At 41.5% G+C, this 144179-nt stretch overlaps 3 long non-coding RNA genes across 3 annotated transcripts in view; 2 read left to right on the plus strand and 1 right to left on the minus strand.

The window, feature by feature from the left end:
• Window positions 1-8562: 8562 nt before the first annotated feature.
• Window positions 8563-84713, plus strand: LOC140625404 (uncharacterized). Its single transcript, XR_012024741.1, has 2 exons — window positions 8563-9018; window positions 84415-84713. It is a non-coding gene; the product is annotated as an uncharacterized lncRNA (long non-coding RNA).
• A 15999-nt stretch (window positions 84714-100712) lies between these two features.
• Window positions 100713-113028, minus strand: LOC140625302 (uncharacterized). Its single transcript, XR_012024657.1, has 6 exons — window positions 112775-113028; window positions 111473-111610; window positions 110012-110118; window positions 105789-105920; window positions 101161-101317; window positions 100713-101022 (listed from the first exon to the last, which is right to left on the minus strand). It is a non-coding gene; the product is annotated as an uncharacterized lncRNA (long non-coding RNA).
• Window positions 113029-113439: 411 nt separating this feature from the next.
• Window positions 113440-144179, plus strand: part of LOC140625540 (uncharacterized) — a 33728-nt gene continuing 2988 nt past the window's right edge. Inside the window, exons 1-3 of the long non-coding RNA XR_012024885.1 lie at window positions 113440-113559; window positions 140298-140521; window positions 142740-143000. This is a non-coding gene — a long non-coding RNA (uncharacterized lncRNA). The remainder of the gene's footprint in view (window positions 113560-140297; window positions 140522-142739; window positions 143001-144179) is intronic.

Below are 144179 nucleotides of genomic sequence, written 5' to 3' on the forward strand. Positions count from 1 at the left end.
ACTTAAATTTCAATTTTTCGGAGTGGCTGTACTTGACCACTCTTTCTAAGTAGGTCCTCCTATGTCAGTCACCCACCTGATTACTCCCTGCTCATTTCCATTCCACTGTGAATCACAGGGAATGGGCTCTGGCTAGATTTGGCCAATGGGAGGCACTAGTAGCATCCTGGAGGGTGGGGAGAAGCCAGGGTATTTTTCTCTCTTCTGCTTTATCTGAGTTGGCATCTCCCAGTAGATCGGCCCTCACTTCTAGTTCTTACTTCCACGGAGAAAAAACCCTTCTATGATTGTAGCTTCCAGACAGTACCAGGTTCTGGGCTCTGCTCATATCACCTCTTTCCACTGCCCTCCAGCCCTGGGGGTGGCAGAGGACTTCCTGTGTTACTAAGCTCTGACGGTTCTCATAGCCCTTTTTCTTTCCATCATGTGTACAACATACTTCTTGTATTTAATTTTCTCTGATTATGATACCTGGATGCCTCTGTTTCCTGAGTGGGCACTATTCTAATACGCCCTGTAATAGCAGAGTATGTCACCTTGTTTTGTTTTTTTCTCCATAGCTCCGTTCACAAGTTGTAATTATTTACTTGTTTATTTGCTTATTAACATCTCATCTGTTTCCCACATCAGACTGGTATCTCCATGAGAAGGGACTCTAGGATGTGGTCACAGCACATCTTCAAAGTCTTCAGAAACCTAGGTGCTTGATAATAATTTATTAAGAGGATAAATAAATCTAGTGCCTGCATTTTGAAATCTTGGATCTATGAGCCACTCAGGGGACCCATGGATGAGCTTCAGGAAATAAATAAACCTTTGACATTGAATGAAAATATTTGTATTAATTTGTTTGTATGTTTACCTCTCATTGGCAAGAGTACATGACTTTCACTAGAGGTTCAGCATAGTAAGACTTGAAAATTAAGACAGTGCACCTAGTAGAAGAGATACCCACATGTTACATTGTTATTAGACTTTTATAATATTGATATTAACTAAAGTACAAGAGGAGGATTGAGAGGCCCTCTTTTCAGTTGTTGAAGCCAAAAATGTAGGAGTCATCCCTGACATCTCATTTTCCCTTATTCTTCACATTCAATCCATCAGCAATTATATCAGTTGGCTCTACCTTCAAAACACACCCAGAATTCGACCTCCACCAACATCACTCTGGTCCAAGCCACCATTATCTCTTTTCTGGACAGATGAAAAATGACTCCTGTCTGCTGCTACAGCTCTTCCCCTTAAATAGTCTATTCTCAACACAGCATCTCAGTCTGACAGAAGGCAGATCATGTTAGCGTTTCCTCCAAATTCTTTAACAGCTCCCATCTCACATAGAGTTAAAGCCGAAGGCCTCCTAAAGCCCTCTATCATGCAGCTTCTTGCTCTTTCTCATTCTCTCTTTCTTTCTCATTTCCTACTTAATTCCTCCATGGTCCAAACAATCTGCCTAGTTGGTCTTTCTTTTCCTACCACAAGACCTCTGCTCTTTTCTGCTGGTATGTTCTTCTCCCATACAGCTTAATTTTTGTTCTTTCAGCTCTCCAACCACGCAACAAATAACACCCATACACCCCTATCTCTCTAGTCTGCTCATCATGCTTCACTTGTATTCATAGCATGAATACATACATTCACAGCCATCAAACACAGTAGAGATTACCACCTGACACAATATAGATCACATCTTACACAGCAGGGATCATCATCTAACATTACACAGCTCACCATCTAACACAACAGGACCACAATCTAACACAGCAGGGATCCCCATCTAACATAGTATAGATCGCCATCTAACACATGAAGGTTCCCTACCTAACATGACAGGGATCACCATCTAACACAGCAGGGATGATTATCTGGCACAGCATGGATCGTCATCTAGCAGAGCAGGGATCACTGTCTAACTTAGTATACATCACCGTCTAACACATTGAGGATCACCATTTAACACATGAGGGATCACCATCTAACACAATGAGGATCACCATCTAACACAGCAGGGATCACCATCTAACACAGCAGGGATCACTATCTTACACAGCAGAAATCAACATCTAACATAGCACAGTCACCATGTAACACAACATAGATCACCATCTAATATAGCATGGGTCACCATCTATTTATTTACTTATTTATTTATCATCTCACTTTTCCAGTAATGTATAAGCTCCACCAGGGCAAAGACTATATAATTCAAGTCCAGAAGAGTGCCTGGCACATGGTAAGTTCTCCCTACACATTTGTTGAATGATTGTGATGGTGGCAACAACATTCATAGAATCCTAAAAGATGAGTCTGATTTGAAGGGGCAAAGAAGGTTGGGTGACCGGGAAGGAGAAAGGTAAGTGACAAGCATCTGTCAAGGCTTGCCTGGGATAGAGTTCTCTCTTTCTCAGTCTGTTTTAGTTTCAGAATTTTTCATTCACCCATCACCCATTTTCCCTCCCCAGAAGTCCTGCCTCCTCTGTAGAATTGGCTCCCCCTTTTAAATTTCTTAAACTTTCTTTCTTTCTTTCTTTCTTTCTTTCTTTCTTTCTTTCTTTCTTTCTTTCTTTCTTTCTTTCTTTCTTTTTCTTTTTCTTTCCTTCTTTCTCTTTCTTCCTTCTTCCTTCCTTCCTTCCTTCCTTCCTTCCTTCCTTCCTTCCTTCCTTCCTTCCCTTTCTTCCTTTCTTTCTTTTTCTTTCTTTCTTCCTCTTTTCTTAGTCCATGGATATAAGTGGCAGAGGTCAACTACTGACTTAAAGGAAGTCAGGCTAGAGAGTTTTTTATGTTCTTGACTTGAACACTATTGCATTCTTGACAGGTGTGTGCCTGGCATACTGATGAATAATGTAGCAGGTGATTGGATTGGGGGGGGCAGAAATTGTTGATGGGGCAGGGGCAGTTAAAGTTAAAGCTTGAGCAAAGTTAAAAGGACATATATGCATCTTACATATATAAGTGAGAGAGAGAGAGAGAGAGAGAGAGGCTGAGGCGAAACAAGACCTTCCTGAACAGTGGAGGAGTTTCAGGTCATCCAGTAACTCTCGTCCAACCTCTCCATCTGTCATCCCGAAATGCTGGTGAGATTGACTTCAAGGAACACAGTCAACTTTTGTTTTTGGAGACTGCAGGGTAAATATTACAGATCTGGAAATTGCTGGCTTACAACTTCAAAGCCTTGAATAAAGCTGCTGGACGATTTGGAAGCCACCTGGCAGGAAATTTAACTTTTGCAGTTTTGGATACTTTTTTCCTTCTCATTCCTTAATTCCTACCTGCCTTCTGCCTCCTTCCCAACTCCAAATTAGCTATTTGGATGCTGTAGATGCAGTTTAGACCTGGGTACCAGCCAAGGTCAGGAGGCTCAGTATATGAGAAGTGAATGCCAGCTGTATTTCAGACAGAATCTCCAAGGCTGGAGAGGCAGAGGAAGGCAGACCTTGGTTTCCTGATGCTGGATTTTCTGCTCTTTTCTATACGCACACGCATGCACATGCACACATGCATGCATGCATGCAATGCACTCTATCCCTTTCTACCTTTTCTACCTTTTCTACTTTTAATTTCTTGCTTTTAGAAAGAATGGTGTGGTGACTCTGTCCCTTTTCTGTCTGGATTCAGTCCTCCTCTCTCAGCCCCCTTCTCCATGGAGGCACTAGCTCTATCCTCGAAAGGGTAAAAATAGAGAACAGTCAGTAGGGAATCAAAGAAACAAAAATAATAAATGGACCAGAGGGTTCTCCAAAGTTTAACAAGGGCTTTTGAAACCTAACTTCACACTCCAGAAGGGAATAATAAGCATTATAAACTGTGATAACTCAATTCAAACAAAGATGTGATTATAATTATCAGGAATCATAGAAACATGGCCCCAATTCATGAGTTTGCTAATTATTGACACTGCTGTCAATGTTGAAACTAAGTTCAGGACTTTCCTCTGGATTATTATATATAACAATAAGCTGTATCTATCTACGTACCCATCTATAGCGCTATAAATAAATATAGATATGATCTATTTCTATGATGGCTCAATGTTCGCACTCTGTGGTCAGCGTACACTCTACAAGCATGTGCTTGGTGTGACCCATAGTCAATCTGTCTCTGCCTTCTAAATACTTAAGATCAACCCTGTTTGTTCTTTATGGTGTTGACCCTTGTACTATAGAATTTTGAAAATCTGTCTGATATGAAAACTAAAATAAAAGCAAAGACTAGGTTTAAGATATGCCTCCTCATTAACTTAATGCAGCCCCTCCTTATGTATCATTGTAAACATCATATTTGATTTGCTTTTAGAAAGGTCATATCTTGGTTCCTTCACAACCCCCCAAAATCTGTATTTAAGCAGTGGGTTTATAAATGTGACACATTCACTCAGCAAACTTTTTTTTTTTTTTTTTTTTTAAGTATCTGCTATGTACCAGGAATGGTGACAGACTCTAAGGGTACAGAGTAAATGAAATACTGTTTGCCTCAAGGAGTTCACAGTGCCACAAAGATTCATGCAACAATAGTTCAAGGTGACAGGTGTTGTGATACAAGTAGTTGACACAGGATAGGGTAGGAACCACCAGAAAGTATACCTGACCTCCAAGATGCTCTCCAGGGAAGGGATTCTGGGGGAGGTGATGGAGTTTTGAAAGACTAGCAGGAGTTAAGGTGAAGGGGAGGGTGTGGGAGGTTAGAGAGTGTGTTCAGAGAGTGGGTGTGCAAAGGTGCGATCTCCTCAGCAGGTTGTGTGCCACTGAGACTTTGTACCTGGCATCTCCAGAGCAAGGGTGTGGAGAGATTCAAGGCAAGCAGGCTGACAAGATACTGAGTGAGAAATAAGATCTTAATGGTTTAAAAGAAAAAGAAAAAGAAAAAAAAAAAAAAGAAAAACCCTAGGTACATTGTGATCTAGAGGCCAAATTTACAGTTGAGAAAAATCCTTTCTTCCTTAACTCTACCCCATCATTGTTTCAAGAACTGGGTCCTTGTTTTACCAGTTTTACCAGCAATGAATATAGCTCCTAAGGAAATGACTTTTTATTTTATTTTATTTTATTTTATTTTATTTTATTTTATTTTATTTTATATTTTTTAATGTTACAGTATTTCTTTCTTTTTTTAAAGATTTTATTTATTTATTCTTGAGAAACACAGAGAGGAGAGAGAGAGAGGCAGACACACAGGCAGGGGGAGAAGCAGGCTCCATGCAGGGAGCCTGATGTGGGACTCGATCCCGGATCTCCAGGATCACACCCTGGGCTGAAGGCGGCGCTAAACTGCTGAGCCACCTGGGCTGCTCAATAAATGACTTTTAAAATTAGATTCTACAAAATGATGAGCACCAATTACAAGCAGAACCCAGATCAAATAGAACAGTTGAGTATATCCTAATTTTCAGAGATATAGCAAATGTCACTACCAGATGTCTATTATTTGATTAAGGCTGGTAAACTTTTAAGGATTAGCAGGTTTTTAAAACCCTTGGCAATGTAATGCTAAGAGATGGTGGCCTTTAGGGACTCTAAGACAAGTCCTAGAGTGGAAGGTCATCTTGGTTTCTGACCCTTGCTGGCAATATTAGATGAGAGAAAAGGAAGAAACCTTCCCAGCATGACCTCCGTGAGAGACTATGTGTCCAGGTTGGGGATGGAGAATGTAGTTTGGATCCAGACTGGAAGCTTGGCTTGGGGCTAAGGGTGGAATCTTGGCTCCTCTACCTACTTATCAAGACTCCTTCTCTGTGTCTCTGTCTCCCATCTGTAAAATAAGGATACTTACCACAGCCTACCCTTTGGGGCTATGTGAGAATTAAATATAAGTGAGAGTGTGTCCAACATTTGTACCCATGCCTTTTGGGTGAGAGGTATAAAGGAAGGAATATGGTCCAGGAGCCAGGGGACCACATGACCTACTGGTGGTCCACTCGGCCCTCAACTATGGCTCCCTAAGCAGAGCCAGGGTCTTGTCCATGGTGTGTGAATTGTTGGTTGTTAGTCTGCTGAGCCCTCTGCCCTGCTGCGGGGAGACACACAAAGCACAACTTTGCCCCTGGGAAAACTGCATCCTTGCCATGCCTGGGAGAGTGCTCTGTGCCACTCTGTTCCCCGTTGGCTTTGGATTTTCTCCTTCAGTCCAAATGCATTTGCATTGTTCTCTAAGTCTGACTGAGGCTTGAGAGGATTCCATGTAATCCCTGGGCTGGTTTCCTTTGGTTACACACACACACACACACACACACACACACACACGCATGCTCACACTTCATTCTCACCAGGGTCCCAGGAGGTGAAAAGCCCACTTTAAAATGTGCCAGGTTTAGGCTCCGAGGCGCCCTGAGACTTCCCCATGAGCACAATGGGCTGATTGTGCAGGCTTGTCTCAGTCCTGTGGCAGGTCGGCAGGCCAGCTCCAAGCTCATCTTAAACAACTGCCTCCGACCTTAAACCCAAACACCACGGCTGCGCCCCTGGATCCAGGTCTGTTTTCCTAGAATATCTGGTTACAGCATTTTAAAAATGAGCAACCTCATTATCAATAGTGTTTCTGAGAACCCGGCATTCTTTTAGAAAATGTTAGCTCTCCAGGGCTGGCAAGAGCTGCAAAGTAGACACATTCTCTTGCCTGCCACCCCTCCCTCAGGTGACACCCAGCCAAACCCAACAGCCTGGCTTAGCAAAAATGAACACCAGGACTCCATTTCCACCGAGGAGCTGAGGTCCTGGGTGGCAGAGGGAGGGAGTAGGGTCTCCTTCCCCAGAAGTCTTAAAGAAGAAGAGAGACTTTTTACTTGTGCTGAGTCAGCATCACATTACCCTGTGAACACTGGGTTAGAACCTGGGTTTTGTTCCCCATCTATAGCATGTAGCGTTGTGTAATCTCCAACAAAGTATTGCAATTTACCGAGCCTCTGTTCTTCACCTGGGAAATAATACTTATTGTGAGGACCAAGCGACATAATGTACGGAAAAATGCCTTCCAAATTAGAAAGGCTTCAATGTGTAAAATTACCCCATTCCTCCTAATATGATCTTTCCTTGTTTCATACATATATGTGTATGTATGTGAACACATGGGACTTTCTTATTCCCTTCAACCACGTTAGAATTTTGAAGGACAGAAATTAATTTGAAATAAATTTAATATTAAAATACTGCTCTTGACATGATCCAGGGCAGGGAGCAGACAAAAAATAAATGTATGAAGGAATGATTAAATTATGTTGTTCATCATCTATTTAAGAAGGTAGGGAGCTATGCACTGAGTTCTTTTTAAATTCCAAATTTATCTCTTTCTATCATGGCTTTCTATCGTGTGTGTGTGTGTGTGTGTGTGTGTGTGTGTGTTTCTTTAGTTTCAAAAAATAACTATCTCCTTCTAGTAGACCAACACCCAAGGGTTTCTTATGTTTGAGGGAACATAGAGCATGGAATCTTTACTGAGAGATACCATTCAAAAGTCTTGCCCTTGGGGCGCCTGGGTGGCTCAGCAGTCGAGCATCTGCCTTTGGCTCAGGGCATGATCCCGGGGTCCAGGATCGAGTCCCGCATCAGACTCCCTGCAGGGAGCCTACTTCTCCCTCTACCCAAGTCTCTGCCTCTCTCTCTCTCTCTCTCTCTCTCTGTCTCTCATGAATAAACAGATAAAATCTTTAAAAAAAAAGTCTCTCCCTTTGCTAACTGTGACTTTAGGCATGTTACCTAACCTCTCTGAGCCTCAGATAGGACATCGGTAAAATTGGGTCAATGTCTATCTACCTCACCAAGTCGTGGTGACGATGGAATGAGATAGTATATGCAAAGCATCTTTCATGTTGCCTATTCAATCCAAGTCTGACATTTTACCAATGTGGTGAATAGGGGAGGAGGAGGCGGGGCGTGGCAGACATATGATAGGGATAACACATGAAGTAGGAGCCCAAGGCAGAGAGGAAATGCCCTTTGAAGATCTTTCTAAGAATAGAGCCCGGCCCTATACTGCCATAGCCCTCGGAGTACAAAGAGGATGAAATCAGCATTTTGAGACTGAGTGTACACTCCCATTCTGATGAGAAACTTATGGTCACTCAAGACTGACCTCCCAGGAGACCCATTTGAGAGATATCAATGGGCCCATCCAAGGAAACAGTTGAGGTTCTGACTTAGGCATGTGAAGAACTGAGATGAGAAATGGGGACTACATCATGAACATCTTCTCTTTCTCCATTCTCTCCTGAGGTCATACCACCGCGTCTCAAAGCTTTAGACATCACCTATGTGCTGATGACTGCCACTCTGTACTTCCACTTTGGACATGTCTCCCAAACTTGAGGCTTACAAATTTAGTTGTCTACTTTATATCTACTTATAGATAAAAATACAGATATCAACTTAAAAAGTGCAAAACTCAGTTCCTGGTCTTCCTCTCTTTCTGTATAATTATCTCCTAATATCCCTTAGATCTCATGATTGGGTCCATGTTGTGTAATTTTTTAAAAAGCATTAATTGAACCATGTATCTATATGGTTTGAGGGACTGTGTTCAGCACTGGGGAAATAGAATAAAATAAAGGATGGTTCCTGCCCTCAAAATGTTCCCTAAGTAGTAAGGTTACATGGCACATTGTCCTGAAAGTATTTTATTATAAGTCTCCACATTGCAACATATGCTGTAGAGAGAAAGGACAGAGAGATGTCCCCACAGAGTGATACTGAAGGGGTGACATTTTGAGTTCCTTCTTGAAGAATGACAAAGAGGCTACTGTTTGTGGGTACTGTGGTGTTCCTGTTCTCAATTAGTTACTCTTGACCTATTTGAGAGGATTGCACATACCCACACCATAGATCAGCTTTGGCTGTGGGACTTGAATTTGGCAAATGGAATGTGAGCAGAATTGTTGCAGGCTGTGTCTGAGCAGAAACCTTCAAAGGAATCACCCGGTTGTGTTGCTCCTTTCCTTCTTTTGCAAGCACACTCTTTCCCAGGGAGCAGCGTCTCCTTCAGCCTGGGTCTCAGAATGAAGAAGATCCATAAAGAGCTGCAGCCAGTGTAAAGGTCAGTGAGAAATAAAACTTTGTTGTTGTAAGCCACCAAGATTTTTGAATAGCTTATTGCTACAGCATAAATGAGTAAAGCTGACTAATAAAAATATTGGTACCAGAATTGACGTGCAACAGAAAATCCACAATGTGTGCCATTGGCTTTCAGATTAAGCACTCCTGCAGCAAGGAAACTTCTTTTTCTTAAATTTTTATTTAGATATATTTTAATTAACATATACTGTATTGTCAGTTTTAAAAGTAGAGTTTAGTGATTCACCAGTTGCCTACAAGACCCAATGCTCATTACGTTAAGTTCCCTCCTTAATGCCCGTCACTCGGTTACCCCATCCCTCCCCACCTCCACTCTGGCAACTCTCAGTTTGTTCCCTACTGTTAAGAGTCTCTTATGGTTTGCCCCCCTCCCAGTTTTCATCTTATTTTATTTTTCCTTCCCTTCCCCTATGTTCATCTGTTTTTGTTTCTTAAAATTCTTGATGTCTCCCATTATTCAGAGGAGAAACATTTGGTAGACCTGTTGCTTCTAGTATCTTGGAAGGCAGATTATGTACCTGTATAAGAGCTAAATCTATGTAAAAATCTAGTGAAAAACCACCCCAAGGCTCAGGGTACACAGAAGTAAGCAGTTTTTTTTTTTTTTTTAATTCATGTACCTACAAGTTGTCTAGAGTTCAGATGATCTAAAACTGGATCTGGCTGGGCTTGCTGCCAGCAGTATATTGAGCATATCTACCTTATGTGTTTCTGCAAGTCCTTGGATCAGTGGCTAACTGAGGCATTTGCTTCTTGGGATGGAAGGTAGAAGTAGGGATCTACACTCCTCCCATGGAGTGGGTCAGAGAGGCAGTGGATATTTGCTAAACCATGACCTGGTTTCCTATAGTATCTAATGAACTTGGGACTTTAAGTGAGTAAATGGGAAAGAACACAGAGATTGTAGTCATGTGTACTATTTTATTTGTCATCCAACAGTAAGTAGATGCTTGCCTTGGGCAAGCCACAATTTCTCTAAGTCTCATTTAAAAACCATGAAAAGCAAACCAGTAGTTTTTGCAAGGTATGGAAATCCTAGCTAGCTCAAATAAAGGTAGTGATTGGGTAATGGTGTTTCTCATCAGAAACATTTTGTGGAGTCCAAAGGAAGCTTAACTCTAACTGGGACTTAGGACAGAGGAATCAGCAGCCCAGGGGATCTTCAGTGACCTGCGGATCTTCATTGATTGTTCTGCAATTAATTTGACTTAGATGAATCGCATGTATCTGTTTCTGTTCTAGTGAACTTTAGTTATGTGTGCGTTTGTGTATAGACACACATGTATTGCAATCTTATATACACACAACACTCCCAAATCTTTCTGTGATATAGGAATAGAATTCATTTTGCTCCTTGGAAGGATGGGGATATAAAAAGAGAGCTGTTCGACATGCAGGTTTTCAGTAGAGTTAACTAAAAATATGGTGTTTGGTGCAAGAATAGTTTTTCCTAAAAATAAGTCAGGTGGTGGCATTTCAAGTTTGGGTTGGTGTGAGGCAAAGCAGAAATTGTATTCAGCTGGAGGTTAAGGGACCATGAATACATACATTCTGAGAAAATAAGAGATGTTATGCATGAAGCTTTGGGTTTAGAGGGAGTTTGAATTAAGTTTGCCTAAGTCTGATTAGCTCTATTCCAGATCCAGGTGACCAAGGTCCTTATTCTGGGCCCTCCACTTCAGAGGATCCCTTCCTGGCTCTCCTGCAACTGGAACATTCCCTTTGGAGTAAGGAGTTTTCAGAGTCAGTGATATGCACATCTGGGACACATGCCCTTCACAGGACTCTGGAATCTCCAGCCTAAATGGTTTCAAGCTGGTTTCCTAGGTCTGCACAGGTCTCTTGCCTAGGACCCTCTGAAGAGTGCATCACCCCACCAGTATATATACTTCTAGGCCAGAGGAGTGGCTAAGGAGATTTGGTAACAGACATGTGGATATAAGCTGAGTGTTGGAGCCTAAGATGACTACATTCATACATGTGAGGCCCTTCTGGTATTGATGGAGCCTGGGATGGGAAGAGTAATGGTGTGGACAGACGCCTCCATTAGTACTCTGACTCCAGACCCTGCAAATCTGAGAGGATGGGTTGTATCTGAAGGACAGGGAGCCCCAGCTGACATCCCACAGAATATAATTTGAGGAGCATTGCAAAGCCCTGCCTATAATACAGGGAATGCTTTAGGCAAGCATGCCCTGAGAATTAACCACGAACCTCCTTCCTAACTAGTATAGTAATGAGGCAGTAAGAAAAATCCAGCTACAATTTTAATTTTCGAAAGCTCATTATACATTATGATCTTGTAAGAAAAATATCCCATATGCGGCCATCTGTAGAGTGAAATAGGCAAGACTGGGTACTCACACAAGGCAGTAATTTCTCTATTTGGAATGTTAGCAATGTTCTCTCCTTGGAAAGTTTATAGAGCTTATATCCTGCCTGTACGCCTTTAATAAAGAAATTTTAAATATTTTAAAATAAACTTTCTTTAATAGGCTAGAAATACAAATCCTCCAGGTCTTTTGCTTCTTTAAACATCCTGAGAGCTATAAAACCCCCTGGGTTGGACCTAGTGCCACGTCAGAGTGTGCCCACTTCACTTAGTTTTTGGGGTCCTCTCTGGTTTATGGGACTGCAGCTGGGGCAGGGAGAAGATTCTGGACATCGCCGTTCATTTATTTGTGTCCGTCATCTATCTATACTCTTTCTTCTGCTTGACAGAGTGAACTAAATGCTTTCCAGCTTCTGTCCTTACTTTTCTTTGCCCAAAGAGACTTAAACTCCTCATTATGTGTTCCCCATCCACACAGGACTCTTTCTGTACAAAGCAGTGTCTAACCTCTTATCCCCACTATCCCTCATCCTTCTCCAGGATTCCTCTCCTGACTGTAGCGAGGAAAGGGTACTGTGCTTGGAACCAGATGGCCAAGATTGCAAATCTAAGGCTCTTCATTGACTAACTGGGTAATGTTGGGAAAGTCAGTTGAAATACTTCTATTATAAAGAAGCCAGGCATTCATCAATTCCTTCAAAAAATACTTACCCAGGACTACTACATGTTAGCTGGGGAGGCACCAGGAAAGCAAAGATGAAACTCCCAGGTAAACAGGGAGTGAGCAATTTACCTTATTTCGTTATTTACGTTATTTCTTAAAGAGATGAGTAACACCTCCCTTGTCTTTCTCCCAGGCGAGTGGTGAGGGTCAAATGTGGGACTACTCTAACTGGTCTACTGATACAAGTGGTCAAATAGGAGAATGCAAAAAAACAAAACCAAAAACCAAAAAAACCTAATTTCAGAGTTCTGCACATAGTTGACGTGCAGTAGCTGCCCGAGCCAAGTAAATCTACCTTTCCAGTATTTGTAACTATTGTTTATTTTTTGTCATCTCATCCACAACTTCCTTTAAAAATATGCGCAGGAGAGCAAGAAGGTTGAAATGAATTACAATAAAGTTTGTTTTGATGATTTGAAAATGGGATCCCCCTGGGATATTTCAAAACCAGGCTCAGGACCTCAGTCTTGGAATAAGTGGATGGTCTTTCATATTTAGAGAGGAGGAAAACAGTGGGGAATCTCCAGTCTAACAACAGAGATCATTGTACATGGATGGGGCAATGGGGTCAAGACTTAGAATCAGAATAATCTGAATACAAATCATGATATAGAAAAAGGAAATTTTCCATCTCTACAAACTCTATGAGCCATTGATTAGAGTTACAGATATGCTCTTCCCTCAGCAGAGATGTATTAAGACCATATGTGAAGATAAATATTCTGGTTGGAGCAAGATAGGAAAACAAAAAGCGAAGAGCACATCAGTGGGGCACCTCATGGACTGCTGTGTTTCCACCCACACTAAAGAATACTCAGAACCACAGGGGGTTTAGATCCTGTTCGCCCTTTCATTTGCTCATTTATTCAACAAATATTTATTGAGTGCCTGCTGTGGGCTGGGAATTCAGAAGGAAGCAAAATCTGGCGTGGTCCCTGTTTTCATGTGTGTTAGTAAAGGACACTGACATTAGTCAAATAATCACACAAACCATCTTTAGTTGTGGTGGTGATGGTTGCTGGGAAGGTGAAGCACAGGACACAGGAGGCGACCACGCAGAAGAGATTGGTCCTCTCTGTAAGAGAAGACGCAGTAGGGTCTGCTGAGGATACAAGGCTTGACCTCTCCTCTCATTGTCACATCTTTCTCACTGTGCCTCCTGCCCTTACCTGCCATCTTTTAGGGATCCTTGTGACTACATTGGGCCCACTTGGATAACCCAGGATAACCTCCTCATTTCAAGGTCTTTAACTGAATCACATTGACGAAGTCCTCTTTGATACAATAGGTGACATATTCACAGGTTTGGGGGATTAGGATGTGCATGGACTAGCTTTGGGGAGTCATTATTCCGCCCACAACACCACAGCATCCGTATTTAAACGTGAGAAGGCGTGGAACAGTAAGTGAAATATGGAAAGCCATTTTCGGTTTTAAGTAACTGGAGATCATAGCCTAACGGCATCAGGCTCAGTTGAAGAAAAGTACTGCAGGAGCAGTGCTAAGTAAATGAGATGCAGAACCCAGAACTTAATGCCTGAATGAAATGTTTATGGTGTATAAGGCTGGTTCACTCTAAAGGCAAATAAAATTCTTGATAATCCAAGGGATTTGCGAATTGATTTGAAAGTACATGCATTCTGGCCCTTTGCCTTGCCTTGTATATAGCCGGGCTGCCTGCGACAATCCTGGGGTGTTATTCCTCTAAATGCATCACCTTGCCCTTGGAAGGAGTCTGGTTTCCTGCTTCTTTGAAGATTCCAAGTGTGTGCTGTTTATTAGCACCACGATCCACTCCTCACACATACCTCTTTTCAGAAGAATCTATGGTTTAATCATGTTATATGTTTCCCTAGTAGAATTTTTCCAGTTCTAGCTTTCCCAGTTTGCTTTTATGGTAGTATTTTTTTCTTCCCTCCTCACCTTTCTCAGACATAAAAAATGACTGGCTCCCTTGAGCCCCCCCCCCCCCCGCCCGGTGAAAAACTCAAGGGCCTTTAGGAGTAGAAATCAAGGGAGCACCGAGAAGAGATTCTACGCTGCACCTACTGTGCCTGGTAGGCTCAGTGGCAGCTGCGGTTGGCAGTGTTTTGCTAATGTTGACTCAAGCCTTCTCTTTGCCTTCCATTTTCAGGGTATAGGGGAGAGACCCCTCACATTCTCCTGACCTGTAAGAGGCAGATAATGACATCCTATCTCAGGGGAGATGATGTGTGATAATGTATGCGAAGTGCTTATAACAGGCCTGGGATCTAATAAGCTTTTTTTTTTTTTTTTTTTTTTATGATAGTCACAGAGAGAGACAGAGAGAGAGGCGGAGACATAGGCAGAGGGAGAAGCAGGCTCCATACAACGGGAGCCCGACGTGGGATTCGATCCCGGGCCTACCAGGATCGCGCCCTGGGCCAAAGGCAGGCGCTAAACCGCTGCGCCACCCAGGGATCCCTAATAAGCTTTTTTTTTAAGATTGTATTTATTATTTATTCATGATAGACATAGGAGAGAGAGAGGCAGAGACACAGGCAGAGGGAGAAGCAGGCTCCATGCCGGGAGCCTGACACGGGACTCGATCCCGGGACTCCAGGATCACGCCCTGGGCCAAAGGCAGGCACTGAACCACTGAGCCACCCAGGGATCCCCTAATAAGCTTTTAATCCAAGGGGCAGGATGATGATGATCATCATCATGATTCCTCAATTACTTTAACCCTTTTCTTTTGGTTGGGTTCTCTAGCTTCAAAGAGGTGGGGATGCTTAAAAAAAAAAAAAAACCTTTTAGTCCTTTTTCATAACTTGCTATACTGATAAATAAAATTCTAGTAACTAACCCTACCCCTTGCTTATTTGGCCTACACTTTTCTCAAATTTAGCTTCAATTCTTTGTTATTTATGCCTTGGTTGGTTTTCATCAGTTATCATCTCTAAGTGACTGCCGTGTGATGTTGCTTGTCAATTATGATCCTCTGGGAGTAACTCTAGAGAGAGAGAGAGAATTCTATCGTTTCTAGTTCTTTAGGTTGCATTCCTCCCAAAGCACTTTTTAAAAAAATGTGAACTGTGAAACATGCTGAGCTGTTCTGGCTTAAATCATTGGGTTACACATTTCCCTTCTCCTTGTAAGTTGGACAGTTCAAAGTGGGTTGTGAAGATGACCTGCTAAATGTTTGTTGCCCCCCTCAAATAACCAAGTTGATTAGAGACAGACCAGTGTCTCAGATTTTCCTGAAGACCCCTTCATGACCCTTCTGCTCTTTCATGTCTTGCCCCCAAGGAGCCCTTTCCCATCTCCCTCAGAGGGTCTAAATGCTTATTTACAAGACTCACAGAGGGAAGGAAGAAAAAGAACACCAAAATGATGGTTCATTGCTCAGTGCAGCCCCTGACAACAGATCCCCCCAGCTTCCCCTCTTTGCAGCCTATAAACTGCTCTGTAAAAATTAAAAAGCGTGAATTTACAGGGCCCAAGAGGAGCTAAGAGGTAAAGACCCATCTCCAACCAATGGGTCAGGCATGCTGATGAAGCAGGAATATGAGGCCTTGCCAATTTCTGGCCAATAAAATATCTTCCCTGCCTTCCCAGATCCTTGACCTTCTCTTTCCCACGCAAAACTAAGTAGAGACACAAATGAAGGGGAAAGGTCAACAAAAAAACCAGCAAAACAAAGCAAAATACCCAGCATTCCCTGGCTTTGAAGCAAAATAGTTGGGTCACAATGGCCTCCCTTCTGAGCCCTTTATTCCTCTGTGGATCCATTGGCCATCCTGCCTGCTTAAGCGCTTCCTGATTTTCCATTTCAGGGAAGTCTGGGTTGGTCACTAGCAAAGATTGTTGCCAAAAGACTTCCAGCTGGAAATAGAAGCCTAAGGTCCTATGGAAATAGGGGTGATCAAGTGAATCCCTTTGAGGTGATAGAAGAGAGACAGGAAGAGGCTTGAGGGACATGGCTGGACTGTGCCGGCTTTGTGATTGGCAGGCCACTTTAAATATGTTTAAGTCTCAGCTTCCTTATCTATAAAAGGAGGACAGTGGGCTGGAATGGATCTTGAGATTTCTTCATCTGATATCCTCTAGTTCTGAAGCAGGTCTGGGACCAGGGCAGAAGGGGTAGCAGGAATTGGCAGGGAACAAATGGGACAATATGGGACTAAAGCTCTGAGCCTTTGGCTTAACCTGTATGACCACTGTCACCTGCATGTGGCCCATTTATCTAACTCTGGCCAAGATTACAGATCTGTGTTCATATGGCTGGAATGTTTCCAATTCTCTGAGTTTGAGACAGAAAATGAGAGCAAGAGTGGGAAAGAGAGAAGAACAAGATTAAGGATGGACAAACCTGGGTTGGGTAAGAGGAATAACTCTTACAGAGGTACCAAATACTGAGACAGACAAAATTATGATAACATTCCTTGGTTTTTCATTTAAGGATAAGAAGTATCTTCTCTGTAACTTGAGGATGCAGCCAGTTACCCACCCCACACAAACTTCCCGGGCAGGCAATGAATTTGAATTACCACCAATCATCTTGTGGCATGTTGTATACAGGGAGCATAGCAGTGGGGATATTCAGATGAGTTACTGTTTGGGTAATGAGTTGCTGCAGAAACCTGAATTTGATGAAAATAGATATGGCATCCCCTTGACTAAAAACCGCTAGAACCCAGAGAAGGCATCAGTTAAGCCGCTGGGTGGGCTTGGGCTAAAACTAAGGGCTAAATGTTCAAGGTTCATCCAGACCAAGATGTATATGTAAAACAGGGATGGTTCAAAATGGACTTTTCAAGGTAAAAGAAGGTCAAGACAGCCTTCCAGAGATGTACCAACTCCAAGATCCTGGATGCAGTGAAAGAAATACCTGAACTAGAAGACAGGCTCTAGTTTCCTCTGTTGAACAAGATAATCGGAGGTTCAGAAAGCAGAAGTAGTTTATTTAAGGCCACACAAATGGTTAACTAATAGGCTGAAATTCATACCCACGTTCATTCACTCCTTCGCCAATAGATATCAAGTATACCTGTTGTGGGCTCTAGGGTCTGCGCTTCAGTCTCCCAACACCTGCCCAATTCTCTTCCTGGTGGATCATGAAAACTTGATTAAATGTAGAAAATTGGCAAAACTGCATACTTCTTTCCTTGCCGAACCTTTCTTCCTTTTGTTGAGATAATGGGTTGGAGAAAAAAAGCATAGATGATAGATGTTTTCCATTTGGACCGAGAGTTGTGATCCTGAGTTAGGGATGACATCTCTATATGTATTCTATAAATACTCCCAAAGTAGCCTGAGCTTCTTTACCTATGGCCCTTTACCAATAAAGCACTCTAAGGGGCTTTGCAGGGAGTTGGGGTATATCTTAGAGCCAGGGAGACATATTCAGAGGGGAGGTGCAAGTTCAAGCCTTGGAGAAGTGACTCAGGAGAGCAAATCTTTGCTAATGCCCACTAAGTCAAAGTTGTTCTATAAATAATATTTATTGCCTCTGTGGTAAGGTCTTGAGTTTAGTGGTTATGTATTTTTTTTCCTTGTTCAGCTTCTTCCTTGGTCGTATATGTCTTCTGCATCCAAAAATGGGCTTTGGAGCTCCCAATGTATACATCTGGGTGTATGTGTGTGTGAGTCTGTCAAAAGAAGGACATCTGAGCCTTGTTATTTAGGGTAGATAGGGCTCAATGAGGTCAGCCGGGGTTTGAAGAGTTCAGGTCAAGACTCCCACTGGCAGGGAACAGTCACATCTTCCAAGCTTACTAGCCAAGTGCACGCTCTCCTGAAAGTCACTGAGCTGAAGATAAACATGGAGCTTGTAACAGCTTTTTCACTTGATGTCCTTTATTACATGTTCCACACTTTAAATTCCTTTGCTTCACTCCTGTATTCTTCTGGCTCTTTCAGAACAAACATTGAAGTGGTGTGTGTATGGAGAGGGGGGGGAGGCAAACTGCTCTTTCCCCTCCATCCTTCCCATCCTTTCTGAGTGACTCACTTCAACTGGAACAATTAATCTTAATCAAGATGGTATGACAGTAGAACGAAGATATCCATAGCAAAGCCCCTCGGTGCCAGAGACTTGGTGAAACAACCAGCTCCTTCCTCGGAGCTGCAGTGGGGGCAGCCTGGAACTATTTGGTTGTTTTAAAAATAACATTTTGCAAAATTAGAGCTGCTCATATCTGCAGGACAGGCAGGAGTTCAGGAGTTGTGAAATGCCTGTGCTTACCACCAAGTGTGAGCAGGCACTTTTAATAGTGTTGGCTGGGAGGTGAAACGGATCACCAGGCCCAAATGATCAGCTCCACCTTCTCTGGGGGAGACGGAGGACAAATCATTCCTCGTGTTTGCACTCGTGTTTTTCTCTGGAGAACTCAGAGCTTCCGTGCATGTGGCCTTAGCCATTATCCTCATTTTCTGACAGGTACAATTACTCATCTCCTCTGCTCTCCTCTGCCCATCTCCTGTTTTGTTTTTCTCGGCATGGGTCACACTTTCCAACAAGCCAGGGCTACACCTGGAACTCTAGAAAGGCTGGGTGAACAGAGTGTACTTCTTGCAGACAGCTTAGCAAGTCCTGGGACAACCAGAAGGAACCACTTCATCACCTTAAGAATGTGGTCACCTCTTGTAATTTGCAATTAACTGGTCAAATCCTCATTAACAGGAAGACTACTATTCCTCTCTTAAGGTCCAAGAACTCCAGGGACACAGTCCAAAGTGTACAATCTTATTTCCAGATACAAAACTGAGGGAAAACTGGAGCATACTGTCTACCCAATTACAGATGTGTTGTTTTAGCTCCTTCCACAGGTGCCTTTCTTAAAAGTTCCCCGGGTACAGACTGATTACCTGCACTCTGTGCCCTTGGGGGCCAAGATATGAGGTTTTGAGGCCACACATGGGCACCAGGGTTCCAGCCGCAATGACTGATGATGTGAGAAAGGCTGTAATTAGAGGTGATGAGGTGGTGGTGGTGTCGAGGGAGAGGTTGGTAGAAGGGGTTTCCAGTTCATTCAGGCAAATTCTCTCCTTAAGAGGCTGTGGATCCTTGACTCCTAGCAGATCTCAGCTGGGACCATCCCAGTCTTCCTAATGTTCTGACTTAGTCTAGTCAGGCCACTGTAACAGAATACTGTGCACTGGGTGGCTCAAACAACAGAAATTTATTTCTTGCAGTTTTGGAGGCTGAGAAATTAAAATAAGGATGCCAGTAGATCCAGGACCAGTGAAAGCTCTCTTCCTGTATTGCAGATGGCCTCTTCTTCCCAACATGGTGGAGAGCAGAGAGACGGGAAGCTTCTTGTGTATCTTCTGATGAAGGTACTCATCTGATTCATGAGAGTTCTACCCTCATAACCTCATTACCTCCTAAAGGCTCCACTGCCTAATACCATCATGGGTAGGGTTAGGATTTCAACATATGAATTTTGAGGGAACACAAACATCCAGTTCATAATATGTCTCAACAAGGTCCCTCGCTCAGGGAGCTCTTCAGCACTTTTCCCCTCTGCATTTTTGTGAAAGGTATCAGGCCATTAAGGTTTCTTTATACTCTTTCCCCAGAGGAATGGGGAAATACACCGGCTGGCCTTAAATTCACAAAACTAAGAAAAATCCAGTTATCTTTCCTATGATCTGCTACCTGTGGATTGCTACCTTCTCTTCCAGGAGTTTGAACTAATGATTTTCTATATTCTGTCTTATGGTACACACTGTTGTACTGGGAAGAGGAAAAAAAACATCCTTTGGTTGGATTGTGCTCCAGGGCACCCAACAGCCTTCAGTATTATTCACAAGTACTGGGTGCTATATGAACCCAATGAATTATTGAAGTCTAATCTGAAACTAATGATGTACTATATTTTGTCTAATTAAATTAAAACAACAACAACAAGTCATTGGTTGGAGAACAGAAGTCATAATGTAAGATCAGACTCCCCTGGTATCCCTTCATATTGGGTATGTCAGTTCAGGCGCCTATTGATGGAGCATTTTCCAATTTTAGTATATGTGCTGCCGAAGCGAGCACTGCAAAGTCTATTTTCATTCATGATGTAGGCACTTCTTGAGCACTGACAGTATTCCAGGCACTCATTGGGGGATATTGTAGTACAGAGAGAAAACATTGAAGGTACCTGCAATAGTTACGTAGTCTAGTGAGGTGGGGTTGTGTGCATAAGCAATCGTGACATAAAATAAAAAGTAATAGGTTTGAGTAGACTCTTGAGAACAGAACCAGATGCAAAAGCTATCATGCTACTTCTTTAATGGGGAGTGCAGACCTATGAAAGGAGGAATGAGGAGAAAAATGTGTGAGGAAGGAAAGGGGAACAAATGGTAAGAGGATGTTCTACGCAGCAGAGCAGGATACCACTTGGTAACAAGTGTAACTAATGGCTCAGTTGCATAGGACTTTCTTTCTAGAAGCCTATGAACTGAACTGCCAGGACCCAGGAAAGTACATGAGGGATTGGGAAAGGAGAAGGGAGAAATAATTCACTGTTTCCTGTCTCTTATTGGCCAGAATTTCACTGCAGGAGACATTAAGTCCCTGCACTTATAGGTTTGTGAATGTATATGTTTCATGGATTCATGGATCTCCCATTGGGTTGAATGCCGCAGTAGCAACAGGACTTCCACTAAAATGGAAGACTAGGGGTTCCAAAGAGAGACATGAAGGAAGTCACTGTTGGATTGTACTCATATGAAATTGGTCAGAGGCCACACAGGGCTGCTTGGTGACAACTGAGGCAACATTGGCCCCCTGAAGCACCCTAGAACTGGGGAAATCTGAGGTGATGCATAATGGGAACTTATCCAGTAACATAAGTATGGTCTAGATAAAGTACTTTGGGGATTTAGAAAAGGAATTGTTTCTTAGAAGCAGACTGGGAGTTGAGGGAAGATATTGGAAAAGGTGAACCCTGGGTGGTTGCAGATGGTTGGGATTGAGGGGTAGAGTTGTGTGGGGTGGGGCTGGGTGGAGGCATCCTGAAAAGGGCACTATGATTGCAAGGACATAGGAGAGTACTGAGGATGAGTGAAGACCAGGCTCTCTTGGCCAGGGAATGGGAAATGTGAAGGGATGTCGAAGGATAAGGCTGAAAATGTAGTTGGAGCCAGCTGGTAGAGCTGGGGTGAGGAGTTTTGATTGGAATCTTCTGACAATGGGAACCATTGGTGCTGTTGCAATAAAAGTTTTAATTCAAGGATGTGAGTCCCTCTTCTTCGCTAATTCTGTTCTGTGTAGTCAGCCACTTGAGCACATAGTGACATTTTAAGCAAGAATATTATGGACTAGATTTTTAGAATACCAGATGTCTATGGAATATACTTAAAAGTTCAGTATACTGTCTTTTCCATTTGCCAAAAGAATGCATTGAGACTTGCAACACATCATAATTGAGATTCTTACTTTTACTGGTTCTTGTATTAGAGTCCAGCGGAATAGGTCTGGATCAGGCATGGGCTGAAACTGAGCGCAGATGATGTGGTCAGGACTCTACACACTCCACTTTCTAACTGTCCACCCTCCTGTCCTGGCTTCAATCTCAAATAAACACCCCTTGGTGACAAGGGCCATCAGTGGCTCCAGGCTTTAGCAAGTTCCAAAATTAACAGTGACTGGAGGAATAGAATGCCCCATTTAGAGAGAGAGAGAGCGAGAGCAAGAGAGAGAGAGAGAGAGAGAGAGAGATTCTGGCTAGAAGTGGAAATGAAAGAGAATGGTTGTTCACCTCCAAGATCAGAAATGTATTGGCTTTACTGAAATTAGAGCTTAGTTCTCAACTGAGCTGTCTCTTGGAATTGGTGATAGAGAACAGGGTGGAAATAGCCATTACTACTTGTTTTTTATTTTTAAAGTTCTTTGGATAAGACAGCTTAGATTAAGGTTCAGACTTGCTGAAAGAAGTCCTATTCAATGTTTTGTTTTGCTGTGTTTTGTTTTAAAAAGGAGACCATAGCCTTACCCTACATGCAGCATTGCTTATTTCAGCCTTTCTTCTCTTGGGGAACTGAAGTGGGAAGCTTTTCCTCTGCATATTCCATGAGGGGGAACAAGGACTGGAATGTGGCCTTTACTACCCAGCCATTCTGGAAAGGAGCTTAGGCCCTTGCATCAGAGGAGTAGACATAAAAATATAATCCTTTTAGAGAATGAAAGATGGCATGTCACCATTTTGGGTTTTTGTTTCTTTCTTTCTCTCCCCTACTTGAATTAACATGAAGTCAAACCAGATCTTAGAGCAGAATTGGCTGCCACATAATTTAGACATGTTTGCATAACATTCCAAAAATAATTCAATAAGAATAGGTTTTTCTTGGAATTTATCACTGCCTGGCAAATTAGAACCCAAACACAACAACTTTGTGCTAAAAAGGCATGAGACCCAGCAAATGGAAATGACAGTGGCAGAGCAAAAGGAAACCCAACAGCCAGTCGACTTTCATTATCTGTGATGGTGTGAAGCAGAAATAGAAAACAAGAGACAGGAGCAGGGACAGACACAGCCTGTACTTCAGGCTCCCCATCTTATCCCAGACCGGGCAGCAGCTGACAGGCCAAAGTGGCAAGAGAAGGGTATCTTAGGTCTCCAGGAATGGTTCTGAGAAATTCCCTCATGCTGTATTTTTCTGCATCTTCAGCTGAACATTTTTTTTTTCCTTTTGGGTTCTAAAGGAGAGGATCCATATGTCTAGAAAATAATAAACTGACAGAAACATATAGAAGCAATGAAGAGTAATTTCTGAGGACAGGGACAGCGCAGTAAAACCTAAATCAGAAGATCTGGAATGATTTTAGTGTTTTCCATTCTCACCGGGACAAGTAACGTCTCCCCTTTTAAAATGAGAGAGGATGGGATGCCTGGGTGACTCAGTGGTTGAGTGTCTGCCTTTGTCTCGGGTCGTGATCCTGGAATCCCAGGATCAAGTCCTGCATCGGGCTCCCTGCAGGGTGCCTGCTTCTCCCCCTGCCTATGTCTCTGCCTCTCTCTGTGTGTCTCTCATGAATAAATAAATAAAATCTTAAAATAAAATGGGAGAGGATGCTAGGTAGCTCTGATCACAGGGAGAATCACTATTAGTGTAGTACTTCATAGCTGGGGGGCATTTTAAAACCCACAGGATGTATATAGGAAACCTCGGTGTAACTCTGGCCCTTTCATAGACGGGGGTTCCTTAGGTACCACTGCTGATAGGCCACAAGCTAAAGTCCTTGTAAGGCCGATTATATGCTCAGATCACCTGCCTGTGGTTCAGTGTGTGGCCATTGGACTCTTCCTCACTTTGGACCTTAGTAATTGAGTGCTATGGGCAAAGGGAGGTCTCTGCTCCCTTAATGTTGGTATCCCCAGGACTCATCACACTTTCCCCCATCTCCCTGGTCACCTCATACATGCCATGGTGGTATAATCCTCCAGATGTACTGCCCAGAACCCATATCTTTAGCTTAGACTTCTCTTCTGATCCCCGTTGTCTACTCAACCCCTTGGACTTCTGGCAGCATCCCACCTGCACTTGTTCCTATCTGAAACTGGAATTGTTCTTCCTCTTCTTCTGTGCCACAGGGTCTTAGGTGAGTTCAGGTAACTATAACAGAATACCATAGACTGGGTGACTTAAATAATAGCACTCATTTCTTACAGTTCTGGAGCCTGGGAAGTCTGTGACAATCAAGGTGTCAGCAGATTTGGTGAAGGACTTCTTCGTGGCTTTCAAATGGCCACCTTGTTACTGTGTCCTCACATAGTGGTGAGAGGAAGCTCTGGTGTCTCTTCTTCTTATAAGGCCACTAATCCCATCATGGGGGCTCCACCATCATGACCTCATCTAAACCTATTTGCCTCCCAAAGGCTCCACCCCCTAATACCATCACATGGAGGGCCAAGGACTCAACATATGGATTTTGGGGGAACACAAACAATCAGTCTATAACACATAGTGAATGATTCTATTATCACTTTAGGTGCTCAAGTCAGGCACCTGGAAGGCAGCCTTGCCTTCTCTCTCTCCTTCACCATCTATTTTAAATATATCAAGGTCATTCTGGTTTCTATCAGCCCTCAAATGTGTCTATTTTTCTCTATGATTGCTACCACCACCCTAGCTCAGGTTCCTGTTCTCTTGTTCTGGACTTTGGTCATAGCCATCAGATTGGTCTTACTGTCTCCAATCTGTCCCCTTCTAGTTCCTTCCCCATGCTGTAGCCAAATGATCTTTCTAAAAAGCAAATCCCATCATGTCTCTCTTCTACTTCATGTTCCTCTCTGGCTTCCCCCTGACCTGAGAATAAACTCTAAATTCTTTAGCATTACTTACAGGCTTCACCTCCTCAGCTTGTCCCACCCCTGCCCTCAGCCCTGTTTAGTGCCTTCCATGCACTGTGGTCTCTGTGCTTCAGAGATCCGAATCTTCATACAGGATGAACAATCTCTTCTATGCCTTTGCCGGGCACTTGCCCATTCTTCAGGTAACTTTTACTTCCTAGAGAAAGCCTGCCTGGATTCTCAGTCTTACTTAACTGCAGTGAAAGAGGAATTTCCTAAGTCCAAGGTAGAAACTAATACCAAGTTCTTTTCCTCTACCTAAGTGACTTTTCTACAGAAGGGACAGGCTCATCAAATCTGAACAAAGCAAAAGTAAGTTTTATTGTCATCTCCCGTCTCTAGTGGACCCACTGAAAGGGGAGTGGGAGTCCCTAGCTCGTGGGAAAGAATATTTAGACTTCTGGGCAGAATGCAATCACTCAGTGTTAAGGGCATATGGTGTCTCAGCACTTGCAGGTCACCATAGGGTTTTGGGTCTAACTTGCCTGGTTGGGGGGAAGTTTGGCAGGTTCACCAGTAGCTTCTATCAGCTATAGTAGCAATGACATAAACAATGAGTGCACATCCTCCATGACAGGAGCAGAGAGAGGCCCCTCCCTCTCAGATGCTGAACTCTTCCAGAGCAGCTAGGATTTAGCTAAATCATCTTTTACAGATAATCATAAACATTCTTAAATATTGCCAAAGCCAACTATATTCTAATAAATTCAAAAGTAGTATGCTGGCTACAACACTTTAAGAGAGATATATCATCTTGTCAAAAACTGAAGGCTATAGTTTTAATTGATTTAGAGAACATTCTGGGGACCAGAAGGAGTCTCATTACAAGGTGGCATTTCCCTGAGACAAATGTCCTGAAGGGGGGTATTTTTCTAGGGACTCCTATGAAGCCTCCTTCTTGGGTGGAGCTAAATGCACCTTCCTGTTCTGGGATACCATATATCTGCATACTTTTCCCATCATAACTCTTGATTCTTTGCCAAGGTGGCTTATGTAATACTTCTCCCTCCCATCAGAGCCTAAACTCTGTAAGTGTAGGGACCTGGAGTGGATTTTTTCAGTGCTATTCCCTAGTCCCTGAGATGAACTATGAACTCAGTAAGTTATGGTGGAAGAAGTGCATTTTTTTTTAATTTATTTTTTTTTTTTGCTGCTCTTGCTCAGGACACTGGTGGGAAGGGGGAATAAGGCCTCTGCAAGTGCACTGGCTTCCTTCTGAACCAGACAGAACAGCACTTTCATTTGAAGACAGAGTATTCTGTAGAGAAGCTACCCTATCCTTGGGTTAAGAGCAACAAACAGAAAGAAGCTTGTCATCGTAGCAACCATAAAATGAGGTGGTGGTGGGGGAACAGACAGAGGTGACATTAGAAGCCCATAAAGCAAGGAGAACCTGGTGTGTAGGGTCAGAGGGGAGGCAAGTAGGGCAGCAGACACTTGATCAGTTTCTCTCGTGTCACCTCAGGTTTCACCAGCAATTAGACTGATGGAATATGTTCCAAATCCAAACACCTCATGTCCCTGAGGCCCTGGTGGTCTTGATGAATAACCTCCATTGTGAGGCAGGCTACAGGCACTGCCCTGTCTACATATAAATCATGCCGTCTCTCCCTTCACCCATTCTACCCACCTCACCCCCAATCCCAACCCTTTTACTCCCTTTTGTGCCACAAACTATTAGGAAGACATTAGGTAAATCATCCCAGCAGGAGTAAGACTGCAGGAGAAACACTTCATTCATAACCACCTCACCACTCCCTTTGTAAAAAGCAGGGTGAAATGAAGACTCTAGTGTCCTTTGGAAAAACTCAACATCTGGGAAACATGTGCTAGGAAATGCTGTTTCTTCTTCTCCAAATCTTAGGTAAGATGGATGACCCCACTGTGAGAGGGCAAGAAAGCCGGGCTGGGGAAGCCATAGATTGCTGTTCTCACTCAGCACCCCTGAATATCTCCAAGATGGACCATGGTGTTTGGGGATAGGGGTGGGCCTGAAAAGGAACCACAGTGAACTAAGGCACACCTTAAGATCTTACTTGTGGACCCAGATCCACACTACCAAAGTTGGAGTCCCACTTGCACTACAGCATAGCTATGCGATCCTGAGTTAAGTTTCTCAACTCCTGTAAGCCTCAGTTTTTTTTCTGTGAAATGAGGATAATAATCATACCTAAGTAAAGGGTAATTTGGCATATTGAATAAACTGATGCAAGAAGAGGACTCAGTAGAAGGAATAGCACCTAAAAAGTCCTCAGTAAGAATAGATATTATTAATATTGATTCTTGGTAAAGCATCTAAAGTGGCATGCTTAAAAAATTAATATGAAGACATTCACAGAAATGTTAAAAGAAAATATGACTTCAAGGAAATTTCCTGACTGTAGCAGGATACCTGAGGTTATACCCATGATACATAATTTACTTATCTTTTCTTTTTAATGGCTTAATTGGAAAGTTTTTGAAGCCTTGAGTCAAATACCCTCCCCATTCTATTTATCTGTGTGTCTCTCTTTATCCATCCATCCTTCTATCTTCTATCAATATTATTTTGTAGTTATTTAGAAAACAGAATTGAAGATCTAAGAGAACATCTTAAGTTGTGAAACCAGAATCAAAACCTAGAACCCAGAGTTTTTGTTCTTTTTTTAAAAATTTTATTTACTTGTTCATGAGAGACACAGAGAGGTAGAGACACAGGCGGAGGGAGAAGCAGGCCCCCTGCAGGGAGCTCAGTGTGGGACTCCACCCGGATCCCAAGATCATGCCCTGAGCCAAAGGCAGACACTCAACAAGTGAGCCACCCAGGCGTCTCCAGAGTTTTTGTTCTTTTATCCATTCCTATTTATGCTGATGCTCACTATTCCCAGTGAGCTTTTGAGGCACACAGGGAGGGCTTTCTACATGCCATTTGTACTCCTCATCCTGAAAAGTGGGCATGGTTATTTCCATTCTGCAACTGAGAAAACAAAAGTTTGGATAAGTAAAATGAGCTGACTTGAAGGTCATGGTGGCATTAGTCTTTGACCAGTTGAGCTTGGATGTATCAGATGCCTGAGAAAGTGCAAGGAACTTTGCATTCTAGCAAGAGAAGGGAGGATGAAAGCAATAAGAGGGGAAAGATGTTTGAAGGTCTGTCCACTGATATATCCTGAACATCTAAGAACAGTGCCTAGCACTTAACAGATAGTCCATAAATATTTACTGGGAAATGCTAAGTGAATAAACGGATATTAAACATAGTAAAAAGCCAATTCAAATGTTTTTTTTTTTTAAATTTTAAAACTCATGAAAGGCATTTGCATTACTAGTTTGCCTCTTACTAGCATGTTAGTCACTTTCTCTTTTTTAAGAAACAAAAAAGAGTTGCTTCTTTTTCTAGAAGCAACAAAAATTGGTAAAACCCAAAAGGTTTAAGAAAAATTACACTCTATACCTCAGAGATCATAGAACATTCACCTTTTCAATCTAGAAAATCTCTCCTCCGCTGAATTTCTGTGTAATGACACTCTCATGCTTCTTCAATAAAATCATCCCTAAATTTCTGACATCCACTGTCATATTCTTCTGTATTCTTTCCATTGACAGATTCATTCATTGTCACAATTTCTACTACATCCTGTGTGGGGAAGACCCTTAAGTCCCTGGTTTTAGTCCCACCCTTTCCTTCAAGCTTACTACATAATTTTGGTGCTTGACTTGTCAGCCTCATTGTCTTTCTTGCTGGTCAGAAATGGAAGAAATTCTCTTCTCTTCTCCTGGCATGCTCATTTCAGTTAAAGACCTCACCATCCTCCCAAGCACTCCATCCAGAAACTTCTGTCATTAGTGACCTTCTCTCTCCCTGACTCAGCACATCCAATTAGTCACCAGATCCTGGGAATTATACTTCCTCATTTCAGTCCCTTTCTGTCCCTTTCTGAGACTAGTGCAAACTTATACACTATTGTTTGACCAAACATCTTGAAACCCAGCCCATTCCACTTCTCTCCATTGTCCATAGTTTCACATCACTGAAAAATAGTTGGAGCACCTCTCAAGACTCTCGTTATTCAACCTGAACAAAATTTTTACTGATTTCCTCCAACTTGCCTTTATATTATAGTACCAGCATTTCCAAGTTTTCAAGATATGCCTAACTCCTCTGGTCCTGTCTTTTGCTTATGTTGATCCCTTAGCCAAGATGTTACCTTTTTGCTCTTCTTCCTCCTGCAATTTCAGAGCTGGGATAGAAAAGGTGAGTACCACATGAAAAGATTGCCTCCCTGTATCCCCAAATACTGTCTGTCCTCTGAGCCTTATAAAATACCATATTTTCATAAGCTTCTTGTCACATCCAAAGATGTGTCACCATTTTAGATGAATATGTTGTGTCCAGCCTACTAGCTGTGAGTCCTTTAGGATCTATACCTGGTAAATGTTGCGGAGGAGCCAAAGACTGACATGATACCTCACACTTGTGCCAGATTATTAGTTTTTACCCCATCTCCTCTTTTCCCTCTTTCTTTACTTCTTTCTTCTTTACTGAAGATGGACTTTGGCAAGATTTAGTAGATGTTAACATAGTAATTCATCAAAATTTTCCTAAGAGGCAGAATTTATCAGTACAAGGACTAGTTCAAGTAGTTCAGCACTGTGAGGGGGACATGAACATGAAGCATAAGAGAAAATGAAAATTAAGAGGTTCCATGGGAAACAAGGACACCTCAGCTGAGGTCTGGTGTCTGTGATGTCATCAATATAATTTTTAATGATGTGCATTGATGGATGTTTCCCTCAAAGATGATGAAATCACTTACTGATAAGGTATATCTCTTAATTCTCATGAGCTGTACATTAGGCAAGCATCAAACACTAAGTTGCATGCTGATAAAGCTGGAACTGGGATATCCCCCTCCACACCCCCGAATCATTTAAAAGTGTGTTTACCTAAAAAGTCACAGAAATCCTATGTAGTTTAAAGACGTAATGATTTCCTTTGCTCACACTGCAAGAAATTCAGAAGTAGGCACACTAGAAGTGGGTATGGCAAGAAATGCAGAAGTGGGCACGCTGTGGATCTGAGATGTATCAGGAACCCAGGCTCTTTCTCTTCTTTCTGTTTCGGAGCATTTACCTTCTGCCTTCTTAGTCACATAGTGTCTGCTGCACCTACTAATTCCACATCTGTGTTTTAGGCTTGAAGAAGGCTGAGAGCCAAAAGGCTTTACTTGAGGCTTTAACTATTTATTCAGACATTCATTTATAACATGTTGGCTGGATTTATGTCACATGAATAATCCAGGCTGGATGATGATTAAGAACATCAAGTAGTTGACTATCTAGCCTCTTTTACATAGGAAAGCAAGAGAGAAGTTGGTTAGAAATGATTTTTAATTGAGCCAAACTATTTTGGTTATTATATCCTCTGACTCTCCTCTACCACTATTATGGTCTTTGGAAACAGTAACATGCATCTAGCTTGCATGTTAAAACTGCATAGTAAAAACTGGGTTCTGGGACATGTATGTATGTCAGTATGTATTTGCATCCCTGCTCTAGTGCTAGGTATTTTGCTTATGAATCCATTGGTATGTGTTATGATAACTCTATTTGTATCAAATTTTCTTATACATTAAAAATAGGGACATAAGAACTTGGCTTTCAGTAATCTAACTCTGGAGACACTAAAGGAATCACCCCATTCCACCATGACCCCATAGATGCTGAAAGAACACTGTTGAGGAATCTGAGAGTCCTGTCATGTGAAACTAAGCACCACTATTTTTTTTAACAAGTGGAGAAGATATTATTTAGACTTTAAGAATCTTGTCCTTAAAAAAGAGAATGTTGCCCTTCAATTTCTCTGGGTTATAATGTAAAGGGCAATTTGAATTTTGGGCTTTAATTCTCCCTGGACGTTTAATACTGGGAGGCAGTTAAATTCAGGTTTGAATCACTCTTATTCTACTTACATCATATTTAAGATTGTATTGCCGTTAACTTTTGATGAATTGTGTTAGGCATCTCGGCCAGTGACAACTTGAGGTGGGATATAGGCAGGGAAATGGATTTCAATTCTGGGATATTTAACTGATGTACCATTCATATCCATTTCAGAGCCTTCCAGAACAAAGGTGAAACTGTCTTCCGTGATCCAAGGGGTCTACTACACATGGAGGGGAGGTCAAAACAGGGAGAGACTTCACAAAGTGGGAAGTAGAACTGCCCTGAGAGATTCCAAGGGAATAGTCTAACTCCTGGTAGACCATGAGTTCCTTAACAACCAATGGTTTACAAGAACAAAATCTTGAGAGTGTTGGAGGAAATATGCTCCATTCCTCATGTTTTCAAAAAAGGGCGAACATTTCCACCTCATTACTCAGAAAGGAAAAGTAGGGAAACACTCTCCTCTCCTTCTCCACCTTTGTCTTAAGTGTGATTGGGTTTTAAGCCATAGGAGCCTGTGACTCAGTCCCTTCTGAGTTTTCTTTTTCATGGGCCTTTGCCCTTTCTTTCCTACTGAGCTCATGAGGGTCAGAGGCCAGATGTGACTAATTACTAGAAGTTGTGCAGGGGACACACTTTCTCTTGACTGCTGGGGCCTTAGTGGCTGTGAGGGAGTGAATGTGGGGAAGGGATTATTTTCAGCAGACCCTCACACTCCATTGAGAATAGGTCCTAAGCTCTAGGTCTGAGAACTGAGAAGTATTTAGAAGGTCAGTTGTGGCCATGGATCCAGGCCATAGTTTCCAAAGTAGTTTTATTAGCCATCAGGCTGATGTTTTTCTCTCCCCATCATCTGAGTCCTGCGTCTAAGTTTCAGTTGGTGCCAAAGTGAGGTGGAAGAGATGACATTAACTATCTTCTCTAAATCCCCAACAAATATTAGCAAGAGAAATGTTTGTTGGTTCAGTAGAACATTCTCCCTGAGGGATCTGACCAGCCACACTTCCAGGGTGAAGCCTGCGTGAATTCTGTAGGGGACAGATAGAGTTGCACAAAGACTGACTGGGTCCCTAGGGAAAGGAAGAAGGAGAGATGCCCAAGAAAGATGGGATCTCAGGTTGTCCCCTGGGGGAAGACTCTGTATAGACTGATAAGTAATTCAATGAAAAAGCAGAGAGAGTTTTTTTGTTTGTTTGTTTTGTTTTGTTTTGTTTTGTTTTTAAACAGTATCTGGAGCTACCTGGTATTTGTGAATGATTCATAATAACATTTTCTTTCTGGTGCTGTATCAGACCTTCATAGCTTTCCAAATATCACAGGAATTGCTAATGGGATGCATATATCTGAGATAGTTAAGAAATATCTATTAAATGCATTAAATGAATATGAGGATTTCTATTTCATAGAATTAATAAGAAATCTAGCATACACACACACATACACACACAAAGACAAAGAAAAAAAAAGACAAAAAAATCTAATAGGAGATGATTGGAAGGAAAAAGAAAAAAGAAAGAAAGAGAAGAAAGAAAAGAGGGAAGAAGGAAGAGGGAAAGAAGGAAAGAAAGAAAAAAAGATTTTATATATATATATGATATTTAGTGGCAATTATTACACTATCAAGCTGACCTGACACCTTTATATTGAATACTTTCATATTAAAGTCTTTCTTGCAAATTGTTTCATTGTTACTTCAAGCCTGAGGACAATACCCTAGAATGACCCTAGGTGAGACTGCAAATACAGGAACATTCAAAGTATTTCCTTTGTGTTAAATGGAAAATTGTTAGGGTCACAGATGCCAGGATGAAGGATGGAAAAGAGACAAATCTAATCAGGAAATGCGAAAGCTAAGATTTTAGCAAATTAACTCACCCTGATGACTCATCCCAGATGTATTAAGTTTTCACATTTTACAGCCTCTTCATTGAAAATACTAAATACCATCTGTCTCCAACAGAGGAGTTAATGTTAGTCTTAAAGCCTTAAAGTTCACATTTCCTAATTCTTTTGTTTGGAAATAAATAACCTTTATGTTGCAGTGACATGGTCTCGGGAATGTAGTTTCTTTGCCCAATTGGGAGGAAGAAATGCAAAAATTACCAAACTGAAATCTCAGGTTGTGAAATGTTTTGTGGGTCAAAGGTGGTTGGTCCTGTGTACAAGCTGCCTCCACTGGATTCGTCCCTGGGATTCTTTTTAAGATTATGTTCCTTGCCTTTTTAGCCAAATCTCAGTTCTTGCTAAAGTTGAGCCCACGTGCAACACAGGAAACGGGAAATACCTGTCTGGTCCAATCATGATCCTTGGAAAGTGCTTGCAAAGGACAAACAATGGCCCTTGCATTCATCCCGACCCCTATACTCAACAACACTTTTCTTTTTTTTTTTTTTTTTAGTAGAAAAATGCTATTTGGTTTGTGTGAAAATATTTGGCTTTGTACACTTTGGGCGCTTCAAGTAGGAATGGGGAAAGTTATAAAGAAAATTCACTGAAAATCTTTTTCACCCAAGGATAAGAAGAATGATAAAGTGTAATTAAAGGGAGAAAAGACTGGCTCTGCTCTTGGGATTCCAGGGACCCAACTACAGACACAAAGCTATACCGTGAATTTGATGGGGATAACGACTGGGTCTCATTCTAAGGTTAGATTCTGGTTCCAAGCTGGTCACCGACTTGCCAGTGACCATGTGCAGGTGACCTCCTGCCCTGGGCCCAGAGTTTTCCTTCTTCAAGTCTGGAAGTAGGACTGAGAGGGCCTACGGCAATCTACAGATCACACTGAAGCAGAATCTTGAGTACAAAGGGAAAAAATTTATGCATGGACACATGGTTTTTGGTAAACTGGATTGGCAGCCCCGAGACAAGTGCTCTGAGAGCATTTATTTCGCTTTGTCCCATGCTCGTACTTCAGTTCTGGTGCTCCAGGCCTCCTGAAATTGGGCTCCAACTTATCTTTCCAATTTCTGTTACCACGTCTTTCCTGCGCCTGGGTTTTTTCTGCAAACACCTTTTATGTTCCTTTCCTGGCTGTTTATGCTACCTTCCTCCTTTGCTCACCCAAATCCCACTTCATCCCCTAATCACAAATGAGGTTTTCAGTACATCCTTCCTGACATCCCCTTGCTTAACCTTTTCTAACAATTTAATACGACTTATCTTCCTATAATCTAGAGTATCTGAGCCTCGGCATTATTGATATTTTGGACCAATACTATTTTGATGTAGGAGACTGTTCTGCTCATGGTAGGACATCAGTAGCATTCCTGGCCTCTACCAACTAGAGTATCCCCCTCTCATCCTACCCCCAAGCTGTGACAGGTGACAATGTCTCCAGAGATTGCCAAATATCTCTCAGGGGCACAAAATCACCTTCAGTTGAGATCACTGCTCTAACCCTTCACCCTCCTCATGATATTAATGGGTTCAAAACCATGCAGACCTAAATTCAAAACCTGGCTCTGTCACTTCTTACTCCGTGACCTTGGGAAAGTTACTTAACCTCTCTGGACTTTCATTTTCTTCTGTGCAATGTGAAGGTAATAGTTTCTGGCCGGCAGAATTGTGAGGATTATATGAGTTTTAGGAGTAATTCAGACATGTTTGGGATTGTGGATTGTCTGTTCCTTGGGAACAGCCCTCCAGAAGCTGGTTTGCAGTGGGTCTGAGGAGTCTTTTGAGAGAGAATCGCTTCTCAAGGAAGCACTTGGACTCTTAGCAACCACCACACAAGAAAATACTTATGTAGTGCATCCATCAGTGGTCTAGGTGCATTGGATACAGTATATAAATTAATCTATAGCAAAACTTAACAGATGGATGGAGAGTAGGAGTGATCCTGAGAACACCTTGGTGATTCGCATGTAAGTGACATTAGGTACTGTCCCTGTCATCCATGCCTGGGTTGCTGACATTGAGGGCAATGTGACTAAATGCTAACACAGAAGTTTAACTAAACACCATGTTATTTGTCACACAAGTGTCACTCATGTGGGACCTGTTTCCTACTCCTCCCCCAACCCCTCACATGAAGAGAAGGGAGTTAAGTCTCTACCTGACCAAATTTCTTAGTATATTTGTCACAAGGAGGGCTCCAGTTGCAAGGGAGCGGCTGAGGGGCAGTGTCTGAGCCATGTCGGTGACTGAGTTCCCTGGGGGAGCTCTGGTGCTCCCTGGAGCAGAAGGGCAGATGGAAGGCATGTGCAGGTGGAGGGCAGTGTCAGCACGTCAAGTGTAGTACTGCCTTGCTTGGGCTGATGGTAGTATGGCCTCCTGAGGGAATGCGCCATGCCCAGTGGAACAGAGTAACTGCAGGCTAAGCCCTTGTGGAAGTATCCTGGGGACTCCGAGAATTCTTCAGCAGCTGAAGGGTGCAACAACCCTGGGAGATTGGAGTTACTATAATCACTATAGTGCAGATATTATGCATCTACCTATTACACATCTATTAGAAAATGTGTCTGACACCCAGTATGGTGTTAGCTCTACCCTTCGCCCTTGAACTAGGTGGTGATCTCCTGGCGCGGTTGAAATCATCTACCATCTTCACTTGCTGTAGGGCCAGCCTGGCTTGGGAGGATGTTATTCACCGTTTCCATTGTGTGGAAAGAACTCTAGCAATCAATTTGCCCATCAAGTAGACAGCAAAAACCATATTTACAGAAATGCTCATAAGTGTTTCATCGTAAGCAGGGAAGTAAGTGACCTAGGTACCCTGAGGGCCATTTCATGCTGAGCTTTGGCTTGGTGCAAAATGGCAAGATGGTGTCAATGATGACATCTGTAACTCATGTACATTCCTGGACTTAAGAAGACCTCCTGCAGGCTCTGGTTTTCCATGTTGATGATTGACTTTGGGAAATGTTAGTGCAGACTCAGGCACCAGCACTACCGTATCTTTTACTCATGTAGATTGGTTCAATTTTATTCACATACACAGATGTGTCATTTGATTATCACTAGCACAATTCACCAGACACTTCAGGCTCTCTGCCTTCTGGGTGAATAGTAGGATTGCACTTCCCAGTGATCTGCGGATTGGGATGGCGCCATGTGACCTGTGCTGACCAATGAGCTGAGAGTGTAAGCGATGGGTGTCACTTCTATGCTAAAGTATTTAATTGTTGGTATGAAGCCACTCAGAGTTTTCTTTCCCTCTGCCACAGTGACCAGCAGTGCCCCAGACGGCAATTGCTTCATGGGGCTGGATCCTATTGTGCGGGTGGTATGGGACAGAATGTACAGCCAAAACACAAGGGAGGTGTAGCATGAATAAGAAATAGATATTTGTTTTTTTGTTTTTTAAGACACTGATATTGGAGGAAAGGGAAGGATTATATCATGGCACGACTTGGCTGGTACTGAATGATGCATATCATGTAGCTATAGGTCTAATATTACCTGAGCACCTTCTTGTGCCATACACCATGTTAAGCTGTCAGAGAAAGGTATGAAGTTATCAAACCTAGAACTTACGACTAAGCCATCTCTTCCATTCCGATGAAAGACCCCAGACAGCTCCAAATTCTGTAAAGCATAATTCAAAATCTTTTATTTTTACTCTCCCATTTACTTCTAATTTCCACTGACCACACTGTAGTTGCCTGGATATTAGAGGGTCTGGAAGACCTTCTATTCTCAGTGTATATCTACCCTAATATATCCTCAGGCAAGAGAGCGTGTGTTTAAAGATGACAGAGACCCTGGAGTGCATCCAGACCACTGGTGTCAGGAACCTCACATTATACCTCTATTTGCATAATGATACCTTACTAGGACACAGTGACTTTTATTTACTTCAAGGCGCTGTCACATAAATTATCTCACTCAATGGGCTGGTAGTTTTAATCTGACTGGCCTGGTTTTCATTACAAAGGGAAAGGTCACACAGCTAGCTGGTAGTGAAGAGCTAGGATCCTTCCAGATCTTTTTATTTTTTCACTCGACATGGTTCCAAGTCCATGCTACAATGCAGGGTGCCGGGCCAAGATGCCAGCTACCACAACCCAGGGCAAATGGAGTATGTGGAAAATATGTACAGATTTCATGCTCTGACACTTACCACCTACCTCTCAACAAATCTTCCTGCTTAACTTTAGCAAAATAGTGTCTTTGAGTGGAAAAAAAAAAAAAGAAAAAAAAAGTGCGGATCATCATGTCTGAGTATTTGAAGGTCATTCGTCCTAAAGCTGACCTTTAACCCCCTTCTTTTAACCAGATTGATCATCCAATCTGATCTCTTATAAAATTCATGACCAAAGTGCCAATGCCAGTGCTTTTGTCATGAAACCAAAGGGTTCACTTAAGATATATAAAATACTAGACTTTTGACTTATTCTGGTTTGATATTTTGAAATACTGGCCCATGTCTTGCAAAAACAAGTTCTTCTTTCTTCTTGCATTCTCCCTGGCTTCCTTACTCTGTCGCTCTGTTCCTGCTCATCTGTTTCCTCTCCTGCTTCTCTCCTCCCCTTCATTCCTGTCCCCCTTATGAAGGTATATAAATAGTCTCCTGGGCCACAGCAGGATCTGGGTTTCGAAACATGAGCTGAGCCAATCTCCCACTTAGCAACAGGGTCTCTTTCACAGAATTCTTGACAAAAGTATTTGGCCTCTGTTTAAAGTGTTCAGTGCTCCTTCGTTCTCAAAAGAGCTCATTCTAATGATTGATCATTTTAGTAATTACATAGTTCTCCAGTTTTTAATATTAGCGAGATAGGAAAGAGCATACAGGCTGTTTTGCGGGAGACGCTCAGCTGCCTGGTAACTTCGCTATGTTATTTTCCAAGAGACCTTGGGCAGAGCGAGTAGCTCGCGCATCTCCCCCTCCCAGGCAATGAGTCTCTGATTTTTAGAAACCACAAAGGCTCAGTGTTTGAGACCACTCTTAAGGGCTTTAGTATGCATTTTGAGTTTCAATAAACTAAAGTGAAGTGGGCCCCAAATTAAGTGTGGTATGCAAGAGAGGGCAAGTTTCAAAGCCCTGAGAGAAGGACAGTTGGCAGCTGTTCTCTGAGATTCTCTGCTTCACCCAAGAGGGTACTTTTTGATGACCTATGACCTCCATACACTTCTGCTGGCTGGCTTGCGAATACCCCTGGCCTCTCCCGCATCACTGCTTCTGCTCCTTGCTGTTCCCTTTGCCTACATCTTTCCAAAGCTTCTCGTGAATTACCAACCTGGGCTTTTCTACCCTCTACTAGAACAATTGATATTCTTGCCTCCACTTCCTACCCATCTCACAGTAATAGAAAATTCTTGCCAGTAAGAAGGCAAGAACTAGATATGACTTATGTTTTTAAATCCCTGCCCAGCACCTAGCCCAGTGCCTTGGCTTCAGAATGGGTCTGCAGTCCTAGAAAAGAGAGTCCGTGCCATTTATGGCCTCATTTATTCAAGGTGAGGTCACTCTGATAGGAATTTCACTCCAAGGAAGTAAGTCCAGCCCATCACTCACTGTGAAAAAAACCACAGCTCATAAATCAGCCCGGGCATGTTGTCCTTCCAATGCAGAAGCCTTTAGGCAGAGGACAAGCTGCCTAACCGAGCAGGAGTAGGGGGTGTTACGGAGGAGTGGCAGCGAGGAAGCTGTTGCATGAACTTCCCTGAACCTCTTATGTCACTGACTTGCCAATAAATTGGCTTAAAAGACAAACAAACAAACAAAAAACTAACATGCCCAGGCCTAAATCTGATCCCTCCCCAGAGAGACAGGAACATCAGGCTGCAAGCCATGCCCACACTGCACCCTCTGGTGTGACCTCAGAGGGCAGGGCCAGGAACTGAAATCCTGATTTAGGGGGAAACAGAGCTGTGTAAACTGTGCCTCTCCACTCGTGAGTGATGCCAACATAATTTAAGGGTGACATTTACCTTCTTCTCCTGGCTCTGGTGATAGCCAGGGTGAAAAGCAGAACAGGACAGACAGGAATGAGGGTTAGCATGTCATTGGTGTATGGGATGTTCTCAGGGTGCGTTGGGGTGGATGCAATTTCCAAGACAGTCGAGGCAGCCCTGACAGCTTCCCCACTAGTGACTGAGAAAACTCTGTGGGGCTATGTGCAAAGGTGGAGTGGGTAAGGTAAGAAGCTGTCAACAACATCCCTATGTAGTATCTTCATGCTACTGGAGGAGCTTTCACTTTTTTTTTTTTTTTTTTTTTAAATGATAGTTGTCTGGTAAAATAGAGAAAAAAGGCTGTGCAGGGATATGGAAGCCTCAGAAACCTCACCTGACTGTGCAGGGGGAGGGGCGGCTGTGAGCAAGTCTGCCACTCCCAACACATGGCTCCGAGTCTGGCTCCATCACCCCTCATTCTCTGTAGAGTTCTAAACCCACAAATAGCACTTTATGATATGTTACCTTACAGTAGAACTGTCCGTAATTACATAATTCACATAGTAGCTTAATCTTTTAGTAATTCAAGATAAGCCTTTTTGTCCTTAAATGGTTGTCAATGTCTAGAAAGCTTTCTGATGTTCTCTTTTGTGGGGTTCTTTTGTGCCCCATCATGGTTGACATAATTCTGGGCACTACCCCGTGGGTATTTGTGAACAGGCTCCGTAAACAGCTTTATTACCTGACGTTGATAGAATTGTCTAATTTTTATTCTGCTGTGACATACGAATGAAGTCTTCTTTATTCTTCTGTGACAGTCTTCTGTGACACTTCTGTGACAGTCTTCTAAGGGCTGATAGCCGAAAATAAGAATGAGCATGGACACTAGCCATTATCCTTGTAACCCTCTCTATACAAGTAAATGAAGGGACAAGGTCATGCTGTTAAAAGAGATGCATGTGAGTGGCTTAGAGTCCTGCATTGGTCCAACCCCCAAGTGGGTGGCCTACAGTCAACGGAAGCACAATACTGATAAGAGCTCACACTTATTGGGCACTTAGTATGTGCCAGACATGTCCCAAGCTCTTTTTATGTTTTCACGCATTTGATCCCCACAACAGACCCTGCAATTATAACTGTGTCAGAGAAAGGAAATTCTGAGGGAAGTTAAGCAGCTGGCTTCCATGGACCGGTGGGCCTGTCTCTGAACACAGGGAGCCTGGATTCCAAAACCATGCTTTTAATCACTGAGCTGTACAAGAAAAAAATACGTCTGCTCACATTTATACCCTATCTCTTGATCTGTTTTAAAATAGATATGGAAAAAAATTGTTTTTATTTCATTGCAATATGGGGAAATTTTGTTTTACTTTGCTTTCTCAACTGAAATGTTAGGCCAAGCACAGGGTTGTTGTTGGCCATCAGTTTGGCATATAGAGCTATCGATTGGCAGCTTGGATCCATGCATGCAGAGAACATCTCTGGGAAGGGATGTACTGATTAAAGATAAAATGAGGCTGATGTACTGCTCCTGGGAAAAGATTACATGTGCCTCACAATGGAACAGTAGACATGACCATAATTAATGAAGCAATAATCACTTTTGGGCTTATATAAGATCTGATTCTTTGGTTACAAGTGTTTCCATTTGAAGAGAGCTGGAAGGACCCTTTGGCCTGTGGTACATAATCCATAAAACTGTTTCATCTTCAGGTGGCAGTTATGCTTGATCAATTTATCTGTCATTTCCAAAGAGCTTCTGAGGCTTTCTTCTTCCTGTCTTTGTGCTTTCAATTGGTTTTAATCAGAGGCAAGATGCTGATTCAGCTTCTAGCCTGGATTTATTCAGCTGGTGCAAAGAGTCAGTTGGAGGGTTACATTTACATTTTTATCACTGTCTTTTTAAGCCTGAATAATTTATCTTGTTCTTCCTAACCCCTTCTCCCCCCTCATTTTGCAGAACCAGAGTGAAGTTCTTGCTTTTGGAATCAAACTTATTTTGGATATGCCTGTCATTTCTTGTGGGCTTCGGACACCATCCCTTTTCCATCAAGGCAAAGTTTGGGGAATCGCTTCTTGGCCTCTTGGCTGAGATCAAGTGTAGGGCAAAGTCTGAGAGAAACCTTTTTTTGTTTTCCCCACTGACTGATTCATGTTAGATTTGTCAAGATTTCTTGGGTTCCCCTTTCTTTGCATGGCTTCCCTTTCTAAGCGTGTGGATTCTGCAACAATTAACTGGTTACTAAATGAAGATTGCTGGCTAGGAATATATATTTTTTAGAGATGTTTTAATTTATTCATGAAAGACACAGAGGGGAGAAGCAGAGACACAGGCAGAGGGAGAAGCAGGCTCCCCCTGGGGAGCCCAATGCAGGACTCAATCCCAGGACCCCGGGATCATGTTCTGAGCATGACTGACCCTTAACTACTGAGCCACGCAAGTATCCCGCTGGCTAGGAATCTGATATGTTCCTTATAAATGTATTTTTTTTAAATGAAGAGTTCAAAAAATGACAGTAAACTCTAGGGACATAATCTTATAGAATTCTACACGGGGGCTTCTTTCTTGAATAATTTCACTGTATAAAAGTAGAAATAATAGTCCTGATAGAGTCAACAAATTATGTTCATGGAAATAAATGCTCCCCATTGTGCCAATAACTGAGATATTATAGTTTATATATGCATGAACATGCTCAGGTGCACACTGGTGGAGTAGATCTGAATGAAATGATCACGTACTTTTGTCAGTTAAGAAACAGGGAGGAATAAACACATATCCATGCACACACACAGCTCAAGCCAAGACATTTAGTGTATAATAGAGAGACATGAATGCTAAAAAAATCACTACTTAATTTATTATTTTCTGAAAAAATTCACCTTAGGTTTGTTAAAAAACGAGCTCTTTTGTATATTTAAAATGGGTGTTGAATTACTAAAACCTTAAGAATCTCTTGATCTTTTTCAGGGACCTGCTTTAGGGTGAGAGCTCATTAGGATTTATGACTCCAAGAGAGTACTAATATTCAGCTGAATTTAGCTGATGTGTTTCCTTCCCCACCACCCCTAGGCACAACTTCCCCAGAGGCACTGAAGCCTGGAGCACATGTGGGAAGAGAGATTCTCACTTCTCACCAATCACGGATTTCTGAGTATAAAATTGGAATCCTTTCTGGGGGAGATTAATAAATGACCAACAATGGGTTAATTTCACATGTCAGCTTGGCTAGGCTGTGGTATGTAGCTGTTTGGTCAGACACCAGTTTAGATGTGGATGAGTGTAGTTAACATGAAAATCAGTAGACTTTGAGTAAAACAGACGACCCTCCATACTGTGGGTGGGCCTCATCCAATCAGTTGAAGGCCTTAAGAGCAAAGACTGAGTTTTCCCAAAGAGGAAGCAGTTCTTCCTCAAGACTGCAGAGTAGAAGCTCTGCCTAAGTTTCCCCACCTGTTGATCTGTCTTGAGGAATTCAGATTTTAAGATGGCATTATCAGCTTTCACTTCTAGCTTGCCAGCCCCCACTTCAGATTTTGTATTTGCTAACCACCGTAATCATGTGACTAATTCCTTAACATCTATTTTGCCCTCCTTCCCCACCCTCCTCTCTTTCCCTCTTCTTCTCTCTCCTCTATCTTCTATTGGTTCGGTTTCTTTGAAGGACCTTGACCAATACAGATGGCAGGCAATCCTCCTCCTTGCTCCCCAGGTTGGTGACACCCCAGCTCAACACACTCTACAGTCCTTTTAACAAAAAAATTTTAGTGCACTTTTCCATGGTCAGATCCAAACTGCAATTTATAGCAGTTGATTTGTAATGGTAAAGAGTGAGATTTCTGCCATTCCCAATGATAAATTTCAACTCTGGCTTCCTTGGACTCAGTTCACAGACCACCTCTTCCATAAAGCCTCCCCTGAGGAATCTTCCCCATCCCTAGCCTGTGGCAGGTTCCCCTCTTCTCTGTTCCCATGGCCCCCTCTGCATATATACTACTTCATCATGTTTAGCATGCTGTTTTGGAATTATTTAAATATATCTTTCCTCTCACTAATCTGAGCTCTGTAAGCCTGGGGTTAGAGTTTACTTATCCTTATATCTCTGGTAGATAGCATAGCATTCCCACAGTGTAGGTGTGCATATATTTTACCCTATAAGTGAATAAATGACAGTTTTATTTCATGTCATCCCTAGAAGGTTTGCTCTATATCTCTAGAATGCATGGAAAGAGTATAGACATTGAGTCAGACACTTCTGTCATCTGTTCCAATTCCCTCAGCATCTAATCTTGGACAAGTCTTTCAATGTCTTTGGCATCTTCCCTAATTTTTAAAACAGAAATGATAAATTGTGCCTCCTTTATTGTATTATCATGGGGACTAAATGAGATAAGACGTGTCTTTTCTCTCCCGTATCACCAAGGATTTGTTCCAACACTCATCTAAGTTCTTCGAAGTTGTGTTTTCAGAATGCACAGTGGTCTCTGGCTATCCCCTTCAGTCCCTCATTTCTGGTCCCTTGCTGGAAGGAGGATCTGAGCACTCTAGGCTCTGACTCAGCTCTGGTTCAGGATAATCTCTCACTCTAACTAGAGGTATTTCTTTGGGGTCTTTTGTGGAGGCAGAGGAATTATTTTATATTTACTCTCTGAGATCCACCTCAATTGGTGATTCTTAACTGGCAGTGATTTGGGCTAGCAGGGACATTGGCAATGTCTGGAGATATTTTGCCACAACTGGGGTGGGTGAAATGATACTGGCATCTAGTGGGTAGAGGCCGGAGATACTGGTCAATAACAATGCAAAGGATGTTCCCAGACAACAAAGAATTATCTGGTCCTAAATGCCAATGGTGCTGGAGTTGAGAAACCCAACGGACACTTCCCTCTTCAATACATAAAGGAAGACACAAGTCACAACCATGCGTCAGAAGGTTGTTCTGCATTTTAAATTGTTAACAAATTTCTCCATCCATCTTCCCACTTTGTTTCCAGACTAGATTACTATTTATTTATTCTTATTCTACACTAACATTATTTTCTTAAAGTGTATATTAATATAAATATGAGTTTCAGTTGGATGCTGGGCCATGGCAGAAATTTATTAGCGTCAGATGGTCATATAGGATAGAAATGAAGTGAGGTGCAACAGCACACTCACCAAATCTTCTAGCTTTATTGGTGGTTGGAGATATTCAACAACGTAACATCACTCCACTCAGGCTGCCCTGGTGTCCTTCCCTGCTCTGCCAGCAGAGAATATAAGCTGTGTGATATCGCACAAGTTACCTGACCTCTCTGTACTTTGGTTTCCTCACTACACAATGTGAATAGTGCTTGCCTCAGACTTGTAAAGATAAGTTACATAAAACAAGGAAGAACTGTCTTTACCTTGGCTCTGCAACTTTGTGATTCTGAACCAGTAATTTACCCTTTTCAGGCCTGAAGTGCCTCACCTATAAGATGCGAATATTGATAGTACCTATTTCTCGTGATTGTTGTAAGCATAAAATGGGTTAACATATGGGAAATGCTTTTGTACAAGTGAGCCTTGATAATCTGTAATAGTTTCTCTTCCTTGAACAGCTGCTGCATGGAATCAGCTGGATAAATCATGGTGATTCATTCACTCAGGATGAAAGATAGGGATTGGTCAAGGGGGCCCAATGATCATCCATGAATGTCACTGTCTGGACTTGCTCTCATTCTCTCTGGGACTAACACAGTGAGGAAGGGCCATCTGTAGAAAATGGGATATAGTAAAGCAAGAGTAACTTCAGTACCATATTTCTTGAAGCACTTAAAATATTTCCTTAAAGCTGAGGAGAAACACAGGCTATAGAGAACAGAATCCTTTCTCTGCTTCCCATCACCAGCAACATGTTCACATTCCCTTATTCCCATGATATTCTGCAAGTCCAGCTTGGAAGACTGGCCTAGTAACAGAATTAACATGGTGGTAATTTGGGGAAAAATTTCTTTCTCAATTGGCAATAATCACTTCTAAGCTAACCCCCTGGGGCCATGATCCTGTCACTGAGTGGGGCTGAGTGATGTTGGCCTTGGACTTATGGGTAAAATGTAAACTGCAACATAGGGCATTAATGTGGATTCGGGCTAATTGGTTGGGGGGAAGAGCAGGGGACCATCAATCTGTCTTTGGGTTTAGGCTTGCCCAAGGGCAATTATAGGCAAATTAGAGACTAATTCTGTGAATAAATGACATCAAGAGAATATCCTACTTGCCTGGTAACTTTTGGCAATAAGACCTACCCTGTATCGGGGTAGAAGATGGATGGGAGGAGCTTCAGAATTTTATTTTTATTAAGGGATTATTATTAGTGTTAATAATTCACAGAGAGTCATGCCTTACGTTATGTTTGGGTTATGTGAATTTTCTGTGGGGTGGTGAAAATTAATCAGAAAGCATCTAAAGCACTAGAAAGAAAAGGAGATATTATAAGTAGGTCTTATTTCCAAGCCAAATTATACCCTCCATATCCCATACAAAAGTGGTTTACTTTATTGAACCTTGCAAAGAAAATGAGCAAAGAGATAATAAAGATGACTGGGGAGATTTGAAAAAGATACAAATAGGACATGAAAATTAAGAATAAAGGTGCCAAAATTAAATATTCAGAGTATGGGAAAATAGCATATTATACACAAACTAAGAGATAGTTATTGAATTGGAAGATTGTGTGAGCAAAGTACCCAGAATGTGACACAAGGAGACATGAAAAGTAGGGGAGTGTGAAGAGAGAAGGAGGCAGAGTGAGGATGTGGTGGGAGAGTAGAGGAGAAAAAAAGAAGTATAAAACAAGTGGAGGAAAAAGTATTAAAAAGGAGATGGTAGAAATAAATGCAATTATTCCAATAATCTCAATAATCTGACTGGACTAGACCTAAAATTTAAAAGGCAGAGATCCTTTTTATTGGGGTGAAAGAAGTATCAATGATTCTTTTTACAGGAAACATAAGGAGATGGAATGCCTGAAAGTGAAAGTATAAAAAAAGAAAGAATGGGAAAATGCATGGCAGAAAAAATACCAAAAGAAAAGTCTGGTAACTATTGAAAGCAAAAGGTATTATAACTGTTTGAGAAATACATAAAATTTTTACAATGTTGAGTTTATCAATCCATATTTTTGTGTCTTTAATGTATAAAAAGTATAGATACTGAAGGTATACAATTATATATATAGTGAGAAAAAGCACAATCAAGCTAAATAACTTGCCCATTGTATCTGCATAGTTCCTACTGTGTGTGTGTGTGTGTGTGTGTGTGTGTGTGTGTGTGTGTGTGTTTGAGAAGATTTAAGGTCTATCTTCTTAGCAAACTTCAAGTACACAACACAATGTTGCTAACTGTCGTCATTATGCTATAATTCGATCTCCAGAAGATACCATTTAAAAAAATATAAGGGACACCTGGGGGGCTCAGGGGTTGAGCATCTGCCTTTGGCTTGGGGCGTGATCCCAGAGTCCCAGGATCAAGTCACCATCTGGCTCCCTGCATGGAGTCTGCTTCTCCCTCTGCCTGTGTCTCTGCCTCTCTCTCTCTTTAGGTCTCTCATGAATAAATAAATAAAATCTTAAAAAAAATAAGACTAGTCACAGACTTGGAGAAAATGATTTGCCACACATATAGCCTCTTTAGAATGAATGGGTATTTTCAGCTTGGGGGACACAGTCCATTGAAACAATAGGAAAAAATCTTATTTTAATATCTCTCTTTATAATGTCCATAAACATATCTGCATGTTTTAAAAATTTATATAAATGACACATTATATTTATTATTTTGCAAATTAAAAAGGTATTTTTAGTAACAGAAAGAGTTACTACATAATAATAAAAGAGTTAATTACATAAGAATTTTTTTAATACCAGGCAGCCTGGGTGGCTCAGTGGTTTAGCACTTGCCTCCAGCCCAGGACGTGATCCTGGAGACCAGGGATCGAGTCCCACGTTGGGCTCCCTACATGGGACTGGTTCTCCCTCTGCCTATATCTCTGCCTCTCCCTCTCTGTGTCTTTCATTAATAAATAAATAAAATCTTAAAAAAATAATACCAATTATAAACTTGTAAATAATTGACTATGCTTGAAATAACGAAAAGAAATTAGATGTACAGTGAGAAAAGTATAAATCTACTGTCTTCATGAGAGATTTCAACATATACTTCTCAATTATTGATAGATCAAGTAAAATAATAGTAATAGTAATAGTAATAGTGATGATGGTTAGCATATTAATAAATGAATATTAAACCACAAACCTGGCTTAATAACATATAGAGAAGCCATATCCAAAAAAGCAGTACCATATATCCATTTGAAGTCTATGTGGAACATTTATAAAGACTGGCCTTATTCTACGCTATGTAAGTTTTCACAGATGTCCAACATGTAGATATTTATTTACAGGGCATGTTCTCTGACAAAGTGAAATTAAAATAGAAATCGTTAACAAAAAGATGAATTAAAATATATCGATTTTTGTTAATTGAAGAAGGTCTAAATGTCTAATGTTCAAAAATAATAACATTAAAATAAATCTTTACAACTAAATGAAAATACTACATATATAACTTTTAAAGATTCAGTGAAAATAGTACTAAGAAGTAAAGTTAGAGCACCGTCTAATTATATTTGACAAGATGAAAAGTTTCTCTTTAGTAACTTTAGTAACTGAAAAGTAATGAGCTAACAATCCAAATAAAGACATTAAAAATAAAATAAAAATAAAATAAATCTCAGGAAGTAGAAGAAAGGAAATAATAAAGATAAGAATAGAAATTAACAAGATGGAAAGCAAATGAAATGAACAAATGAAATAGACCAACAAAGCAAAACTTGACTTCCTTAAATGTTTTCAGAGAAACATCTTTTGCCAAGATTGAGAAAGAGATGGCACAAATAAAAATATGGGACATGAAAAAGGAACATAACTATAAACATAAGAGAGGTATACAAAACAAGAAAATAGCATAAAAATTTTGTGACAATACATTTGGAAACCTAGATGAAATAACATCCCTCAAAACATAATAAAACAAAAAAGGAAGAAAAACATCAAAACTGAGTCAATGAAAAATAGAAAGCCCAAAGGGTTCTATAAAAACTAATGAAATTCAATCTGTAGTTGACAATAAGCCTGTGAAGGAAACAATAAGCCCAAATTATTTTACAGGCTGGTGTGTTGTAAGATGTAATTTAAAATCATTAACAATGAGTATAGCGTGTGTCCTAAACAATCATGTTCAATGCCACTCATGAACAGTCGGCATAGGCATGCTGCTACGCATTTAACCGAATGTCAGCACAAAACTTTCAAGAAAATGATCGTTCCAATATTACAAAAATCTCTAGAGATTAGAGAAAGGGAAACTTTCCCTTAAATCATTCTAGGAGGTCAGCGTAATTTTGATTCAAAATCAGGCACGGACAGAAAGAAAAAATAAAAGTACAGGTCAATCTTACTCTAAACATGGATGTAAAATTGTTAAATAAAACATTAGCAAGATAAATTGAATAGTACATAAAACTATGATACATAATAAAATTCAGTACATTCCACAAAGCAATAGTGTTTTCACACTAGAAATCTATAAATGCAATTTACTACATGAACTGAACACAGAAAAAACAATATATAATCATCTCAATAGATGCCAAAAAGCATTTGATGAAATCCAACACATATTTTATAGATTTAAATATACACGGATACATGTGCACTTTATAAATACTTATGTGTATACATAATTACATGTTATATGAATATCCTTATATAATTTTATAAGTATAGTCTTAAAAGTATATATAATGCATATATGATCTATACTTATATAAATGTACAGTTAGATATAAATAGCATATATATGATGATAAATGCAAATATTTATATACATATTTACTTATATATGAATAAAGGTATAGATATGTCATTATATATGAGTATAAACATAGATGTATGGTAGGATTAAGTTCAATTGTATGCTTTTATTTTGGGAGTGACTTGGTTATTCATGGCTCTTTTTACTTCTATCTAAATTTTAGAATTCAGTTGCCAAGTTTCTAAAGAATCATTTAGGGCTACTTTAATGGGAATTATACTGAATGTATAAATCACTAAAGATGGAAATAATTCTATCTATGATATTTAGGCTCTCCTTTCATGTAGCTCTTTTTTCAGTTAAAAAACTGAAAATATAAAGGACAATATTTTTATTTTTCTTATCCTTGAGAAAGGAAGAGATCTCTTAAATAAGACACAGAATGGCTAGCCACAAAGAAATGAATAATAGGTATATAATAAAAATGAAAATTTCTCTTTATTAAAAGATATTATAAAGAAAGTGAAAAAGCAAGCCATACGTTATAAGATGTTTTATTGGCCCAAGAATTAACAATGCCCCTGCATATTTGAAAATGAAAAAAAAAGAACTTCTGCAGGTCAGTAAGAAAAAATATTAACAACAGAAAAACAGAAAACATTTGAAACAGCACTTAATAGATGAAAATGTAAATGGCAAATAAAAATATAAAATGTTTGGTCTTATTAATATACAAGAAGACACAATACTAAGATCAAAATGAAATACCCTTTAAAGTTCTTCAATTGGCAGTATCAAGAAGTCTTATAATTCCAAGTGTTGGTGAGAAAGTACGTTAAAGTGAATTCATAAGTTGAGTCTATATTAATACAACTACTGTGCGAAACAATTTTGTCATTCCTTATAAAATTGAATCTTTGCATTCCTCCAGACCCCATGCTTTTTACATTTAGGGGTATACTCCAGAAAAATCCTCACGTATGTGTACTAGGAGACATGTAAGAGTGTTTACGGCAGCATCATTAATGAGAGTAAAACCAGGAAGTGTACACTGATAAAAAAATGAATATTCATTGGTGGCATTTTGCACAAAAGAAGAGTTTGAGTGGAAATGATTGATCTACAACTACAGGAAGGAACAGCAATCAATTTCAAAAACAGAAGTTGTGTGGGAAAAAAGCCAGGTGTGGAAAATTCTGTAGTAGGCCTTGCCATTTTCATACAGTTTTGAATTTAGCAGAAGTACTAAATTGTGGGGGTGGTGGTGGTGGTGGTGGTGGTGGCAGTTAAGTACAAAAAAAGGCAAGGAAATGATCATGACTGAATTTAAGAGAATGATTAAGATAGGTGGTATGGAATAGGAAGTACACATTGAGATAGAATGGAGTGGGTAATGGTCTAGCTCTGAAATCGATATACAGGTACATGAGTTTCTCTTATTATTGTGGGTCAAAAATGTATAAATATTCTTTTGAATGCATCAGACAGACGTATGTAGATAGATCTACACATATGTAGTATAAGCTATGTTCCTGACATTTGGAATCGAGAGAAGTCCTAATTTCCACTAAATGGGAGCATTGCTCTTCTTTGATTAAATTAAATAAACTAGGCTTTAATGTAATACATCAGACAGAAGAATTTTCCAAATATTTAGAATGAGAGTGAGCTCCTGTAATTTGAAGGAAATTATTGAAATGAGAGCTCCTAGAAGTTTCAAAGTAGATGGTGGGTGGAAGATGAACCATAAGGTGACCCCCAGTGAACCACCCTCTGTGGGTAACTCCCTTGAAAGTGGTCAGAGCTGATGACCTGCTTCTAATCAAGAGTAGAGCAAAGGTGATGAGATGTCAGTCCTGTGATTAGGTTACATTATAAGGTGTAAGTGCGAGAATGTCTCTCCCTCCATTATGTTTTGTTATATAAGCCTTTGTCTTAGAAAATAATAGAGAGAGGGATGCCTGGGTGGCACCGTTGGTTGAGCCTCCAACTCTTGGTTTCAGCTCAGGTCATGATCTCCCCAATCTGGGGTCGAGCCCTAAATAAGGCTCTGTGCTCAATGGGGAGTCAGCTTGACAGTCTTTCTCATGCTCTCCTTTGCTCCTCCATTCTCTCTCTCTCTCTCTCTCTCTCTCTCCCCTGTGAATAAATGAATAAATAAAATGAAATGAATAAATGAATAATGAATAAATGAAACCTTAAAAAGGGCAGCCCCAGTGCCTCAGCAGTTTAGCACTGTCTTCAGCCTGGGGTGTGAAGCTGGAGACCTAGGGTCGAGTCCCACATCAGGCTCCCTGCATGGAACCTACTTCTCCTTCTGCCTGTGTCTCTGCCTCTCTCTCTCTCTCTCCCCCATCAATAAATTAAAATCTTTAAAAAAACAAAATAAAACCTTAAAAAAAGAAAATAATAGAAATTCTCTATGAAAAAAAAAAAAAGAAAATGGTAGAGAGAAATTTTCCTTCTGTCCTTGAGGAAGCAAACAGAGACTGCCATGTCACAGAAAACCGTGGGCTGTCTCTAGGATCCCAGGGCTGAGAGCCAGTAAGGAGCTGGGGCTCTCACCCATATGAAGGAAATGAAGCCTTCTAACAGTCTGCTTGAGCTTGGAGTGGATGAGAAAGTGATTGGGCCGATACCGTACATGCAGCCTGGGGACATCTTGAGCAGAAGACCTAAACATGCTGTGCTGGAACTCTGGACCCCAGAAACTGTGAAGTAGTACATGTGTGTTATTTCAAACTGCTAGATGAGTGGGAACTTGCTATGCAGGAATAGAAAACGAATACATGGATGTGTCTGCTTGTTTCGTATTCCTACAACACAACACAGTGCTTAACTCAGAGACAGCAGAGTGTCAGTGTTTTTTTGTGGCAGACGGATGAATGGAAGAAGTAAAACAAGCACTCCCCCTCTCCAAACCCATCCACCAGGATGCTGAGCAAATGCTCCTGGCAACAGAGAAAGGCTTCCGTCTTGGAAGGTGGGTGGTAGTGAAGCCAGATCCGTGAATTGGTAGGCAGGGAGAAGGGAGTGTCTGGCCCCAGACTGTTTTCTCAAGCTCTTGACACCTGGAGAAACATTCTCAACAGCAGGGACAACTCTAGCGAGAAGCTGAAGAACGTAAGCATCAGGGCCTCTCCCTAATACCAGCTGGGAGAGTACCTCGCAATTTTGTTTTTGTAATTCTGTAATCATTTCATTTAAGAGGGCCTCATAGACTACATATGCAGAAGGCCCCACAAAACCTGGATCCATCCTGAATAAAACAGAAGGGAACAGGTAGCCTCAAGTTTCACCTTTGAACTTGCAGAAGATCAAATATGATGCTTGCAAATAGAGGTATTAAATAAGTAATTCAACAGCATTGCTAAATCCCCAGAGGAAAGATTTCTTTCATTCATTTGTTCCTTCCTTCCTTCATGTATTCTTAAAACTGGAGTTATTGGTTGCTTATTGTTGTTTATAAATTGTTACAGTGTATAATTGTTACTCTTTGATTTGTTACTTTTTTTCCCTTTGACTTCTGCCTCTAGGCTTCCTTGAGCTTGGTCATTTCTTTAGTGATCTAGTCAGGAGGCAGGGACTTAGACCAAATCATCCAGTGAAGTCCTATCCAAGTTCAGAATCTGATTATCTGATCTATCCAACATTTCTCAGCAAATAAATTGTTTTGTGGAAGAACAGTATCTGTTTTAGGTTTTAGGTCACACTGGTCTCATCTGAGGACCTCGTACATGTTCAAGTAAAAGCCAGAGTAGAAATCTGAGTCATGAAAAGCAGATACAAGTATTATTAACTTTGTACCTCGTCTCTATTTTTATCAGTGGATTTCTTCCTTTCCTTTCTTTGAATTACCAGTTGTTGGATGTCTGTTATTTTGCCAGGTGGGGTCCTACTATGTGGGTGGACATTCTTTTGGAAGTCTTTATATCTGTCCCCTCAGAAGTGATAGACAATTAAAGCCATGAATCTCCAATAATATAATGAAAGCATTTGAATGAGGTTATTCCATAAAAAACATCCAGCAGTCATCCCTTCCACCTTCTCCTTCAATCTGTCATAACTGGGAAAAAGACAGACTTTCGTAGAATCTCTGGAATGTTCTATCCTCCTTGCTCATCACGTCCTCCCCACGTTCTTATGTCTAGAAGTGTCACTAAAACTTAGTGTCTGGGAAGTGAGTCCATGTAAATACCCCATTTTCTTCAATATTTCTCAGAGCCTCTGATTCCCTCTACCCCGTTTCTCACCCCTGCCACTCCTTTGAGCTTCCTGATTGCTGCACAGACTACTTAATGCCTTGCCGGCTTAGCTGGTACTTGCCAGACTCAAGGCAAATCCAAGCTCCATTTTAGTGGAAATCACTCAGGGCCCTAGATTCTTCTGTGTCTGTCTTTAGGCACCATGTATCAGTTCCTAGAGCCTCAGGACACACATTTCTCTCCCATGGACTCTTTTGTAACCACTCATGTTCTGCAATGCAAATTGATTATACCATTGGCATACAGGGGAGTGATGTCAGTATAACACGGTCAGTGGGAGTGCAGAAGCCCCCAGAACTGCTGCTACATAGCCTTGAGGAACTTTTCAGCGGTATTTGAAGAAAATTAGAATTTTTCCATTGCACTCAGGGTTTTCTCCCCAGGATCTCACCCCAGAGGCCTGTGGCAAGTTGCAAGAGCTCTTTGGCCACCATAAGAGCAACACCAGCTGCCCAGAGCTCTGCAGCAGTCAGCCTGCCCAGCACCCTCATAGGACCTGCTCTAAATAAAGCAGGCCACCCACAGATCCATTTGACAGTCATTGGGCGTTTTTAATGTTCAATGACACCATGGTTCTGATGATTTTTGTTCATGTTCTGGTCACTAGGCAGATTTGAGGTAATGTACCCTCTCCCACTTTTCCATTGGCTCCATTGTTTGTAGTATACAAGGGCTTTGAAATGTTCTTCTCACATTGGGTCAGAAATGCATATTGTTGATGCAGCTCTGCCCCTCCAGAAGTGTGCGCTGAGGTGCCTAGGATCTTGGAGACCTCCCCTAGGTGCCCCATCTGCTATAAGTTTGCCTGTTTCACAGTCATGAGGTATATTACTTCTTTAAAAAAAAACAAAAAACAAAAAACTTTTTTTTTTGTAGATTTTATTTATTTATTTGAGAGAGAGAGATAGCACAGCAGGGGAAGTGGCAGGCAGAAGGGGAGAGAGAAGCAGGCTCCCTGAAGTAGGAGCCTGATGTGGGACTTGATACCAGGACCCTGGGATCATGACCTGAGCCAAAGGTAGATGCTCAACCGCTGAGCCACCCAGGCGTCCCGGTACATCACTTGCCATGTCGTAGCTTCATGCTGGCCATGCTTATTCCCATCATTTGAGCCCAATGAGCAAAGAACTTCTTTCTCTTAATTTCATCAGCTTCTCACCTGTTGCAGGCTTTCTCCCATACCTCTTGGCCAATGGGGTCATCACTGTCTTTCTAGAAATCACACTGTGCCTGAGTGTCTGGGGATCAATGCTGTGTTTGCTTTGCAGGAGGAGGCTGAAAAGCCCAGTGCGACTATATAGTTTGACACTGCCAATTTCCCCCCAAATCTGTTAATGCGCCCTGGAGCTGAAAGTCATAGGCCACAACTGCTCCACATTGAATGGATAAACAAACCATAAATAACTCCAGGGGCACGTCGTAAAACGTGGGGCCAACTTGCCTTTTCCAGTCCATCTGTCTCTAAAAGCTAAAGGGGTAATGCAAGGGAGGGGGCCTCCTTCCCAGAGGCTTTGAGCAACACGAAGGAATCAAAACTTAAACCAGAAGTTCCTCTGGTGGGAGGGGAGCAGCTGGCCTACACCTTTCCTAAAGCCAGGCTGAGAGGAAGGAGGTTGCTGTAATTGAAGGAAGGGGAAAAGGTAGACCGGGGGAAGAATCAGAAGAACCAAGACTTGGTTCTAAGGGGGATGGAAGGGTTTTTTTGGAAAATACTTAAAAATAAATCTTTTGCCAATGCATGGACATGCACACATGTGTGTGTTTATGTGCACACACACACACACACACACACACACACTTCTTTGTGACTAGAAGACACTTTGATCCTCGCCTGTAAAAAGAAAAAGAGAAAATTGTAACCAGATCTGAAAATAGGCCAAAAGCAGGTTGAAACTGGCCTGTATGTGGGTTCTCTTTAGTTCACAAAGGTTTATAAATACTTGTGAATAAAATGCCTTCAGAAAGTGTATGTATTCTACAAACTGCCATAGTCTCCACCATTCCCTAATGTCACACCAGACACTCTTCACTGTGTCTGTTGCCTCTCTGGCCCCTAGAACAGGATTTCTCAACTTTGATACTAGCAATTCTTTGTAGTGGGGGCTGTTCGTCCATTATTGTGTGCTCAGCAGCATCCCTGACCTCTGGGGATGCCCATTGAACCCACTAGCTCCCTACCACACCAATATTTAGTGACATCTAAAAATTTCCAGAACAGAATTGCCCCCAGTTGAGAATATCACTCTAGAAATATGTGACTTCACCATCCACAGGCTGGAGGTTTTCTGAGACTGAGAGAGGCAAAGGGATGTACTGGCAGTCCTGTAACTACTTAGTGCCAGTCCCAGAGGTAATTCTGTGAGCTCATACTCTTATCACAGTGCTCCCTCTCCCACAATGTGGACAGTGGATCTCCAAGTCCTTATTTTCCTATTATGTTCCCTGAGTCGGATAAACAGTATTAATCAGAGGTAGCATACTTACCAGTTTCAAAATACAGTTTGGAGTGAAATAGTCAGGTGTATAACTTTGCGATGACTTTCCCCATCTCTGAGCTCAGTTTCCTCACCTGTTCAAGGGAGCCATGGTGGTCCCTGATACCAAGCTATTATGTACACGTATGGCCAGAGTGGTGGCTGAGGTGAGCATTTTCTGATTGGCTTGTGGTTCTGGCATATTTGTTGTTAAATATTTCAAATATCTTCCTATTTTATAATTTATTTATTTGCTGTGAGGATTAAGTAAGATGACACAGTTAACATTCTAAGCTCATGACACTGTTACCTATTATTTTCATTGCCCAAAGTCACAATCAGGTAAAAGAAGGAAGCCATCTACCACTTTGACATTATGTCCTACCTCACTCTACTTTTTGAGGATGACCCACTTTTTCAGGACCAGCTGTAAACTAGCACACAGCTTGCCCTCTTTTTTGCTTCTCAAACCAAACCAAACCAAACCAAAACAAAACACCCACCCTGTTCATTGTAAGACTTTCTATCTAAATGTTATGTAAATGTAGACAGGAATAATGTAAGTACTAAACACAGGGAATCTTATGGATGTCTGTGGATCCTGACTCATTTTCTTAGGTGGTACATTCAAGATTCCTTCTCTTTGAAATCAGTCTGGTTGGCTTTCTCTCCTGAGTGCTAAACAGAGGAGCTTTAATTTTATGTTAGCAGGTGGCTGTTTTTATAGGCTCCTCAGCCCTTCCCAGAGCTCACATTCCAATCAACTCTCCATATACATGCTGCTGGAGCTATGCTCGGACTTTTCTTAGAGAGGAGGAGGCTACTCCCTTGCACTCTCAGAGACTCCCCCCTTCGGTGGGCTGTAGACACTTCGGTCATCTTCAGTTCTCACTCCAAAAGTGCACTTTGTCTTTCCAGATGATCTCCATTGGCCCCACTGCCTGCCCAGGTGACTCAAATCTTGGAACATCATTTTGACCAAACACCAGAAGAATATGTGTAGAAAGACAGTACTCGGCAGACCATCTAGGCTTTGTACATGAAGGAGATGGTTACCCATCTAGGGATCTAAACAGCAGGACAGCTGGATGCTTGAATGGAAATTCAACATCAGAGCAAATCTCTCTATAGAGACTCAATTTGCCACCTACAGGAATGGCCACTCTTCCTTTGATGTTATATTTAAGAGCTAATTCTTGTTACTTCACTCTTGCAGCCCAAGCTATTCAGAGTTTAGCAAGTACATCACAAGATTCATGGCTTTCAGAGTACTGGGAACATGAATGCTAATGGGGCACATGAGTCCTCAGTGGTCAGTCCAGTGTCATATTACTTCAACACCAAGTGAACCCTGATACTGTGCCAATCTGGTCTTTTTTAAGTGAGAATTAGTTGGGGCCCAAAGATAATATTTTTTCTGAGACTATAAGAGGGAAACATGATCAGTAATAACACAGATCATCTGCTTTTGCTCCTGCTTGCTCAGACACAGCTTCCCCAGGTGTTTCTTGGAGTGTACCCTAGAATTCACTCATATGTTCACCACCCAATCTGTCAACTGTGAGTCACTATCAGCTTAGCCTCTGTATATTTTCTCTCTCATGCCCTGGTCTCCTGATCATTGTTTTCAATTTCCAAAGCCATTTAGAGGACTCCTAAGGATGCCAGTGTTTATACCAAGTGGAGCACCTCTCTCAGTTGTCTGTCAAGCATTGTCATGATGGCCTAGGCCAAGGTAGGACAGTGACACACTCCTCAGTTCTCTGTTGCATATATTTCAATTGAAATACAGCTCATTTTACTAGAAGTCTGAACAAACACTATTTTTTTCCCTTTTTATCACTGAAAAACTATTTTGAGTGAATGATCCCCATTCCTTTTCCATAATTATGGTCAGGAGCCTGAAGGGATCCTGATTTTCCCCTTTCCTAGGCTCTCTATTGTGGTTAGAATGAAGATTTTCAGAAGTGTGAAGATTGTAGAGATTTTTATGATTCTTTTGTGATAAAGATACCGAAGGGAAACTGGAGAGATGAGTGATATATGACATCATAATATTAATAATTTGATTATATAAAATATGCTCAATGAAGTATGCAGCATGCAATATGTCTGGTTCAAACAAGGGCTGAAAATATTTAAATACAAGCACATTTAAACATTTACTTTTATTCACTTGCATATTAATTTACTTATTGCTCACTTTGTTCTAAAACTGATTTACGACAAGAGATCTAATTTGGATTTGGTTCATGAGATAGAGGCCTACAAGTTCATTTAACCCACAAATTCAATGTGATCCTAAAGTAATAACCTCTTGGTGACCACACAGTGTAGACCCTGTCTGGAGAGAAGGATTCATCCCTGCATACAGCACCTTATGAGGGCAGACACAGATGGAACAGAGAGCAAGATGTATAGGATGGTTAGAATCGTCATCATATGAAGAATTTTTGAAGAGCTCAGGGATTTGAGATTATTCTTGGGAAGTAAAGAATGAGTCTGTGTCTGATAATATATTCAACTATCAAGAACTTTCAAATGGAGCAAGCAGCACTGCTTTCTAAGGCTGCACCAGGATGGATATCCAAAAGTTGTAGTAATGCAGATTCTCATGCAATAAAAGGAATAATTGCTAAACAAAGATTTCTAACAGAGCACATACTGACTTGTGAGGCCGCATGTTTACCTTTACCAATGAGGCTTAGAGGCTCAGTGACCACCTGCAGTAATATCATATGGAGAGTTTGTCCTCTCTGGTCCTCTGTGAGGACATGAGTCAGGGACGCATGGCCTGGATGCTGAGACAGCACAAGTGGCAACTGTTACTGGAATAATAACACCCTTTACCTCTTTGGTTAGGTTTATTCCTAGGTATCTTATGCTTTTGGGTACAATTATAAATGGGATTGACTCCTTAATTTTTCTTTCTTCAGTCTCATTGCTAGGGTATAAAAATGCCACTGATTTCTGGGCATTGATTTTGTATCCTGCCACGCTGCCGAATTGCTGTATGAGTTGAACCAGCCTTGCATCCTGGGGATAAATCTCACTTGGTCATGGTGAATAATCTTCTTAATGTACTGTTGGATCCTACTGGCTAGTATCTTGCTGAGAATTTTTGCATCTGTGTTCATCAGGGATATTTGTCTATAAAAACTACAGAACACTTCTGAAGGAAATTGAGGAAGACACAAAGAGATGGAAAAATATTCCATGCTCATGGATTAGAAGAATTAATATTGTGAAAATGTCAATGCTACCCAGAGCAATTTACACATTTAATGCAATCCCTATCAAAATACCATGGACTTTTTTCAGGGAGTTGGAATAAATCATCTTAAGATTTGTGTGGAATCAGAAAAGATCCTAAATAGCCAGGGGAATATTAAAAAAGAAAACCAGAGCTAAGGGTATCACAATGCCAGATTTCAGATTGTACTACAAAGCTGTGATCATCAAGACAGTGTGGTACTGGCACAAAAACAGACACATAGATCAATGGAACAGAATAGATAATCTAGAAATGGGCCCTCAACTCTATGGTCAATTAATATTCAACAAAGCAGGAAAGACTATCCACTGGAAAAAAGACAGTCTCTTCAATAAATGGTGCTGGGAAATTTGGACATCCACATGCAGAAGAATGAAACTAAACCATTCTCTTACACCAGACACAAAGATAAACTCAAAATGGATGAAAGATCTAAATGTGAGACAAGAATCCATCAAAATCCTAGAGGAGAACACAGGCAACACCCTTTCTGAACTTGGCCTCAGCAACTTCTTGCAAGATACATCCATGAAGGCAAGGGAAACAAATGCAAAAATGAATTATTGGGACTTCATCAAGATAAAAAGCTTCTGCACCACAAAAGAAACAGTCAACAAAACTAAAAGACACCCTACAGAATGGGAGAAGATATTTGCAAATGACATATCAGATAAAGGGCTAGTATCCAAGATCTGTAAAGAACTTATTAAACTCAACAGCAAAGAAACAAACAATCCGACCGTGAAATGGGCAAAAGACAAGAACAGAAATTTCACCAAAGAAGACATAGACATGGCCAACAAGCACATAAGAAAATGCTCCGCATCACTGGCAATCAGGGAAATATAAATCAAAACCACAATGAGATCCCACCTCACACCAGTGAGAATGGGGAAAATTAACAAGACAGGAAACAACAAAAGTTGGAGAGGATGTGGAGAACGGGGAGCCCTCTTGCACTGTTGGTGGGAATGTGAACTGGTACAGCCACTCTGGAAAACTGTGTGGAGGTTCCTCAAAGAGTTAAAAATAGACCTGCCCTACGACCCAGCAATTGCACTGCTGGGGATTTACCCCAAAGGTGCAGATGCAGTGAAACGCCGGAACTCCTGCACCCCAGTGTTTATAGCAGCAATGTCCACAATAGCCAAACTGTGGAAGGAGCCTCAGTGGCCCTTGAAAGATAAATGGATAAAGAAGCTGTGGTCTATGTATACAATGGCATATTCCTCAGCCATCAGAATCGACCCACCATTTACTTCAACGTGGATGGAACTGGAGGGTATGATCCTGAATGAAGTAAGTCAATCAGAGAAGGACAAACATTGTATGGTCACATTCATTTGGGGAATATAAAAAATAGTGAAAGGGATCATAGGGGAAAGGAGAGAAAATGAATGGGAAATATAAGAGAGGGAGACAGAACATGAGAGACTCCTAATGCTGGGAGACGAATAAGGGGTGGTGGAAAGGAAGGCAGGCAGGGGGTTGAGGTGACTGGATGATGGGCACCGAGGGGGCACTTGATGGGATGAGCACTGGGTGATATGCTAAATGTTGGCAAATTGAACTCCAATAAAAAAATTAAAAAAAAATAAAAATAAAAATAAATGAAAAAAAAAATAACAGGACCTCTTAAGAGGTCCTGTGCCAATGAAAGGGATGCAGGCAGTAAACCCGGGAATGACATTGAAGGATGGAGAGCCAGGTGTGTCCTGAATAGGTCACTAAACATGAAGGGCAGGACAATTGGAAACAGGATGAATAGGGTAGGGGTGGCTGGAGACAAATGGGATCTGATTTCATGGACTCAATCCACTGGTAGTTGCATTTTACTAACAGGCAAGTTGATTTGTTTCACTGATCCAGGTGGGTATTTTTAAATCAGACACCCACTCCTGACAGATTCCTGCTTTAGTAGGAGGTTAGATTCCTAGGTGATATCCTACAAGCCAAGAAGTCAATATCCGTTTTTGCTTGGCTCTCTTATTTCTGTCAACGGAGTCCCAAGAATAACCCTATGACTTCATGCATACCCATACCCTTCAGGTTCTTGCATCTTCTCAAAAACTTGAGTATTAGGTTAGGGAGCTAAATACCTGACCTTAACTGCCCTGGTCTTCAGATTCCTTATCTGTAAAAAGAAGGACCTGTGAGAAATTCTCTTTTGTCACTTGCATATATTTTTCCTTACCCTAGGCATCATATTCCACGACAAATATTAGCTAATATATTTTTTTTCCTTGGCCTTCAAGTGCATTCCTCTGGTTCCCAAATGATGTTACAATCTGGTGAACCATTTAAAACATGACTGAATTACTTCTCTAAAAGTACTGGCTCTAGATGTCATGGGACTCTGGAATGTGAAGATTAAACAGAGCCCAAACAAGGTGGTAGGAAAGAAGAGTGTCAAAAGTGTCTACATATGGGAATATATCTTCAAGGCCTAGTTTTAAAGAGATTTGTAGAATGAGAGCAATGTCTAAGTCCAAATAACAAATTCTTACTGTGGGTTCTCCCAAAAGCAGAGTCTTATACAAGGCAGCTGTGTGAGTGGTATACTGAGGAGTGTGATCCTAGAGTGTACATGTGAGTGTCAGGGCAAGTGATTTGGGAAGGAGGAAGAGTCCATCAAAAGTGCATCACTGGCTTGGTAACCACTAGGGGTGGCTAGTTCTTTGGCCCGTTGGACTGTCTGAGAAGCCTTATAAAATGAGTCTTAGAATTATTCCCCTGGGGGAGGAGGGGATGAAAGGACATCTATCCATTAGTTCCCATTTCCCATTTTCAAGGATTACCCCCACCCCCACCCCTGGTATTAACCCTGTAACTCCTTAGAGCTATAAATGGAAGCGCTGAGGGATTGCCATGAGCATCCTAAACTGTGACATTAGCGAAGCTTCAGGGCATGAAGCAAGGAGATGAGAGCTATTGGATAATTCATGGCTAAAGCTTGACAAAGTCTTCAGGGAACTGGTCCCCACAGCTACTGGGGAATCGGAGTGAAATAGATAGGTTGTGCAGTAATACACAAGAGTTGCCCAATAAATATGCATAACCCATGTTTCTTTAGATTTTATCCTTTAGGGTATGAAAATTGAGTGACCCCAAATTCCCTGCCTCTCACTGCTACCCCAAAACTGTAGTTCCCAGCTGGTAATTTCACATGTGCTCTTGAATAAGTCTGATCAGCTTCCCAAAGGATCCACTGAGCACTCCTTCTGCTTCTTTGGGGGACCATTGGTCCCTTTGGGGTGCTGTCACCTCTGCTGGGCATCTCTTTTAGTCCTGCTAAGTATCACCAGCTCTGTTCCTAGATACCATGCTGTACTTAAAATCCTTTTCCCTCTGCAATTAACCTCAGGGCTTGGTTATCTGGCCAGACTTCTTATTCCTAACTCATTTATTTTGATGTATCCTTTTCCAAGAGATTTCTCAGGCCTTCAAGGAAATAGATTCTGGGCAATGGGTAAGTGTAAACTTACCTAAATACTAGCCTGAACACTTACTGTAGACATAAAACAAATGTCATTTATGAGATCTATTCAGAGGAGTTCAAAACAGATGAAGCAAGGAGTAGAAGATAAAGAGAGATGATGGGGAAGGTGCGGTAGAGAAGGAGAGTTGATGCTCAGCTAGAAAGCAGAAGAAGTGAAGGGCACCTGGGTGGCTCAGTTGGTTAAGCATCTGCCTTTGGCTCAGGTCATGACCTCAGGGTTCTGGGATCGAGGCTCACATTGGTAGTTGGCATCTTTGCTCAGTGGGGAGTCTGCTTCTCCCTCTCTCTCCCTTTGCTCCTCCCTCCTATCCATGCTCTTTCTCTCTCTCTTCTCTCAAATAAATAAATAAAATCTTAAAAATAGAAGAAAACAAAAGAAGTGAGCATTCCAAGCCTCCTGTATTTTGCCCATGCTACTATGACAATTTCACATCACTTGATACATGAAAAGTGATTAATGGTCTTGGTACAAATTGCTATTCTTGTATAGATTCTGTAAGTCATGTCCTCCATGTTCTCAAGTTTCTAAGATTTTCCAGAGAGGGTATTTCCGTAACTTGCATTAGCTACCTAATCCTATTAAACTGTGCTCACTATCTAGAATTCCTTGCAAAAGATTACTCTAAAGCCCACATCATATCCTGAGCTTATTTCTGAGTCAAAACCCAATAGAAATGGAGAATAGCTGCTATATTCTATGTGCCCTGTGGAGTTTATGAATATGCTTTGACCGATTAAACTAGGTAGTTACTCTTTCCTGCATCTCAATTTCTCATATTTTTTGAGAGCCAGGGATGAGTCGCTACTCAGTCATTCCAGTGCTGTTAATTTTGGTTCCAACAGAAAACACAAGGAAAAGCCATCAACAGGGTTTCAGCCTGCAAAGGCTTCTCCTCTGGGCACCCCTTGTTCTCACTCAGAGTGTCCTTAGGGCGCTGAGGCTGAGGCTCTTTTCAAAGTCACATAGGGGCACCTGGGTGGCTTAGTTTGTTAAGTGTCTGCCTTCAGCTTAGATCATGATCTCATGGTCCTGGGATCGAGCCCTGCATTGGGCTCCCTGCTCGGCAGAGAGTCTGCTTCTCCCTCTCCCCTGGCCTGCCCCTCCTCCTGCTTGTGCTCTCTCTTTTTCTGTCAAATAAATAAAATTAAAATCTTAAACAAAATGAAGCACAACACAAAAAACAAAGTCACCTAAATCCTTTTGAAGATTAAGTTAGCTTATCTTCTTATGCTCCTTGTGGAGGGTGTGAGTGAGAGTGAGAACAGGGTAGAGGCAGGGAGCCATGAAGATGCCTCTTTAGGGTCAGCAAGAAACTGTCAGGAAGGGTGACAATATACAAAATATTGGAGGGTGAGACAAGTTTTTTTTTTTTTTTTTTCTTTTGAGAAAGAGATAGAGTGCAAGGAGGGGCAGAGAGGGAGAATCTCAAGCAGGCTCCACACAGCATAGAGCCCGATGTGGGGCTCAATCTCACAACCCTAAGATGATGACCTGAGCTGAAATCAAGATTCAGATGGTTAATCGACTGAGGCACCCAGCCACCCGTTGGGGGCTGAGACAAGTTTGCTATACAAAGTCTTTTCCTGTTTCTTTGAGCTCAGCTCAGCTATTTTTGTCTGTTGATCATGGTTGCTGGACTAGTAGACACTGACAGATAGAAATGGACCCATTATCCTTATTTCATATATGAGAAAAGAAAACTAAGGATCAGTATGTCAACATTTTTCCCCCACAATCACACAGCTACTGAGTGGGGGTCAGGCTTGCAACCTAGGATTTAAACTAGTTTCTCTCTCTCTCTCTCTTTTTAAGATTTTGTTTTATTTTGAGAGAGTGCATGTGCAGAGGGAGGAGCAGAGGGAGAGAGAGAATCTCCAGCAGATCTATGCTAAGCACAGAGCCTGATGTGGGGCTCTATCCCACGACCCTGAGATCATGACCTGAACCTAAATCAAGAGTCAACGTTTAACTGACTGAGCTAACCAGCCACCCTAAATCCATTTTATTTTTTATTTTTTTTATTTTTTATTTTTTTATTTTTATTTATTTGTGATAGTCACAGAGAGAGAGAGAGAATGAGGCAGAGACACAGGCAGAGGGAGAAGCAGGCTCCATGCACCGGGAGCCCGACGTGGGATTCGATCCCGGGTCTCCAGGATCGCGCCCTGGGCCAAAGGCAGGCGCCAAACCGCTGCGCCACCCAGGGATCCCCCTAAATCCATTTTTTTTTAAAAATTTTTATTTATTTATGATAGTTACAGAGAGAGAGAGAGAGAGGCAGAGACACAGGCAGAGGGAGAAGCAGGCTCCATGCACCGGGAGCCCGACGTGGGATTCGATCCCGGGTCTCCAGGATCGCGCCCTGGGCCAAAGGCAGGTGCCAAACCGCTGCGCCACCCAGGGATCCCCCTAAATCCATTTTAAAACTGTTTTAGTTAGTTAGTTTTTTAAAGATTTATTTATTTATTTATTTATTTATTTATTTATTTATTTATTTAATTGAAGTTCAATTTGCCAACATATAGTATAACACCCAGTGCTCATCCCATCAAATACCCACTTCAGGGCCTGTCACCCAGTTATCCCATCTCCTGGCCTTTTTCCCCTTCCACTACCCTTTGTTCATTTCCCAGAGTTAGGAGTGAAGAAAATCAATCAGAGAAGGACAATCATCATATGGTTTCAGTCATATGGGGAATATAAGAAATAGTGAAAGGGATTATAAGGGAAAGGAGGGAAAATGAGTGGGAAAAATTAGAGAGGGTGACAAAATATGAGAGAGAAGATTTTATTTATTTATTTGTGAGAGACACAGAGAGGGAGACAGAGACATAGGCAGAGGGAGAAGCAGGCTCCCTGCAGGAAGCCAGATGTGGGACTTGATCTCAGGACTCCAGGATCATGCCCTGAGCCGAAGGCAGACGCTCAACCACTGAGCCACCCAGGTGTCCCTTAAAACTGTTTTAAATCTGGCTTTATACAGGTGTCTCTGATCCCAGTGGCCCAGTTCTTAGCTACCAACTAAACTGACCTGGTATATATACTTTTTCTTGTTTGCTTTGAATTGTAGCAGATACCACTCTGGCCTTTTAAGGCACAGAGGTAAATAGTAAGGCAGATTCTTCTGGTTTTTTTAGAAGAAAAGACAACAAAATGAATCATTGTAACATGAAGGAAGGGTACTATAGATTCAGATAAACCACTATTGAAATAGAGCAAATGAACAACCATATAAAGCGCTGTAAGCACTGTGGGAATAAAGGATTTAATTAGGAATTAGTCCACTGCTTGAGATTTATGGAAAGGACTCTGGGCTCCTCATCCGTTCTCATTTGCCAGAAGGATCCTTGATTTATGCTCTTTGGGGTTGTGAATCCTTCCTTGGCAGTTCTGTCCCTCCCGGGGACCACAGCCTGAGTTTTGCATAACTAGCTATTAGTAGAAGTGTCACCAGAGACTGGCTATGGCTACCTAGCCAGACCACCACATGCTTCCTCTCCCGGGTGTCCATGGCACTTCTTACATGTTCCATTTATATTTGCTTCCTATACAGCTGGTTCAGCGTGCACCCCCTGCTGGTTTGGGCTTAACAACTGGGAAAATGCAGAAACCCACTTCCCTTCAATATATAAAGGTAGCCTGGGATCATTGTCTGCTTTAACCAAAGCACTCAAAGTCTTTATGAGGATGAATAGAATTGTTACTTCAAATAATGCTTAAATCATTCAGTATTGGGGGATTTGAGTGGAGAGGAGGGAAATTAAAGTGCACAATTAAAATGAACAACTAAAATGAAAGAAAGATGGTTTTCAGAAAATATGCATAAGCAGATGAATGAATGAATGAATGAATGTGGTCAGATGTTGAAGGAACCCTCTGACACGGTGGCCACAGGAGAACGTAAGCTCCACTACTGGGTGGGACTTTGTCCTCACAGCCCACGTGCTACTCTGTAGAGATGCTCAAGCGGCAAGGCTTGCTCAGTGAAGGACTCAACCAAATGAGGCTCATATCTTATGAATTATGCAAAATGAAAAGTCAGTAGAGAGTGGGCTTGTCACTGAGTAGGCTGGAGTCTGATTGCTCTTGGCAAAATAGTTCAGCCTCGTCAGAATAATGTAGGACAACATTGGCCGATGAAGGACAGACCAGAACCTCACATCCTGATTCCCAGGCCTGGGCCAATTCAGTGTGACCAGAGAAATTTCACTTCTACACTTCTCCGAGCCTCAGTATCCCCCATTGGCCAAATAACATTGGATTAGGTGGTCTCTAAGAATATTTTGAGCCGTGTGATTGGATAGAGTTGGGAAAACACAGAAAAAGCCAGTATCCATGCTGGGAAGGAAGTGGGAGATAGAGGTGGGAAGGAGGGTGTGATACCTTTGAAAGGCCCCCATCTTTCATCTCCATCCTTTCCCCTTCTTCCCCTCCTTTCCACTCTCAAGGTTAATGGGCTCCTTGCCTGGCCTCTACTCTGCCCGGTGCCGATGTTTCCTGGCATCATGCTTGGCAGGCACCCGTTGGAGTAGAACAGAAGGGGCATCACTGAGCAGAGCAGATGAGGATAGAGGTCACAGACCTCGACGTGGTGCTGGGCTGCGCCAGGCCAGACTCAGAGGGCAATGTGTGTCCCGGCCAGAGCCAGGAAGTGGCAGAGGCAAGCCAAACGAACACCCTAGGTCCCTCTGGACTCCAACCAGCACTGGAAATTTTCACGAATGCTAAATCCACTTGCTACTTGACAGGAAAACTGACCCTTGAGCCATCTTTCCTCCAGCAGTCCCAATTTGTTTTTCCAGTGACCACTGCGATCTGCCCTCGGGCTCATGGAGCTAAATTGACCCCCTTGTTGAACCCCCAGAGGCACTCGCATGCACACAGGAGGGAAATCACGTGACCACAAACACCCACACTCTCCCATAGGCCAAAACACATTTGTGTGCTTCCTGGAGTCACCCCCAAAATAAATTTCTGGTCATTGAAATTTAAAAAGAACCGAGAAAATTCCAAAGCAGAGTTTCCTGCCATTTGAACACCTAAATTCAAGACCCACCCTCATTCTAGTTCATCATCCTTATCATCATTTTGGAGAGCAAACTCATTAAGGTGACGATAAATTTATTTTGGCATTTCAGATTTTATTGTCTAAGAATTTCCATGTAATCCATCCATTTCTGTGATCCAACGAAATCATCTGGCAGAGACTGGGAAGATGTGTACAAGTATGTACCGACTTTCTGGATCGCTGTTACTGCTACTTATGGTTATCAAGAAGGACAGGGAAGCCCAGGTGGCTCAGCTGTTTAACGTCACCTTCAATCCCGGGGAGAGATCCTGGAAACCAGGGATCGAGTCCCACATTGGGCTCCCTGCATGGAGCCTGCTTCTCCCTCTGCCTGTGTCTCTGCCTCTCTCTCTCTCTCTCTCATTCTCTCTCTCTCTCTGTCTCTCATGAATAAATAAATAAAATCTTTAAAAAAAATAATGACAAACAGGAGGATTGTGCTTGAACACAAAAAGTGGTAGGGAGAACACCAGGCTTGGATTCAGAAGCCCCAGTTCAAGTCCTCCTTACCAGCTATGTGGTTTAAGCAGTGTAATCCCTTTGAACTTCAGTTACCTCCTTGGGAAAACTGGAATAACAAAATCCAAGTAAAAGATTTAAAATGAAGTTTAAGAGAAACAACAGAGGTGTGAGTACCTGGCACACACAGACATTCGGTCACCTGTAAATCAACTACGATTCAACCACGCTCAGTAGAGTTAATTAATCTCAAGGCTTGGAAAACCTAAATAACCATATTTTCCTCCTTGGTCCTGGTGATAAGTATCGTTCAAGATGACATCTGTGAAGCGTTGCAGAATTTTGGTGTGTTCCACGAGTAACCAAATCAAGATGAAAGCATATGGTTTTTATATTGCAGGGATTACTAATTTTTCAAGAAATTAGCAGGCAATAAAATAATTTGGGTATGAGGCAATGCTCAGATTTCAGATAATGAATGCAGCCAATTAACCAGAATAATTCAGTCTCACTGACACAATCATTTCCATGTAAGGAGCCACACCTGCCAAACTCAGAAAAACAGATCCTTTGTGACTTTTTCCTGGAGCTCTAGCATTGAAGAGCTGCCACGGGGAAAGGAAATGCCCTTTTCAATTCTCTTTAATTCCTTTGACCCATATTCATCAAGATACTGAACATTTTCAGAATGGCTGGACTTCCTCCCTCATTCTCTCCCCTAGTCACTCTGCTACCTAGAGGCTACTGAATGGGACACGACAAAGTGCACTTTTCTCTGAGACGCCAACTGGGCTTTCCTTTGAATTCGATGCCCAACAATGTTTGCAGCCTTAATTCTTTAGTCTCCCATTTAAAGTCACAATTAAAAGAATGTTTTGGGATGATTTCACCCTGGTTGCAGAAGCTTCTGACTAGATAGCCATAGAGGCACTCATGGGGCTGCACTCTCCCTGCAGCCAGGCTCCTGGATGGACTGGGCTGTGGCCGGACAGGAACAAAGGTCACTGGAGGAATATGTGTGGGGTTTCTTCGTAATTGTCGGGCCCTTCACACCTAGAAAATTGGGGTTGCTCTACCCTTCTGCATCAGCAAGAGGCGTTAAGCCCCTTTTCAACTTCCTTTCTGCCTCTTGGCTCCCTTAGAAAGACAATCCAGTTATTATCCCTTGACAGAGCTGGATCTGATCAGGAAATCATTTTTTAAAGAGACCGATGAAGTGCTGTGAGGGATAGAGATATCTCCTTCAAGGAAACCCTTCAGTCTTCCTGAATACAAAGAGAGATGGGAAATTCTTTTCTCAGTGAAGTTTTCCTTTTTATTTATTTATTTTTTTGAGTTGGCACAGAAGTATCTTTCTTTAATGAACATGCATGTAGTTTAATTTTCCAGAAAGGAGCATAGTTTACCTGAAATTTTTTTTATTTTTGAATTGGTTCTGTGTACAAAACCTAAATATAAACTAGATAGAGGCATCTCAGAACTTTCAAACATTTACTAAACCTCATTGTTCTGAATGATACCATTTTTGGGGACTTGAGTAGATATATGTCACCTCCCAACTTTGTAATCCTAGATCAACTACCTCAAATGTCATAGGACCTAGACCCTCTAATGATGGATGGGATCCAATAAGACTTTTGTTTGTAGTTCTTATAGTTAAAACATACAAACAGAAAACCAACTTGAGAATCCACATGGGGTTATCCAATCTGGCAACCTGTGTCCTTTATTTGGAGAATACAGCTAATATTTAATGTAATTACTGATATAGTTGAGTTTATATCTGCCTTTCTTTTTCTTTTTTTTTTTTTTTGCTATTTGGCTCATCTGTTTTCTGTTTTGTTTTTTTTATGGGTTTTACCCTTTCTTGCCTTATCCTAAATTGAAAATATATTATTACTATTCCATTTTTTCTTCTGTGAACATATTTTTCTTTTTTTTAATAAATGTATTTTTTATTGGTTTTCAATTTGCCAACATACAGAATAACACCCAGTGGTCATCCTGTCAAGTGCCCACCTCAGTGCCCGCCACCCAGTCACCCCTACCCCCCACCCACATCCCCTTCCACCACCCCTAGTTTGTTTCCTAGAGTTAGGAGTCTTTCATGTTCTGTCCCCCTTTCTGATATTTCCCACTTATTTTTTCTCCTTTCCCCTTTATTCCCTTTCACTATTTTTTATATTCCCCAAGTGAATGAGACCATATAATGTTTGTCCTTCTCCGATTTTTCTATTATTTTTTAGTAATTATCCTAGGATTACAACATGCAGCCTTGATTTGTTATGGTCAAACAGATTATTACCTCGACCACTTCCTCAACATTGCTAGAACCTTCTGATTTTATCACTTCCCTTGTAAAGCATTATTTTTGTCATTAATTTTAGTTTTATGTATATTTTAAATATAAAATATTGTAATTACTGTTCTGAAGATAATATTATTTTAGTTTTGCCCATATGTTTACATTTTCCAGTGTTCTTGACTTCTCCTAAGGTTCAGTTTTTATCTGAGATGATCTTTCTTTTGCTAAATTAATTTTTTTGTTTTGTATTTCCTGTACTGCAAATATAGTAATGCAAACTCTGGTATTTTTTTTCTGGAAAAATGTTTATCTTTCAGTTTACAGTGTATTTCCACTGGTTATAGATTTCTGTTAGATATTTACATTCTTTCAGTACTTTAGCTGTCTCTTATCCCCTTATTGTCTCCTGGCTTTCATTGTTTCTTCTGCAAAGTTAGCTGTCTGTCTTATTGATGCTCTTTAGAAGGTACATATCTTTTTTTTTATTCTGAGTATTATTACGATTTTTCTCTCTGCCTTTGATTTTCAGCAGTTTGGCCATTTTGTGTTGGACATGTTTTGTTTTGTGTTTATCTTGCTTGGGTTTCTTTTTTAAAAATATTTTATTTATTTATTCATGAGAGACATAGAGAAAGAGGCAGACACAGGGAGAAGCAGGCTCCTTGCGGGAAGCCAGATTCAGGACTCAGTCCCAGGACCCCAGGATCATGACCTGAGCCAAAGGCAGATGCCCAACCACTGAGCTGCCCAGGCATCCCTCTTGCTTGGGTTTCGCTGAACTTTTCAAATCTGTGTCCTTTATTAGTTTTTGAAAATTCTTGGCCATTATTTCTTCTAATATTGCTCTTGGCCACTTTCTCTTTTTACTTCTTCAGGAATGTCAATCATACCTATGTTAATCTTTTGGCATATTCCACATGCCTCCTCCAGTCTTTGTATTTTTCCCCCTCCCTCAACCTCAGTTTAGACACAGCAAAACACTTGAATCAAAAACATCTTACCTGTTATTGAGCCCATTTATTGAATTCTTAATTTCAGACATTTGCACCTTTAAATGCCTACCTGACCCCTTTAAGAAAATATAGATTCATATTGCCTATGAAATTTCTGCATACTTCCAACTCTCCTGTCTATCGTTTCCTCTATTTTCTTAAAATATTGTGTTTATAGGCATACCTCATCTTGTCACACTTTGCTTTATTGTGCTTTGCAGGTATTGTTTTTTTTTTTGTTTTGTTTTGTTTTGTTTTGTTTTACAAATTGGAGATTCATGGTAACCTTGCATAAATTGAATCTATTGGTACCATTTTTCTAACAACATTTGCTTACTTCATGTGTCTGTGTCACATTTTAGTAATTCTCACAATATTTCTAATATTTTCATTATTATTATTTCTACTTTGGTAATCTGTGATCAATGATTTCAACTCACTGGAAGCTCAGATGATGGGGAGCATTTTTAGTAATAAAATTTTTTTAAATTAAGGTAGGTACTTTTTAAGACACAATGTTATTGCACACTTAATAGACCATAGTAGAAAGTAAACTTAAATTTTATATGTACTGGAAAACCGAAAAATTCATTTGACTTGCTTTATTGTGATATTTGCTTTATTGTGGTGGTATGAAACTAAACACACAAGGTTTTTGAGGTATGCTTGTATTTCAAAGCCCTTAACTGCTAACTCCAACATCTGAATTATCTCTGGATCTGTTTCTATTATAGAATGTAGGTTGTGTATAAAACAACCACAGATGCTCTGAATGAAATTAACTTCTACCCAAGAAAGACCCACCTTTCCTCTATTAGGTAGAAAAGACAAGTCACTGATCTCAGAACAGTCAGGAATGGAGCTTGGTCCGGGATGGGTTGCAGTTATAAAACTCAATTCACTTCTGATTTTCTTTTGTTTGTCAGTTATGAATCCAGGCTTTTGATTGAAAGCCTAAGTCCCAGAATACTATGGAGATTTGGTTCTGACCTTCACAGATTTTTAGCCTTGCTCTTTAGCCCTGTCCCCACATAACTTAACAATTTGGTGATATCTTGAGGCAGGGTTCCTCCCTTGTGGTCTTTGTTTCCTCTGCACCATGTGTGAAATTTCACTTGTCCTCTTTAAAGCTTTCTGCTTAGTTCTCCAGGCTTCCTTACAGACTCACAACTTAGTAAATGTTCCATGCAGCCATGCCTTTGAAACCTAAATTTTCTAACAGATAACTTCTGCTCCATACGACTGTCAAAATCTTTTTATTATTATTATTATTATTCTTTTCCCTTTCCTTCTGTAAATGTTCTCTATCTTGGAAAAGGCAACTCTCATCCTACCACTAAACTTGTCAAATGCCCCCTTTGAAAAAAAGTGAATGATGCTGATTGTATCACCTTAAAATAATTTCTTCTCTCTGGCATTTTAGTTGTTCCAGTACTTATTGCTTCCACAGATCATTCATCCTTTAAAACTGTGACTTCTTTGGTAATTTTTCTGGATTTCTCTGTCTGTGGCAGTAGGAACAATGACCTACTGTGATCTACTGCATTCTTCCCAGAAGACTTTTTGGGAGATTTTTTTCCCAAAAAAAATCATAATTTTCTGAACCATGCCCTCATTGGCTGATTCTAACCATTGTCAATTTTTTATTATAATGAAACATGGGTGCAATAGCATATGAATAAACTCAAGACAGAACTTGCCCTTTTTTTAAGTCCTCCAATCTTTCAAAATTATAAATCTGTTATTTTGGTAGGCACCCAATCAAAATTTAATGCCAGTTTTCTTTCTAAGAACCTGAACATCTATTTAATAGCTAATATAAATTGTAAGATAAATTTGGAATTTTAATACTCAACAACTGAATATTTTGCTTCTAACAGCTTGCAAGAAAATCTCTCTAGAATAATGTGACTATCAGCAACTCTTTTGGACTTTTTATCTATATTTGACACCTATAACAGACACCATTAATAGGGAAAACTACATGATATAGATCCTTCTATGATGTTTTTGATATTGAACATATATCCTTACATCTTAACACAACTATAAAAATAAGTGTTGGGGGATCCCTGGGTGGCGCAGCGGTTTAGCACCTGCCTTTGGACCAGGGCGCGATCCTGGAGACCCGGGATCGAATCCCACGTCGGGCTCCCGGCATGGAGCCTGCTTCTCCCTCTGCCTGTGTCTCTGCCTCTCTCTCTCTCTGTGTGACTATCATAAATAAATAAAAAATTTAAAAAAAAAAATAAGTGTTGGGTAAAACTATCTGACAGATTATAGAATACATTCGAGGGCTCTAAAGTATATTGTGTTCTGGTTTCTCTTATTTTTAGCCTACTATTTGATTAAATGAAATAATCTTCAGATGAACAAGACACATGTGCTGATGCAATAAAGAGTAGAGAGTAAATTATGATTTTATACACTGATAATATGGTTTCATTGTCACAAATCAGAGATGATCTTGACAGTTGGATCTAGCCCTTAGTATAGAAAGTTAAGTTCAATATCAGCACTGGCCACATTTTTTTCAAATTTCAGTGGGTTTCTATCAACTTACTCCAAATGGAAAACTAAATTATTTAATTTAGAGAGATGTATTTAGCAGTTATTTCAACATAGTAGATTCTCTAGGAGTCCAGGCACCCCAAATTGGTCATTCCTTAGAAGCATTATTGAGGCTTTAATTTTTTTTTTTTTAACAGAGAAGTGGAGCAACTGGTTGGAACTTTTTTCAGTGGTAACTAACCTTGGCAAAAGCTCCAAAATGAAGCACTTTGAGAAATCAATTGAGCTCTTTTGTGTGCTGGAATCTTATCCAAAGTGCCTTTGAGGAGATGGCAGATGGCAGGCAAAAGGCCTAGGGAGGCTGCTCAACCTTCCCATCAAGACTTGGAATATATGCATCTGCTCTCAGATACTTCCACGAACACTAACTATTCAGTCCTCATCAAGTTCAACCTTGAATTGTCTGATATTTGACATAATGGAAACTTGACGGACAAGAGAGATTTTAAAATCTGTTTGGTTCAAGTTTGACTTATCTGGGAGAATGGGCATTCTAAGGCTTTAAAAATTGTTTGTTTAATTAATAAAAATTATGTCACTTATGCTCTGCGATGCCATAAAGAACTCAGGAGCACATATGAACTCTTTGCTATATTTATGCTAGCGCTTTGGTCTATATATCTGTTTTCTTCCTTGTCGTGGTCTGATTTTTCTACTTTTCCATTTTTCTTTGTTCTTATTTAACCTTTACTTCATTGAGTATATTTGTGCTATAAGCTACATCAAGTCTTTTTGAGCATGAGGCAGCATATAAATACATATATAAGTTGAATGTAAATTTCCTTGAATCTGTGGTATCTTCACAGCTCTGTGACTCTTGTCAGTTTTGACGGATGTTCAAATGATACAAGTATCTACTCACTCTAATCATAACTCTAGTGGGAACTATCTGGATAAATTCTCCCTTTGAATGATTAAGAAGAGGTCATACATTTTTCTGAGCTTTTAGTTCTCCCAGTGCTTCTTTACTTCTGTCAGGATTTGAAATTATGAGCACTATGATTTTGAAATTGCATAATCCTATTTAATATAGTCACCAAAGGGATCCCTGGGTGGCGCAGTGGTTTGGCGCCTGCCTTTGGCCCAGGGCGCGATCCTGGAGACCCGGGATCGAATCCCACGTCGGGCTCCCTGCATGGAGCCTGCTTCTCCCTCTGCCTATGTCTCTGCCTCTCTCTCTCTCTCTGTGTGACTATCATGAATAAATAAATAAAATCTTTAAAAAAAAAATATAGTCACCAAATCTATCATCTATCTATCTATCTATCTATCTATCTATCATCATCATCTATCTATTATCCATCTATCATCTATTTATCTATCTATCTATCATCTATCATCATCATCATCCATCTATCTATCATATCAAATCTGGAGCCAAGATAGATCTGGTGAACCAGGAAGCAGAAACTGGGGGATAATCATTCCCTCAGGACTTTATTTGCATGAAGACCCTTCAAAATGACACCGGAAGGGGAATGTAAAATAACAGCAAAACTCTAGAACACTTAGCTGCTACTTCCCTGCACTTCTATGAGATGAGTACTGACCCAGATATAGAAAGAAAGTGTTAGTAGGAATTGAAAGTGCTGTTCTGGTTGAGCCTTTTTTCCATGATGAAATGTGGGATGTTCAAAGTGATCCTTGAAAACTAGATGTTCAAATTCACTCCAGAATTAAACACTAGGACAAACCTGTGCAAGGTCTACCACTTGGTGAAGGAGGGAGCACAACAGTAGCCTAGCAGGGGACTAGAGGAGCAGCGTTTTCACCAGGGCACCCCCACAGCAGCAGAAGTGGGCAAGCACTTCCCTTGCAAGACCTGTGAGTACCACTTTGCCACAAGGAGATAAGAAGAGACAAGAATTTGAGCATAGGTCAAAGCATGGATGAAAGCAATAGGAAATAACTGGTTTCTGAGTGCAGATGAGACTCTACTAATACCTCTTAGAAACTGTTAGGGGAAGACTTCAAGACTCTGCTAATGCCTCATAGAAACTGCTAGGGGAGACCACAGCAGGTGTGAGAAGTCAGTGCAGTGTTACTAATGTCATTGGTGAGAGTTAGAGCAAAGATGTCTGGTGTTCTCTCTGCCCAGGATTTTGGCCAATCAAATATTAACCCTGAGACTTGAGTCAAATGGGATCAGAACAACAGCTTTGCTGTCCAGATGACAAGGCTTCCTGGAAACTATTTTGGGGATGCAGATTAAGTAGGAGGCCAAAAGTGGGATTCCTATTCTCACATTTTAAACTGAACTAATTGGCTTCCACTATGACTGCCTCTCCCCCATTCTCACCCAGCCACTGGTAGAGAAGCAAGAAAAGAGAGAGAAAAAATCTTATCACTTATCTACTTAATGTGTAAATGAGTGCAAGGCAAGCCCACTACAAATGAAGAAAGTGGGAAAGAGAAAGAGCTTCTTGGTTTTGAAGCCAAGTCACCTTACCTAGTAGCTCAGGGAGGGTGATCTACTGGCAATCAGAGCCTCACCAACTAGAGAATGACTCTTCTTCTTTAAGAGGAGAGCTAGTAAGGGCTAAGAAAGACTCAAAAGGTGACAAGAGTTCCTTTCTCTGTGGGTCAAGACAATCACTTGGTTAGAAAAAGAGAAGGCTTCCTTCATGTATGAATGCTACCTCACTGAGCCCATTGGCTGGTGGGACCTGGCCACATCTGGGTTATATGCAGACAAAGGCAGGCCTTTGTCACAGAGTATCTACAGATATGTCTATGGGGACAGTGGTTACAAGACAGGTACAAGATCAAGAAGGCAATGGGTGGCCTAACTGTGAACAATTATCCAGTGGTGGTATAGATCTGTCTGCTATAACCAAGGACACGTGGCCAGTGTTGGAAGGTGTGACCTGTGCTTTTTACCTGTTGCTCCCCTTCATTGAGCTGTAGCCTTTCAGGCTTTTAGTCAGTCTTTTGTGGTGAAGTTCTCTGAACTGTCAATACAGCCAATTCACAGAGGCAGTTCTTCAAAGTCATCTTATGGGGTTGGTAATGGACAAAAGCCTTTTGAGGACACCCTGTAAGGGCAAAGGCACAGAAGTATATGTAATGAGGTGTAGGTAAGGGAGAGCTACGAGTACAGTACCATATGTTCTGGATGTTTGTGATATACACATGCCTTGAAAAATCCCCAGTCTACGTCAGTGCTTTTGCTTGTAAGTGTCCCCGTCTCTCTTGTAACAAAGCCCTACTGAGAAACATGCACTTCAGATTCAGTTTGAATCACATCAACTGACACTGTGATACAGGGGCAAAGGACAGAGCTAGATAGTGATTCAGATTCATGCCCCCAAAACATTACAGATTATGCTTGCAACTCGTGTCTTTCAGGGTCATTGGCAAATAGACACAACTAGAGACTGTAGGTTGGTAAGTGATGAGAGTTGTTGGAGATGGGAAATGAGTTGGGAGGATGCGATAGCATGTGAGGTCAGCACGGAGGGCAGATATCAGTCCACTCTCTTTCCAGAGGAAAGCCTTATCCTGAGACAATGTGGAGTCAGGAGAGACCTTGAGGCAGAGCCCTGCCAGGACCATGTCCATGAGCTGTGTGAGGTGAGCTCTGAGCCTGGCAAGGTAGAGGATGCATACAATCAAGGCAAAATGTTTCAGTATTTTAATGATTCCAAATTATATATTCCACAGTACTTCTTTCTTTGAAATTATTTACTATTATCTTGTGGACTATTTGCACAACACCATTCACTTGCTAAAATTAGAACAATTGGATAAGGTACTAAGTGTTGTTTTGCCTATTTGAAATCCCAAAAGTAAATCTGGCAAATAATGCCACAAAATGGCCCAGGTCTTTATTTCGTTGCTGCCATCGTCCCTTGTTTTTTATTTTATTTTATTTTATTTTATTTTATTTTATTTTATTTTATTTTATTTTATTTTATTTTATTATTTTATTATTTTATTTTATTTTATTTTACTTTATTTTATTTTTTCCTGTTTATATTTATTTCTTGCTTGGTTTGGTTTGGCTTAGTGGTGTGATGCTGGTATTCAAATTTATAAAGCTGTTTCATGGCCTTCTACTTTTCACGTGGAATCCATCCAGTGGGCGGCCTGCCCCAGTAGCCAGTGAGGCCCCTGAGTCCTGTCTTCTGCATCTCATAGTATCTATCTTCTGTTCAGGAGAGTTAAGTGTTAACCTTGTCCTGAATGCATTTGCCTTTCAGGAAGATTGATGGGAGTTCAGCCCGCAGCAGATAAACTCATCTGGGAGGGGCAGGCCAGAACTAAGCTGTGTCAACACAGCCTAAGGGCCAAGGAGAACCAAATTGATTACCCGGGTTATGTTCACCCTCCTCCTAGGTCCCCCTGCATTTTCAAATCTAATATAATGTGATGTCTGTATAAAAGTGGAGGGGGAGTTGCTTGTGTGGCTCAGTTGGTTAAGCTTCTGACTTTGGCTTAGGTCATATTCTCAGGGTCCTGGGATGGAGTTCCACGTTGGGCTCTGTGCTCAGTGGGGAATCTGCTTCTTCCTTTCCTTTGCCCTCTGCCTCTCCCCTGCTCGTACTCTCTATCCCTCTCAAATAAAGAAATAAAATCTTTTTTAAAAAGTAGAGAGAGAGAGAGAGCACAAACTTATGGAGGACTGTTTTAAGTGCTAGTCTTATGAAATGCTAAAATGTACCTAGAAATTCAGCAAAATGGACACACTTGAGTTTCCAAGGAAGAACACCTCAAGGCATTGTGAAGGTTGGAGGAGGGATGCAGGTACAGATAGATGATGTCCTTTCCCTCAATTCCTTTCCAAGGAGGGTGAAACTGTTGAGGATGAGATACACTTTTACTAAAAGAGGGTTACACAAACTGTTTTGCAATAGAGGCAGAGGGCCTCCCCAAGGTCACCCATCCTTTCCTCAGTCAGCAAATGACTATCATCTCAAATAAATTATAAAATAAATATTCAAAGGAAGGCACCCAAAGTATTATGCTGCCAGGGACATCTGTATGGAATTGCATCTCCGGGATCTTTTCTGCCTGGAGACCTTCTTCTGGCTTCTGACATGGATGGGGGCGGTGTTCAGATGGATCTGCTTTCACCTTCTGTGTAGTAATGGTCTCTGCAAGGTGATCGTGGCTTTAAAACTCCTCCTCCAAGATGCCCTTAGTTGCCAACATTTGGAAAGTTTCTTCTCAACATTTCCCCTGGGATTTCCTCCTCTCTCTTAAGGGTCTCTCTGTTTAAATGATGCAGTGGTAGGGTCAACACCTTCAGGGAGGTTTCTGGCTCTCCCTGATTTAACAGCAGTGAGAAGAGCCATTCGCTTGCTGTGAGACTTGAAATGAGCCACTTCTTGGGCCTCCATGTTCTCTTTACAGATGCATTACTATCTCAAGCTATCAAATTTAATTCCCTCATTCACCCAGTCTTGCAGGATTGTCATATAAGATACATGATGCTGACCTATTAAGTAAACATTAGCTCTTGTTAACACTACCGTCACTGCTAATGCCAATAATAATGAGGATAATAGTGTTATTTTGCCAGCATTATAGGAATTAGAAAATACTACAGGACTATGACTTAGTAGTCATATACATATATTTGCATCAGAAAATAGTGCTATCTGCCCCCCTTTACACCTCCTGTCAATATAACTTTATGAATCGTTGCTATGGATGAAATGTTTGTGTCCTTCCCAAAATTCATATGTTGAAACCCTAATCCCCAGTATGAAGGTGTTTGGAGATAAGGCATCCAGGAGGAAATCAGGTCATGAGGATGAAACCCTCACGATGAGATGAGTACCCTTATAAGAGATATGAGCTGACTTTGCTTCCCAATCTGCTATCTAACGTGTGAGAACAAAAGGGGAAGATGGTCATCTGCAAACCAGACAAAGTGCCTGCACCAGACACCAGATCTCCACTGGCACTTTGATCTTGGCCTTCCCAGCCTCCTGAACTATGAGAAATAAATGTCTGTTGTCTAAGCTTCCCAGTCCATGATAATAAGCCAAACTGACTAAAATGATGGTCATGTGCTATAGGAGGTCATGCAGTAAGATTTCTGGCTGATCTCAGGGTCCGCAGCACGGATGCCACAGGCAGTCCTTCTCCCCAAGTCCTCCTTCCTTACCCTCTGCTATAGAAGAATTTTCTTCTGTGGTTCAGTGCTCATGGTAGATGGATATGGGTGACCCCTTACCCTCATGTCCATGAATATACAGAGGGAAGATTGTTGTCCCCCCTCACGTCTGCTAGATTGGAGTGTCCCCAGCTGAGGACAAATGACACTACAGGAGAATGAAACTCCTGAGAAAGAACTTGCTCTAAGTGACAGGGCAGTCTGAACTTAACAACTAGACTCAGCCCCGAGGTCTAGATCATGAGAAGGAGGTAGGGAAAAGGGGCACAATGTGCTGCCTGCACTGGAACTTCCAGATCCAAATGGGCACATGTGTCCTATGAACACAGGCCAGGTGAGTGATACAGTTATTTCAGTATAAACACTGCCCCGTGTTGATGCTCAAGCAGCCAAGTGCAACACAAAGGGGCATTGTCCTTCTCATTGCACAAGGTCCATAAGGAGGACTCTAGCTTTGCCATCTCAGGTCATCATCATTTGATACGGCCGGCCTCCTGAGTAACTGCCACCTGGGCCTCTAGTTTCAGAGTCTTGGCTTGAAGGGAGCAGCTATGCTCCTTGCTTATAGGAGATCGGCTAGGATTGATTTGCAGTCATGGAATATTCTCTGGGATAGTAGACCAGAGGAATCTTGGAATGAGCTAGACATTCTAACTAAGAAAGGCTATATGGTTTCAGAGCATGTTAGCTTGGGCATAAAAATGTGTGAGATCTAATTAGTTAGTACTTGCTATTTGAAGAGTTCTATTGCACAAGGTGACCAGTTCCCTAGTTTGACTGAGGGACTGAGGGTTTCTCAGGACCTGAAACTTTCCACTTTAATAAATAAATAAATAAATAAATAAATAAATAAATAAATAAATATCCATGTACATAGATATAAACATAACAATAAAAATAACCAGACTATATGTGAGACGGTGCAACAGTCGCTGTGGGAAGGCTCATCCTCCTTTTCACTTGTCATGTCTTGGACTTCACTCATATTAAGGAAACATTCACCCAGATTTTCAGGTGGCTTAGACCAGAGAGCTAACCTGCAGAGGGAGGTGAGCTATTCAAGAGCCGAGCTGGAGGAAAGAAGGATTCCCAACGGCAAAGAATAGGACTTGTTGTGCAAAGTCTCCACCACCTGGAACTGCCCCCCTACCATGCATCTCCACCGGCACAACTTTCCTTCCTCTCGCCAGGATATGTTAGAATGGATTCTTTCCAAAAAGGAAAAAACAGAGCCCCCAACAGAAACAGATCTCCATTCAGGGAAAGGAATGCTTTCTAAAATTTTCTATATTGCCCCATTCAGAAGCCCTCCAGGAGGCAGGCTGATTCTCTCCCTTGCAGAAACTGTTACTATGAGGCTTTAATGCGGGACCCTAAAAAACTCCCATTTTCAAATTGAACAGTTTATCTTGTAGGTGGGATTTTGTTTTCTTTTCATGCTGGACCTAAATTTGGCATCCTATGGAAGTTTTATTGCACAGCATTACTTGAGACCTCAGCCAAATCTCCCAGTTCAAGAATGGCAGCTGGGAAAAGTTGAATGAATGGGCTATTTTTTCTTTATTTCTTTCCTTCCCTTAACTCCATATGTTTCTCAATTTCTGGCTCATAAATTTAATTAAATAAATATTTTTAAACACAGAAGATGGAGAATGTGAGAACTTGGTAAATATGAAACAAGATTCTAAGTCTATGGGTGTCCATTTGGAAGCTAGTGCTATGTATTTAGGGAGATAGGTATTGCAAAGCCTTCATAGGGAAGATGAATTGGGATCTCTCTGAAAAAGAAAGATTTTGGCATTGAAACATATAGATAGAGAAGACATGGGAATATGGAGAGCTTGAGGAGGTAAACCTCTTACTATAAACTTGCAAATATATTTTTGGGAAAAGGGGTATTTCTATAATCTATTTTTTTGGATTAACTTCTAGGGTGTTTCCTAGAGACATGGGTTAACTCCTGCAGCAGTATCAGAGCCCCAGGAAGAGATTTGAGCTTATTTTGGAGATAATTGAAACAAGGCTTCAGGGCAATGTCTCAAAGGGATACTCAGGAGGGGAAATAAGCCTGTGCTCCAATCTGATGCTAAAGGAAGAACTAATTCAAGTATTCTTTGACTGTATGTGCTCAGGCCAAACAATGAAAGAAGTCTAAGCCATTGTTGTGCTTATAGAATGAGATTTGCTTTTCACAGAGGCATGGATTAGCAATTTTGAAACTAATCTGTATGAATTTTAGTAATGATAAAATAAGTAAATGTAGTAAAAATAATGTGACCCAGTGTCCTTATTTCCAGGACAGGAAGTAACATGGTGAGGAGAACAGATGAATGAATCCAGTGGTGTTGGATTGGAATTGGAGCTCTCAGTGGGAACCCATGGCATTTATTACAGAGGGAGATGGAGGCAAAGACAGAGACAGAGACAGAGATGGATGTGGATATAAATATATATATATATATATATGGGTGTAGATATGTTTGTGTGTGTGTATATATGCATCTGTTTCCTAGCTCTGTCCTCTTAAGGAGCATAAAGCCAATAAATCCCCGTAGTAATAAGCACATCTCACTTTCAGATCTTGGTTTCTAAATACCATTCTTTACTAAAAGGAATTCAGGTTCTTTGAAGAAATTGCTAATTCCATGGCTAGAAGGAAAGTAAAAGATGAGTCTAGAATATCTTTGTGTTTCATGAAGTAAGAATATGCTCCATGAATGAAGAAGAAAAGTCAAAAAGAATACAGAAGCAGCTTAAAAGAGCTTCCCCTGGGAAGCTTTGGAACAGTTTGGACATCAAAGTAAATTATGATAGTGAAGGATTATGGTCTGTTGAATAAAACAAGAGTCCACTAACTGAACTTAAATGAGCAACAGAAGAGAAAGCTCTTCCTTACATTAGAGAGTCAACTAATAAATATAGAAGGGATGATGAAAATAGAAATCACTATTTGGCAACTATGGCGGACAGAATGGAGAGCATGTCTGTAGACAGTAAGCCCTTTTAAACTTGTTTGTAGGATCTCACTGAGCTTGCTGACTAACCTTTGAGAGGCAAAGTATTTGAATTTTGCAGCACTGACTATATAAATCTAGACAGAGACACGTCTTGCTGTTTAATAAGACTTGTGTTAAAAGCCTACCATTTCGGATGATGTGCTGGGTGTGGAGTCAGGCACCTCCCCTGCCAGGGACACTGGTGATTTTGCCCCATGTTCAGACTGGTTTCAAGTTGAAGACAAGTGCAAAAGGCCCTCCATAGCCTCACCAAGCCTGTTGGGTTGGAGGGACTGTGCTCCACTCACAGGGAGCAAAACACATCTTTGTATCTTTGTATCTCCTATGGGGCTTTGAGCAGTGTGGTGCACATGGAGAGACCTAATAAATGCTTATTTTTTTAATTTTTATTTTTTATTTATGATAGAGAGAGAGAGAGAGGCAGAGACACAGGCAGAGGGAGAAGCAGGCTCTATGCACCAGGAGCCTGATGTGGGATTCGATCCCGGGACTCCAGGATCGTGCCCTGGGCCAAAGGCAGGTGCCAAACCACTGCGCCACCCAGGGATCCCCTATAAATGCTTATTGAGTGAACACATGGACAAATACATAAAATCATGGGTAAAGTCAGAGTTAAGTCTTCAATTAGTTATTGATAAACCTTAAAAAGAAAAAAAAGTTTCAATTTAATTATACTCCAATAGTAAAATTTATTCTTTTGGAGCCTGAAGACATTCACAATCTCTGTATCTCTATTCTTTAAAAATCTAAGTTCCCCTGCATTTATGAATGACAGAGTGTGCTGTGTGAAATACAGCCTTTGTTAATGCTTCCTGAATTTGAACATTATGTCGCTTTTTGATTCCTTTCACTTGGGATTCCAAATGAGCTCAAGTGGATTTGCTGGGGTCCTTGGATAGCTGGGAAGCAAGGCGATAAGGCACACACACACACTGTACACAAGCACACGTAGGCCAACAACATAAACAGACACCTAACTAGAAACAGCTGTTCAGAGCTATTTAGTAAAATGTTGAGTAGCTGGAACCAGCAGGATTGGGTGGGAATGAGTTCAAACTCCCCCCATGAGGCCTTCCTAAGGCTTTGCAGGAGGGCAAGAACAAGGTCTGGGAAGTGGAGAAATGGAATGGCTCATCCTGTCCTCAGTGTCTCAGTCCCTGCTGACTTTCCAGTTCTGCTCACCCTTGCAATATTACACACTTTTATTTATGTAACATTCAGGCAGAAAGCAGCCTGAAGTACTCTGGGGTTATTAATAAAGAAGAAATACAAATCAGATCTGAACAAAGGAGAAAGAAGCCTCAGATATCTGAATGGGGAATAGGAAGGATGTCACATTTGACTTTACCTGGCCTCTTTCTGGCTCAGGAAAGTCGTGGATAGATGGTAAAATTTACAGCGCATGGCTGAGTGGCAAAAATTTCAGCATTTAAGTCTGAGTTCCTGGCATGAGTATAATATTTGCACTCTCCCCAACTCCCTGTTTCCAAAGGAATCTGGTCCATCACTCAATAACATCTCCTCAGGCTCCTCCATGTTCTGAAGTGGGATGGTAGCAAAGTCATGTCTTTATTTCAAAGGTGAGAAATTTAGATTATTTTCAGTTAAAATGCTGTCTTCTGAGGAACAATATATAGTAGAATCACAGCTTTCAAAAATTGGAAGGATCTTGCAAACCGTATAGTCTAAGCTTCTATCACAGAGGAGATAACTGAAACATGGAAGGAGGAAGGAATTTTCCCAAAGTTTCAGAAAGACTAAGCTGACTTGGCATTGTGAACAAGAGCTAAAATCCCAATTCCAACCCTAAAAAGATTAGGTGGCACACATCACCGTCCATCTCTGAACTGAATCCTCTTTCTTTCTCATCTTCTTCAGCTGTCATCCAAAAATATCCAGCTTGATCGCTCATCTTAGTCATCTGTTGCTCCAGAGCCAAATAAAATTCTCGTTTAGCAGCTACAGGAAGCAATTCCTATTCTGTCCAATTGCCTCAGGGTAGTCAAGACTCTGGATCTGACACGAGGGATTCCAGTAAAGTTTTGAACAATGGTGGCATTGTTGGAAAGACGTGTTATTCCCAAAACGCATGAGTTGTAATTGCGTGTTACGGTGGTTAAGTTCGGAGTTTGAATATTGGCTCTGCCACATTATAGAAGGATAAATTTGGACAAGCTCTGTACTGTCTACCTCATAGGATTAAATAATATAATGTGTATAAAGCACTTAGTACTGTTTTTATTATGTTAAAATAATCATCATTTATTTAAAATGTAGTAATACTCCTTTATCACTTACGCTTCTAGAATAAATCTAAGTCAATATTTTGTTAACTTTCAGACACCGATATGCACGGGAGTTTGTCTTCTGGCATCAAAGCCATGTGAAGAGACCCAAGCTGGCCTGCTGGAGGGCAGGAGACATGGAGTGCTGTGGCCCCATGGCCCTGATGGGCAGCTCAGCAGCTGTCAGATCATGTGAGCAGGACCATCTTCAATCATCCAGCCTGCAGCTGACCCTCCAACTGATTATATATGCATAAGCAAACTCAGGCAAGGTTAACTGACTAGGCCTAGGCCAGAAGAACTGCTCTGCTGACCCAGAGAATTGTGATTTAAATAAATGACTGTTGATTTAAATCAGTAGTTTTTGAGATCATTTGTTATGTGGCCCAAACTAACAGATACAGCGCCTTGATGTGTTCATGCCCCCAAATGAATGAGAGATGATCTATGTAAAGAAGATGCCAAGAAGTCTCCCTAAGGAGAATTCTTTTTTTCAGCAGACAGGGTAGTTTTACGTGGAGTTATCCCCACACTCTCTCTTGGCCCCTCCTTTTCTGGTGAGGAGAGTAGTCTGTGATCCCAGAATGGAGACTGTTGGTTGGGTGTGGTGGGGGACCAGGGTACGACCTGGCCTCATTAACACCAAGCTCTAACCAGCTGAGCCAATCGGCCTGTCCCTGTCCTTCTGGAAACTTTTACCACCCACTGTCTCCCAGACCAGAGCACTCCACCCATTAGTCTTCCCTGAGAAACAAAGATGCGTGCAAGCACGTAGTGGAAATGCCAGGCAATGAAACTTGGCAGACTCTTGTTTCCCAGTACTCTGTGTTGGGGTTCCATGAGGGCAGATTTGCCACATTGGAGTCACAGGTGCCAGGAAGGCCTTGCTCCTGGCTACAACAGTCTCCTGTGGGGGTGTCTCTAGAAAGAGAAATCCACTTACTCAATAAACTCATTCTTACCTTCCCAGTCTTTTTTGGGAAAAAGGTTCTTACTCATGTTGTTATTTTAATCTATTTTATCCTAATCCTAAGCCATTTCAGGTTCCAATTTTATTAGCACTGAATACTTCAAAGAAAAAGATCTGTTGTCTTGAATGTGTCAGTCAAACCCTAAGATCCTCTTCTTTTTACCAGCATGCAAGGGTAAGCGGAGAACTAAAAATTACATCCTCACACAGGTCAGTTTTACATGGTCTAATTCACTATTGCATGGTTCACCTACTTCTACTCTTGTTTCCCTGGGCTCTTAAAGGTAATGGCATATATCAGAGCGTGATTTTGGCAAGAGCTCCAGGACCTACCTTCTCTGCCCTAACACACTCATGCCTTCAACTCTTAGATCCTAGACACTCTGACTGCCATTTGATGAGTTTGCCAACTATCTCAGCTTTCCCACCTGGTTTGGTTTCTATGCATTCATATCTCTGAATTTAGCTTTCCCTGTTCTGTAAGTGAGAAGCCCCTGCTCTTGACCTTAGTCTCATGGAGCATCACTCCATCTTGGCCAGGACCCACCAGTACTCCTCAATCTGTGACAATCTGGGGACAGTCCCTACCATCTTATCCTCAATCAGTCCGCCTTTCCAAAATCAGTATCTCTAAACTATTATGAATGCTTTAACGTCCACCATTAGAGAATCTTTGTTTTAAGTCAATAGCCAGAAAACTTTTTTTTTTTATTCAGGGCATAATAAATATTTTAGGCTTCACATGCCACATTTGGTCTCTTTCTTTTCTTTTTTCAACCATTTAATAAGGCAAACACCATTCTTTGTTTGAGGACTGTAATAAACAGTTGTGAGCTAGGTTTGGCCCATGGTTTGCCTTAACCTTTCGATTCAGGCAAAGTCTACTTTTAAAACACAAATATGACTGGAAATGGTAAGTGAGCAACTAACAGCTCAGTGTGAATTAGTTCATTTTCCTTCTTTCAAGTTCCAACTGGACGAAACAAGTTTTGAAGAGGGGAGGAGGGAGGTAGGGATGCTTCGGCCAATCCTGTTGTACAGTCAACAGGAAGAATAGAAATCCTGGAGGCTTGAGCAAGGAGGAGGGAAGAAAAGGACACCAAGTCAAAGTATTCTATCATGTGTTGACGGGGCTAGGGGTGGTGTTCAAGGTATGTCAAAACTGGTAAGGTGTGGGCACTGACCACAAGAGTAGGATGTCAGGCAGCCTTTGTGCTGCAACAAGAACTAGAGGTTCCTGCTTCACTGAGCATTAGTGCTCTGGCTGCTAAATCATACACGGAGAGGTCCAGACTCATCTTGGTAGTGGGGCTGGGAGGTGAGAGGGAGTGTGGATTACAAGGCCTAAAATTCTGTGCTGCTTTGACATCTTTGAGCCTCACAGGGCTCCAAAGGCCTACCCATGAGTTCCTCTGTTCTCACCAGATGCTCCACACTCAGGAGGAAAGGCTCCCCACCTGGCTAGTTCCTCTATCAGCTAGACCAAGTGCACTGTGCCAGGTCTCAACCTAATAGGCTTTAGTTCCCTGCCAGTCCACAAAAGTATTCAAGTAAACCAATTGCATCCTCCTGTGGGAACCAGGGGGCACCTGCTCTCTTGTTACTAAAAAGCCTGCTGTGCATAGGTCCTGCTTATTCAGCTTATCCCCAAGAGCAGCTTTCTGGTGGTCATGTAAGGCATGCCTGTCCTTCTCTGGGCTGTGAGTGTATGTGACTAACACACTGCTGTGAATTTTATCTCCCCAGTGTTGGGTGTTATGCGTTCAGCCATCCCAGGCTATTTTGCGTGTTTATTGAGGGAAGAGAGAGGGGGCTTGGGAATGGATCTGTCCCTCACAAGTGGGTGAATAAGAGATGATCAGAACAGGGTGTCACTCTGGATCCTTTGGACAGTGAGTATTTACCAATTTACCAACCAGAAAAGAAGCATTTTAAGTTTAACAACCAGTATTTGAACAACGGATAGGGTTATAATGTATTTGGATCCCTGCTACTCCCCTCCTTTAGATTTTCTTATTGGACAATGTCACTCTCTAATTAAGGAGACTGTGAACTGATCCCAGTACTTTAGAGGTGACCTGGCCAGAATAGATTAGAGAGGCTATCACATTGTGTTCAAAAGTGTACTTTTCTAAACAGCTCTGCAAGGAAGAAACTCTTAGGCTCCCAACTCATTGGGAGTACAATTTTTGTGTTATTAGGACTTGGAGGAAATAAGGTAGAAATGGTGAGTGGGGTCATCATGGAATCTCAGGACCAGAACTGAACTCGCAGTCATCTGGTGCAGTCCCTTCATTATTCAAATAAGGACACTGAAGCTCAGGGAGGGGAAATGATCTAAACAAAGTCACCATGGAGGTTGGGAGAGGAACAGCAAAGAGGAAACAGGAAGGGAGAAGGCAGGTATGAAACAGCAAGATAGGAATGATGTCGTAGGGATCCCTGGGTGGCGCAGCGGTTTGGCGCCTGCCTTTGGCCCAGGGACCCTGGAGATGCAGGATCGAATTCCACATCGGGCTCCCGGTGCATGGAGCCTGCTTCTCCCTCTGCCTATGTCTCTGCCTCTCTCTCTCTCTCTCTCTCTCTCATAAATAAATAAAAATTAAAAAAAAAAAGGAACGATGTTGTATGTAGTTTATGGTTGCCCAAGAATGAGGAAGTGAAATTAGAGCCCCTCAATGAAAAACTTGTCAACTGCTTGCCTTCTAGTACCCAGAAGCAATTGTTTCAAAAAATACAAGTAGAACTTGCAATTAAAAATATTGATACCATTGCCGTTATTAGCCAAATTTCAGACATACTTATGTTAACTTACTTGACACCGTTACCTACACTGTGAGATAGGCAAGATGCAACTCTGATTTTTATCAACATCATACTCCATACTCCAACATCATACATCCTATGACTTTATCTCCAGTCACACAGCAGGGAGATTCTGACTCCAGGTTTCCCATTAAAGCAATTCCCCATTTTATGCAGGGGAAACTTTATCCTTACTGGATGTGTCTCACTCTTTTAAGTCAGTAGGTTGCTCTATTGTAATGAAATCCAGGGGCTTTTACTGAAAGCAGGTCCTAGACTGTAAGTGAAAGCAGGCATCATGAAGAGCTCTCCCAATTAAGAACTAGAAGAGGCAGATTCTTGCCAAGGCTTTGGCACTGACCAGCTGTGTGATCTTGGACACATCATGCCTGTCAACATAAAACAAGGAATCTGGACCAGGTGATGTCTGAGATGCCATCCAGTCCTACCATCCTGAGGCTGTGATGGTCAGATGGATTTTACTTCCCAGTCAGCTGGTGAATGGATCTGGTCCCAGAGGGAAGCACTCACAGAAAGGCTGTAGGTGGAGCTGTCTCGTTAAGGCACTTCGGAACCCAGAAGAGTCTCACTTCCTCTCAGAAGTTGCAGTGAGTGAGCAGGGTGAGCCCTGGAGTATTTTTCTCTAGGGTCATCCAAACAATAGGCCTTTAAGATCTGTGAAAAATCATAACATTTAATTATGATATGGGCAAACCTGGAGGGAAAACAGACATTTCCCATCTGTTATTTATGGAAATGTACGTTGGTGCCACCGCATTGAAAGCCACTTCATAGTGTCCTTCATAGGATCTCAGGCAATATCCATCAAAAGGACAAACACACATCCTTCCTACCCAGCAATTCATCATCCAGGAATTTATCTGACAATCTGCTAACACACACACCATGTTATCTATCACTGTATTGATTTTAATACAAACGACTGAGCTAAGTATCCATTAATAAGAGACTGATTAGTTAAATGGTTGTTCACTAGCATTCTCCATAACTCTAAGTTAAATGAGAAAGATTTTAATAGAATATAATTTCTAAAATGGATTATTAGATGAAGAAAGCAACGTGCAAATTAAGGAAGTGCTCAGAAGACCACCCAATGATAAGATGGTTTGGTGATGGGCATTACGGAAAGAATGGGTAAAGAAGCTGTGGTCTACGTATATACAATGGAATATTCCTCAGCCATTAGAAACGACAAATACCCACCATTTGCTTCAACGTGGATAGAACTGGAGGGTATGATGCTGAGTGAAGTAAGTCAATCGGAGAAAGACAAACATTATATGGTCTCATTCATTTGGGGAATATAAAAAATAGTGAAACGGAATAAAGGGGAAAGGAGAGAAAAACGAGTGGGAAATATCAGAGAGGGTGACGGAACATGAGAGACTCCTAACTCTGGGAAACGAACAAGGGGTAGTGGAAAGGGAGGTGGGTGGAGGGTTAGGGTGACTGGGTGATGCGCACTGAGGGGGGAACTTGACGGGATGAGCACTGGGTGTTATGCTATATGTTGGCAAGTTAAACTCCAATTTAAAAAAATAAAAAAAATAAAAGCCTCAATTTAAAAAAAGGAAAGTATGTGATGTGATGAGCACTGGGTGTTAACTGATAGATCATTGCACACTAAATCTGAAATCAAGTATGTACTTTATGTTGGCTAATTGAATTTAAACAAGAAATGAAATAAAAATAAAGATTATATCAAAGGAACACAGGTGTCAACTGAAAGAGTTCTCAGTGGTCCAAATTGGAATAATTTGAGGAGCAAAATAAATAAAGTAGTACTAGATTATGTTATGGCCTGAATTATGTCAATTCATAATTTAGCGACCTACCTCTCAGTATACCTGTATTTGGAAATAGGGTCTTTCAGAAGTAATTAAGGTTAGATGGGGCCATACAGGTGGGGCCCTGATCTGATAGGATTTGTGTCTTTAGAAGAACCCTGAAGGAGCTTGTTCTGTCTCTAAAATGAGGACACAGTGAAGGCGGATCTCTGCTAGCCAGGAAGTTTGCTCTCACCAGAACCTGAGCCAGCCAACACCTTGACCTGGGCTTTCCAGCCTCCAGAGCTGTGAGAAAATAAATTTCTGCTGTTTAAGCCACCCAGTGTACTGCATTTTGTTATGGCAGCCTGAGCTGACTAATACAGATTATAATACAAACTATAAAAGAAATATCCATGGGTCTGTACTGCTATAAATAAATGACTGAATAAATAAATAAATGTGGGAAAAGAGATAAATCACCTGTGTAGAATTCCAAGTAATTTATTCAGATACTTGGTCCTCAAGGAGGAGGTATAGAGTGACATCTTTCCAAATAGCACCAGAAGGAAAGGGAGGAAAATGTGTAAATTTATGGCAGAGAAATCTGCCAGGTGATCATCATCAGCCAGGTGATCTGATCAAGGTTAACATCAAGAGTGCTAAGTCATATTGATGGTGTGTACTTTTCATATGAAAATGGCACTTGATCTCCATGATCTGATTTCTGTAGCCTTCCTCCCCAAATTCATATCCCCACCCTAAACATGAGAAGATCTTCAGAGAAGTCCCAGCTGAAGGACATTCTATGAAATACCTGACCGGCACTTTTCTATAAATTTAAAACTATCCTAAAATTAAGAAAAATTATTTAAAAACAACAAAATGCAGAACAATATGTTCTTCTCTGTTCCCATTTGTGTGTTTGTGTGTGTTTAAAGGGCAACTGGAGAAGATTAGAAAGAAGAAAAAAGGGAAAAACAAATGTCTCTGGAAGAAAACTCACAAAACTAGAAAGAAGCTTGGTAGATAAGAGTTTTTACTGTGTTTTCTTTTGCACATTTTTATTTTTACGAGAATATTTTTATCTCTTTTTTAAAGTATTAAATATTTGACGTAATGAAATATCTTAAATATTTAATATTAAACATCACTAAAACAATGAAACCTCAATAGGAATTACCCTTGGGAGTGGCATAAGAAGAGAGGGATGATCTTGGAGCTCCCTACAAATTTGGATTTGGGAAGCCAACTACAAGGTGGATGTGTCCATATGGCAGGTGCTTCGTGAGAAAGAAAAACAACATGTGGAGCAAGGTGCCATAAAGGTGATGGAGCTGCAGAGACTTAATGAGTTCAAGACATATAGACCTCAGCATCTGGAGAAGGGAGTTGAGGGACCACAGGGGTAGGAGCTAGGTCACTGCAGCTGCCCATATGGTCTTCACTTGTTTTCGGTCTTCTGCACACTCCTTGTCCTCAGGAAGTGATGTGACAGGAGTGCTAATTGGAAGTAAGAACTTGGATGCTGGAAAAGAAAATGCCCCCAACCTTTGCCCAGAGCTTGACCCAGGGCTCTGGGAGCTGCTAAGGAAGTTCCATGAGCTTCTTTTGTTTATTGCTTTAAATATACATAAATATTTTTGTTTTTTTGGCATTATTCTTCCTTTGGTTGAACTAGTGTCCCATCATTTTCTAGGCTCCAGCCCGGAAACTTTAGTTTGGAGAATTCCGTGGACAAAGTCATATTTCTTTCATCATCTGCACCATATATTTGGGCCCTGGTTAATTAAGCACTCAACGCCATCTGTGCACTTCCTTGTATTGTTCTCCAGAGAAAGCAAAGTGTAAGTCTTGTGTCCTATGCATAATCAGCAAACTCCTTGGGGGAATCATGTCTTGTAAGTCTTATATACCCTGCAGGCAACTCCGGGTTGGACTGACTATTTCATGCTTCTAGACCATCCCGTTACTGGTCTATTCCCCAACTTCTGTGTGAGTGTTGTCTTTCTTAGTTGGGGTGGTGGGGGCATTGCATTTATTGTTCTAAACCAGGACACTTTTGAGAGGGAAAATGTGGTGGTATTAGTAAAACTGAGGGACACCAGTCATAAACTGGAACCGTCTTACGGCAAAACTGGGACATGAGTTTAGGCCCTCTCATAGTATTTGCAATGTCAGGGGAAGAGGACAAATGGAGGCTCACATATCACATCTAAGTATCTAAAGCTATGCATGAAGCTAAGAAAGCATTAATAAATATATACTATCTTTCTGTCTCAAAAAATAGGCCTTTGTAATGACAATACTCATACTTACAGCCTTAGCCTCCTTTCCAATTAATTGGGAAATCCATAGGAAAATACCTGTATTCTGTGTGTAAGTTTGTTTACATATGGGTAGAAGGAGGGGACCAGGGGACTCTTTTATCTCTTGTTAGAGGCTTCACTGACCCCTTCCCTACTGTCCCTCTCTAATCCCCACCATCCAGATGCCTTCAGAAGGGCCTGAGAATAGTGGTCTCAAGCTTTTTATTCACCCTACTCAAGTCCAAGACTGGCAAACTCTGTCCACAAGGTATCCTAACCCACCAGCCCCAACAGTACAAGCCTTTTAAGTTCTTTAAAGAACACTGAAGCTGGAAGGCCAGGTTTGGGTAGAACTCTCAAACTCCTCAGAGGACCTTGCCACAATATGGTGACAAGTAGCCCTCAGCCCCAGATCCTGGATCCTGGCTCCTGGATTACCTGCTTTCTGTTTCCTACCCAGACTCCTTCCCATACCTTGCAGGCATAGGTATGGACACCCCAGCTCAACAGTTCCAAGCTATGTTTCTGTTCCCCACAAAGAGCTGCCCCTTAGCCACTCCCAAGTGAGAGGCATGGCCCTCCCTTGGGAAGGAAATTCTGGGGTCCTATGTCCCCAGAACATGGTATAGAAGGTAGAGAATCAGTTATGGGTGGGCATGATCCCATGATCTTACAGATTTTTCATGCTCTGAAGAGAGGTTCAACCAGAGGAGGCTATGCAGTATTGTCCTCTAAAGTGTGGGACTCCGGGGCAGGATTCCTCTTGTCTGAATTGTATTGAGGACTGAATTGTATCCCTCTAAAATTCATTCAAAATAGGTTGAAATTCTCAGTCTCAGTGTGACTGCATTTGGGGTTAGGTCCTTTAAGGAGACAATGAAGGTGAAATGAGGCAATAAGGGTGGGGCCCTAATCCAATAGACTGGTGTTCTTATAAGAAGGAGGAAAGACACCAGATATATCTCTCTCTGTCTCTGTCTCCATCTCTCTTTCTCTCTGTGCTTGCACAGAAAAGGCTGAACGAGGACACAGTGAAAGTTGGCTATCTACAAGCCTAGGAGAGAGGTGTCACCAGAACCCAGCAACATGAGCCTCTTTACTTTGGACTTTCAGCCTCCAGAACTATGAGAAAATTAATTCTGTTATTTAAGGCATTCAGCCCATGGTATTTTGTTATGGTGCTCCAAGCTCTAAGTAGGCCAATACACTTGGAAATGAGTGCAATCCTGTGCAGAGCCCCTCCACCCCCCACCCCAGTCTTAAACATGCTCTCTGCCTTCCAGATATAATGAGGAGGGAGGCCTTGATTAAGAAAAGGAGAGTGGGAGGTGGAATAAAGAAAGCTGATGGATGCAGAGCATGAACATTTCCAGGAAAATTGTACCCCAAGGGGCATTGTTCCTCTGTTCCCATGTTCACTTAACAAGTACCAAATTCCCACTTTTGCCAGACATGGGTGAGGCAGTGGAAATGCAGTTTGAACAAGATAGAAAAGGTCCCAGTTCTCGATGTGTCTACTTTCTGGTAGGATCACTGGATAGTAGTATCAGGGTGGTCTCTGAAATCCTAAAGAGATGGATGAATAGTATCCTCTTAGAAAACCTCAACCTCATTCTCCATATGTTCTTCATCTGAAAGGGTGACCCAGGAGATGGAAGTGGTGGTGGGGGGAAATCCCTCTGTTGCCTTGGTGATTATCCCTCCCCCTGACACCTCTGGCAATTGGAGAAGGATGGGTGTGATAAACCCTTCCAGCATCTGAGCTCAGCTGGGCTCCAGATGTGGCTCTGGGGAGCCAGGTTAGATGGGGAGGTCACCGAGAGGTGAGCTCAAACAGGTGGTCCAATTCCTGGCTCTATATGAATAGGTGTGGTCAATCCAGTGACTTCAGAGTTCCAATCCCTTACCTGTCAAACAGTCATTGGACTAGAAATTTCCTTGACTCCTGGCTACTTAATCCACCTGGGATTAGCCTCAGTTTTCACCAGCCCAAGATGGGTGCCTCAACGATTTTTTGTTTTTTATTGCTAAAGGAAACAGGAAAATGGGGGTCCCTTCCTCCTCTTGCCCACATTCTCTTTCCCCCTCCCCAAGCAGAATATGGCCCTGACTTTTCAGGCTTTGCTCGGTATTCCACAAATGGCATCATCACTCTGAGCCTGATAATTTGTGATTCTCTAGGCCTTGAAATAAACTTGATCTGATTAGCATTGATCATCTAAATTAAAAAAGAACTAATAAAAGGGATTTGTTTATTTTCCCAGGGAAGAATTTTCTTTATTTCTACATCTCATCTCTTTATTGTCAGCTCTTTTCAAAGCTATAAAAGCACCAGTTGGCTCCATACCAGTACATGCCTGTGGGCTTTCACTATTGTAGAATTGGGAGTGGGGAAGAACCTAAAATTTGTTAGCTGTAACTTCCCAGTGACAGAATTAAAGAATACCAGGTTGCACTCATACCTGGACCATGAGACCAGCCTTCAAAATTTTTTGAATACTATTTTGAATTTCTCCAGTTATCTTTCTGGACACTTTAAGCAAGCAAATCTTCATACTGAAATGATTTGGAAGAAGAAAAATTCACCTCCAAAATGCTGAAAGAAAGATGAAATCCCATTTTTAAAGCCAGTTTTACCTAGAGGAGCAAGTGATGCCTATGGTTCTGAATGGTATGGTCCGTCACTTATGTCCCTTTTTGTTGGGTCTGTCTTCCTCAATTCTTAGGGTCTATCAAGTCACCTTGCAGTACTAAAAGGATCTGTGTAAAAGCATTATGCAAACAGGGAAATTCTGCTTCGATTTGAAGGAAGAGATTGGAGGGAGTAAATATGTGAATTTGCTAAACTGGAAAGATCTATTCTGTTTTTCCCAGATGTTCATATGCCTGTGCCTATCACCACTGCCCCTAGTTATGCCTGTCTCATGGGACCTATAAAGTCTCCCACTTATATATTCCTAGAGCACCTTAGGCCCCAGTATTTAGCCTTGAATCTTCAGGGGCTCCCCTCCCAGATCCCCACACCCTCACATATCATCCCCACCCAGTTTCTGAATCTAAAATTATCCCATTTCCCAGAGTGCTCAGCCTCATCTCTTTGGCTCTTCTTTGGGTTGGGTTCCTGGCTAGCAATAGGGCAGAGAAGTCAATAGGCTTCTATTCTTCTCTAGGTCCCCAAGGAGGCCATAGCACAAGTATCTAGTGACCAGGAGCTGCTGTTACCAACATGTTACTGTATCCTAACTTGGCTGGTTGATCCTGGCCCCGTGCCCCCTCTCCAGTCCTTCTACAACTCCTAAGATTTCTCCTCCTCCTCAGAGCCCTCTCAGGAAAACCAAAGGGAAAATGAGAGTGTGGGGCCCTCGCTAGTGAAATGTGCTCACCCTCAAAATATACGGCATAGGTCATCGTGGGTTATCTACTCAATTGGCAAGATAGAACATTCACTATAGGCATCAGCTAAGCATGAAATAGCCAAAAAATAAACAAGTTCACCTCTGATAACCTTTCAAGAATTTTGCAATCAAAACATCTAAGGTAAAAAACTTTTATTGCAGTAAAACTTCTAAGTCTTGTCTTTTTAAGTTGGTGTTCTTTATTTTGGAAGTCTCGTTAATTATTTTTCCATGCCTAGGGTCTTTTAGTATCTTTTCTGACCCCCACATATCACAGAAACAGCACATGGTCAGGAGTCATTGTAGGGGAAGAACTAGCATCTAGGTACCCTAGTTGGATGTATGAACTTGTTCAAGTCGTGTAACTTCTCTGGACTGTCCTTTCTTAATGTGTGAAACAAAAATCGATCTCAATGTTTAAAATCACTTTCAGTTCTAAAAGTCTGTGATGCTACAACTTTACATTCCTTTACATGAGCCAGCTAAGGCTTAAAAATTTTAATTAACTTATTACTCTCATCTTGGCTGGAAGCCTCAGATGCCATAGTTGTGTGTAGGGCATAAACGAAGCTTTAGCACGTGCTTTTGAATGGCTGCTCCTTTGGGACATGGCACATGACTCTGTGGCTTGAAGTGGGATGGAGAATACACCGCCCCTGAAACAAAGGACTCTGTAGGGTCTGGATGTTCAATACAAACTATAAACTGGAAATGACCTCCATGTTCTAACGAAAGAGGCTGATGAAAAACAGGTCCTCGGACCATGGTTGCACAGTTCCTGGGGACAACTCAGCTCCTGCTCAGCCTATCGCTCTGCTTTGTCAGTAACGGAGAAAATGGAAAGGACATTTCCTGGCCCCATATCCAGACCCAATCCATGCACCCCCAGGGGGAATCTTGATTAGAATCTCCGTGGGCAGTGACCTCTTGGGGAATGTAGTAAATCCTATCCAGTAGGTAATCTTTAAGGAGCCTTTAGGTTTTGGTGTCTTGTGACTCAAAACCTGGGGCCTTAGGAATAGGAGGTCCATTTCCAGGGAATTAGCCAAAGCTAATTCTGCGACTCCAATGTCTCTCGGTCATCAGCTCTGCCTCGGGTGGGGAGGGCGGGCCACCCAAAGTTGGAGCAAGCAACCATACAAGAACAGAAACTTCATAGCACTGACGTGTTGTTTGTGGTCTGGAAGGAGGCACGTGCAGTTTCTGCTTGAGAGAATCCAGGAAGTCTTCCTAGAGGAAGTGGGAGCCTGGGAGTGTTTTAAAGAGGGAGGAAGAAGGCAGATTGATTGATTTGAGATTAAGAAGGAAGGAGGCTTTCCACAGGCAAACCCAAGCTGATTAGCTGCCTGAATGCTAGAGGCTGTGAACTCTGGGTACCCACTCAGTGGGTGGTCTGTGCTATTGTGAGAATTACCCATGCACCCCCAGAAAGTTGTGGGCTGCGCTGCTGGGGTTGGGCTGCTGTTACTTCTCCCTTGAGCCTGGGGCAGGAGGCAGCCACAGGTCTCAGCCTGACAAGGACCTGAAGGAGAGGTGAAGGGGAAGAAGTGACGGACCTGGAGGACTGTAGCAGGCCCGTGGTCCGGAAGCCTTCACCTCCCACCCAGCCGCCCTTCTTCTCACCCTCCTCCCCTTCCAAGGCCCTCTAGAACAAGCGCTTTTCCCGCCAGATGTTTTGAATCTCCTTTCCCATCCTAATTAAAGACAGCTTTTCTTTCAGCTTGGGAAGGAAGGGGAGGAATATGCCCTGCAGCCCTATCCCTTGGCTCTTCCCTCCTTCCTCTGGGGTGAGATGCTCTCCATTTCCAAGCAAAAGGTGGAGTCAGATGGTTCAACCAGCCCCTTCCCAGCAGAGAGCAAGTCTCAGAAGGGCTCCAGCCCCTTTTCCTGGAAGGAGGAATGTGGTCCTCACCACATCTCACCCATCCTCTCCCCTATGGCACTCACCTCAGTAAGATGGCTGCAAACCCCTTATCCCCAGAGAAGCTGCACTTTCCAGCTGTCAGTGGGGAAACAATGCCTCTGCCTTAGAACAGACATCTTTCCCAGGAGAGAACTGTGGCTAGTTAGAGAAATTATTCACTTTTCTGGCCAAGTACCACTGGAACCACTCAATTAGGGATAACTGTAGTTCAGCACCAGCTATTCCCAAAGGCAGCCATGTAGAACAGAAATCCTGTCAAGATGCACCCGTGGGCCTGCACAGTCTTCAGCCAGTCCCAGTACTTGGGTCCATCCGGTTTGATATTCGGTAATTCTGGGCATCATAAGGCAAAAGTGCAAAGACCTCTATAGAGCAATGTGGAGGGTCACCCTCTCATTGGATCAGTAACCTACATTTTTCAGACCACCCAAGCCTGAGGATGAAAATAGGATCCCAAGAGCAAATACAGAACTTCTCCAGAAAACTACACTTGTGTTCTGCGGGACTTCCAGCTCCCTCTCAAATTTCTTTAAAGCAGCCTTGAGTGTCTGTCTCCCTTGGTGTCTCATCAGTAGCCTCAGAGCAGAGAGTGTCCATTATGTGATCTGCAAGGCAGTCCTCAGGGCTACCGTGTGACATCTGGTGCTTTTATCTTTTCCCACTCTGGCTCATTTGGGGTAATGACTCCCATTGCTACTGAAACTCTGTCACTGATGTCTGCTGGAGGCATTTAATTCTTGCCAGTATCCAATGTCAAAGTCATTGCTGTCTATGGTGGGGCATCCTCCTCATCCGTTACAAATGAAGACCGTGGCACCAATTCTACAGATGCCCTGCATGCTAATACTCCAGCCTTTTTGTTTTGTTTTGTTTTGTTTTGTTTGCTCTTTTACTGGTCCCACAAAATCACAGTGACTTCCATCAAGGAAAGGGAATCTTCTGGGGCGAGACATTCTTTCCTCTAGAACTGGTGAGTCTGTGTCCTGAAAGCAAACACATGTGACCTGACACTAACTCCACTCCATGGTTCCTTGTATAAATAACTGGCAGACTTATCCCATCAGCCCTCCACGTATGGCATGTCTTCTAAATCCTAGCACTCAGATAGTTCTAATTTATGATTAGATGGATTCAGAGTTACTATGACTGTGGTAGTTAATAGCTTGGATTTGAATCCTGGTTCCACCACTTACCTGCTCTGAGCTTTAGTTTCCTCACCTGTAAAATAGGGAAGATAATAATTCTCCCGTCACAAAGCTGTGTTAAGGTCAACACATGCAACTTAACATACTGTTTAAATGTGGTCAATAAATATTGACTATTATAATTTTTATTATAATTTTCTTAATGAAGAAGGGGTTGAGGTCAAGATGAGTGAGATGACTTATCTACTACACAGCCAGTGAGTGGGAAGGGTAAGTCGATATACCTCTAGGCATCTGGCTTAAAGTTCAGTCTTCTTGAGTAACATCATCTTTCCACAGTTCCACAGGTATGTATTTACTTAGCAGTTTTTTTCCATTTAATGTCACTGATGAGCCCATGCCGAAAAGACTTAATATGCAGACAGAGTTAAGGGAAGGCAGGAAGAAGATGAAGGAAAGCAGACTACAAATTCTGGTAAAGCAGAGAGAATCATCCATGAGTCATTTAACGGTAGCCAGCATCTTCAGGCTTCTTGTTTTATGGAGGAATTCACAAGACAAGTCACCTTCACAGGAAAATTATGAGGTTTGGAGACTAGTCAAACTATGCTCAATTCCTGGCACACTGGCCAACTATTGGCTGGGGTCTTTTAATAATGCATTAACTAGCCAATATGAGGGAACAAGAAGGGACCTTAATAATTGTTCCTTTATTGAGAAAGCTCAAACTTGAGAATTACAAAGGGAAAAGAATTTTGCTAAGGTGACACATCCAAGGTCTGGGTGGAGCTGGAACTAAAATTCAGGTCTTATGAATATTTTAATGTGGTCTAAATCTAAAATATTTTCCCAAAGTCTCCAGAGTGAGGCCCTGAGAAGGGTTACCTTTCTTGACTTGTCAGTCACGTGCAGGGTTGCTCTGATAAAACGACCAGGGTTATTAAGCTGCAGACCAGACACAGGTAGTCAGTGGGAAGCCAGAAAGCCCTTACTTTTGTATCTTCTTCTTGTTGAATCTCAAGTGCTCAGGTCTTGGTAGAAAGAATGTTCTCCAATAGGCTAGGTTTACCCTTTAATAAAATAGGTAGCTGTTTTCATGACGATAATTTAAGGCGGGGGGCAGGTTAATGCTCAGTACTACCTGCCTATTGTATGACACATTAAACTTAGTGGCTTAAAACGCAAAACTTTTATCAGAATTTCTGTGTGTTGGGAATTTGAGACGGACTTGGCTGGATGGTTCTGGCTTGAGATCCTTTATGAAGTTGTGGTCAAGATAGGAGCTGGGGCTGCAGTCATCTGAAGGCTTGACCAAAGCTGGGGAATCTGATTCCAAGATGGCGCACTCACACAGTTATGGATTGGAGGCCTCAGGTCCTCATCACATGGAGGTAGAGGGCCAGTCTTGGCAGGTGATGCCCCCAGAGGGAGTGGTCAAGGCAGAATAAGGAGGATGCTGCTTCACTTATGATCGAGTCTCAGGAGCCATAGACTGTCATTTCTGCCATATTCTGGTCTGTAGGCATGAGTTACTAAATCCAGTTCACACAAATAGAAGGGGAAATATCAAGAATTTGTGGATATATTTTAAAATCAACACATGCTTTATCTACCTGAGCATTATCCATTTGTTGGAAATTTCACCATCGGTAAATTCAAGAGAAATTAAAAACAAAACAAAACTCATTTTCAATTTTCAAATGATTTAAATTTATGTTAATTGTGAGTGTATGGGATGGCACTAATGAGCAGTTGGATGCTCAGGTTCTTTTTTACATTGCCTCTGGCATGCCATAGGCCTTGGACATGTCACTTCTTCTGGACCTGTTTCTTCCTTTGTAAAATAAGGTACATGGACTACATTTTTACAGAGTCCCTTTTGACTCTGCTATTCTCTCTCCCAATATTATCTATCATGTTTCAAAGTCCATTTATGACAATATCTCCTGTGTATGCTATCTACCCATCCATCCACGCATGTATGTATGAATACATATGTATATATTTAACATGTTTTATATGTGTCTCTATATGTCAAAAGCCTGTTTAAATAAATCTTTTATGGCCCTTTAGTTTTAGAAGTAAGGTGAGGCTGTTTATGTTACAAGAACATATTTTATTTGCCCACAGCAGCCAAAACACAGCATGCTATTTCTATAAATGGGGCATGATGATGTTTTGTTATGAAATGCCTTTTGATGTAGGACAGCCACAGTCCGATGACTTCCAAATATATTTCAGCCTACTCTAAAGAATAAAATGATAGATCTTCTCTTGGCCACAGGGTCTCTGCACACATTTCCAGGAACTTGAGACCATTTACTAAATCTAAACAGAGAAACATTGTTTTAATGGTTATAGATGTGTCCACTCAGCTTTGAACGAGCCCTCCCTCCTACTCCTAGACCCTCATGTCTGAAGCCCAGCATGAATTAGTCAGCCTGGGTCACAAAAGGAGCAACATACCTGAGTGTCTTTTTAAGACAAAACACCAGCAGTCCAGGTTTTTCCACAGACTACTGTGACTCTTCCTTGACCCATCATTCCACGTGTAAAATATCCATTAATCAGGGTGTGTGCATGTGGCGGGGGGGTCTCTTTATTTTCCCCAAGGACTATACACCTACAGAACAAAATGTTTCAGGGAAAAAATATCTTAAAACTATGCAAAATAATTTAGGAATTGAAGAAATTGAAAGTATTGCTCTAAAGATTTTTCTAGTCTCTGGGTCTTTCCTAGTAGCCCTACTGTGCATATACCTCCCAAGGAACTACTCATACAGGTACAGAAGAGGATCTTGCTCCAGATTTTCATAGTGGTAGTGTTTGTAATAATGGGAATTAGATTCAGTTAGATGTCCATCTTTAGGAAATGGACAAGTTCGTGTGGTAGAAGCATAGTATGGATACTGAGCAATGATTAGAAGTGTATCAGCTATCTATTGCTGGGTAACAAATTACTCAAAATTTAGGATCTTAAAGCAACAAATATTTATTATTTTGTAGTCTCTATGGGTCCAGGGCCAGTATAGCCAAGTTGGGTTCTTTGGCTTAGGACCTCTCATAAAAGGGCAATAAAGTGAAATCCAGAGCTTTAGTCATCTCAAGGCTTGACTGGACTGGGGGAAAGTTTACTTCCAAAGTCACTCACAAGCTGTTGGCAAGATTCAGTTTTTTTGTGCTATTGAACTGAGGACCTCAATTCTTTGCTAGTTGTTAGCAGGAAAGAGGCTTCCATTTGGGCCTCTGTAGAAGGCAGCTCTCAACATTTCAGCTGGCTTCCATCAGAGTGAACAAAATAAGAAAGCAAGAGAGGAAGATGGAGCTGTAACAATCTTGTAAGTGATATCCATCACTTTTGCCACATTCTGTTTATTAGGATCAGGTCACTAGGTCTGGCTCACATGTCAGATGAGGTGATTGCACAGGGCATGAGTACCAACAGGCTAGAGCCACTTTAGGAGCTGCTCACCAGAGGAAGTGACAAAGTAAAGGACCACACGGTATTAAATACAGTACTTAACAAAAAAGGGTAAGAATTGGGATGAAGTCTGTAGTTTAATTTGCAATTTGTGCAAATTAAAATACAGAGGAAGCCTTAAAAAAAGCATACATGTTTTTTAAGGATACAACAAACTCAAGGGTATATACCAATTCATGGCAATGTGTGCCTACTGGGCATGGAGAGTGGAGGAAAAGTGAGTATAAATAACTGCATAAATCCAGAGTGGGGCCTTGCAGACACAGAAGAAAATGGTTAACTGAGAACTCATGACCAAGCTCAACTCTCAGCAACTGAGGTTCAAAAGAAAGGGCAAGTAGTGAAACAAACCCTGTAGGTCTCCTCATACTCATGCCTTCACAGAGGTTTCTCACCAAGATCCCACACTCCAATATCACAGTGGATTAAAGCCACCTCAAGGGCTCAGAGACTTCTACCAAGTAAAAGTAGCAACTGTGTCATCATGGCTTACCTTGCAGTCAGTAAGAAGCTTAAAAATTCAGTGTGCAAAAGATGCGCCCACAGGGTGACCAACTGTCCCAGGGCCAAAAAAGTTCATGGGATTGTGAACACTAAGATTAGAACAGTCCTGGGAAAACTGGGATGAATTGGTCACCTTAACAATGTGGAGCTCATAAAAAATGCAAATGGCAGAACCTTCACGGGAGACTGTGATTCAGTGTGCTGAGCTGGACCAGAAATCTGCATTTTAAGCAGCACCAGAAGCCCTTCTAGTATAGTTGGTCCACGGATCACCCTTTGAGAAACACTACTGTAAAAGGATACTTTTGAAAGGTATTGCTGGTAGCGTGAAGGCTCTAGCAATTCCCAAGTTCATGATCACAAATCTTATGAAGCCTTCTGAGAGTAATTCTTCTTTACTTGTTGATAATCTGAGAGCTCTAGTTCACAGTTCACTGATTCCTAGAATTTGTCTTCCACATAACACAAACCCCAAGATCTAGGAGGCAGAGTTCAGGAAGGGGTCAAGACAGAAGTTTAGGAAAGAAGATTTCCCTGACTGGCTGTTAATAGAAACCACACCCCATGGCTGGATTAGTCAGCTACAGAAAAGTCTCCTGAAAGTCACCCACCCCACAGTGAGATCTGAGGAATGTGCTAATAAGATTAGAGTGAGAATTTATAGGTCTTCAGGAAGGAGCCTGCCTAAAATGTAATCCCTATAAAATATTTTCCATATTTGGAAAATTAAAAGGTTACGCAAGTACATTGGGAGGAGAAAATGCGATGAGGTAATGATGAGGGCCCAATAGGATCTAGCTGAAGGAGGGTGGGGAGTCCTGACCTCACGGGGAGAAGTAGAGAGATGTGGATCATGAGTGGCTGCAGTTGTACTCAGGTAGGTCCATCCTTATGAGGAAGGGTGTGTCAGACCACAAAAGTTTGTCAAACACTTGTAGTGACCATCAGTTGTTCTTGTTCTATTTTTATATTCATTAAACAACTTCTGAATCTCCCTTTATTCTTTGTTCTCCAAATGTAGACTGAAATAACTTCTGTGTGAAGGGTGCATGGGAATTTAGAGTTGTTTGCACCCTCCTTAATTTTTTGATTGGATTCCAGGTCTAATGAAGGTAAATTCTAATGACCAGAAGACCAAAGCAAACAAAGTTCATTGGTGGGTTCAGAAGTCATCTCCAATGGTAAGAGCTGTCATGGTTTTAGATTCCTCCTGAAGCTGACCCTGAGATAAGAATTCAAGTGTCCTTTAGGTTTATTTGGGAGAGGATCCCAGGAAACAAATGTGGAACAGTAGAGAGTAAGACAAAGAAGGAAGAAAACTGTTAAAGGTACATATAAGCTAGCTACCATTAAGGGCAACTGGCATTACAGTCTGGTTGGGAACTCTGAGGCAATATAGACACCATACTCTCTCTATCTAGAATATGCTTCAGAGTTATTCTAAACAAGGCATATTCATCTACTAATTCTCCATCTGTCATCGGTTGAGAGCTGCTTCTCAGGGGATTAGATCTCAGATACTTCTATTCCATCCTATGTGAGGGCTGAGCATGTTCTCATGACTACACAGAGTCACAGATGTTTTCCATAAACAGCCTTGAGACTGTAGAGATGAATACCAGGGGGTTATGGGTGGGCTATCAACAGCGTCTGCTATAATAGCTCAGATTTGCTGCATGCTTATAGGATTCCATGTGCCAGATTAAATATGTATCATCTCATTTAATATCTGATTAATATTCCCCATTTCCCAGATCAGGAAACAGATGTAGAGTGCAAAGTGACTTGCTTGTGGTCACACAGTCAGCTAATAGTATAGTTGGGATTTGAACGGTACAGTTCATTTTTAGAATTCAAGCGTTTGGCCCCTTCATTCTACTGGATCCTAGAGTAGTTTATGTCTAGCTCAGGGAATAGAAATAGATTTCAAGATGTGGGTGTAAAAACCACCTGCTTCATGAAGTGTGGATTGGATTTCAGTTTGGGACTCAGCACTGGTCTCAAGTATGGACATGTGGATGAAGTTTAAGAATCACCAAGGGTCCTGTTTGGCTGGAATATAAATCACAGGTAGTTGAGAGTAAGTAATATTGGGGAAGATTTTGAATGCCAAGGTGAAGAGTTTACATAAAGAGATTGGGCAATAAGGAACTCTTGAGGCTTTTAGAACAAGGGCATGACAGGAGGTGGGCTTGAGTAACATCAAAGAGTGTCACTAATATAAAACAATGTTAATCAGGTAACACTGAGAGGAAACAGGGAATTTGTTGAGTTGACCAAAGGAGAGGGGAAAATGGAAAAACAGGTTGGAGTCATGACAATAATTCAGGAATTTGAAGATACTTCTTTCAGAGGCCCAGAACCAGTGTGGATTGGCATGGTTGAACAGGTGAGAAGAGCAGTTCTGATAAAGACTTCTAGGCCAGATGATGGACCCTGAATGTTAAAGGACTCTGACATTCCAGGCATCAAGGTCATTAGTGGAGCACACTGGAGAGAGGTGACCAGACTAGCTACCTTGGACTTGAATATTGCTGGACTTTCTAGCTCCACTTCAGCATCTGGTCCTAAGCTTTCCTATTTATTTATTTTTTTAAATTTATTTATTTATGATAGTCACAGAGAGAGAGAGGCAGAGACACAGGCAGAGGGAGAAGCAGGCTCCATGCACCGGGAGCCCGATGTGGGATTCGATCCCAGGTCTCCAGGATCGCGCCCTGGGCCAAAGGCAGGCTCCAAACTGCTGTGCCACCCAGGGATCCCTTTAAGCTTTCCTATTTAGAGACAATTTGTTTGTTTGTTTGTTTGTTTATTTAAATATGCATATTTTATATTGAAGTTCAATTTGCCAACATATAGTGTAACACCTGGTGCTCATCCTGTCAAGTGCCCCCTCAGTGCCTGTCACCCAGTCACCCCATCCTCCCACCTGCCTCCCCTTCCACTACCACTTATTCATTTCCCAGAGTTAGGAGTCTCCATGTTTTGTCACCCTCTCTAATTTTTCATACTCATTTTCTCTCCTTTCCCCTATAATCCCTTTCACTATTTCCTATATTCCCCGTATGAGTGACACCATATGATGATTGTCCTTCTCTGATTGACTTACTTCACTCAGCATAATACCATCCAGTTCCATCCACGTTGAAGCAAATGGTGGGTATTCGTCCTTTCTAGAGACAGTTTAATCTTCTCACTCTGGGTTGACCAGACTTCATGTGAATTGATGTGATTCATTTCACTGAAGAGAAAAATCAACGAATGATGGTTTAATAAATCAATTCACCATGACATTCATAATAGCTTCTGAGATACTTAGGTTGATAGGCTAGTTGATGCATTGTCTTTGAAGAAAGGGACTCTTCTCTCTCCTTTTGATAGCTACAGAATGACAAGTGACCAGAACCCTACATGCACACCTAGTCTAAGATTTTATATTCACCTTTTGTCTGGGCATCTTAATCCAAGCTCTCAGCTATGCCTCTTTGCTGATGACTTTTAAGTTTGTATCTCCAAAATTCATCTTTTCCCTTGAATGTAATTTCCAGCTGCCAGGTAGGTGTCCCAATCAGGACGTTCTGATAGCACCTCAAACTCAGCATGGTAAGCATCAAGTTTGTCACACTCTTCCACAAACAAGTTTGTCTTTCTGACTTCCTAATTAATAGTAATGATCCTATCATTCCAACTTGCCAAGACTCAACCCTGGGGATTGGCTTTCACTCCTTTTCAACTGTCTATTCTATCTAATGGGTGTCAAAACCTGTTGATTTTACTACTACAATATCTCTTTAAGTTGGTGGGCCTCTCTCTCTTCACATTACTATAGTATATATACATATATATAATAGCTCAGATTTATTATTTATTTATTACTATATTACTATATACTATAGTAATATAGTATATGTATAGTATACTATAGTAAATATATATGTATATGTATATTTTTTAAGATTTTATTTATTTATTCATGAGAGACACAGAGAGAGAGAGAGAGAGAAGCAGAGACACAGGTGGGGGGAGAAGCAGTCTCCATGCAGGGAGCCTGATGTGGGACTCGATCCTGGGACTCCAGGATCAGGCCTTGGGCCAAAGGCAGGAGCTAAACCGCTGAGCCACCCGGGCTGCCCACTATAGTATATTAATAGTAATAGTTTTGTAATTAATATAGTATAGAAACAGTATAGTATAGTAATAGTATAGTAATTTGTATGGCATAGGAATTAGTATAGTAATAATAGTAGTATAGTAATTATTATTATTTTTTAAAAGATTTTATTTATTTATTTATTCATGAGAGACAGAGAGACAGAGAGAGAGAGAGAGAGAGAGAGGCAGAGGGAGAAGCAGGCTCCACGCTGGGAGCCTGATGCGGGACTTGATCCGGGGACTCCAGGATCATGCCCTGAGCCTATGGCAGGCGCTAAACCGCTGAGCCACCCAGGGATCCCCAGTAGTATAGTAATTAATGTAGTATAGTAATAGTACAATAATAGTAATTATATAGTTCAGGTTTTCATTGCCTATTATTACTTAGCTTCCTACCTATATATGATATAGGTATATCCCCATTCCTTATACATCTGTCAGAATAAATGGGGCCTCATCTTCATAGTATTTTTCTGTATATTGTCAATTATATTGACAATTAATGATTATCAGTCACATTTCAGATGAGAAAACTGAGATATAGAGAGGTTAAGTGACTTTCTCAAGATAGCCCGGTAAGTGACAGGATCTGAGTTTGAATCCAGATCTCTGCCTCATCTATGAACAAAAGGCCGCATTGAGCTTCTTGGCGTCTTTTCTAGATTTTGAGCTCCTCAAGGTGGGGTTGTTTTGTATAACCATGGGACTCTCGCACAATGCCTTACTAATAGTAGCTGCTGCTGGATTTTTTTTTCACTGAATGAAGATTCTGCTTGATGGTAACATTCAGAGGAACGTGAAGCTGGAGGTCACTTGGTCCTGCTGTTCTATAGAAGGGAGATTGTTCCTAATCCAGTCTGATGACAGACTTTAACCATCCCAGATCATTTAATGAGTATCTGGCTAGGGTAGAAGGGACCCAAGAGAAATCAGGCTGCAGTCTACATGAAACCAGGCATTCAGCTCAAAAGCATGTGCTAAGCTGGACTTTCTTTGTTGCATACTTGGAAACTCATACTCTTAACCTAACAAAAGAGTCAGAATTGGAGACTTAAAAACACAAAATGCATGTAAGAGAGTGTTTGCAAATGTAGGTGGAGCAGCTGCTCTCTGGGAGACCCAGTAAAATTACTTTCTGGCTGAATGAGCTTGCAAACCCTTTCTTGAGGCTGAGCAGTGCTATTTCATGCCTCTACCGCAGGCATTTCTCTCTGAAAAATCAACGACCCAAGAAAGCGGTTGGTGGTGGGAGGAGGGGGAGTCCCTGAGCTAATCCTTGAGGCTGAGACAGAAACACGACTGCTTTGGATTCAGCCTGGGGAGATCAAGGGAAAGCATGACTGCTCTGTTTGGAGAGGCCCGTCTTCAGCTGGCACCATTCTGAGCACTCAAGTTCTCTGTCAATAAGCACTTTACAGGGGGAGATAAATGGATTTGAAGCTGAGGATGGGAGGAGGGTGTCTGGGAAAGAATAAACACATTATCTGAGCCCTTCCACCAAGCCCCTTCTCTGACATGCTCAAGGACTTAGACCATGTGGTTAGCAGAGGCTGGGTGGGAGAGAGGGACTCTATACCCCTGTGTTAGCAGAGGTCTGGTCCAATAATAATAGAGAGTATTTGAGACCAGGCTCTGTACTCTGCTTCACCCACAGCGGTGCCAGGTACTGTGCTATGGGATCGAATATCAAATACCAATTTAGCTACCATCTTGACAGCAAAACTAGAAATAATTGACTTTTTGCAAAAAGAGAGCATGAATATTCATTCTAGGCAGGTAGGTGGGTGGCAATATTCTGCAAACACAGAACCTGAAATCAAACACCTGGGCAGATTCAGGAAAATTTGACTATGTCTATGTATTTTTTTTTCTTAAGTGACATCCCTACCCTACATATTTTTAAATGCAAGAAAATTCCTTACCAAGGGAGTATGAGTTTAGGAAAGGGTAGATTCAGGCACACTCGGGTCTTGAGATACTAAATCGATCAGTACTGGCTTTATTTTTATTAAACATGACCTCCCCTGCTGAATCCAGGGGAATCAGGCACCAGTATTCAGCATTGAAGAATGCAGTTTTGAAAAATGATATACTTAGTTAGATTCCCTCACAGTGTTACTTGGGTGTTCTTAAAACCCTTAGAAGAGGCTTGTCCTTTTAGTAACATCACTAAGTACATCCTTATCAGATAGAAGTGGCTTCTTAGTTCTAGTACATTCCTTGCCCCACCACATTTGTTGATATGGTGCATACACACTCCTTTTGTTGCCTTTATCCTATGTCACCCTACTTCTATGCACTTTGTGATCTGGCAGCTACTTTTAGCTCTGGTTTTAATATATGCAACCTCATCTAGGGTCAAGGGTTAAGAATTTCTTCCCTTTACTTCCCATTACTTCCTGTCTCTCCTCACTTTCCTAGTTCTTGTTCCCACCATCTCTGAGCTGGACAATGGCTAGAACATGCTTCTATCTATTTTCTACATTACCTCCAAGTAGATGCTATGAAACAGGAACTTTCCCTGTCATCTCACTTCTAGCCCACTTACCTCCAATATCTCAACACTCCTCCCTTTCCCCTTTTGGCCCCAAATCTATATAAGACAAGGGAGAAGTCAAGGGAGGAATCATCATTTCAGTGACTTATCAACTGGATGGGGACTGGCCTCTTTCCTAGGCCAAGTGACAGAGCTACCAAGACAACATCTCTTTGAGACTCTGGATGCTCCAAGAAATAAAGCCTGGGATTCCAGTCTCTCATTAGAGGTTTCTTGGGTAGCACACTTGATGAAGTTGACAAACTTCCTTGCATGCATCTCTCTTCAACCCCCACCTTCACCTCCAGCAGGGAAAAAGAAGACTGGATGGAGAAGAAGAGAATCTGCCCTCCTTCCTTTTATGTTGCCATGGAGACATGAGATTTCTTTTTTTTTTTTTTAATTTTTTTTTTAATTTTTATTTATTTATGATAGTCACACACACAGAGAGAGAGAGAGGCAGAGACAGAGGCAGAGGGAGAAGCAGGCTCCATGCACTGGGAGCCCGACGTGGGATTCGATCCTGGGTCTCCAGGATCGCGCCCCGGGGCCAAAGGCAGGCGCTAAACCGCTGAGCCACCCAGGGTTCCCGAGACATGAGATTTCTTTGGGTCAAGTGTCCACCACAGAATGGAGCTACATACCTGCTGTTTGGCTGTCTTTTCTGCTCTCTTCCACTCAGGGAGGGTGACCAATGTGCCCTGGCTCCCAGCAGCAATAGGTGGTGACATCGAGCAGGTAAGGGAAAGTGCTGTTTGGAAATAAGAAGCTGGAGACCAATCTCTCTAAACTGGACAACTGATATGAATCTCCTTCCTCTGAAGGGGTGAAGAGGAAGTACTGGAGTGTCAGCCGACGGAAGGCATCAACTATCAGCCACATTGGTGAGAAAGGCACAAATGGCCATGGGAAAGACAACTACAACAGAGACTACTACTTAAACAAGATGCTCTTATTTTCTCTGTCTTCCGACATCTGGCACAGGCTAGAGCCTTGGATAGGAAGAGGGATAGGTTGGCCTGGGGCAGGAACCCCTCTTCTGGTTCCTTTAATCACAAAGAGGAGAGAGGAAATCCTTAAATGGAATATGAGATTATAGCTTTAAATTGGAGCATTTCAATAACTGAAAATGACCCCAAACTGGCCACCAGGAAATTATGCTCAAGATGTCATTACTAAGGCCAGAAGGCATGGTGGAAGACCTGGGGGAAACTCATCCAAACTACTTCTTGTTTGCAGCCACTGAGCAGACAATATACAATGACTGACTTCTCATCATGACCCGCAAGTCTCATCATGTCACCCTGCTGATGAAGAGTTCCCAAAGACTCCTATTCTTTCCCCTACAGGATAAAAATGTGTTCTTTGCATGACTCACAAGGCCATTGGTGATCAAGTCCCTTTATGCCTCCATGGTGTTATTTACCTCTTAATTCCAGGTTTGACACTTAAACAATTATCTCAGGGTATCAGATTCTCTGCCCTTCTGCGTCATTGCACACAGCGTCCTCTACCAGTAGAGCCCCTTTCCCAGGGGAAGTTCCATCAAGTCTTGGTTTAAGTGTGATCTTGTCTGTTAAGCCTTTCCTAATGTTTGGAGGCAGAATTACTTATTTCTTCTGCCATTTAACCTGTATGTACATACAGCTCAATTATTTTATCAAGCTACTCCTTGTGGCAGTATTTATATATCTGTTTTCTCACTAGACTCTAAGTTCCTTGAAGGCATCAGCTGTGTACTCTCCCTCATAACCCCATGTGTGGGTGGGGTTATGAAAAATAGTTTGAAGAATGAATCTGGAGCCTATGCCAAGAACATGAAATTTTCTTCAAAGAGGCTGCCTTAACTCTGAGATGATATGGCCTTTGGGCTAAAGAAAGAAAAAAAATCTGATTTTATCTGTCAGGGTTCTTTCTATTTGATATATGCTCCTCTCAAAGTCTCTCAATTTGATGATATATCATGTTATTTCTAGTCGTCTCTCCCTGGGTGGAAATCCAGTTTTATTTAGATTATGAAATTCTAGAAGGCAGGCCTTATCTTGCTATGCTTTCCACATGGCAGAGACATGTTCGATTCTATAAAAGATTTCCTAAAGTCTTACCTGTGCCAGACACAATGCTGGAGTAGCAGACATTAAGTGAAGCAGTCATGGCCTCTGTTCTTCAGGCCTCCAAAGCCTAGTCCTTCTCTGTCTTGAAAGGTTGTCCTCTTTGACCTTGAGAGAGGTTCCTAAGAGGGCCTATAGAGCAGTGAGGACAGAGAGGGGTGCCAAAGCAGTTGGGCCAAGCCATCAAGAGATTCACTTTACAAAGACTGAGATGACAAAAGTCTCATCCAAATTATCCTCCCAACCTTTCTTGGTTCTAGCCCTAGAGACCTTTGCATCTGTCATACTCAGTGTTGACTGCATAGTAGTTGCCACTAGAATATGAAATAGTGGAAAGAGATGGTTCTTAGAATAAAAAATGATTGAATTCAAATTCAATTTAACCTAGACTGAGCTGGTTGGATTTGTCACTTATTTGTCCTGTTAAATCTTAGCTAGGTTGATCGACCTTTTGTAGATCTGATATAAATATAGGAGGGTTGTTGGGGCTGAGGCATAATGTTCCAGACATTTCCTTGCCTTTCCCATTCCTTCATTGGCTGCTGCCCCATTATAAGTGTGTCCAACACACACGCGCACGCACACACACATACATGCACTCACTCCTAATGCACCCATCTCTCACTTTTCAACTAACTCCTCTCCTTTTCCCTGCTATTATTCCTTTACTGTCACCATCTCTCAAAAATCTTGCTAAATTGCAACAATTATCTTTATTCTGTTCCCATAAATGAAGTATTTCCTGCCTTCCAGGCTTTTCACCTCAATAATTAACATATGTTTCTGAAATTCTAAATATACATAAGTCTGCCTTGACATTTCTTTAGTTTTAGAGAAAGATGTGTATACATCTAGTCTACATACAGAGAGACTGGGTATGCGATGTGCGTGTGTATCATACACATACGTGTGTATGTAACAAGCAGACACATGATACATGTAATAAACGTAAAGTGGAAGTATACTTTCTACTTCAAGGCCTTCACTCTCTCTCTGGTCTTATTTCAAGGACAAAAGCTTTGCCTCCCCCCAAGTCACAGAGCCGCACCCCCTTCATTTCTTAAACCAAGTTTTCTCTGGTCCTCTGAATTGCACTCTGATTGGCCGAGTGCAGAGGCCCAGCCTCCAGGCTAAACTCTGGTGTGTCTTTTAGTTACTAAGGCCATAAATCCTCCCCTTAGCTCTCTCTCAGGCATTATTTAAATTGGTCAGATCGAGAATCCATCCATTTCTTTCAAGCCCAACCCATGAATAGCTGTTAACACAATGTGAGAGTTTAAGGCCTTAAGCATGTACCTGCCTGCACTTCTCAGTTCTTCCTCCTTCCCTCCAGGAGCACTTGCCTGTAGTCAGGGGGAGAGGGGAGAAAGCAGAGCCTAAATAAGCTGATTTCTCAGGAAAAGCATTCCTCTCCATCTTTGCCATTTTAATAAAGCTTAGCTCGGGGAGAGATTTGGAGTCCTTCAAGAGCAGACCCGTTAAAACAATCGGGGAGTGTGTAAAACAGAGCTCAAGCCCTGCCTGCTGGTCTCTGAACTGACGTCACCTCATAAATCCACAGGCTCCGTTCCCGGCCCCCGATCTGCAAGGCACAGCCTGGACCCATCAGTGAGCTGCTTTTTCTGGAGATTAATTATATGTTCAGACAGAGGTCAGGTGGAGAGTCTTTAAAAGATTGCTTCAGTGTTTCGGCCCACCCCCTCTCGTTTGGGTGAAAAAAAAAAAAAAAAGTTTCCCTATGCAGCCAAGCTGCAGAAAGGAACATCATGTGCCTAGAAACCAATCCACCGAATGAGAAGGGGTGGGCCCATCATTTGACCCACACTGCCCAGCAACAGGGGAGGGCCTGAGAGCCAGGGTAGTGAGGGGGCTGTCCCTTGGTTCTTCTTGCCTGCTGCCCCAAGGTCATAGGTCTCTGATTGGTCCCCAGGGCAGTCTGTGGTCAGAACATGCATGCAACGAATTGAGAAAGGCATAGGGGTAGGAGCAGCCAGCTGACAGAGGGACAGCGTTGGGAAGTGTCTGCATCCAGGGGGCCATGGATGCTGTTGGAGGCTTTGGAGCTGTCCTGCCAAGACAAGGTGGGGTTTGCACATCATCCACCTTGATGTCTCTCTGGGGAATCACACACACGCGCACACACACACACACACACACACACACTTGAAGAAAGGGCAGCAATCATTTAACAGAAAACAGAAAAGAGAAAGGGTGAGGTATAGCAGTTCAATGTCGGAGTGTTTCCAGAAGGAAGATAGTCCACACTGCGTGCTCTGAGGATGCTGGGGAATGGATTTTTTTTTTTTTCCTGAGAAATTGAAGGGATTGATTAAGCCCTGGTGAATCAAAAACTTTCTTCAATTTTGTTCACAGTTTAGGGGGGTGGCTAGTAGGGATTTGTTGATAAATGTTGATAAATCTAACAATGATCTCTCCAGGGGACAGAAGTCCTGGTTTCTGTGGTGTAAACACTCTCATCTTTGGTGCTGACTTCAAGTCCCAGTGCGAGGACTCTGAATGCGGAGGTGGGAGCTCTGTACGCTCTCCCGAGCTGGTGGGAGCTGCCTCTGGCTCAGGCTGGTGGTAATGGCCACACGAATAAGTTACTAAGCTATATTCTCCATTCTTGTGCTAAAAGAGGCTGCACAGGGCAGCTGAAAAAGTCAGAGCCCAGTGCAAGCGTTGATTCTGGCCTGGCCACCCACTCCCAGCTCTGCCTTTAAACTTTGCACACTTCTCTGTGTAGGTTATACTTCAAAAAAAAGTTGAAACATTAAACAGCTTAAAATGAAGAAGCCTTCCCATCCCTTGCAACTGTGGATACGTAAGATTTGGTGCCACCATTTCTCATTGTTCCATAGTTTCCATCTTTGATAAGGCACGGGATTGTGCTCCATTGTCAGTGAGTGAAAAGAATTCCAGGCTGCAGCTAGTGTGTGGTCCCCTTTTTGAGGAATTGTAAGAGAAAGCCTAGCTTCCTTCCAGGTAAAGGGCCTGATTGACATAGCCTGATGGGAATCATCGAGAGTTCTGGAATGTAGCTCCATTCATAGCCCTTGGCTCCTGTGCATGCCCCAAATAAACACAGACTGTTGATGGTGGTTTCAGATGAATCCCCCTGCAAGTGCTGGCATAACTGTACGGCCACGGGGCCTTACCCTCCAGGGAGGGAGCCCTGAGCACAACTGCATGGGGGATGGTGTTGGAAGGGGCTGACGAGGGGTGAGGGAGAGAAAGGGTCCCTGAAAGCCAATCACAGTGTCCTGTGGTTTGGCAGTTGGCCTAGGAGCCCTGGGGCCTTCTGGGGAAAAGCCAGAAAGAAAGGACAGGGTGAGGCAGCGAGGGAGAGGGTGGGAGGAACATGCTTTCACAAGGCAGGGCTGGCTGTGTGTGCCTGCCAGGGTCAGAATTGCTGGCTCTTTCCTAGAGTGGCTTTCTAGAAGGAAACTAATGTGCACTGGACAGGGCATGTTCACCATTTCTTTTCGACCTTGCAAGGCAGATTTTATCACCATTTCTTGATGGAGAAACTGAGGTACAGAGTAAAAGGCTTGGCCCTGTGCCATGCAAATTTTAAATGTTAAAGGAGATTTGATCCCACCTGTGCCCAGGGCCCTGCTTGCCTTGGTCTTATGCATCTTTTTGGCACCTCTGGATCACACCTTTGGATCTGTCAACCAATCTAGTCCAACACCTGTTTGTCTGATTTTCCTTCGTTTCCTTCTCTCTCTTGCAAACAACCCTTTGGTTGTTGGAGTGATTGACCAGACTGATTGTGGTGGCCTCTGGTGATGACAGGGAAGGGGCACTCAGCCTGCAGCTTCTCTGTAGGTGCAGGTTCAAAGCATACCCGGCATTGGCATGAGAGATCTTAGGTGGGTTGGCACAGCCAGGCCTCCAATGCAGCCTTCTGCCAGAAAACTGTTAATGACACCAAGGATTTCTTTAAATTCTGACTTTGGGGCCCAGCAACCTGTGTTGAATCAACCATGTGTCCTCACCAGAGTATTGACACTTGTCAGCAGCTCGCTCAGGATCCAGGCACGGCTATCTCTCTGTCCATCGGCCTCTGTGGCCTCCAAACTCTCCCTGCACAAACACGAAACTCAACCACAGACTCCTTGCAAAGGCGCTCAACCCTTGGCGCTCATTCAGAATAAGCAGGCAAGTCTCTGGACCCTACCACCCTGCTCCAAAGTGAAACAAAGCCGGTACGGCCTGCCACCTCTCTTCCTGCATCTATCCCATCTTCTGTGTCCCTTCTGTGTCCCACTGCCATTCTGTACTTCTCCACTGAAAGGGAAACACTAAAACCCCTAATTGCTTTCTTTGAAGAACTTTTGTTGAGTTTTTATGGTTTGATGTTCGTTTTTCCCTGGTGGTAAGGTGGTAGTTTTGCTGGCTGCGCATAACAACAAGAGATTTTACTGTGGTCCAAGTAGGTCTCCTTTATTGTTTTGGAAACAAGACTACATATATTAGAGCTTTGTAGATGCTAGTGATAACAGTGCCCAGCATTAGTGGTCATGGCAGCTATCATTTATTGAGCATATACTATGTGCTGGGCAATCCTTTAAGTGCTTTTGAAAAGTATTAAAGAATCGTCATGACAGCTCCATGAAGTATTATTTATATTTTCATATGAAGAAAACGAAGCTCAGATGAGGTAAGTTAAAATTTACTTACATTTTTGGAACTACTAAAAAATAAGTCTGGCAGTAGAAACTGTGTCCTTAACAAATGTTCCATGTTGAGATGAACCCCAGAATCTGTATGTGTGTGCATCAAGAATATTAAGCTTAATTGTAGAAAGTGGCCATTTGTAGGTCAGAAACTAACATAGGCCACCTTATGAGGTTCAACGTAAGACAGCAAACCCAGAATCTCCAATGTGTGGTCATCAGACTCAATTTTCTTTGTATTTTGGTGCCCTCCACAGAACAAGCCCTCAATCTGCAAATGTTTTCCAAGCGTAAGAGTGAGAGATTGAATGCCTGTGTAAGTGGGAACGAGATAGGAATTACCAGAAGCAAAGGCAGGCTTCAATCTCAGGGAGAAAGAGTTTGTAAAGGCAAAGGACGTGTGTACACATACTTGCATCCGGGCCACTGATGCTTGGGAGTCCACGTCTCTTAAGGAAGCCCCACCTTGTCTCTACCTTCACCTCTGTGCAACTGACTGACCACCATGTTTCCATCCCATATTTCTCACTGTGTATCCTAGTGTCAACCTAGTACCTCCAAAAGAAATGACTGACGAGATGGTCTTTTGAAGAAAGAATTCCCAAACTCCTTTCTAGCGCCAGTAGTCTGAATTGAGAAAGTACTGGTTTCAGTTGGATGGAAACTGAGAGAGAATCATCCCATGGTCCAAGCCTCGGGATCAATCCATCTTCTTCACTTTTACTTTCTCCCTCTTCTCATCACCAATAGGACCCAAGTGATCTAATGCCAGTTCTTTGTAACCTTCGAAGCCCTAGGAGGACCTCATAGGGAAGGCCTCTGAGGAGGTTCTGGAGGGGTGGCTGAGGGAGGTCCATCTGCCTTAGGGTGAGAACTAGACCATCAGAGAAGAAGGTGGGAAAGGTCAGAGGCAGCTCAACCTTGCTAGAGGGAAGGGTATCGGGAGGAACAGAAGTCCTAGGGAATGTGTGCCTGCAGTCAAGGCTGAGAACTATAGAATAATTATGCTGATCTGCCATTGTCCACTGTGAGAGCTGTTATGTTCCAGTTCCTTTAGCTAGTCAGCCCTAACTTACTCATATGTAGTTCGGAGTAATGTGATCCCACTCAAAAAAAATTATACGTAAGTACATAAATGTATGAGTGTAATAAAGATGTGTGCAAATACACAACAAACAGTAAATGTTGGTCATTGCGGGGACAGGATATTGAAGAACAGTGAGTAGTAGATTATTAAAATTTTCTTTATACGTGTCTTATGCAGCTTGAATTATCGAAATGCACATTTCTTTTAAAAATAATTTTAAATGACAACAATTTTTTTACAAGGGCATATATTTTTTATTGAGAGGACAGTCTTAATAAAATTTTTTCATCATCAAGACCTGGACTTGCCCATAGAGTCACTGTGTTCCTCTTAATGAACAAGAATATCTTTTTTTGGAGAGAAGGTTGGAAGAGGGATGTTGATTTAGGGTAGCCAGATAAAATACAGGATGCCCAGTTAAATTTGAACTTCAGATAAACAGTGATTAATTTTTTAGAATAAGGAGGTCCCATGAAATATTTCCATGCATGATCCAGAGAGAACCTTGTTGTTTACATGGGACATATATATTTATACTAAAAAATTATTCATTGTTTACCTGAAATTCAGATTTAACTATATTTATATTTACCAAATCTAGTAACCCATTCGGGCTGCCATTACCACAAATGAGCAGCGCTGGTCTTAAGGAGCTGCTTTGATCTGCACCTGGGGCAGGAGGGGAGTGGAAATGTGCTGTTTCCCAGGGGATTATTTTCATCAGTGGCTCCCAGCTGGTATGCAGTGGGGAGATGCTTCTAATTCATCCTGCTATGATACAACAATTATGAAAGTAGATTCATCTCTCAGTATCTCATCCTCTTGCCCTACTTTTCCAAGACCTTAAGTTTCCTAAATTTGAATTCCTCTTCTAGAGGTATTTTTAGAAAGTTGACTGGAGAGAGATACAATTCTTCAATGTCCCAAATAAGCACATTATTAACCATGAAAGGCAAAGACTTGTTTTAGTCTTTGCCCTCAAAGAATTGGTAATATGATAGATTGATAGTATGGTACTCCACTATTTTTATTATATCTCTACATGCAGCACAGTGCTGGGACCATGGCAAGCCATGTGTGTGCACAGGTGTGCCTGTATGTCTCCATAAGTGCATGCATGTGTATAGTCAGAAATCCTCCCCTTATATACACAGCCTTTCAACTCCTTGTCCCTAATTGCTGGTGTTCAGATGGACACTTACTTACATGGGGCTTGCAAAGAACCAAAGCACACGAAGCATCACACAGCTCTATTCATTGAGTTCGAGTTTTAGATTCACCAACAAAGGTTTTGTTCTTTTCTTTGGATGATCCAGGGATAACTTCAGTTTCAAACCATTTTTGTAAAATCTGCCCCAAAATGCAAATCTTTGAGAGATTAGCCTGGGCACCTGCCTCAGGAAGCTACAGTATGCTTCCCTGGGGAGTTTAATGATGTGGAATCCTTTGATCCAGAGCTTTCTAATGTCTAATCCATTAACAAAATTGCTTTTTTCCATCACATCTCTCTTCACCAGACTCAATTAGTTCTGCCTATAGAGTTCATAGCACAGATAGAAAGGCAGATGCTTATCCTAGTTTCCAAGCACTCCTATATGCGTCTTGAATGTGAACCAGGCTAGTGTGACAGTCGCATTGGCTCTTCTGAACTCATGCCTTCATCCTACCCTGTCTCTAGCTTCTCAAGTACACAGTAGCTATGGGGCCAGAGGACTCGACTGATTAAAATTTCTAGAGATATGTCACATGGGAAGGAAATCTTCATTCGATACCTGGAATGGTCCAGCAAAGTCATGTTGTTTATCCTCCCATTCCTGGAAACAAGCAGCAATCTTTATAAAGGCAAATTCTTGGATAAAAGTAAACCTACTAAAAGTGTCTGAGTGAGAGTCTACAAAACCTGAAATTGTAATAAATAAGGTAAATACACCAAAAAGGGCAAGAAAAACAACATATGCACTTCTTGAGAATCTTGGAAGGAAAAGAATGCTGTTATTTTGAATAATTAGGATTAAATGAGTCTAACTGCAAAGAAGAGACCCTCTCGATTTCCAAGTCATAAGGAATACCATCCCCATCTCCACTCCAGGCACTTCTCTCCTTGTCTTGCACCCTTCCTTTTATACCCTCCATTCAACTTCTTATACTGACTCTTTTGCTTATCTTGTCTTGCTTTGTCTTTGGATTGATTTATCTGTTGTTCTGGAGACAAGGAGCTAAGGAATCGGGCCCCTTAAGAACTGTGCTTGCCCTGTGGGTCTGGGTTCCAGCACACCACAAAAGCTAAAGTTTTGCTGTGAACTCATCTGGCAGAAAGGTTTCCATTTGTACACAGAACATTCTCAGTAAAGACAAATCTAGCTTCCTCTAAATAGAAATAGGTAAAAAAAAATCTGAATTCTTTAAAATACTGACCACGTTGGGGTGCCTGGGTGGCTCAGCTGGTTAAGGGTCTGCCTTTGGCTTAGGTCATGATCCCAGGGTCCTGAGACTGAGCCCCACATCAGACTCCCTGTTCAGTGGGGAGTCTGCTTCTCCTTTTCCTGCTACCTACCACTCCTGCTCCCCCTTCTTGTGTGCTCTCTCTTTGTGCGTCAGATAAATTAAAAAAATCTTTAAAAAATAAAATAAAACACTGGCCATGTTGCTAATGCATCTGAACCCACATAACACTCCTTCCCATGCAAGTTTCTGTATCTAGGGAGGATTTGTTAGAGGTCTTTTTTTCCCCTTTAATTTCTCTAAGAGACCAGACAGTAGTAAGTCATCTTTTACAAATATATGCAAGACAGTAAGCTAAACTCAGTTGATGATACTTCAGTAAGGAGCTGTTGAAGGATGAAAGAATGATGGATTTGCATATACTTTGTGTTCTGCTAGAAGGAGATTAAGTCCAGGTTACAGAATAAGGTGGTGGCAGAGAGACAGCCAGAGAACAGAACATTGCTGGATGGCAGTTAGGTTTCCTTCAAGATGCAAAGACACATACATAGTATCTCTTCCGCTACACAAGAAAGCAGCCAGGAACCCTCCTGCGCCTTCAGCTATACCTGAAATTTATGCCATAGAAAGTAGTTATTCCTCAGGCAGAAAATAACATAGAGTCTAGATTCAAAACAATCTGTTTTCCATTTGGTAAAGGAAAGAAGAACACTCATAGAGGAAAAAGAAATATATTAGTAAGTGTAAAACAACAAATGAAGTATTGAAGTATATTATGAAAAGTATATTTCTATGTAATAAAGATATGTGAATGTCACTCAAAAGGATAAGGATATTCCCTTCTCTTTGATTGAAGGATGATGTAAAATGATCTTTACCAATAAACATTGGTATACCAGTCATGCACAATTGTGGACGTTTAATCTTGAAGTTTTACAGTGGCTAATTCAGCCTGTAGTTGTAAATTCCCTGGGGCTGGAGTCAATGTTTCCTTATCCTACGATAACAATTATGCCTATGATTAATATGAGTAAATGCTAATATAATTAATGATATTCAATAAATAGTTGCCAAGTTAATGAATCATTCAAAATAGTTATTCAACTAATAGTTGTGGGTTGCTTATCTTGAAAACATGGGCGTCGGAAAGGGGGGACTCTATACTCAGCACTCAGCACAGTAAATTTTTCTCCTGTACTCATGGGTGGCATAAACACACAAGTATAATTTAAATCATGCACACACATGCATGCAAAATAAGTAATCCCAGAAGTGAGGGCAGTAGGGAATCAATAACTATTAGTTAATGAGCAGCTAGGAGAGTCACATACTGAACTAAGAGAGAATAGTACTCCAGAAATAAGAGTTAAATTAAAATCATATATTTTAGGGATACATACATTTGGCTCCAGCCTTGGTATTCTCAAAAACATCAGCCCTTCAACTTTAGCTTCTTTCTTCTTCAACATTAATCCTGCCACTTCTCAACTTTTGTGTAATTAAAATCATGTGATCTCATAGGGTCCTATCAGAAATAGTCGGCATAACAACACTAGTAATATGAACGATGCATATTTATACACAGAATCAGGTAAGTATAATAAGTGTAGCTTTCAATGATGAGTTCCCTCTGTGCTAAGTGTTGAAAATCTTTGTCCTTTGAGGTAGACATGTATGTAACTTATTGAAAGAGTGATGGAATAATTATAACAATTATGAAAGCTGTTAATCTCATGAACATAAAACAATTGCTAAGAATCTTCAATTAGCAAAATAAATGGGAAAAATGCATTTCCAGTTAATATTAAAATTGAAAGAATATATTAGCTCGATAAATTTAGAAAGAGCATGCTTTTTGAGGTAATATACTTATAGACATTTCAATAATAATGAGTCAGAATAATAAGATATCTTCCTGGATAGACATATTTTGGTCATAATTTTGATCTTTGTGAATTTTTTGGTATACTTGCATTTATAAAATAAAATTAACATGAAGCAAAATACAAAATAAACTTCAAGCACCATATTTAATTTTTAATTATTTAATTAGATTCAGGTCATGAATCACTCAAGACAATACAAACTTTATTAACTTTCTAAGTATAAAAGCAGAAGGCTTACTTTGTCATCTCAAAATTTATTAAAGACAAAAGATCAACATCCTTGATATATTCCATATTGACATAATAAAGAATATAAGGGTGCCTGGGTGGCTCAATCGGTTGAACGTCAGACTGTTTTGGCTCAGGTCATAATCTCATGGGTCAGAGGATCAAGCCCTGTGTGGAGCTCTCCACTCAGCAAGGAGTCTGCTTGATGATTCTCTCTTTCTGCCTCTCCTCTCAGCCCACTCTCTCTAAAGTGAATGGATATCTTCTCTCATTCTGTAGGTTGTCTTTTAGTTTTGTTGACTGTATCCTTTGCTGTGCAAAAGCTTCTTATCTTGATGAAGTCCCAAACCTACAGAATGGGAGAAGATATTTGCAAATGACCTATCAGATAAAGGGCTAGTAACCAAGATCTATAAAGAACTTATTAAACTCAACACCAAAGAAACAAACAATCCAGTCACGAAATGGGCAAAAGACATGAACAGAAATCTCACAGAGGAAGACATAGACATGGCCAACAAGCACATGAGAAAATGCTCTGCATCACTTGCCATCAGGGAAATACAAACCAAAACCACAATGAGATACTACCTCACACCAGTGAGAATGTGGAAAATTAACAAGGCAGGAAACCACAAATGCTGGAGAGGATGTGGAGAAAAGGGAACCCTCTTGCACTGTTGGTGGGAATGTGAACTGGTGCAGCCACTCTGGAAAACTGTGTGGAGGTTCCTCAAAGAGTTAAAAATAGACCTGCCCTACGACCCAGCAATTGCACTACTGGGGATTTACCCCAAAGATACAGATGCAGTGAAACGCCGGGACACCTGCACCCCGATGTTTCTAGAAGCAATGGCCACAACAGCCACACTGTGGAAGGAGCCTCGGTGTCCATCGAAAGATGAATGGATAAAGAAGATGTGGTTTATGTATACACTGGAATATTCCTCAGCCATTAGAAATGACAAATACCTACCATTTGCTTCGACGTGGATGGAACTGGAGGGTATTATGTTGAGTGAAATAAGTCAATTGGAGAAGGACAAACATTATATGGTCTCATTCATTTGGGGAATATAAGAAATAGTGAAAGGGAATAGAGGGGAAGGGAGAAGAAATGGGTAGGGAATATCAGAAAGGGAGACAGAACATGGAAGACTCCTAACTCTGGGAAATGAACTAGGGGTGGTGGAAGGGGAGGAGGGCGGAGGGTGGAGGTGACTGGGTGGCGGGCACTGAGGGGGGCACTTGATGGGATGAGCACTGGGTGTTATTCTGTATGTTGGCAAATTGAACATCAATAAAAAATAAATTTATTATTAAAAAAATAAAGGGAATGGATAAATCTTTAAAAAATAAATAAATAAAATGTGAAGAAAGAAAATGTTAGAAAAAAAAAATCACTACTCCCAAAGTACCTTACTTCACCACCGATCACAAATGAAAGAGATCCTATTTAATATTACATTCAGTGTTCAGTAATGAACGCATGAGCAATATGACACCTGACTGTTCTGAGAAAATACTATTCTAGCACTGTAATTCAAAGTTTAAAAACTTAAATATTTCACAGTAAAACTTATCATTATAACTGAATTTTTAAGCAAAATTCCAGAATATTTTTATATCCCCATGCTTTATTTTACAATAATGGTAATATTTACCTTCACCTTTTATTTCAAACAAGTATGATTTTAACATTCTCTCATTTCTTATTTGGTCAAAACGTTTATTCAGTGTTGCCTAATTACACTTTTTTAAAAGATTAAAATCAGTTCCTTCCTACAGGCTCTCACATATACTGTTGGGAGAATATAGAACAATTTTTCTGGAAAGTTATTTGTCAACATTTATGAAAAAGAAAAAAAATCCTCTGAAATATTTAATAGATTGGAGCTTAGGTATGGCTGCTTGTGTACATCTGATGTTCCCATTAAAATTCCCAAAAAAATACCCAAGGGAGAAAAATAAACTATACAAAACACATTCATCAACATAACTCCATTGCTGGCAGGAATGTCATCATGGTACAAGCCTTATGAGAGAAATGTGGCAATATTGAATAAAATCATGTGTACATGTGTACTTTTGGCCTGGAAGTATCACGTCTAGAAATTTCCTTGAGGATGGGAAGGGTTATACATTGCAGCACTATTTACAATCGCAAACTATGGGAAACAGCTTATATAACCAGACATAAGAAAGTTGTTTCATAAACTGTGTTATAATCACACAGTCAAGTACTCTGTTACAGGAAGAAGCAATGAAGAAAGAATTCTCTGAACTAAGGTTGAGGGATTTTCAGAATATATATATATATATATATATATATATATATATATATTTAAGATTTTATTTATTTATTCATGAAAGACACAGAGGGAGAGAGGCAGAGACATAGGCAGAGGGAAAAGCAGGTTCCATGCTGGAATCTGATGTGGGACTAGATCCTGGGACTCCAGTACCAAAGGCAGGGACTAAACCACTGAACCATCCAGGGATCCCAATTTTCAGGATATATTAAGTGAAAAGAGCAAACTACAATGGAGTATAAATGGTATGCTTACCTTTGTTTAAGGGAGAAGGATAAAAAAGCCAATGACATGTGTCTACTCACAAAAATAATAATAATACCATAAGGATAAACTAGAAACTAAATTGACCGGTTGCTATGTTATTGTGTATTACTGCAGTGGCTGAAGACAAAACCCATCTATTAACTCACTGTTCTGTAGGCCAGAAGTCTGGGTGGGCTTGACTGGGGTTTTGCTGAGAGTCTCATGCAGACGAAATCAAGGTGTCCGCCAGTCTGAATTCTTATCTGGAGATTCTGGGGAAGAACCCACTTCCAAGTGTATGCAGATTGCTGGTAGAAATCAGTTTCTTGATGTTGCAGGATTCAGGGTCCACGTTTTCTTGCTGGCTCTTAGCCAGAGGCTGCTCAGATTCTTGGCTCTGCCTCTACTCCTTGCCACACGATCCTCCCATCTTCAAGACAGCAATGATGTGTCAAATCTTTTGAGTGGCTCTGACTTCTGATTCCAGACTGAGAAAATTCTGCTTTGAAAGAACTCATGTGATTAGACAAATCTCTCTTTTGCCTTATAACATAATCATGAGAGTGATAACTCACCATATGTACAAGTTCCATGCACACTCGAAGGGGTGGGCCTTTAAAATGGCCAAAGTCATTGAGGGTCATTTTAGAATTCTGTCCACCACTGTTACTTATAAAGGGTGAGTGAGAAGGAGGTTGAAAGGATAGATGAAACTGGGAGAATCTCATGTTTTGACACATATCTGTTGTGCACTTCAGACTTGGGCTATTGTATTAACATTTCACATAGACTTTTTTTTAATTCAGCGAGGAGAGGAGGAAAAAAATCCTAAAATGTGATTCAAACAAAAGCAAGTGGACCAAGCCAAAAATCAAATAAATAATATAACCAGGCTAAAGTGGGAAAGAAAATCTAGCCTGTATAGCTTCTGAACATAGTATTTACACTGTATGCCCTAAGGCTCAAGGGAAAACACCAACAATTTTTAAATAAACATTGAACTTTAGTTAGTAGGTTCTTTTTATTCAAAGAAACACGGGTTAGCAATTTTTAAAATACTTTTAATGTACTGAGCAAATAAGTGCATATATTGTAGAGAATAGATGCCATATTTCTCACTGTTAGATAAGGAAGTTCCAGCTAGATACGGGAAAGAATGGAAAGAATCCTATGCCACTGAACTTGCGTGGGGGGATCCATGGAAACTCATAGTTTCAAGCATGTAGATATTATATTTGCACACACATGAACTTGTATGTATGAGTGTATATGCATGCATACATCCGTTTTTTTATATTTGCTGATAGGATTTAGAAGCAATCATGCCCATAGCATTGATCTAAATGCCATTTGCCACTAAAAGGAACCAAGACGTTTTTGAGAAATGGTGGATTCCGGGGCTAGAGTAGGGAAAAATACAAAACAAGATGAAAAAAGTCTCCACCCCAAGATTGCTAGAACTCATACAGCAATTCGGTAGCGTGGCAGGACACAAAATCAATGCCTAGAAATCAGTGGCATTTCTATACACTAAAAATGAGACTGAAGAAAGAGAAATTAAGGAGTCAATCCCATTTACAATTGCACCCAAAAGCATCAGATACCTAGGAATAAACCTAACCAAAGAGGTAAAGGATCTATACCCTAAAAACTATAGAACGCTTCTGAAAGAAATGGAGGAAGACACAAAGAGATGGAAAAATATTCCATGCTCATGGATTGACAAAATTAATATTGTGAAAATGTCAATGTTACCCAGGGCAATATACACGTTTAATGCAATCCCTATCAAAATACCATGGACTTTCTTCAGAGAGTTAGAACCAATTATTTTAAGATTTGTGTGGAATCAGAAAAGACCCCGAATAGCCAGGGGAATTTTAAAAAAGAAAACCATATCTGGGGGCATCACAATGCCAGATTTCAGGTTGTACTACAAAGCTGTGGTCATCAAGACAGTGTGGTACTGGCACAAAAACAGACACATAGATCAATGGAACAGAATAGAGAACCCAGAAGTGGACCCTGAACTTTATGGTCAACTAATATTCGATAAAGGAGGAAAGACTATCCATTGGAAGAAAGACAGTCTCTTCAATAAATGGTGCTGGGAACATTGGACATCCACATGCAGAAGAATGAAACTAGACCACTCTCTTGCACCATACACAAAGATAAACTCAAAATGGATGAAAGATCTAAATGTGAGACAAGATTCCATCAAAATCCTAGAGGAGAACACAGGCAACACCCTTTTTGAACTCGGCCACAGTAACTTCTTGCAAGATACATCCACGAAGGCAAAAGAAACAAAAGCAAAAATGAACTATTGGGACTTCATCAAGATAAGAAGCTTTTGCACAGCAAAGGATACAGTCAACAAAACTCAAAGACAACCTACAGAATGGGAGAAGATATTTGCAAATGACATATCAGATAAAGGGCTAGTTTCCAAGATCTATAAAGAACTTATTAAACTCAACACCAAAGAAACAAACAATCCAATCATGAAATGGGCAAAAGACATGAACAGAAATCTCACAGAGGAAGACATAGACATGGCCAACATGCACATGAGAAAATGCTCTGCATCACTTGCCATCAGGGAAATACAAATCAAAACCACAATGAGATACCACCTCACGCCAGTGAGAATGGGGCAAATTAACAAGGCAGGAAACCACAAATGTTGGAGAGGATGCGGAGAAAAGGGAACCCTCTTGCACTGTTGGTGGGAATGTGAACTGGTGCAGCCACTCTGGAAAACTGTGTGGAGGTTCCTCAAAGAGTTAAAAATAGACCTGTCCTACGACCCAGCAATTGCACTACTGGGGATTTACCCCAAAGATACAGATGCAATGAAACGCCGGGACACCTGCACCCCGATGTTTATAGCAGCAATGGCCACGATAGCCAAACTGTGGAAGGAGCCTCGGTGTCCAACGAAAGATGAATGGATAAAGAAGATGTGGTTTATGTATACAATGGAATATTACTCAGCTATTAGAAATGACAAATACCCACCATTTGCTTCAATGTGGATGGAACTGGAGGGTATTATGCTGAGTGAAGTAAGTCAATCGAAAAAGGACAAACATTATATGTTCTCATTCATTTGGGGAATATAAATAATAGTGAAAGGGAATATAAGGGAAGGGAGAAGAAATGTGTGGGAAATACCAGAAAGGGAGACAGAACGTAAAGACTGCTAACTCTGGGAAATGAACTAGGGGTGGTAGAAGGGGAGGAGGGCGGGGGGTGGGAGTGAATGGGTGACGGGCACTGGGGGTTATTCTGTATGTTAGTAAATTGAACACCAATAAAAAATAAATTAAAAAAAAAAGAAAGGCAAAAAAAAAAAAAAAGAAAATATTTTGTGCCAAAAAGAAAGGAAGTGCACAAAGGATGATGCAGATATGTCAGATGGACATAGAAGCCAGTATGAAAGAGCTTGGATTGGCAAAATCTGGGACAATCTGAGCTCCAAATAATCAGAGCAAAGGAATGCAATCCACTGAAGAGAAGAAAATCCATTAGTCTACACTGACCCAAATGGGTGAATGAATTAATAAACAAAATAGATAAGAAGGGGATGCTTTTCTCACAGAAGAAAAGCAACAAATAATCATAGAAAGAATGATGGAATTAGAACATTACTCTTAGGTAACCAGTATAATAATAATTGATTTAAACAAAATCCCCAATGAATGCTAAAACTAACACGTGGGAATTTAAGCAGTACCAGGATACTTCTATAATCTCACTGTCCCCTCCCACCCCAAGGTACTTATCTATTACAAGCAAGAAAATAGTGACTTTTTAGTGGAGGAACTGGGCAGACACCATCTTAACCAAAAGATCAAGAAAAGCACCTCCAGATATGAGACACATAGATGCCAGGTGCCTCCTCATCTAATGCGTTGAGAAGAAAACAGCATCACATCTGTGGGGTTTTTGCCAAAGTCATGTAACCTAAATCTAATCGAGAAGAAACATCAGGCAAACCCAGCTTGAGAAACCTTCTACCAAATAACTGGGGTTTGCATCCTCCTCAATTGTCACTTTCATCAATGGCAAAGACTGAGGGACTGCTAAATTAAAGCAGCTTCGAGGGACATGGCAATCAAAAGCCAAGCATGATCCAGAATTTTCTTCCGTTATTAAAAACATCACTGGAACATTTGGCAAAATATAAATAAGGCCTGTAGATTAGATCCTATCTACACTGCATCAATATTAATTTCCTGGTTTTGATCATTGTTTCGTGTTTATATAAGAGAATGTCATCATTTTCAGGAAGTACACGCTGTGGCATAGTAGTGTTTAGGAATAAAGTAGAAAGTCTGTAACTGACTTTCAAATGATTCAAAAATATGTATATGAATATTTGTGTTTGTAATATATATATATATATATATATATATATATATATATATTGATATAGCAGCCCCAAATATAATTCCTCAGTGTCCACCTCTAGAAATGGTTGGAATGGAGGAAGCAAAGTATATGTCCAAAGTGGGGCTTCTGGTTATTTCCTGCTGAATAAAGACATCTCATCTACACAGCAGGGTCAGCTAGAGGCAGATACATTGGAAAATGGCATGTTCCCCACTGCAGGGAGGCAGTGTCCTGGGGAGTTACTACATGAAGTTCAAGTACATTACCAAATACAATACGCTTGCTCCATCTGTTCCCTTGGGGAAGCAGAAAAAAGAAGCAAGAGCCTTGCTAGGACTGTGATCTTCAAAGCATTAATCAATGAAGAAATATAGTCCCCACAACTTCAGGCTCCCACAAACACCCAGGTTATGTCTACCTCGATTGATAAAGAGTCAGGATTTCCCTTTACATTATGTTGGGAGAAAGTTCTACCTCTCTAGACTCAGAGGGGCAAAGTGTAAAAGGTTCCTCCCTACACCCCCCAAAAGGCTGGCACTTCTTCAGTCCCTGCCACAGACAGAGCAGGACGGAGAACAGAATACTTGTGAATGCCTAGCCATCAAAAATGTTGTACTGCCCAGGACAACCCAAACCTCAAAGACCATGATAATGCTTGTGATATAAGCAGTTCTGACAGCAGTCCTGTCCTGTCTGGATACATTTGGAAGTTGGAGAGAAGTGGAGCTTCTTCAGGACTCTTGGGGAGACCAAAAAAACCCCTCCTCTGACCTCTTGAATAGAAATAACCATTCCCATCAATATCAGATATGTACTCCTTCCAGTTGTCTTTTCCCAGTTGAGTCCCTATTTTTGTTAAACCTGGTGATCACTGTCAATACTGCTAAAATAAACAGATATACTAGCTACTTAAAAAAACAACTAAGACTCATGGCTGCTAAAGCTAGCCCCCCACAACTTATCCTGTCAATTACAGCTATACCCTAAATAAATCTCCTTCTCTGTGATCTAATTCCATCCTCAGCCATGATACTATCTGCCTCTTCTAGTCTAGGGACACCAGTCCCTTAGACTACTAGACCAAGAAAATGGACCCACTGCTAAGTACAAATGATCCAGGCTTCCAGTGGTTTTGTGCTTTTTAATATTAGACTTTATGCAGTGAAGATTTCTGGTACCTGTATGTTGCTGATCCCATCCTAGGTAGATCTCTGCTTCTCTCACAGCTAACTAACCTTCAACCTCAGGATAACGTCTTAATAAGCATTAGTGCTATAAGGAAAGCCCAATTTGAAGCATACATAAAAATGACAAGAGAAAAATAGTGTTGTGAACAGTGAGAAAATACACATTTTTTTCCTTAGGCTATGAACTACCAAGGCCATTGGCCTGTGGTCAATCATTCTGTCGTGTAAGAGAAGAAAAGTAGAGAGAAGTCTGAACTTCCTTTCTTTTTAGGAGACAGCAACTTCACTCACTTGTAAAGCATGGCCTGCCAAAATGCCAAACTGACCAACTGTTTTGATTTTGTTCCAACACCTCCATCCAGGTCCCCCCAGGGGTGACTGCAGGGAGCTAATACACAGAGGTTGGTGGAGTGAGACAGGGATGGAGAAAAGGGTCTGAGCTGCTGAGGCTTACTACTGTTGGAGTCTGTTGAGGAACTGTGTAGAATGTGCCTCAACTTGGTCCTCCAAATGGCAGTGAAACTTGAAGTCAGCACCAAGGAATACACCCTAGGGTGCCTATATCATCTGTTACTAAACCAACAATCAGATTAGCAATTCTTCTCCTTCTGGTGAGTGTTTGGGCATGGTGGTAGATGTTGGATCCACCAACTATCAAGAGCAGGAAATAAGCCCTGATCTTATTAAATGATGCCTAAAAGAAATGACACCTATAAATTTGAGTATCTTCTGCTTCTTCTCTCTACTGTGTACCCTATAAGTAGAGGCTTGTCTCTTGTCCATTTTCAGATCTCCCAAGACTTCTAACATTGCCAGAACAACTCCTGGAAATAGCTTTGATTCTTTGAATTGTACTAAGGGTATAATTCTATTTAAAACAGTGGTATATTAGTTGTCTATTGCTGTATAGTCAATTATCCCAAAACACAGAGGCTTCTTGTTGAGATTGTAGTTAAAATGTTAGCCAAGATTGAAATCTTATGAAGGCCTTGATGGAGGCTGAAGGATCTGTCTCTAAGATGGCACACTCACATGACTATTAGCAAGAAGTTTTAGTTCTTGACTGGCCTATATCAAGTGACCTTGGTTGTTCTGCATGGGGAGCTCTCCTTAGGGCTATGTCCTCATGTTATGGCAGCTGGCCTCCCCCAGAACAAGTGATCAAAACAAGAAAGGAAAACTGAAGGTGTAGTGTCTTTCTTTTATTCTTGGAAGTCTTACTCCCTCATTTAGCCTCATTATATTTGTAACAAGTAAATCACTGAGTATAGTCCATACTTAAGAGAGGTAAATAATTTATGGGCATATTTTAAAACTACTGACCACATGGGAAGAATAAAGTCTGAAGGGTCTAACTCCTTGAGTTAGTTATAACTCCTTGAATTCAGCTGGAGTCAACATATCACAGCGGGTTAGAGTGAGATTTGTGCTCAAGTGGATTCAAGTGCAAGTCTTGGTCAAGGCTGGCTTTAGGGGCGCAAAGCTAGTGCATCCCCCAGAGCCTTATACTGACAAGGCCCCTATGCTTGGTTTATTGTTCTGCCATTGCCATGGCAAAATCCTTAGTAATTGTATCTTTGTACTTGGGTTTTGTAAGTGAAGTTCAATGGGACCATGGAGCATGAGGAAGCCACAGAACAAGTGTTTCCTGCTGTTTCTTGGCACTCTATTTGCATATAATGTTCATAAATCCCATGAACACAGCATTCTGGTAGAACCACAATGAACTGGAGTTTGGTGAGACTCAAAGCAAGTACCAGGTGAGCAGGTGGTGGCTATGACGGAGTGAATTGGGCCTCCAGCAGCCCAGAGAAGCCACATTTGCCATTGGAATGCTTCATGTGCAACTTGCTTCGAAGGCGATGCCATTCCAAGAAACAACAGTAAGTAAGGAATCTTATCACATCCTTTATTACTCATGTTACTTCCCTGTTAGTCAACCACATGCATGGAGAAGGATGACAGAAAGAAAAGGAACATTTGGGCAACTCACTGTTCCATTCCTTCTCAGCCTTCTGTACTCACTGGCAACTCAAGATAGTGTTTTTTTTATTAAAAAGTTAAGTAAAATTATTGGAACTAGTTTTGTGCAGTTTTTACATTGTTCTGGTAAGAATGAAACGTGTGTACATAGGAGCTACAAAATATGAATTGTGTAATTCAGTGATTCTTCACAGGAGTACAATGTTCTTATATTTGCATTTAAAGGTATTATTGCACAATATAGGGGTGAACAATAAAATCTATGCTAATAATATCTGGTTTTAATTTTCCTTCACTTACAACATTAAATACAGTAAATTAAAAATACCATAACAAGTTAAAAGACTTTGTGAAAGAATGGAAATAGCTCTATATTTTATAACACATTTAATGACAATTTTTTCCTGTCTTTTGAACAAGGAATCCCACATTTCCATTTTGCATATTTTGCACAGAGCATGAAAATAAGGTAGCTGTGGTGGTCCTGGCTTGCTCTGCTATTTCTCTGTTCCATAATGATTCCTGAATGACTTGTTTCTCCAAACTTCAGTTTCCTCTTCTATAAAGAGGATCTCAGTAGTATATATCTCATAAGATTGCTAGAAGGATAAAATGACAAGAGGCTTGAAAAATATTTAGCATAGTGTCTGGCTGGCACTCAACAAATCAATGATAATGCTCAATAAATAGATAATGGTATTGCCAGCTGAGAGCTGGATATAGACTTACCCTGGTCTAAAAGTCCCATCTGATCCTGAGAAAGGAACATTGATTTCTCAAGAACATGGGTGAGTCCTTTCCTGGGAGACCACATTGAGAGAAAACATCCTCACTAACTTCTTGCTCTTGTGGTGAGCTTAGCCCAAGAAGAGTCAATCCTCAAGTAGTAAATGCAAGGAGTTCTTAGGATCAATGACTCCAATGTTTTAATTTTGCAGATAGAAAAGTGGGGGCCCGGGTAAGAAATAAGGACCCTGGGGGGATCCCTGGGTGGTGCAGCGGTTTAGCGCCTGCCTTTGGCCCAGGGCGTGATCCTGGAGACCCGGGATCGAATCCCACGTCAGGCTCCCGGTGTATGGAGCCTGCTTCTCCCTCTGCCTGTGTCTCTGCTTCTCTCTCTCTCTCTGTGTGTGACTATCATAAATAAATAAAAATTAAAAAAAAAATTCTAAAAAGAAATAAGGACCCTGGTCACCTGTTTAAGAACTGGCAGATTCCAGTCCTACCTTTGGCCCTTTTACTTCTCAGCCATTTAACTCACTGTGGGAGAATTTTCTCTCATGAAATCCAGTTGGCTGGCATTGGAGCTAGAGGTCTCATCTGGAAAGGACCAGTAGACCAGAACACCTTCCTCAAAGGATATGGGGCCTTAGATCCCATTTGCAGAACACTTTGGATGCCTATGCTGCTTAGTTCCCAGTGAGTTCAATTGAGTGGTAGTCACAGGAACAAAAATAAGTTGTGTTTTCATAGTCAATTCTGCTGAGAAGCAGTGGAAAAATGTATGAGATGTGCAGAGAAGAAACACAAGCCGCCTCCTTGATCTTCCCTTTTACCCCGACAAAGCTATTCCCAGGAGAACAAAGACAGTAACTCCGCATACCCCTTATGGTGGAGGTGGTGGTGCTGGTGGTGGGGGAGGCAGTGGCACATACTCCATGAATAAATGATAGTATGGTCAGTTGGTAACCACTGGAAATGTACTCCTGCGGTGAGAGAAATGGTGGTGGTAGAAGTCTGGATGAAGTGGTAGTAGAATTGGGTCGTCAAAGTCGGGGGACGCGGGGGTAGGGGTGAGGAAAGTGTAAGGGAGATATGGGGAGGGACATAGTGATAGAGGAGGTTGTGATGGGAGTGGTGGTGAAGGGGTTAGCAGAGGTGATAGGGTAGGGAGGTGGTGGTGTTAGAGGTGGAGTGGTGGTGGACATGGTAGGGAGGTATGCAGGAATAGGTGTATGGAGTTGGGTGTAGAGAATGGAGTGTGACACAAGATAAACCCAGAGCTCTGACTGAGTCTGACCTTGGCATTCTCTGTTGAAAGAACTGCTTCCCTTATCTCTTGATAAACTCTGAATTGCTTACTGTGGCCCATCACTACCTCTTGAATTTCATCTGCCTTAAGGCTCTTTACTCCTCTCCCATTTTTCTCTCCAGTCAAAAACCAACCTACTAAAAATCCCAAGGCTCACTTTGCAGTTTCATAGCATCCTAGTCAGGTAGTCTGGCTCTTGCCTTTGCAAATGATGTCTTCTCTGCATTTGGAAGAAATGCCCTCCCCACTCTTTATTTGTCCTTTAAATCTCAGACATCCATCAAAATGGCTACCCTCACTTCCCTCCCAGAGGCTTCTCTGGGCTATGTGCTCACCTAATCTCCCTGAGGTCTTACCACTGACTAATACTAAATGCTGACTCTTGGTGTGCTGGACTGACTAGAAAGTACTGCTAGCAGTGGAGGCATAGGATGAAGGACTGGAGACTCTGAGAGGAATGATACACTACTCACAACTAGGAGGGAAGTTGAGGAGAAACAAGAAGGAGGGAATATGTGTGAGGCATTTTTGTCTGTTGGACTGGGGATAGCAAGAGGGAGTGGAAACAAAAGATAACATGAGACAAAGACCCCAGGTCAGAAAATGTCTCAGTCTGGGCAAGGTGGGGCTTATCTGCCAATAAGGCCCATGGGAGGGTTTTAACTCACCCAAGAGATGGAATTTTCCCTGTTTGTCTTAGAATGTTAAATGTATTCTCCATTGTACTACATCTCAGATGAATTGACCCTGGGATTCGTCTTTGGAAACTTCTGAAGTTTGATCACTGATACTTTTTCTCCTTAAATTGTGTCTCATTCACTGACTAAAGCCATCAACTGAAAAGAAAATGCTGTCTTACTGCTAAGTCCTCGGGATTGTCTAGTTCCAGTTTTGCAGGATTGATGTCAGTCCCTTCCTGCACTTAGGTGGACAGGAGGGGAATTTCCTCCTACCTGTAAGCATCCATGTCTTGCCTCCAGTTGCCATCCCAGCTCTTCCAAGACCATCTTGCCTGTCTCTTACCCACAGAGAGTTCCGCCTCTCACACTTTCTAAACTATGGCAAGAGAAAAATGCAAAATAAAACAATAATGAAAAGTTTAATGACAGTGTCTTCTGCTATACTGTGTTAATTGCCCTCTTAAGGAATCCAATATTATACAAAAAAAAAAAAAACATGTTATCAAAACCACTATTACTCTGGGAAAATGCAAGTTATTGACAAAGAAGGTGTAGATTAAAAAGGGTAATTTTTTCCCTGAAGTAATGTAAAAAAAGTTGATTTTAATAGTTTTAAGTTATTTTGTTATGACTTAAGTAAGCAAAATATAGCAACTTGATTATCAAGGGATTAAAATAAATTTAAATGCCTCTGAGAAAAATTTTCAAGAGGGCAACAATGTTCCAAATTAATGAGTAAATACTCATTACCTAAATAGGTAAATAGTATTTAGTTATTAATAAACAAGTATTTAGTTATCAATGTTAAACAAAAATGCAAGCTGCCAAATGAATAACCAGCTACTCAGACAAAGCAGCTGTAGATTCCTACAACATCTTTGAAAGTTGTTTTTTTTTTCCCTAATACATGCTTATGTGCTATACTAGTCACCAATTACAGAAGCATTTTAGCCAGCAGTAGAGGACATGGGGCCAGGTACATAGAGTGAGGTTATGTAACCTTGAGTAGCAATAGAAATGACTGAAATACAAAGGGATAGTTTGTAAGGAGTTGAGTGTAAAAATTAAGAATTAGCATCCTCATTTTTACATTGCTTGTAAAATAGATGCCATAAAGCTTTAAAGGAGATATATTCACAGGAGCACAATATAGTTCAAGCTGAGGGGGACAAGGTGGCATTCATCAGTCAGATTAGGAGGATTGGGAAAATTCAAGGAGAGAGAGATTCTGATTCCAAGAAGGAGAGAGCAGAACAGGAAAATAAGGAGGAACTGAGAAGCTGGGAAGCAGACATACATATGGCAGGCCCAAGGCAGTGGATCTGGAGTACAGAAACTGGGGATAGAGTCAAAGGGAGAAAAGGGCAGGAGAAGAGACAATTAAACATCTCAGTTTAGACACATGTTCCTGAGAAGAGAGCCAGGACACCGGTAGAATGGCCAAGTGATGTGGCCATGATCTTCAGCTCAAAGAATGCTAGAGTGGGAGGGACCCCAGAACTCATCTAATTTAAACCATTCATTACCAGAAGAGGACAAAAGAAGGCTATGACTTACCCAAAGTTATGGAACTGGATGTTCCAGCTTTAATTCAATGTTTTGGGGTTTTTTATTTTTTTATTTTTATTTTTTCTACATCATGAAGCCAGTTATAGATCTTATGGGAATACTCAGGACCTATATCAGAACATATCTTTCTCCTCCAGAAACAGAAGGTAGAAAGGTGATCAGTTGCACTTGGAAATAGCAAATGTGGTAAAAGAACAAGTCCTAAATCCCTGCCCAAATTAATATCCACCAGTAATTACCAAGTTCAAGGCATGTGCTAGGCACAAGACAGATTGTTCTGTTGCTAGACGATAAGCCCATCAGGGTCAGGGACCAAATTTCAAGTGCCTTTCCATCTCCAACATCTTGGCATAGTCATCTCTTAATAAATATTTGTATCTTTCAACCAGGAATGACTTTATCTCTAGGGTCCCTTGCATCCCTATTCCTCTCATGTTGCATAAAGATTCACTGAGATCGGAGAAGAGAAAAATCTACAGTCCCAGAGTGAATTAAGAACAGAACTCAAATCTATGCTTCCCTTTGTTCTCACCATTGCTTTTGCTACTTTTTTAAGAGGTCTAAGACACAGGTAAGGGCTGAAACAAAAATTAATCATAATATAGCAGTTGAGTAATCTTAAAGGCAGAGTCTAGATGAAAGACCTATAAACTGAGAAATGAAAACCCAATAAGAATTTCTTTAGAGTCCAAGGCTGGGACTGTTCATAGCCATCTTGGTATCTGCAGCATCCAACACAGGGCTTGGCAGATAGCCCCACATTGCTACTAAAGGAAGCAGCTCCAATTTTAAAGTAATAAACAGTATATCCTGTAGTTAAACTGCTCCCCAACTTCTATTGAGCGCCAGCTTAGTGCTTCACACTTGAATTAAGTTGACAGAAGCCTTCAGAACAATATTGTGTGAGATAAACACAATGGTTGTAGTCTGTGACCTGAAGTTCTTTTCCTATGGGAAAGCCAGTTTCAACGATGATTTGAAGATCAAATGAGGTCAACATCCAAACAACACAGTATGTACTGTGCTGCCGGCAGTTAGGGAGGGGAAAGAATGGGTGTTTTGGAGCACTAGACATTGGGCAACAGTCATGCTGCTTGAGAGCCTTATCCAAAGATGGTGGCAGTAAGAGGGATTCAGTAATTGGACTATGAAAGAACACAATTTGAGCTATGGGTAGAGAACAGAGAGAGTCATAATCCAGGATCTCTTCAGGGTTTCTCAATCCTTTAAATATTTTCAAAGAAGAGATACCCACAGACTTCCCAGGACCATCATTCCAGGCTATTGTACAACAGTGCTAACAGGACAATTAATGACATTTTACCAGAATAAGATAGCAATTCATATGGGTTGGATTTTGTTTTTTAATTACTAGGGAGAAAACAAATTCCAGTTACTTTTTTGACCTAGCGGAGCAGCCTTTACAGAAAAAGGAATAAAGCAATGTTGTTGAAGAGCAAACACAATTGTCTTGATGAAGGAACATCAGATCAGAATGTAATTCCCTTGTTCATGTTTTTCTTAGAAAGCGTTTTCATTCTGTCTGATTCTGGGAACAAAGCCAAAGCCTGCTTTAGAGGAACAGAGATTTCCAGGAAGTTGGGCGGGTGAGGGTGGCTGGGTGGGTGGGAGCCTGGGGAAGGTTTGTAGGGGGAGATAATTCTGGTACCTAAGTGCAAGCCCAGGAAGGATGAGGTCTACAGTCTGTCTCTTATTCTCTGATAGGGCCTCTGAGAAATGTTTAAGGGCCAGGGAGAGGTAAGATTGAACCAGAAGACACAGCCTGGACACCTCCCATTCCCTTGTCTCAAGCAATTAACAAACCACAAAATCAGGGTGGGAAGGGAGGGAGGCAGTGAAGCCAAGGTGGAGATGGACACCATTCCCCAGTCTCTGCTGATTACACCTACCAACGTCAGGCTAGACACAGGTTTCACAAGGCATCAGCCTGTGTTAGAAGCAGTCCCAGGAGAGCAAGAGCCGCTTTCCTCCTCCTTTCCTGTTCTCTACATCACTCTGTTTCATCTATGTTTCCACGATAGTGAATGAAAACAGAGAAGAAGTCCAGGATCCAGAAAGGAAATGAGGATATAGACTAGGACTTGCAGAAAACAGAATTGTACAAGACATTTTTTTTGTTAGGTGTTTTATCTACCTGCCTCACTCATAGGCTCTTCACAATTCTGAAAACCCAGGCTTCAGCCCTGGTTCTTAACACAAAAAGTGTGAGTGACTGTGGACAAGTCACACAACTTTGGTCCCCTTACTAAGAAGTGCACAGTGTGTGTAGGATGGGAATGATGATATTTTCCTGGCAGCCCCTGAGAGCTGAGGTAAAAATCAAATGAGATTAATATACGAGGAAGCCTTGGTGAGCTGTGAAGTGCTGGAACATATGGAAGGGATTATCATTAGTTAATAAATTGCTCTCTGAGATCCCCCCTGCCTGAGAGATGGGTGTTTCCTCCATGAATCTCAAATGTGTATTCTTACCCTGATCCCAAGTCACTTGGACTCTGGCCTTAAAGACCTAACCAAATCTTTGGCACCAGCCAGCATGCCAAACCTCTCTTCCTTCCACTGTCTTCCTTTGCCGTGTAGCTTCTGAAGCAGGAAACCAAATCTCAGGTTCTAGTAATAATGAAATAAGGGGCCTCAAAAGCCCTACATCCTCACCTTGAGGTCAGCAAAGAAGGGAGAAGCATCAGGGTGTGGTGAGAGAGGGTGCCATGCAGAGGGAAGGTGGGTGCTGAGCAGCAGGAGGGAGCTCGTTGTCCTGATGGTGGGAGCAGGAGTTGAAAAGGTGATGTATCATTTTCATGGATGGTCTGGGATAAAATAAGAGCCACCAGAAGAGAAAATTAGAGACGGAGACTGTGGGAAAGGAGACATTCGTAAAGGAAAGGAGAACACCGAACATGCTAAGCACCTGCTATGAAGCTGTGCCACCCACTTCCATGTACATCTATCATCCCATGTCCTCCAGCCCATCTCCTTCCTTGCTTGGTTCTAATGTATGACATCACTGGATAGCAGACATCTCCGGGTGGGAATATTCTAGTAGCATAAACTCTTTAGGAATCCAGACAGTACCCACCCATTGACTGCTGGAATTAAAAGCCTGGATCAGGAAGGGAACTGGTGGACAGAAAGACAGAGAGGAACTTGGGGGTGATGTTGACGGTAGAGGCACATCCATCTTTATTAGGAAAAATTCCCAAACAGTAAGTCAGACTCCTTCACAATCAAAGCACAGTTGGAATACACTGAGTTTTCCTTTCCTCCCTCCCCAGCTGTTGTCTCTACTGAGCATCTGCTAGCCCTTCAGAGATTCTCAGGCTAAATGATGGGCTCAATTTCTAGACTCCATCACTGTGATCAAAAACTGAGATATATGGATAAAGAAGCTGTGGTCTATGTATACAATGGAATATTCCTCAGCCATTAGAAATGACAAATACCCACCATTTGCTTAGATGTGGATGGAACTAGAGGGTATTATGCTGAGTGAAATAAGTCAATCAGAAAAGGACAAACATTATATGGTCTCATTCATTTGGGGAATATAAATAATAGTGAAAGGGAATAGAAGGAAAGGGAGAAGAAATGGGTAGGAAATATCAGAAAGGGAGACAGAAGATGAAGACTCCTAACTCTGGGAAACGAACTAGGGGTGGTGGAAGGGGAGGAGGGTGGGGGGTGGGGGTGACTGGGTGATGGGCACTGAGGTGGGCACTTGACGGGATGAGCACTGGGTGTTATTCTATATGTTGGCAAATTGAACACCAATAAAAAATAAATTTATAAAAAATAAAATAAAATAAAAACGTTTAAAAATAAAAATAAATATAAATATAAATAAAAGCTGAGATATGTTCAGATCCCAATGCCAGTTCCTCTACTAGTGACCTGTGTGGCCCTGCTATGTCAGTTCAGAGTCAGTTGTCCTATCAGAGCTAATAATGTTTGTTAGAAGTTCAAAAAAACTCAGATATATATGGAAAATCTCAATCCCAATGCCTAGTTCAATAATTGGAGGGCTTGATATTGCCTTATTATTAATCATCCTTCTGTTACCTCCTAGCTATCTCTACTTCCTCAAGGACAAGCATTTAATACACTTACTATGTGCCAGGCTATTGTAATAAAACAGAAAATCCCTGACCTCAAAAAAAAAGAAAAGAAAATCCCTGACCTCAAAAAGCAAGCAATCCAGTGTTAACAAATAAGGAGAGCTTCAGATCACAAGGAGACGTACTGGCCATGGGCCTGCATTTGACAGAACATCACATGGATGGATGGAGAGAGGTAGGCTTGTTTGAGGGGCTCCAGAGGACTCTGTGGAGAGGTGGGGAAGGGTATTGGGGTAAATTCCTGAGTGGGGTTATATCATCTCTCATCAAGATTCTGCAGAGAAGCCCCTGCCATGGCTTATGCTGGGCCTACAGCCTTCAAGCTTTGTTCCAGCCTAAGTAGACTGAGACTTTGAAGAGGCATTTCAGTGCCATTTGGAGGGGGGACTCATCCAGAGCAGTTTTTGATTGTATCTGTTTCATAAATTGGTAATCTAAGTTAGATTTGAAGAAAAGGTCAAGAAGATAAACATGTTCAGAGATTTCCAGGCTAAACGATTTCTGAGATCCTTTCCAAAGATGGGGTGCTAGTCCAAGTGCAGAAGTCCCTGAGGCTGACACATTGTGGTTTCCTGTTCATCTGTCCTCAGGGCCCGAAGGCTTTGTGCAAAGCAGTAGTTCCCTATCCAGGGTTCTTCCATTCCACCGTGCTGTTCACAACATATTTCCTAGCACCTCCTTATCATTCCAATCCTTCTCCACTTCCCCTCTCAACACAGCTCATTCTTGCCAATGCAGGAATCAGAGAAGAGGTCAGTTGATCCAAAGAGAGATTTAATCTTTTGAGAATTACTAGAGAAGCAAGTTTTCTGTTTGCAGAGGGACCTGGTGAAAACATAACAATAGGTCAGACAACCATTGACTTAATTTGAACTCTATTTCATCGGGTCAAAGTCTTGACCTTCAGGTCAAATGTCAGGCTGTCAAAAATACGTAAAAATAAGCCCTCCAGGGAAATAGGAGGCTGAGTGTCCCACTAAGGAAGCCCTCTTTCAACTCTGAAGCCCCAGAGAGGCTGGAAGGGGACTGTTAGGCTAAAAACAGGGCCTGGTAGGAATTTTCTCATTATGTGGGGACTGCTCTTAGATTGAGCTGAATTCTACATTCCAGTACAAATTGGAGGTGAACAGTAATTCAAGGTCACTGCTGACTTCTTTATCACTTTGTGGTAAAGGGCAATGTCTCTTGTTTAAAAAATAAGGAAAAGAAAAGAAAAGAGAGGGAAGGAAGGGGGAGGGAGAAAGAGTGAGGGAGTAAAAAAGGAAGGAAAGGGAAGGAAGGAAGGAAGGAAGGAAGGAAGGAAGGAAGGAAGGAAGGAAGGAAGGAAGGAAGGAAAGGAAAAAAGGAGGGAGAGAGGGAGGAAGGAAGGGAGAATCTTTGGAAAATAAAAATCACATTTAGTAAGTGAATTCCAATGTGCTTCTTCAGAATAATAGCCTGGGGTACAATCATGCATCTTAAGTTTTAAAATTCTAAATATTTTTTAATGGGGCTATAAACTTGAAACAGAACACAAAGCTGTCAAGACCTATTTGCAACCCCATGTTGGGAGCAGCTGACCAGGGAGTTCAGCCGCTGCATGCAAACCATACAATAGACACTTTATACATAAACATCTTTGTGTTCCTAGCGGTTCTATCCCAAATCAGCCAATTGTGTCATGTGTCACAGTCACGTGTTAAGGGAAATGCCCATCTTTCTGTGAAGGTAGCCAGAAGTATCCATGTGAAATAATTATGCTCCAAACCTTTGTAACTTCAATGATCTATTTCTTATTAAGCACATGTCAAAATCTAATTTTATACATCCACTCATCCATGTCTTGAGTAAAATGGGTTGAAATCACAATTTCTTGATGCTCCACATGTTTATAAGTAAGGATCTTAGTACAAGTTTTAAAGTCTCATTCTTCTGTTTGGAAATTTATCTCATATGCACCATGGATATTTTGCCCACAATTCCAGGAACTCTGCCTAGATAGAAAGCTATTTTGCCTAGGGTGGCTCATCTACTCCAAGGGGTGGGGGAAGTTCCATGGCACTGTTCAAATCAGCTGGCATGAAGCACTGTTGCATGTACACAGAAGGAAGTCAGGTGAAGATACGTCGGAGCATCCCTTTACTCTCGAATTACCTGCTGGTCTTACACAAACCTTCAGAGAGAAGCCCTCTCAAATGTAGCTGTCCCGTGCATTGTTAGAGCAGGATTTTAGTCAACTTCTCCAGTATTTATTAAGGTATGTGTTCTCAATATTTTAAAGTGCCAGGTAAGAGGCTCAAGATTTTATTTCTCATAGCCAAGTGCATGTGTTGAAGACCACTGGGGTGCCTTGTATATAAAAAGACCCTGCATTGGAGTTTGCAGCACATAATATTCACATCCTTCTCTTTCAGAGTTCTGAGCTAATCTAGACCTATACCCAAGAATTAACTGGAGATCATAGGCTTAAATGGTTGTGGAATTGAACCAGAGAGCACTTCGGATATGAATGAAGTAAAACAGACTGCCTTTTTATTTGCCCTTGTGATGAAACCTTGGGACCCAAGGCCAAATAAATCTATATTGCACAGCTGATGCTTATTCAGTCAGCCAAAAGGAAAATGGAAACTTCCCCATGAAACAGCAAGTCTTGGTGGGATAGAAATGTGTGGATGGTAAGCTCTGCTGTGTTTCTGACATTTAACTTGCTAACTGCAAATAGGCAGGAACATGGATCGGTGGATTGTGGCCTTCCTCTCTTTCATTAATCATATAAATCTCCTCCTTCCCATGGGGAGAACCCGACTGAGTCTAGATGGGAGTTGAAGGGAGTTCTCAGTAATGATTTTGTCAGGGCAGAAGTCACTCTTCTTTCAGCCAGCAGTGTGGGGAGAGGGAAACTCTCTGTCTCTATGCCCTCATCACTGGAAATAGCAGGATAGGGGATTTGGCGATAGAGGACAGCATAGATTTTGGACCCTGGCTGCCTATGTAAGCCCTCCTTCTGTCACTGGTTGTGTGCTTTTTTTAACCTCTCCAAGCCTCAGTTTCTTTAAAAATAAAATTAGGATAGTGAGTGCTTTTTTTCATATTATTGTTGTAAAGACTTAAGAAAATAAAAATTAAAGTCCTTGCCACAATGCATAGGCAGCAAGGAATGCTAAATATACATGGGTTCACTATTGTTAGTTATTTGGGCCCATTGGAAAGAGACTTCTTTTCTTAATTTTGCTTCCATGCTTGAGTTTCCTTCCTCATACCCATGCTTCTATGCTCCTGTGATGGCACAAGAATAAAAGAAGCCAAATCTGCTGAAATGGGATGATTAGGGCAAAGATGAGCAACTGTCTGCTATAGACTCAATTTTCCAAACCTTGAGTGCCCATTTTGTGTGAAGAAAATTGGAAGAGGGATCCCTGGGTGGCGCAGCGGTTTGGCGCCTGCCTTTGGCCCAGGGCGCAATCCTGGAGACCCGGGATCGAATCCCACGTCGGGCTCCCGGTGCATGGAGCCTGCTTCTCCCTCTGCCTGTGTCTCTGCCTCTCTCTCTCTCTCTCTCTCTCTCTCTCTGTATGACTATCATAAATAAATAAAAATTAAAAAAAAAAGAAAATTGGAAGAGTCACATAATCTTATGTGCCTAGCAAATGGCCCTTTACCTCTGATGGGCCTACATTAGCCCAAGTAACTGAGGAGACACTCATTGCAAAGGAAAGACTTCCTGGTGTATTCTTACCTGAGATGATCCCCACTGATAAGTCAAGGCTAAATAAAAAATAAAAAGTTAGTGAAGCTCATCTCCTTTTGTAAGCCCCTTCCTTCAGTGACCTGATAGACCATGGGGCTGGTTTGAA

The sequence above is a fragment of the Canis lupus genome, chromosome 36, assembly GCF_048164855.1.
Source record: "Canis lupus baileyi chromosome 36, mCanLup2.hap1, whole genome shotgun sequence".
NCBI lineage: Eukaryota > Metazoa > Chordata > Mammalia > Carnivora > Canidae > Canis > Canis lupus.